At 39.8% G+C, this 144,179-nt stretch overlaps 1 pseudogene; it reads right to left on the bottom strand.

The window, feature by feature from the left end:
• Window positions 1-42,287: 42,287 nt before the first annotated feature.
• LOC123952800 lies at window positions 42,288-43,300 on the bottom strand (annotated as a pseudogene).
• Window positions 43,301-144,179: the final 100,879 nt, after the last annotated feature.

Genomic DNA, 144,179 nt, shown 5'->3' on the forward strand with positions numbered 1-144,179 from the left:
TTTTCAATATTTTAAATTGTTCTTAAATTCTTCTAAGTCCATTCATACGATGTGCTTTCCCGCTCTCTGTAAACCCCTTCTCACTCTTTACCTCACTTAAAATGAAGCTCCTGTCCCGGGCCACCCCCACTTATGGACCTGTCCTTCAGGAAGTATCTTACCTACCACCTTCTGCTGGAAGTCAACCAAAAGTGGCCCCGTGACTGCGTATCCCACTTCATCCATCTTACTGGCCAACATCCCGTTTTGCTCTGTTGTCCAGATAACACTTGGCCCTCGGCTAGGTGCGCAGCAGCTACTTGTTGAACAAATGAATTGACACTGAGTGAATGTGCTCTCTGTCTTATCTCCCGTTAGAGTTTGTGAGGCTCCTGAGGGGCCAACAGTGTGAGGTAACAGCAAGAAGCAGGGCTTTGGGCTCAGGGCTGACCCAGAGTCTGCAGTTGGCCTTCTGTTCACTGCCAGACTGTGGGCAAGCTTCCTAACTTCTCTGTGCCTCTCCTCAACCAGTGCTTGTTGAATACATGAAGTTTTTCTTGTGAATTTTTTTGTTCGTATGCATATTCTTTAGTCCCTGGAAATGTTGAAAAGCAAAGTATTATTTGTCTTACAGATAGAAAACATTCTCTTCACCTATGAATTATGGCACGAACTGACATCATAATATACACCACAGACCTAGTAAGATTTCACTTGAAAAATAATGAGACAAGGAAGCATTTCATGGTCACCAGCATCTACCTCTACGATGGCTCTGAACGATGGAAACGATATGCTTGCCTTTAAAGACTGTCCGTTTGCATAGTTTAACTCATTGACCGCTCAGTGACAGACAAACACAGTACTGCTAATTCAAGTATCTATAATGAAGAATTTCTTGGAAAAAGAAAGAAAAGGAAAGAAAAGTTCCCACAGTGATTTCTTGCATCTGCAATCCTAAATCTAATTTAGTATTAGTGCTCCTGACAGGAAAAGAAATTTCAGGGCAGTTACTCACACTTTTGAAGGTTTTATTTGGTTTAACCTCAGAAATAACTGTACTGATGGTGCTGAGTGCTCTCTGATGCGGGTTTTTTCTCTGAAATAATGGACTCCTGAGTTTCTTCTCTTCCTAAAATTAGGTCTGAGATGCTGTCAGGGCTTCCTGATGAGTGGCTTTAACTGCTGTATGATGTTAAAACATAGAAAAGTAATCCCTCACCCACTTAGGTTTTTGTTGTTGTTGTTGTTGGTTTTTTTTGAGAACACGTAGGAAGTTGGGAAACCTCACTGACCACACCACAGATTTTATTGTGATGGATAGTGGACCTCGCCGGAGCCCTATGTCCTCATCATCATGCCCTTTCCCCATGAGTCAGGACCGCTCTTGGTGCCATGGCCACTGAATTATGGGGAGAGGTCCATCCACATCTCTGATATTCTCTGGGAGTCATTTTCATGTTATTTATTGCATTGTCTCCCTTTTCATGGCATTGGTCCTTTTCTTTCAAAGCTTTCCTCTGGCCTCTTGTCAAACTATAGTAGTAAACATAAAACTCCTTTTTCTGTTGCGCATGAGATAAATAACCAAATGAGAAATAGTCAATCTTATAATGGACACTACAGGTATAATACTGCTTCGTGTCCTAGTTCTGGCAGAAAAAGGAGTTCTAGTTTTGATATAGGATGTAAGTCAACACAGTGCTAAATTTTTGTTTATTTTATTTTTCCTTGCTGATGGAATCCCACAGAAATCCAGAAATCACTAACATTTGTATAGTTCTTTACAATTTATGAAGCACTTCCCACAAAAGTTTAAATTTTTAATAGAGCTTCCCTGTGAACTTGATGTTATTTTTATTTATATTTTTTGATCATGAAATTGAGATGGGCAAGTGATTTTGTGATTTGTAAGAAATATATATTTGGTCATTCACATGACCAAAATGAATTTCTTGTATATATTTGTTCTTTCTCTATGGTTCTTGACTGATAGCTTCTAAATTCCTTGAAATTCCCTAAGTGTGGGGAATGATAAAGGTGTCTTTTGTGACATTAATGAAGGTGATTTTTGGACTCTGCCCAAGAGCAGGGGCTGGTTGCCAGAAGGACCAACCCTATGATTAAAGAGTTGGAAATTTCAGTTCCAATCCCACCTCCTGGGGAGGGGGATTGAGACTGGAGTTTGAATCAGCGGTCAATGACTTCGTTAGTCATGACTGTACAATGCAGTCTACGTAAAACCCTGAAAGGACTGGGTTGGAAGAGCTTCTGGGTTGATGAACACAGGGAGATTGGAGAGAATGGTGTACCTCATGAGGGCATGGAAGCTCCACACCCTTTCCCTATACTCTGTGCATCTCTTCATCTGGCTGTTGGTTTGAATCCTTTATTATCTCCTTTATGTAACTGGGAAATGCCAGTGTTTCTCTGAGTTCTGTGAGTCACTTTAGCAAATCAAAAGAACCTATAGAGGAGGTTCCAGTTAGAACTTCCAGTCTGTAGCAGGTAGGTCAGAAGCACAGGTAACACCCTGGGGCTTGCAGCTGGTGTGTGAAGTAGCGGGTAGGGGGAGTCTTGAAGGACTGAGTCCTTTTTCTGTAAAATCTGATACTACCTCCAGGTAGGCAGTCTCAGAATTGAGTTGAATTCTTGGACCTCCTGCTGGTGTCTGAGAATTGTTTTGTGTTGCTTGGGGGACTCCACACCCTCACCCCCCACTGTGGAATTGGGTCCAGGAAGTCTTCACAAGTTAAGTAATAGAAACCACAGAACACCTTGTATTGGTCATAGTCCTGCCAACAGTGGTTCTCAGAAACACCAGGACTTGGAACTCCACCCTTAGGCTGACTGCCCAGGATTCTCACTCATCTATCTGGTGCCTGGCTTGAAGGTTCCAGGCTGTGATATTTAGAGAGGTTTGAGGAAGAGATGAAGCCCAAATGGAAGCCAAGCATGCCATTTGGTAGAAATGTCATTCTGCAGGAAACAGGGGAGAGGGAGATCCAGGGAGGAGGTAACTGGACAGAACCTATACCAGCACACCAGCCTTCTAGGTGTAGGTTACAGAGTGAGAGTTGGAGCTTGGCAGGAATCGGAGTCATTGAGAAATACCTGTGGCTGTTTGGTATGGGACATATGTAGCCTTGACCTTGAGCAGGGAGGAATGGGCTAGGATGTCAGATCATGAATTTGGGCATGTTAAGTTTTAAGAAGGACAACATCCAGAAGGTAGAGCACAGTGAAGAAACATTTGAACACATATTTTGGGTTGAAAATAGAAGTAGCACTGAATCTAAGAATTTCCTAGACCATCTTTTCCTTCTTTCTTTGCTTTTCTCTTTCCTTGACTTCCTCATCTCTCTCTATCCTTCCTTCTCTCCTCCCTTTCCTTTTATTTTGTATCTCATTGTGCAACTACTTGACTTTGCTGAAGACCGTGTGAGGCTCGGGGAAGGCAAAGATAACTGGGAAAAATATTTACAAACTTTTGCTGATGTGGGAAGCTATGTGCCTATCTTTATTTTTGTCCAAAATGCTTTAACTTTTCAAGTATGCGAATTTGTGGGTTGGAAATAGAAACAATGATTTTTAGATGCTCCTATTGAATGCCTGTGTGTGTGTGTGTGTGTGTGTGTGTGTGTGTGTGTGTTGTGTGCACACACAAAGAAATATATTGCCTACTGCTTGGGGTGTTTAAATGTGATAAGGAGTACCTGTACTTTGAAGTCATAAATTAGCTTTTCATATCTTTGTATCTTTCATATAGTTCATTCCATTTATGTAAATACAGTGAACAGTCAATAAGTATTTGCTCATTTACTATCTTTTTTTATTAACTCCAAGTTTTTCATAAATCTGTTGTCCTGAAAATAATGATTAACATTTCATTATTTAAAAACGCTCTTCCTGGAGCGCCTGGGTGGCTCAGTGGGTTAAGCCTCTGTCTTCAGCTCAGGTCATGATCCCAGGGTCCTGGGATCAAGCCCTGCATTGGGCTCTCTGCTCAGCAGGGAGCCTGCTTCCCACCCCCCCACAACCCCCCCCCCCCACCTCGCTGCCTACTTGTGATCTCTCTCTGTCATATAAATAAGTAAATCTTTAAAAAAAAATGAAAACTCGCATCCTGTGATTTAAAAGAAGCCCTTTTCAGTATTCACCGTGTCTTCACCTGTTGGCTGGGTTCTTAAAGCAGGTATGAAGATAGAATGGAGCTGTTGGGGTAACTGAGTAATTTGCAGAATCTTAAGGCCTTTGCTATGGAAGCAAAAGTATTGAGAGCTTGAATAATGGAGATTGCGTTTCTATGTGGACAACAGCTAGCCTCGGTAGCAACACAAATGTTTAATCCACTTTTTCCTTTAGAACACATGACAATACAAAAACTGTGATGTTGGAGAAGAGGATGGAATAGTTCACCAAAATATACAGGTTTACCCTAAAGCTGTAACCATTCGTGTTCCTGTCTTTTCACAGAATCTGTGCATTAAGTCCTGATGCATTAAGCTTTCAACAAGTTATAGCACTAAGTCAATGAGATGTATTATTATCATTATTATCATTTAGCATTCACACTTCATCAGCTTGCACTTTCTCAGGCTCAAGACAGCAATTTTCAAAGCACTGGATGGATTGAAGCTTTATCTTCATGAACTTATCACTGAGATCCAAGTATACTTTATACTCCTGGAAAATACTACCTAATGTTCTAATTATGTATGTCTATTTTATTTGAACTCAGAAATTTCAAAATCCCCCATGCATAGGTTTTCCAAATGATTACCCTCATCAAAATTACATAGGCAAAAAGGAGGAATAATTAGCAAAATGAGAAGTTAGATTTGGGGCTCGTATAATTTTCCATGCTAATTGCTTATCCTGGGAGCCCATTTTGGGAAGCTGTCAGGAAGTGGATTTTTCATATGTGTATACCTGGATGTGGGTCCCTGCCAGTGTTCTTAGAGGAAGTGGACAGCAGCTGTGATCCCAGAAAATCTCCCCCTCCGGGAATATGGGGAAAGAGCAATTCCTCTTACCTTCAGACATTCTCAACTGAGGTTTTCTAGAGGCTAATCCCAATTCATTGAATTTTGTGAAAGAGAAAGTGGCAACTATGGAATATTCTCTCACTTTACAGATAGGCTCACTGGCGTTATTTGTCCCAGGTTGTAGATTGGGGCCAAAAGTAATACGTAGTTCTGAATTTATTGTGTAGATAATTCACCAACTTAAGAAAAAGATAAGGTAGGATCCTAAAATCAAATAGAGAAGAGTGGATTTACAATGACAACAGAATGCATAAAGGACGTTCTCACTTTTCCCAGCTCCTCACCTCGTCTGGCTAATAATTACCTCTTGTCTTTTTCTATGGAGACCAGTTTATTTCAGCCAGACACCAGGAGAAGATCATGGGAGAGACCTGAGACCATGGTCTCAAATCTGATTGAATTCTTTTGGAGAGAGATACAAGTTGCTGGTGAGAAGGTCAGATGAAACAGGGTGCATTCAAAGATACCTTGAGGTAGGTCCTGATGAGCCATTGGCAGGCGGAAGACAGCCAAGGTAGAGCTGGCTGAGGGGCAGGAGAGGGAGCCGCCATTCATCATGAATCAGAGACAGATCTTGAAGACCCATACAGGAGATGAATTGTTCCCTAGGGTTGGGAATTACCCCAGTGAAGCCTGTTCCATTTCTTGGAGTCCTTTAAGATCACTCTCTGTTATTACTCCGCTTACATGTATCCTTACGTTAACTCACTTATCACCTCCCCAAAATTTTCTCGAGTCAGTTTTATGTGAGGTCTGCTCCTTGCAATCAAATCAGCTAAGCATAAACCCCTTTTACAACAATAAGGAATATTCCTCCTTCCCTCAAAGAACAACCAGCCTCATTCCCCAGCATCTGTTACAAAGCAGGGCTGCAGTTGCATTTATCTTTACAGTGATGGAGAATATAGATGTTTGTCAGGAGCCACTCCCCCCCCCCCCGCAGCTTTTTATTACTCTTTAATGCTTTTGGCAGTTTCAGTGGAGAATGGATCAGTTGAACTTGTAATCCTCAACTAGCTTTTATTCAGGGGAATCATCTGCAAAGAAGCAGTGCAAAATCTTTGAAAGCAGAGCCTGGACTGCCGTTGTTGTCTGGTATCTTCATAGTTTCTTATAATACTGTCGAAGTTCCTTGTAGAAAGAGGAGAACTTTGTTGATTTGTCCACTGCTGCTTGCAGGGAGAGTAGAGAGGGTGGCAAGAGAGAATGAATGAATGAATGAATGAATGAATGAATGAATGAATGCACAACTGAGTTATGGTGTTACTTAGCCGTAAGTCATCAGATAAAGTTTTTGCGGATCCACTTTCCTAGTTAACAGGCATATGGCCACACATGGCAATGGCCTCTTTCAGTGTCTCAGGAAGCTGGTGAGCTGAGCTGGGTTTCCTATAGGCCCATGTAATGCCAGTTTATCAACAGTGCTCTGTTGATTGCTGAGAATTCCCTAGGCCCTGCTGTGTTGCAGCTCTCCCAAATGGTGGGGGAGAGAGAGGGATCTGGACCTGTTTAGATCTCCTGAGAAAAGTTCTGAGGTCACCGTTACGAGCGAGGTATAAGATGGAGGAGGAAATGGGGTCCCACCGATAACCCAGATCGGAAACAGAAAACATCTCTCTTCACCATGAATTTGTACACAGTGGTATTTTCCTGCTGTGTTCCTGAAATCAGTGTCTGGTATTCGTGCTCTCCTTGCCAAGTGATGGATCCTGGGCATTTCAGGTAACAAGCTACCTGCTGTCTGAGTGGAAGTATTTAAATGCCTGCTGTTCTTCATCATTCAAGTTGTTTCCCCCTATGCTTCTCCTGCTAGGGAGCAAGGCTGCCATATGTACAGGGCCACATGGCTGGCAAAATATGAGGATTGTGTTTGGTGTTGGATGTATTTGATGGTGTAATATTTCTGGCAGCTGGCCTTATGCTGGATTTGCTTTGGCAATTCTGGACAGGAGGTTGTCATCATTACGCTCTAATTTGTAGACTATCTACAGGGCACCAGTCTCAGCTGCAGGGTTGAGGACCAGTATGTATGATTATCGTCCCCTAACAACTGGATTGGAACCATAATGAGTTCTTTGGATGTTAGCTTCGAGTCTTCCAGTCATTTAGTTTTAAGGAGTGGTTAAGAGCTTGAGTTCTGAAGAGGATAGACCTAGATTTAGATCCAGGTTTCATTTCTATTACTTTTTGGTATGGCGCAAATGGCCTAACTTCTCTAAGGTCTCAATTTCTTCATTTGCAAAAGGAAGATAAAATCAGTATCCATCAAGACAACAGGGTTGTCTTGAGGATGAATGCAGTAATGCCTATGAAGCCCTGACCTTATGTCTGGTCATTCAGTGAATGTTCCGTAAACATTAGCTCTGTTGGCTTACGCCAGATCATCCTTCTGATCTTTCTCTCGTATCTCCCTTAACCCAGTTAGCAATGCTCCAAGTATTAAGTAGCTTGTAGAAAAGACGTAAGATTTATTTTCTTCTTTTCTCCTTAAATATTTTAGGAAACTGAGCTTTGCGAGATTTATGCCAAGTGCAAAGCAGTTCAGAGGAGCACAAATGCTGGCTCTTTTTGGTGGTCCCACCCTTCAGAAAATACTGTAGGTGCATGAGACACAAAGACGATGTGATAATTCTCTGTCATAAGTGTCCCATTGAGGGTTGTGCTTAGTTTAATGTTGGTGACTTTAATTTTCAGGGTTTTTTTTTTTCCCCCATCTTTTTTTTGTTCCTACTGGCTATACTCTAGTTCAAGATCTAGGCACAGGAATGGAATCGAAGAATCCTAGCTCCTTGACTGAAAAGGACATGAAAGGTCATTCATTCTTGCTGCAGGTGGCAGCTTGTCCTGTTGTGATGTGTTGGGTGTACTCTAGTAGTTCTGGAAAGGTCTTCTGGAAGAAGTGTGAAGAAGGTGTGATACGAAGAAAAGGAGATTGTAGATACAGTCACGTAAGAAAGCCCACAAAGGATTTTTGAAGGAGTGGATAAAAGAAAACAATAGATAGGGAAAAAAATTAAAGGAAGAGTAACAAGTTTAAAAATTTAGCCTAAAAGTGAAGTTTATATTTGAATTAGGCTGCAACAGGAACATTTCTGGAGGTTTTAGGAATGAGGATCCTAATAATAGCAAGTTTCTTGAAGCACATTTTGAAGGTATATAAAGCAGCCTCTACTTTCTGGAAGGCCCAGAAAAAGAATTTCTCTCCTTCCATGGAGCTGTTAAGGTTAATATTATGATCAAGATTTTATTTCTGAAGTTATAATGTGGGGACTCTTAATGTTGCCTTGATTTTTGTTGCTACAAGTGAAGGATGTACACAAGTGAAGGATGCTACAAGTTGCGAAAGTCACCATAGGAAATTATCATGTAACTAACCACTGTATTATGCAGCCATGAAAAAACCCCAGCAATGATGCTAAATGGACTGAATGTAAAAAGTAAAGAGCTACCTTCATCTTTTCCATTTCAAGTACCAAAGTTTGGGTAGGTGAGAAATTAGCCTGTTGGTTTTAAGTTTGTGGAAAAGTGGAAAAGGAAGGCAGGCTTCATTGTAGTCCCTGCAGTCAAACGGAGCCAGATGAAATGCCAAATTAATGGCCATATAAACAAGCAAATCCTCCTGTTGAGAGCAGAAGAACAGGCATCACACATGGTGCTCCTGTTGCCTACAGCACATTGCTCCATCATAGCAAGACAGAGGCAGGGCTTGTGGAAGAACCTGTGCACCACAGAAAATCTATGCAAGGAGGAGAGAAGGCTATTAGGAAGTTTGGAATGTTATTGAACAATCTGTTGGCCAGAGCTGGCTGGATTATCCCCCATTAAATGGTCACTCTCGATGCCGCAGGTGACCTAGCAACCAACTCAGCTATTCTAACCTAGAAATTTTCCTAACTAAAAATTGTTTGGATTATTAGTTTTGGAAAAGGCCCAATGAAGAGAAAGGGATGCTGAAGGGAAGACTCTGTAATGGATACCATGTGTCAGAATAAGATCATGTATTGGAGGTAATAATTTTGTGGAAAGGTGTATTTTTAAATAAGGAGCATATAAATACAGGTATGTCTATTCAGAAATAGCCCTATAACTAATTTGATCCTAAATGCTTCTTTCAAATGCCGGTGACAATTCGTGATTTACATGACCTGCATGGGAAATACTGTCATGAATTAGTATCATAAGGTGGGCCTTTCAATGGGCCTTTTGTACTGTAGGCCCCTATGTGACTGTAGCAAATATGAGCCCTTGAGGAGAGTGAGGGTGTGCAGATGGGATATTAACATTCTCAATTCTTGGCACCTTATCCTCACCCTTTTGAATATGGCACCACATGGGTTTTAAGGAACTGTCTTGGAGCTGAAGTAACTGGATAGAGATGTGGGTAGAAGTTGGGGCCCACTCTCCAGAAATGCACATATAACAAGTTGATAAAGTCTTCCCATTGACTCTGGGAGACCCTGGAGAGTTCTAGCCTTTCGAAGAAGGTTTCAGATGTTGGGAGCACAGAAGAAGAATCAAAACTCTTCTGATTCTGCACTAATGATAAGATCATTGCTCCTCTCACCCACCTGAAGAGAAGCAGGATTTCTGTTAGCCTGCTAGGGCTCTGTCCCCGTATCCATGTTTGGCAAAAACGTATCCTTGTCTGTGCAGTAGACAACCTGTGTCTGTTATTCATTGCTTCCAGTGGACCTATAGATAAGTCACTCTATCTACAGAGGAAAGAGCTCCTCTCCCACATTTCACAAACGAGGAAATGGGCCCTTAATTGAAGTCACGCAGTTAATACAGGGTGAAATTAGGATTTCAATCCAGATCTCTTGACCCTAAGGCTGATGGTCTCTCGTCTGCCCTACCATACCACCTCCTCAGGGCTGTGTAGTGTTCTTTTCAGAGACATCTGCACTTTATGCCATAGAATTGAAGGGTTTTGAGTCCCATTTAAGGACTTTTTAGGAGCGTTGAGCAGATGACCAGGTGTTTGTGGGGGCGGCGGACCCCTCCTGGTCTCACGAAAGCCAAGTACTTTATTCTTTAGGTTACAGTTGGGCCCTGCCCCCAGGATTGGAGTTTACGACTGTGATATCGTTGTCACCACACGTTTGATAACTTTGTGAACAGGGGAGGTGCAGCAAAGGAAAGCAGTCTCCATTTTATGAGGAGGGAACTGAAAGGTAAACATTCTTAGGAGACACAGGTTTTGTTCTCTTAACTGAGTTAAGGCAAAACCCCCAGATTTTGGTTTTTCCCATCAGTGCTCTCTCCAGCAGACCCCGTAGCTGCCATCTCCTTTCCAGAAAAACTGGAAAACTACATTTGTTCATCTAGAAAACCCTCCAGCCAAGACCAGCTCACCATGTGGTTAACAAGGACAATTCCTTTAAAATGTTTTTTCCCCCTTGCTTAGTGTTGCTGGCATCAAGTATGGTTATTTATATGTTTCCCTTTGCTACTTGATTTATTTTGGAGACTGACACTTTTACAAGCTGACATCTCAGCATACAGACACTTTTTTTGCTCCCCTGAATGTTGTTGATGCTACTTACTGGATGCCACACCGAGCAAATCCTAGTTAAAGGTTTCTCTTTGTGCCACAATCCATCACTCCTTTTACGGCTCTTCGTCTGGAAGAGTGTAAACTGCCTCCTAATTTTGGCATGTGCTACCTGCCTTTCTGGCTGCTCCCTGTTGCTTCCCGGTATCACTCTGTCAGGTAGACACTTGAGGATTTCATTGCTACCCAGGTGTGCTGCAGCAAATTAAAAATCCTAGCTTTTTTTTTTTTTTTAAGCTCCTTTTGAGATATTTGTGAGGGGAGAGTAGTTAATAGGAAAGTAGTTATTGATATAGAGAATTCATCAGCTACTGTCAGTTGATTATTCATTTTTTTTTCCTATCGGAAAAACATTTCTGTTTCTCTATAATGTACCAGAAGATTTAGAAAAAAAATAAATAAATAAAACACCACTTTTTAAAAATTTCATTCTTTTTTTTTAATTTTTTTTTATTTTCAGCATAACAGTATTCATTGTTTTTGCACCACACCCAGTGCTCCATGCAATACGTGCTCTCTCTATTACCCACCTCCTGGTTCCCCAACCTCCCACCCCCCGCCCCTTCAAAACCCTCAGGTTGTTTTTCAGAGTCCATAGTCTCTCATGGTTCATCTCCCCTTCCAATTTCCCTCAACTCCCTTCTCCTCTCCATCTCCCCATGTCTTCCGTGTTCTTTGTTATGCTCCACAAATAAGTGAAACCATATGATACTTGACTCTCTCTGCTTGACTTATTTCGCTCAGCATAATCTCTTCCAGTCCTGTCCATGTTGCTACAAAAGTTGGGTATTCATCCTTTCTGATAGAGGCATAATACTCCATCGTGTATATGGACCACATCTTCTTTATCCATTCGTCTGTCGAAGGGCATCTTGGTTCTTTCCACAGTTTGGCGACCATGGCCATTGCTGCTATAAACATTGGGGTACAGATGGCCCTTCTTTTCACTACATCTGTATCTTTGGGGTAAATACCCAGCAGTGCAATTGCAGGGTCATAGGGACGCTCTATTTTTAATTTCTTGAGGAATCTCCACACTGTTCTTCAGAGTGGCTGCACCAACTGCATTCCCACCAAGAGTGTAAGAGGGTTCCCCTTTCTCCACAACCTCTCCAACACACGTTGTTTCCTGTCTTGCTGATTTTGGCCATTCAAACTGGTATAAGGTGATAGCTCAATGTGGTTTTAATTTGAATCTCCCTGATGGCTAGTGATGATGAGCATTTTTTCATGTGTCTGATAGCCATTTGTAGGTCTTCGTTGGAGAAGTGTCTGTTCATATCTTCTGCCCATTTTTTGATATGATTATCTGTTTTGTGTGTGTTGAGTTTGAGGAGTTCTTTATAGATCCTGGATATCAACCTTTTGTCTGTACTGTCATTTGCAAATATCTTGTCCCATTCGGTGGGTTGCCTTTTTGTTTTGTTGACTGTTTCCTTTGCTGTGCAGAAGCTTGATGAAGTCCCAAAAGCTCATTTTCACTTTTAAAACAACACTTTTCTTGAGGAGCTCTCAGTGCAGCGAAAAATTGCATGATCGTCTGACAAAAAACGCTGGAGTAAGTCAGCTTGGCTCCAACTTTTCCATTCTTTCTGCTTCCATGTCTCTTTTAAGAGTCATACAGAAGGCCCCACACTAGGACCCTATGCTGACTATTGTAGGTTCTAGTAGAAGAGAAGGAGCGCGTGGACTACCTCAATGCATAGGTGATTAAAGCCAAGTGAAACAGTGACCTGATGTGCGGGGTGTCATTGCCGTTGGAAGTGGTTGAAGATTGATTGTGTTTCCATTGGCTGTTGATGCATTCCTTCTATTCCTTTCTCCAGTGTTTTCTGAGGGACACATGGGCACTCAGCCATTACAACTGAAATGGGCATGTTGACTCCTTAAGGAGTGGTGTTAATTTGTTTGAGTGTACCGGAAACTTCTTACTGTTCCCTCAACAGCACTTGCACTTATCCGTGTATGCCTGGTCAGGCTTGTCTGGTCAGCCTCAGAGAAGCGGTTTTCAGGCTGATGATGACTGCTTGCCATCCTGCTAGGGATTCCACCTCGAACCAAAGTCTTTCTAGTCTACTTTGTTCTAGTCAGTTCAACAAAAGTGTAAAACTGCCTACTATGTGTCTGGTACCAGTTGCTGTGATTAAAAAAAAAAAAAAGATAACATTCTGTTTTTCAGCATCTCACAGGATAGGAGGTGATACTGACAAATACATGAAAAGCTTTGAATACAGGCTTGACTGTGTAAGGCTAGAAACACGATAGAAACGGCTCTGTGAAGAGCAGGTAATCCTGATGGATGGGTCAAGACAGACTTCAAGTTGTAGGATTTAAGCTGGAAAATGGATGGTATTTCACTGGGCCCATGTGGGCCAAAGGCTTTCCTGGCAAGTTTGCAGTTAGAGAGAGAGAGAGAGACAGACAGACAGACAAAGGGACACGGAGAAAAGCAAACTCCCTCCCCACTGAGTGTGGAGCCCGACACAGAGCTCCATCCCACAACCCTGAGATCATGACCTGAACCAAAATCAAGAGTCGGATGCTGAATGGACTGTGCCACGCAGGTGCCCCACATTTGCTGTTCTTGAGTAGACTGATGTTGCTAGAACTTGGTGGGTAAAAGCCAGGGGGAGAGGAGAGAGGATGGTTGTTATGACATAAGATGGGAAGCACTGATTTTTAGAGTCAAACTGTTGAGGCTGAGAAAGCTTGTGGAGGATATGATGATGGGTGTGAGCACAGAAATATGTGTGCATGTTTGGGGAGGAGGGACCTGGAGACGAGGGACTGAGTAAGTGGTGATAATACTGGACTAGGTGAGAAGCGCTGAGGGTGTCAACCAGTACCGTGTGAGTCTGGAGGTGGAGTAGGGGAGGGAGGGTTTAGCTAGCAGCTGCCTCTGGCGGGGAGAGAGAAGGGGGGAGAGAAAGGTCTGTTCTCAAGCCTGAACTGCTGGGATGCTCATCAAGGGAGAAACACTAGTCAGTTTGTGGAGAGAATTAATGTGGGGATATTAATATGCTCTACGTCCCGGGTCTATTGTGAAATAGGCCTTGAAAAATGGTCTTGAAAAAAGAAGTGCCAGATGAAGTGCAGGATGGCCCGTTAACCTGCACATTCAAGGGGGCTGTCTGGAATGTTGCTCCCTGATGGCGGGGACTATAGCTGGTGTCCCCCACTGAGGACTCAGTGTCCCGCAAGAGGCCACAAAGTATTAGCGCACAAGGTTCCAAAAAGTCCTTCGTAAAGAAACATGTTAAACTCTGTTTAACACAGTGTTTTATTTGGTCCTGAACCCTGTTGGTGAAGCTATCTTCTAAGTGTCACTCAGAGAATTCTCCAGAATCCACTTTAAGAAACACTGCCTTAGGGTAATTGATAAATAATTTCAGGGTTAAACGAATAAGATAAACACCCTAAAGAGAGAAGGGAATTGGGGTATATGTCTATCTGTCTGTCTCTCCCTCTCTCTGACCAAACCAAAGGTAGTGAGATCTGTGGAAGGAGTGTCCCTTTGGCAAAGGCATAGCCTCAAAGAAGGATGAATGGCTGACCTTTCCCCCCCTCACCTGATCACAGGTTTTAAAAGACTTGCCATCAATTTTAAAACATGTCTTTAAAGCCCTAAATATGGCCCTAGGACTTTACTCTTTAGACTCAAGTTCAAGATGATGGTCACAAGCATGTCCTGGAGGCAGTTCTGAGCACTTTAAAAGCTTCATTTAGCTTTCAAATATCTGTCAGTGCTCCCAGCACCGTGGATGACCAAGAGAGGCTTTCAGAATTCAGTGGGAGTAGGAGAAAGGAATGGAGCCCAGAATTTAATTATTTTTTAAAAATACGATACTGGTTCTTAGAGGGGAAAAGTTGCAACACACACACACTGACCCACACTGAAGGATTTATACTTTATCCATTGTGTGGAACCACTTTGAAGGATGGATAACATACAAAGAAAGAAGGTCAATGTAACAAATATGAAGGATGTTTATTACTTTGTATGGAGGTTTTTGATTTGTTTTTGTAAGATTTTATTTATTTATTTGACAGAGAGAGACACAGCAAGAGAGGGAGTGGGAGAGGGAGAAGCAGGCTTCCCCCTGAGCAGGGAGCCCGATGCGGGGCTCAATCCCAGGATCCTGGGATCATGACCTGAGCCGAAGGCAGATACTTAATGACTGAGCCACCCAGGCGCCCCCGTATGGAGGGTTCTTAAGAAAAAACAATGAATACTGTTACGCTGAAAATAAACAAATTAAAAAATAAAAAAAATTTTAAAAATTAAAAAAAAAAAAGAAGGAAAGCAATACTTTTTTTTTAAATTGCAGTGTAGCCTTTTAAAACATTGGCCCCACTGAAAAATTTGGCGTTTTAATACTCTCTGCTTTACATAGGTCAGCATTATAATAACTATATTCCATAGGCTCTGTGTGTACTTTCACTATGCCTGAAGTCGAGCCTGGGCTGTTTCATGGTTCTGCTACAGCAGTGTTCTCTCACTGCTTGTTTAATAACTAGTGGCCATGCTTGCCTCTTGTCAAAAAAGACTGTTATTTCATGAATGATTAAAGTGCTAGAAACCCAAGATTTATGGCTCTCTTGCTCAAAATTCTTATGTGGCTCTTGTCTGATGAAAGGTACCTATCCTCGACACACATTTCATTTACAGTGTAATTCTTGGGTTACCAAGGTAACATTCAGGTTAATCAGCTGCACCACACTTTGCCTAATGGAGGGAGAGCACTTCAGCTCCCACTTCAGTCCCTCAAAGATAACAATCTTTTTTTTTTTTTTTTTTTTTTTTTTGTCTGACATTTGGAGGCTGTTCCAGATGCTCTTGACTCCAGAGCATTTCCCTCTCTGGCTCTGACACCTGGCACTACGCCCTCATACTGGCTGTACTTGAATAACCAGCTTGTACGGAGGCCATCCCTCGATTTGTTTTATGTACACAGGGTGATACTGTTATGTACTGTTCTCTGGAATTAGAGTGAAATGGTTGAGGTTAGTTTGTATATTAATATCAGCACGTTGGAACGTGTTTCCTATTTACTTTTCTCTACTCGATTTTCTCTGTGCCTGACCACGTGAGCGGATATGAACGAAGAATTTGATTTGCAGCAGGGGATTGAGGAGACTAGCCTGAGCTTCCTAAAACATTGTGGGCACAGCTGAAATTTCCAAGTGTTGTTTTGATTCTCTCCTCCTTACTTCATCTCCTCTGAAAAAGTGCAGTTGGCTCAGTTGGTTAAGTGTCTGCCTTTGGCTCGGGTCACTGATCCCAGGGTCCTGAGATCAAGTCCTGCAACGGGGCTCCCTGCTCAGAGGGAGCCTGCTTCTCCTTCTCCCTCTGCCTGCTGCTCCCCTGGCTTGTGCTCTTTCTCTGTCAAATAAATGAATAAAAATCTTGAAAAAATGAAAAAGTACAGAGAGTTACCCCAGCAGCAAGCTGCTGGTGGCCGCACTAAGGAGTCAGATACTACTTACCATCAACCAAAGTTCAAGACGGGCAGTGGAGGACCAGGGATTTTGAACTGTTGAGAACAAATGTACGGACTGTATAGCATCTTGCCTCAGGAAGCACTGTCTGAGAGGGGCGGTCTGAAAGATCATGCCAGAGCAAGACCTCCAAAAATGACTCTGCCCAAGGTGCTGATTTTCAATTAGATGAATTTGTCCTTGACGAGAAAGAATTCTAAGCGAAACTGGTTGTAATTAGCTGAAAAAAGGTCTCACTGTTTTGTGTTCTGTAAGAGTCTGTAGTTCTCCATATTTCATGAGACATTGGGCCTTTTTATGTAATATTTGCTCTAAACATTTCCTTAGCTGGCTGTTTACTTTTCAGGTTTTTTTTGAGTGACTTAAAATGTATGTGTTGCTGAATCAGTTTTTACTTTGTAATTTCTTTCACTGTTTTAGGTTTAGAATGCACTCTGGCCAAAACTTTGGTACTGGGTACTATTTTTTCTTGCTTTTGAGTGATTAATTTTTAAATGCAACAGAACTTTTATTTATTTATTTAAATAATTTTTTAAAAAGGATTTTATTTATTTGAGACAGAGATACGGAGAGAGAGCCTGAGCAGGGGGAGAGGCAGAGGCAGAGGGAGAGGGAGAAGCAGACTCCCTGCAAGGTAATGAACAAGTGGGTAGGTATTCCTGCTGGGCAGTAGCACTGTTCATTGAGCCAGCATTCCCCTCTTGACATGTGATTTCTCCTCTGTCACGTATCACACTCCGGTAGGATTTATTTCTGAGCCACCTGTTCCGTTCCTCTGGCTTGTCCATCTCTTCTTGGGTTACAATCATGCCTGTTTTAACTAGTATTACCAGTGGCATTAATGAGTATGCTGAGGGCTAGTATTGCAACAAGGAAGGAGTGAGGATGCTTCTGCACCACTATTTAGCAGATAAGTTTTTAATTATGATTTTGTTACTATGAAATGATATCCTAGAAACCTGTTGGCACTTAAATACCTATAAAGACATAGAAGTATAACAGAAGCATATTCACTCAGCGTTAGACTAACTTTCTTGTTAGTCTATTTAAGAGCTGTTTTTCTGTTTATTTTTTTGAAACTTCTCAAATGTACCAGGAGATCTGGTTATAGAGAACTTACTCTGGTCTAAAAGCAATCTGCCATCAAACCTAGGCCAAAACAAAGCAAAGAGGAATATAAATGAGAAAAGCTGCCATTTCATATGCAGGTATTAGTAAGAAGGTTACAGGCACCTTTGAGCCACCATGGGATATTGTCATCTTGCTCTGTCCTCCTTGCCTCTCTCCCTTTTAAAAATTACTTTTTAATTTAACTATGAGTAAGTCAGTTTCAGATGATACATTTTAGTTATTCAAGAGAGAAAGTTACATATCCTTTTAATAATTGTCATAATTCTAACAAGTGTTAGGAATTCCAGAATGTTTGATCTCCTGTTCCCTTCAGCCCAGGACCTGCATCCTTTTTTGAATTTAGTATCACCCTTGTGTATTTCTTGTGTTCTACAAGTTACAGGAGACACAGACAACCTGTTTTATTCTCAAATGCGCAGGCTGCTCTGGATTGATTACTCTGTTTACCAGAATTTATCTGTTTTCAAATACGGACTTTTAACCAGACGTAATCTATGCAAGTTTTTCATGTTGGAAGAATTAGCATCTAATCTCTGTTTAGCTGAAATTTAGTTAGCAATGTTGACACCTCTGCATTTTAACATGGGGATTTCTTTGTGGGACACAGTTCCTTTCAATCAACTTAATATCCCATCTTGGTCTCTAAGGGACAATAATTGAGTTTAGGCTAGTTTTAAATAGCGATAAGGACAGGGAACACAGATGGGTATTTCATTGATTAACACTAACCCTGGCCTAAGGCCCCAGTGGCAGGCATTAGATTAGGACATTATGAAGAGAATGACAGAGTTTTGGTACTTTATTCCTCTCAATAACATTCTTTCACATATTAAGTTTATCCCCCCCTAGGTAGCTACTTTATCATGCAGAAGACCTTAATCCACTGATGTGACTCTCTCTGCTCTCACTTTGATGCAGCCTCTGTTTACAAGAGTAATGCGGCCTGTGTAAGACAAAGTACTCGGGACAAGGACCGCTGAATAAGCCTTTCAGTTGCACAGTGATCCGACCTAAAAAACAAAGCAAAACCCACACTGCAAACACACACACAAACACGCACACACACACACACACACACACACACACACACACACACACACAAACGCAGGGGGTACATGGACACACAAACGCCAGCAAAACTGAGGTTTTTTTGTTTTTGTTTTTGTTTTTTTTTTTGTTTGGAAATGCAATCGTAATGCTTGCGTCCCAAAGACTCAGACATTAGGATTTCATCAAGAAGACCCTATGTTACTGATCTCCTTGTTTGGCACTTTATCTTTTCTTCACCTTTGACCTTTCTTTCAGGCTCTCTTCAAGGCATCGTGAACGTAAGCCCTTGTGGTGTTCTTTTAGAAGTAGGATTGCTGTCCTCCCCTCTGGTGAATTGAAGCAGCTGCCGGAATCAGTGACAAGGTTGGGTCCAGACTTGGTATCCCGGCTGGGAAAGAGATTATGGGTCAGTCCCCAGTGCTAGGATACAAAAGATTCAAGCGGTTCAGGATTTTTTGGATATCCGAAAAAGATTTCATGAAATTTGTAAAGATCTAACAGTGCATTGCAGATTTTATGTGGTCTAAATAGCTTATACTAAGTCAAACTCTGGGTAGACAGTAAATGGTATTTTCACAGCTATGCAATTTTTCCAAGCTTGAACTGCACGGCAATAGTTTAATTCCACCAAATAGTGCAGTTAGGGGATGAAGCAGGTGGCCCTTCGCATTTATCTGCTTTAGCTTTGATAGGGTATCCTAACTTGAGAGGATCTCTTACACTGTGAAGATTTATGTGCTCACCCTAGTCGGGTTTAGATGATCATGCGACGCCTTTTTTATCCTTTTTATTCTTCAGAGCACTGGCAAGTTCTAAGGTTAGACAGTAGAGAGAGTTTTTCATATATATATACATATGTATATATATATGAAAAATGGAAAAAATATATTTCCGTAAAAGGAACAAACAATACATTTTAAGACTTTTCTTCTCTTTCACCAAAATCTCAAAGAGAAAAATTTACCTCAAGTTGAGAGCTCTTAAAAACATTTGTAACATTTTTGTCTAAACAGAGCAATGAGGAAAGCTGTGTTAGAATTACAAGTGGGGTTTGTAAACTTCTGATTTTCCAAAATACAATGTAACAAAATCTTTGGCATTTTGAAGGGAGAGACTTCAGTCTGTTCCTCACAGCCCTGCTCTTCATCCTCTTTCACTTACTTCTGCTCTGAAAACGTTTTTTTCCCTCCAAGAACTCGAAAGAGACATCTATGATATGAGTATTTGGCATTGCACAGTGATCCTAATAAATGGAAAAAAAAAAAAGGCAGGAAAGATCCCCATTTTTAAAAGACTGAACATTCAGTATAACGTGTGCATCCACATCAGAGACTGTTGGAATGGCTGAGGAGCAGGCAATCTGGCATTGACCGTCATGGTGGGCCGGGGCTCACGGACATTTATCCAGCACCCCCACAGGGAATGACTGCTGCCCTCTTTCACCGAACAGGACTAACTTAGTGAGAGTGGCTTTTCTTTTCTTTTCTTTTTTTCCCTTTTTTAGCTCTTCAGAGGCGTACTGTGTTGCAGAGGTAAACAGAGCGAGTTCATACCATTCCTTTCCCAATTATTTGGAACCCTGCTAACTCATTTGTTAGGATTAATTGAATAAAAATCCATTGAGAACATATACATCACCAAAAAGCACCTGCTACATATAGGGGACCCTGAACCTGGAACTGCCTGCCAAGAACACCACCTCAACCAGGAAAGGACACTCGTCGTATCAGAGAAATACAAAGCCGAAAGAGATCTTAGAGACAGTCTGGTTTTGTGGTTCTCAAATTTTCATCAAGCAAGATCTCTTTTATTATTTTATCTTAATGGTGCCCACATTTAGGAAAATATAAACTACTTCTGCACATGAGTTTGGTTTCCATAAGGCTGAAAAAAAATAATTGCAAATAACTCATTTCAGGAATAGTTACTCTGTATTGGTGTGGGTGGGATTCCTGAAGATTTTTTTTTTTTTTTCTCAGTTAGGGAACCTGTGATCTTGTGTGACTTTTTTATATCAGTGGAGAATTTGAGTTTACCTGACTTGCCGTGCCACCCCCACCCATGGTCCCCCAAGATTATAAAATTAATTTGAAAGAAGAATAAAAACCAGGCTCTGAGTGGCGTTGAGTTGTTTAATAAGTGTAGTCACAGTTTTTCAGAGAAGAGGTAAAAGTATGGCAATGGTTCTTTATTTCTAGACTAGTGGAATTTATCTGAAGGAAAATGGGTGGTTTTGTATAATTAATCTTTCATTTTAGATGTTGTTGGGAAACTCCTAATGGCTCATTTCTCACACCAACAATCACAACAAACAAAAGTATCATGTGCTAAAGCCTCTCTTGGACACTTTCACATGACTTTTGTCATCATGATGATTGGCTTTTATGATATTCATATGAGTTTGCCCTAAGCCAACAAAAGGCAGGGAAATCGATTAGAGAGGAAAATTCATCCTTAAATCTTGGTTCCCGTGAGGGCTGCCTGTAGCCTCTGGGCAGCCAGAAGCTGGCATGTGGCTCCTCTCTGACATAATTCTGAAACAAGATGAGGTGGACGCTGAAGCTCAATCCTTGAACAAAAATAAATAAATTAATAAATAAGCGTCCCTTGGTCCATTCAAGTTACCACCTAAGCTAGTGCTTTGATACCATTTAAGTCAGGAATGAAAGCTACTTTTATAATGAGGCAGAAATCTGATATGGAAAAATGAAGCAGTTGGTCTCAATTCCTAGGTCAGGGGTTTGGGCGGTTTTTTGTTGTTTGGTTTTTGTTTTTTTGTTTTGTTTTTTTGTAATAATTTGCTCATCTCATGCTGGTGGATTTGGTCTCTTGCATTCTCTGGCAGTCAAGGAAAAGTTAGCTCAAGTTTTGCTCCCTCTGCCATTAACAGATGGCACGCAGATCTAAGCATAAGCCGGGGCTCCCGGGCCACAGGCAAAGGGTGAGGGCCGCTCCCCCGTGGACACCCTCAAAAGGCCCTAAGCTTGAGTAGCACAAATGAAAAGGTCTAGTGCTGGTGTTAATTACGCAGAAACCACACAGAAAGTGCTGGCTGTTACTGAGTTGAGAGGTTGGGCATCTCTTCTTCCCCAGATAAAAGGCTTGATATGAAAACATTTTGCAGAGGACAATGAAGTGAAGATTAGCATAATCTTCTGCAGTATCCTCAGTAAGCTATCCATGAGTGAGTTGCTTTTTTCTCATTCCTCCTGCTCTAATGTCTGGATTTAAGGAATGGTATTGTTAAAAGTAGGCTTTGTCCTTGGAGCCTGACAGTTGTGTTTTTCCCGCCTTCATGTGATCATCCCAGTTGCTAGTCTCCTGCTCTTTGGGTAGGGAGACAATGGAGGGAAAAATGAAGTGTCAGGTCATTGACAGAACCTCTCTGTGCTATGTTATTCTTAATCCAGACTCTTCAGGGTTTTTTTCTTTTCTTTCTCTCTCCCTCTCTCTTTCTTTTAAACCTCTCTCTCTGTTTGAATAGGGGAAGTCTGTTTAATATCATTCAGAGGAAAATGTAGAGCAAGGAACACTGGACTTTGGTGCTTTAGGCAGCTTTAAATTAAAAAAAATTCCAATCGTGTGGTTGTTTTCTTCATACTTCAATCAGAACACTAAACTGCCATTGTGATATTTTATATAAAAATATGGGTAGCTGTTAGAAGGGTTATTCAGATGTACGCCACGCAAAGCCTTGAGTGTTGGGTTTTCTCATGAGGAGAGTTGAACCACTTGTGCGGTGCAGCCTAATGGGGTTCTCTCGGGGGCTGGTCCAGTGGCTAACGCACTAGTTTGTTGGCCACTTTGATCCTGGCTGCCCTGTTTTAAGTCTTGCTAGGACTGGTTAAGCTAGTGCTCTGTAACCCCGGGGATAACTTGAGGGTTCTGAAAGTCACGAGGCACGGTCCCCAAGATCAAAATATAAAAATAGGTCTGGGGTCAGGGAACTCGACAGGCCCCCGGAAGCTCTTCGCTCTTCCAGCTGGAGACTGTCTCTTATGTATTTAGAATTTGTCATTAGGATTCTGACAGAGCAGTGCAGTATGGGATGGCTGCAGGGCAGGCTCTTTGAATCTTCTTCCTGATAAAAAAAACCCCAACTTCTGGCTGCTGACAGGAGACAAGGCGAGTACAAGGAGCGCATTAAAAAGCAGCTTATGTCTATTGATGGCTGAAGAAGGGTTAGAATGACTGAGTTTTGAGTTTGGGTGAGAACTCCAGAGTTTACTTGTTATACCAGAGGAGTATGGGGGAGTCACGGGTGTTTTTTAAAGCCCTAGAGTGCCCATGAGGATGGGTATCGTAAAAGCCCGTGTTAGACAGTTTGTCGACCTTCCCAGAGTTCCACTGATGTCGGTTTTGGCATGGATTCTGTCCTGGACCTTGATTGCCTACTTGTTGTTCTGCCTACCTCACAGAAAAATCTGACATTTGACCCATCAAATTTAGCTAAGATTCTCTTGCCTGATGTAAATCACTTGAATGGATTTGGTTTTCTTTCATGGAGGTGGCTCATTGTTGTTCAGCCTGTAATCTTAGCCAAGATCACCCCCTTGCTTGCAGCCAGAATCCACTGGGCTTGGCTTAGTGGTCTGAAGTGACCGTGTTGTTGTGGAATGACACTGAAGAAGAAAGGGACTAAGGGTGTCACCTGATTGTTATTCTATCATGATACCAAACTGTGTTTTGCAGACAAAGGCTAAACCAAGTCATTCCAGCATGGAATTCAGTGACTTCTGTGGTAGAATGGAAGACTTGATGGAGAGCCTCTCACACCTGCAAGTTCCAGCTCCACTCTTAGCTGCTCGGGGATGGAACTTCCGTGGGCATTGTTGCATTATCTGTGCAGTGGTCCTCTTGGGGACAACCCGCAGTGCTGCTGAGAGGATTGAAGGAGATCATGTATTTTAGAGCAGCTTGTTAACTGTGTAAATCCCTGTACCTATGTAAGTTGTCATTATGATTCTTCTAGAAAGTTCCCATTGAACATAGATTCATTCAGCACACATAATTATTGAGTGTTCACACGTACCAGAGTGTCGGAGCCCAGGAGGGCCGCAAAGATTAGTAAGACACAGTTTCTGCCCTAGGAAGTCAAAATCTAGCAGGAGGCAGGCACAAGGAAAAAATCTTCGGAACTACGGTAAGTTTAAGGAACTCTAGCCCTTAGTTAAGAACTTACTACACACATTGCCCTCCAATAAGTATGTTGGTGGTGGTAGAAGGGGGAATTACTGAGAAGGAATATGTAGTCATAAATACCTTATATGGGTCCCCCATGTTTGGAGGATTATGCTACTTTGCTTTTCTGAAAGGCCTATGTTACTATGCCCCTGTTTTTGCTAACCAGAAAGAATCTAAAGTGGATTTTCACTTTTATGAAAACGGTGGGAAGTGAAAAGAGCATTCAGTGTTTGTTCTGCAGTGAATCCTTTTAGAGGTAGTGCATGTCCTGCACATCGAGAGTGGCACACCATCAAGAGTAGTTCCTTCTTGGGGAACTACACTAGAGGCTTTGAACTGTTCATAAACATCAGTGTTTACCTCGATTTGTTTTGTGCATCCATTAGCAAAATATGTTTTAAGGTGTCAGAAGAGCCTCCGAGAAGTTATTTTTGGGGTCAGGTTCAAAAATTTTTCCATGTAAGTGATTACTTCTTCACTTGATGCCATTATAATTGTGGGTTATGGATACTTTCATCAGAGTGCCCCACTTTCGAAGAGCAGGGGAAAACCTATATAGTCCATTTGGGGAGATAAGACACATGAACTTCCCTCCCTACTAAGAAAGTGAAAAAAGTGTGGAATAAATTTAAAGGGGATGGCCAGAATTCCCAGGGAAGATGGGATTTGAGTTGTCTGAGAACCTTTGAACTTGAATTCTTATAACACTTGATTTCATCTCCTTAAGGCACTTAGCTCTGTCTCTTATTTTTTATCATAATAAATTTTATCATGTTGCTGCTTCTGATAAACTCCCCGAGAGGTTCTTATGTTACTCATTTTTTAATCAGCCGTAACACTTAGCACATGCCTGGTCCAGAATAGGAACTCTAATAATTGTTCGATGAATGAATATAGATTAGAGGGGTGATGTAATAGTGCATAGAGGTGGGTATTGGAGACTTTGTTTCCATTTGTGTGCCCTTAGATCATTACTCTGGTTCACCTCTGTATCTTTTAATACAACCAGCAGCTTTGAATAAGTATATCAGTTTTGAATCAATTTGAATTTTGAATGAATTTTTGAATGAAGACACCTAGAACACCTTTCTCTCCACAGCCTAACCAAATGCCCTACCCACACCATTTTTACATCTCTTGAACTCCCACTTTCCCAGTGAAACCCTTGTCTCTGGATCAGGAAGTGCTTATGTTCCCCTCTCACTCGTGCCCTTGCTCCGCACGGAAGTACAGAGGAGTCTAGTTCTGCTGCCTTTGTTTCCCATTACTCAGAATTTCCCCAGGAGTATTGTCTTTGATCTCCATTTCGATTATCTGCCTTTCTTAGTTCCATGTCTAAAATACTTGGGACATTGACTTACTTTATTTAGGTGGATATTTGCATAGTGGGTCAGTGTCCCCATCTTGGGGCTGTCTGTCCAGTGCATTGACTGGCAATTCTAGTTTCTAGAAGTCACTGGGGTCATGCAATTTACTAGTGAGAACATCAGCTCAGTGCTTAGTGCAGTTAGAAACTCTGTCCTTCTTTTGATAATAAAGTAAGTCCTCTGTTTTTCCCAAACATTTTTGGGGATGTTAAATTAATGCCACTGCTGTAGCTTGAGAAATTTGGTGCTTGTCAGGTTTCTTTTTGTTGGAAACATGCTATGGCATTAGTAGTAAGAACAGTTGACTGTGCTAGTCTTTCAAAACATCTTTTAGGAACGAGAATGGGAAGTTGCTGGGTTATACAAGGTGTGGGTGGTATGCTTATGGTATAGTATCTTCTAGAATTACTTTGGAATTGTTTATTATTCTGTCTGTTTCCTCCTCCAGGTAACTATATGACCAACCTAAAAGCAGGATGACAGGCTGGAAATGGCTAATGTAAACAACTCAGGCCAGTCAGTGGCCTGCGGTGGCTGTTCACTTAGAGCTCAGTAAACACTTTTGTCTGAGTGCCCCAGCTTTGCCAAAACAAAGTGGGCTCCATCTCAGCCTTTGTTATTTTTGTGATATAAAAATGTCTCTTTATATTTCTGTTTTTTGTTTCTGTTGCATTTCTCTTGTCTTGGGTGTAAAGCATTGTAGTCTATCAGATTTTATCTTCTAAAGAAATCTGAAGTTGCCAGTCATGTATGTTAATATCAGTTCTAAATAATGACCCCCAAAGTCTGAAACACTGAACGTTATTTTGTGGGGAGGGGACTGACATAGCTGGTCCCGCTGCTTCTGAATTCTCTGGGCTGGTCTGAGCCGTGTAGGATGGAGCCTTCAGGAGAGGCTGTGCCTCCGGGCCTTGCTGCAGAGCCTTAGCACAGGGCCACTGGGAAACAGTCCTGCAGTCCAGATAGGATGACAGCATGATGTGTGGTTGAGAGAGAAAGGCAGAGTGAGATCCAGGGTAAAGGCAAAGGGGAAGAAATCCTGCTGCGCAGAGCTGGCTGTGAGGGCATCTTCCTAGACTCATCACTGGGGCAGGTGGTGAACAGTGCAGTGTCCTCTCTGTCACGATGGCGCTGCTGCCCCTGGGCTGCACGCACTGGGCACTGGCCCACAGGAATTTTGGACACTGTTACAAAGAAAGAAAAGTCAGCAGGATCCCAACAGTACCCCCTATTTGATAGTTGTCAAACCGCTACCCCTTATCTAGTTTGGGTAGTGTAGAAATCTCTCTTCGGGACTGCTTAGGGCAGAGACATTATAAACTCAACTCATGCGTTTTGCCACACGTGATAATTTTGACTTTCCTGATGGAGTGAGGGTGGGGTGGGTGCATCAGACCAGTGCCCGCCAGCGCTGCTCCAGTCAGCCTGATTGTGTGTGGTTTTCAGGGATTATATGTCTTTTTGTTTTGGTAAAATACCATGGAAAAAAGCTGTTATAACACCTATTACAACATTTCCACAGTGACCCAGCAGGAGGAAAAACATTCAGGAGAGAGATATTGGAATGCAGAGACAAAATAGTGGGGTCTAAGGAGGGCTGTGGAAAAATGGGGGGAGCAGGAGCTAACTGTAGCAATTATGTGAAAATCATAGTGTCTCTACTGGACTTGGGGTTTCCCACCCTCGATGGGTTATCACCATTTAATGGTCCATCAAACTGTGTGAGCAGTCAGCAGGGGAGGGCACAGTTTAGACCTTATGCACAAACCGTTATGACCATATACTCGCTAAAGAAATTTAAAGAATTCTGAGTAGTCACTATAGGGTCTGAAAGCTCAAAGGTTATGTGTTCTCCAGGCCCCCTCTACTTCTTAGGTCTAATGTATTTTTTGTCAAATGAGATATAATTGGCATCTAACGTTATATAGTTGAGTCTTGAACAATGTGAACTTGAACTGCGCAGGTCCACTTATACACAGGGTGTTTTTTTGTTTTTATAAACAGTACGGTACTATACGTGTATTTTCTCATAATTTTTAAAATATTTTCTGCAGCTTTAAGAATATAGTATATACTACATGTAACATACAACGTATGTTTTAATTGATTATGTTATCAGTAAGGCCTCCAGTCAGCAGTAAGGTACTAGTAGTTAAGTTTGGGGGCAGTGAAAAGTTACATGTGGATTTTTGAGCATGAGGGGCCAGCTCCCTAAGCCCCATGTTGTTCAGGGGCCCACTGTATCAGTTTTCCTGTATACAACATAATGATTTGATGTATGTGTACACTTGGAAGTGATCACTACAATAAGTCTAGTTAACCTTCACCACACACAGTTACCCATTTTTTTAATGCACTCATAGTGTAACCGAGAGGCTACCCTTTCTTTACTATAGATTGCTTTACCTATGGAGGAGTAGAGGTGGGAGTCACATGAGCAAGTATTTTTTTATTTATTTTTAAAATTTCTTTTCAGTGTTCCAGAATACATTGTTTATGCACCACACCTAGTGCTCCATGCAATACGTGCCCTCCATAATACCTACCACCAGGCTCACCCAACCTCCCACCTCCCACCCCTCCAAAACCCTCAGATTATTTTTCAGAGTCCACTGTCTCTCATGGTTCGTCTCCCCCTCCAATTTCCCGCAACTCCCTTCTCCTCTCCATCTCCCCCATGCCTTCCATGTTATTTCTTAGAGCAAGTATTTATTGAACATTTTTCCAGCTCCATGGTAGGAGGAGACACAGAGGTCCCACTACAGTTAAATGAAGGTGGTGTGATACCAGGAAAAGAGCAACGGATATGGAGGCTGGGGAATGGGCTTTGATTCCCAGCTCTCCATGTAGTGAATACTGGGGCATAAATTACATCTTCAGCCTCGATTTTGTGAGCTGTGAAATCAAATGTGTGTGGAGTGTCTTTGCCTCAGTGGGCCCTGTGAACATAAAACAAAATAGTGTGTCTGCAAGGACAGAAGTGTCCTAAAACTCTGGCATTTTATTTCAAGACTGATGTGCGTGAAGAAGAAACAAATACTTACTATAATTAAAAATGCGTTAGTGAATTATTTAATGTAGCTACGATGAGTGTGGTAGGAGCCAGAACAGGGAGAAGTTGGCGCGGAAAGCAACAGCCAGTGAAGGTTTTGGTTTATTTCCATCGTGCTACCTGTACTGAGTCGTTGCTCATCTTTCTGAATGTCTTCTTACCCTTGAACAAAGCAGACGTAGTTAGCACTGGCTGCCTTTGTTCCCTGACAGTAGTTAAAACTTCAATTAGGCTGGTATCCATTGAAAGTTGACATACCCATTTCTTTTACGTATTTGTACAGACACAGAAGCAAGGCTGTATTTGGGTTGTGTTTTGGCAGGGTTTGAAGTCATGTTCAAAGATCTAAAAGAATTGAATGACTGAGGACACAGACTAGAATTCTAACCTTCAGTTTATGTGCAAAATCAAAAACATGCAAAGTTTGTGGTATCTGAGCTTCATCTGATCGTTGGTACATGAAAGTACAAAAAGCAGGCTCAGAATAGGAGTCTTGTCAGTTTGAATGTTAGTTAAATAAGTACATAAGATAAACAGTTCATGGAAGGTTATGCAGCTGAATTTTCAATCAGAGTGCACGAGAGACTAGTGGTTCCATCTCCAGGTAATCAGAGCCTGTTGGATTTGTTGCTTCTCTGACTTCTGTAGACAAGGTTGTGAGTTTTGGTGCTGTGAGTTTTAATATGCCCACATTTCCCTCTCTCTGGAACTTTGTTAGCTCTGCCAACTCGAACTCCACTTTTCCCGCCTTCACATTGTTTAGGAAATTAACACCCCATAAGTTCCGGCATGTCTGCACTTCCTCTATATCGTTTCTCTGACAAATGCTCTTGTTTGAATGCCAGAACTGGTTGGACTTCCTAGACACTTTTTGTCTTCTTAGAGAGAAGAGGGATTTCATCCTGAAATGAAGGTTCCTGGTGGCCATGAAGCAGGAGAGGATGCTGGACCCTGGAGTATGGATGGACTGACGGTAGCCACTGAGAATTGTCCCAGAGAGCTCTTAGAGTTCCTGTCTAATGCTCTTCACAATCAGGGCAAGGATCATGATTACGATGGTGTACTTCAGTCCACTGACACCCTAGGGTGCTACTCAAGTATTTGTGGAATATGGCAGTATGTCTGGTGGGGAAAAATGATGGCTCCATAGCCAGACAGACCTGAGTTTGAATCCTGTATCTTTCACTTGCTTGTTGTAGGACCCTGGGAAAGTTTTTTAACCTCTGTGAGTTCATCATTTTTATTTTACAGAAGAAGCAACTTAAAACCTACCATTGATGGTTGCCCTGAGAGTTTAATAGTATGAACTTGATAGAGAACTTGGAAGAATCACTGTTTGTCACAGAGTCAGCATTTAACAAGTGGCAACTTACCACCATCATCTTTACAGTGAGATTCATGAAATGATGGTAAATACCGGTCTGCTGCATCTTTTTTTTTTTTTTTTTTTAAAGAGACAGGAAAGGGGCAGAGGGAGACAGAATCTTAAGCAGCTCTATGCCCAGTGCAGTGCCCGACATGGGATTTGACCTCATGACTCTGAGGCCACGATCATGAGATCACAACCTGAGTGGAAATCAAGAGTGGGTAGTTTTGTGCATTGAGCCACCCAGGCACCCTGCATTTTCTCCATCGTAATTTGAGCTCTCTACCTTTGCCTGGCCAGTGTTCCCTGGAGGCTGAGGAGTCTGTGCTGATGGTGGAAGACGAGGGCCAACTCCCCATGCCTGCCTTCCTGCAGCCCCTGTCTCAGTGGCTCTAATGGCTGCCTTGTTACATTTAAATTCTCTTCCCTACCTCTGGCCTTTTCCACTCTTTACCTTTGTTATTATTATTATTTTTTAAAGATTTCATTTATTCATTTGACAGAGAGATCACAGGCAGGCAGAGAGGCAGGCAGAGAGAGAGAGACGGGGAAGCAGGCTCCCTACCTAGCAGAGAGCCTGATGTGGGGCTTGATCCCAGGACCCTGGGATCATGACCTGAGCTGAAGGCAGAGGATTTAACCCACTGAGCCACCCAGGCGCCCCCTTCGTATCACCTGTTTCTGTCTACCCACACTCTCCTCTTTTCTTAGCTCTGTTAACTCAAATAGAACATACAGGCAAAAGGCAAACAAAGTCAACTAATGCATGCTCAAACACACACACACGCACAATACATGGCAAAATAACCATATAAAACAAACCTTTGCCAAACACCAAAATGTTTAACAAAGAGATTGCATAAAGTACTTGGTTTTTTTTTCCTGTGTGAAGTTCTTTCACGCCTTTGATATTATGAGGTGAACATATGCTCCAAAGATTTCTGTACTGAGTGATGTCCTGAATATCCACAATAATTGTTCTTATAGAGATCAAACATGAACAACGGATGAGAGGAAAGCACAATAAAAATGCGTATGTTTAAAAAACAAACAGAAAAAGGTGGGTTGAACCACACCTAATTGTTGAATCCACTTTTAATCATGCCCCACCTGTGACGGGACCACCTCTTCCCTAGACATGTAGAAGACTGGCAAATTGGGAGAACAGCTGCTGAAACATGGCTTTCTTTTTAGTAATGGGATTTTTTTTTTCCAGCGTAACAGTATTCATTGTTTTTGCACCACACCCAGTGCTCCATGCAATACGTACCCTCCCTATTACCCACCACCTGGTTCCCCCAGTCTCTCACGCCCCGCCCCTTCAAAACCCTCAGGTTGTTTTTCAGAGTCCATAGTCTCTCATGGTTCATCTCCCCTTCCAATTTCCCTCAACTCCCTCTCCTCTCCATCTCCCCATGTCCTCCATGTTCGAGGTAATAGGATTTTAAAGAGTTTCAGTAAATACCAGTGATGAATGAAAGTTGTAAGAGACCTGAAATATGGCTTAGTCCAATGATCTATGCTATGTCTGAATCAGCAGTTTGATAATATTTTCCCCACGTGGTTGGCTAACCTGTGCTAGTGCATCTTTAGTGGTGGGAAACTCACTCTAAAGTGGTTGTACCATTTTACGTTTCCAGGGACAGTGTATTAGGGCTCCAGTTTCTTCTTGCTAGTGTACCTGTAGTGATGGGGAGCTCCCTTCCTTCCAAGGAAGCTCATTCTTTTCTTAGACAGTTGGGACAATCAGGCATCTCTCTGTTCCTCATGTACTGAGTATTTCTGCCTCCAGAGATTCTTCTTCTAACCTAGGCATGGACTTTGATCTTTTCGGATTTATTGAGGTACATCTTCTAAACTGTATGAACTTTGTTCATTGTAGGGTTTAGAGTGTGATGATTTTAGTAAATCTATATAGTTGTGCAGCCTTATCACAATTCAGTTTTTAGAACAACTCATTATAACCCCCTCCCCTCCAAACTGATCTGCTCTCTGTTTGAGGTCTGTCTCTGGTCCTACTTCCAGCTGTAAGTGACCATGGATCTGCTTTCTGTGTGTATTGTTTTGCCATTACTAAACATTTTGTATAAATTTGTATAAATAGAATCATACAACGTGTAGTTGTGTCTGGTTTTTGTCACTCAGCATGATGGTTTTGAGTTTGATCTGTGTCCTTGCAGTTAATAGTAGTTCATTTCTTTTCATTACTGAGCAGTATTCCCTTCTGTGGCTGGACCCATTTTATTATCCATTCATCCATTGATAGACACTTAAGTTATTTCTCGTTTTTGCTGGTTATAAATAATGCTGCTTTGAACATTTGTGAAGGCTTTGTGTACACATTCCCTAGGAATGGGTTTATGTTTAACTTAAAAACAACAAGAATAATTTCCAAACTGCTTTCCAAAGTGGTTGTACCATTTTACATTTCCAGTTGCTCCAGTTTCTTCGCATCCTTGCTGTTGCTTAACATTGTTACACTTTTTTTAAAAAAAAATATTTTATTTATTTATTTGACAGAGATCACAAGTAGGCAGAGAAGCAGGCAGAGAGAGAGAGAGAGAGGAGGAAGCAGGCTCCTTGCGGAGCAGAGAGCCTGATGCGGGGCTCAATCCCAGGACCCTGAGATAATGACCTGAGCCGAAGGCAGAGGCTTTAACCCACTGAGGCTTTAACCCTTTAACCCAGGCGCCCCACATTGTTACACTTTTCGACTACAGCTATTCTAATGGGTATACAGTGGTATTTCATTATTTTAATTTGTATTTGTTTAATGGTTAATAATGTTAAGCATCTTTTAATGTGCTTGTTAGCCATCTGTATAGCTTTAGTAATATGCTTATTTAAATCTTTGGCTCACTTAAAAGAATTTTTTTTGTCTTATTGAATTGTTAGAGCTCTTTATATATTCTGGATGTCCTCTATCAATTATATGATTTGCAAATATTAGCTGTCTATCTGTGGCTGATTTTTCATTTTCTTAGTGGTGTCTTTTGGGGAGCACATGTTTTTAGTTTTGATGAGGTCTAATTTATCTTTTTTTATTTTTTCTAAAATGGATTTTGTTTTTGGTGTTGTATTATGAAAGTTTGGCAAAGATTTGCTCCTGTCTTTTGTTCAAGAAGTTTTGGTTTTAACTCTTTTATTTAGGTCTGCAATCTATTTTAAATAGATTTTTGTGTATGGTGTGAGGTAAAGGTCTGAGTTCTTCTCTTCATCCTCCTCCTCCACCTCCTCCTTCGAAAAAGATAAAAAGTTCTTTTTTGGCATGTGGATATCCAGTTGTTCTAGCACTATTTGTTGAAATGACTATACTATTCCATTAGTGGGCCACAGATGTGGAAGTCTATTTCTGGACTCTTGAGTCTCTTTTCCTGGTCTATATATGTTTATCCTTATCCCAATATCACACTGTCTTGATTATTATAACTTTATAATAAGTTTGAAATCAGGTAGTATCACTCCTCTAAATTTGTTCTGCTTTTTCTAAATTGTTTTGTTGGATCTTGGTTCTTTGCATTTCTATCTAAATTGAACTTGCCAATTTTTGAAATATTCCTGCTGCAATTTTAATTGGGAATGCATTGAAATTGTAGATCAATTTAGGGAAATTGTCATTTTAGTGGTAGTGATTTTTACAAGCCATAAAAGTGATGTATCTCTTCATTTATTTAGATTTTTAAAAAAAAGTAATATTTTGTCATTTTCAGAAATTCCACTTCTGTTAAAAATGTTCATGGCTATTTTTCTGATGATAGTGTGAATGGAATTAAGTTTATTTTAAAATTAATTGCTATTATGTAAAATACAATTGTTTTTTGTATATTGTCCTTCTATACCATGACCTTGCAAAACTTGATTATTTTTACCGTAGGTTTTTTTTTCATTACTTAGGGTTTTTTAATGCAAAATCATGTCATCCATGGAAGAGGACAGTTGTACTTCTTCCATTCTAAACTGGGTCATGGAATATCTCTTCCTTGCCTGATTGCACTGGCTAGTACCTCCAGTACAGTGTTAAATAACAGTGGTGGGAGCAAAGAAACCTCTTTGCCTTTTTCCTGATCTCAGGGGGAAAGCAGTCAGTCTTTCACTATTAGGTATAATTTAACTGTAGGTTTTTCCTACATGCCTTTTATAGGGTTGTAGAAGTATCCTTCTATTCCTAGTTTGTTGAAAGATTATTTTTAGTCGTGAATCGGTTTGAGTTTTGTGGAGTGCTTTTCCTGCATCTTTAAATAATCATGTTGTTTTTTGTTCTTTATTGGTACTTTGTATTAATTGGTTTTTGGATCTTATACCAACTTTTTTTTTTTTTAATAAATCCTACGGGATTATGGTGTGTAATCTATGTTAGGTATTGCTGGATTTGGCATTTTAACATTTTCTGAATTTTTACATCTATGGTTGTTAGTCTGTAGTTTATTTTTCTTGTGTGTCTTTCTCTGGCTTTGATGTCAGGGTAATACTGACCTCATAAAATGAATTGAGAAATTGCTCCTCTATTTGCTGAAAGGATTGATACTATTTCTTCCTTAAATGTTTTTACAACTTGATCAGTAAATCTTTTGGAAATTTTAATTATTAAAAATTTAAAATTTTTAATTTATTTTTTGGGAGGGAAGATTTTTAAATTGCTTATTCATGTTCTTTATTTAATGTATATATTTTCAGATAATCTATTTGTTTCCTCTGTTTTATTGATAAGTGAAAATTGTGAGTTTAAGATGTACAATGTGTGATGATTTGATATACATATACAATCTGTAATGATTACTGCAATCAATTAACATATTCATCACATCACATAGTTACTTTTTTTTTCTTTTGGAATGGTGAGAACACTTAAGATTTACTTTTTTAATAATTTATTCTTGAGCAGTTTTGATAATTTGCATTTTTCTAGGAATTAGTTTCACCTCATTTGTATAATTTGTTGGTATAAAATTTTCCCATAATTCCTTTTTTTCTGTCATGTTTGTAATGGTGTCCCACAGCTCTTACCAAAAATTGGTTTTTGCATTGTTAGAAACTCCGTTAAGAAGAAAATTCTAATCTTTAAAGAACTGACATTTGACTTCTTTCAGTGGGGTTAGATCTTATCATGAAGAAGTTTACCAGATGGTAAATTGTTCTTGCTAATCAGAGAGGAAAAAAGGCTTTTGAGCAAAAGTCAACTTAGGAAAAAGGTTGTTTTCTAATCCAAAACTCAGATTGAGGAATTCAAAGGCACTGCAGCAAGAGGAGGAAAGGGGAATGGAAAGAATTTGGTCATGTCTGATAGCATTGTCAGCTGGGGAGGAAAACTTTTCCAATGTTTGGTTTTGAATCAAAGTCCTTAGTTGAACTCAAGAAGCCTTCTGTATCCTAGGCTTGAGAGGTTTTGATAGAAGAATTCTAAGCACAATTCCTAACCCATGTAATATTTTTCTTTTATGAGCCCTGTGGCAAAATTAAGTTTTATGAAATTTGGTTGCACTGTTGTGTAATTGTAAAAATGCATTATAGATTTATTTCTCCTACTGTAACTTAAACATAAGAAAGAAAGTGATATTCCAGACCGGTCAAGGGATCCTGGCTAATAGACCATGTCATGAGTTTTAGAAGTTGACTGCAACTATGAATAGAAGGGACAAGAGAGAACAGAACAAATGGAAGGTCCATGGGGGAAGGATATTTCTTTTTTGTTCACTGCCCTGTTGACAATGCTCCAGGAAGTGTCTGGCCTATGAATGAATGAGTGAATGAATGGTTTATGGCAAATAATAAATACAGGCCTGATCTAAGGGCTATGAACATACAGAGGAAAGAGCAATTTATTCAGCCTGGAATGGTGGAAGAAGGTACAGAGGAGGTGGTAGGAACTTTTCACTCTGGGCTTGTGTGGGACTATTCAGGGGAGAGGAACATTTAGGCAGATCAAGTATGTGTTAGGGTCCATCGTGTCACTATGCCAGGCCCCCTCCGATGTGCTCGACAGCTTTCTGAGCATTTCTGTGTCCTTGTGTGTATTGCTGAAATTTACTTTAATTACGCATGGTGGTGTGGGGGGCGCTGGCTCAGTCATGGTACCCGGGCAACCTTGCATGTTTCTTTCCACTTAGGCCAAGTAGGTGAGGCTTGACCATGACTTCACCCGAGACTTGGTGAAGTGTCCTGTGATCCCTCCTGGAGTAATGGGAGATGAGCTTGTTGAGGAACCACCACAAGGCAGGTTCTTAGACCTTATGGTAGCTGCCCTGAGGCAGTTTCACGTTATCTCCTGGTTTTCAGCTGAGCAGAGGACTTTCCACCTCCTTTCCTGCCCCCCTCCTGTTGGAGTACAGCTGCAGGCTTCTGTGCAAGGCTTTGGCCAGACTGCAGGCCAGTAATTGAGAGGCGACTCCTCCAGGCAGAGTAACCTACCACTCATGCCGTCTGCTGTCGGTCCCTCTAGCCTCGTGTCCTCCTGCGGGAACAGCCATGCGGGGAGCTCACACCATGCTGTTCTTGCTTTGACTGTCTATGTAATCAAATGTTTCCATCCATTTGGGCTTGTTTCCTTCTTCTTATACAAATCCAGGGACATGAGCAAGCCAAGCTGGCAGCAGCATTTGTCTCTGCCGCTAATGACCCCTGGCCCATTCGACAACTTCTCTGTCCCCATCAGTAGACTCTGAGCTCCTCCATATTCCCAGGACTTAGCAGCAGGTTTTGCACAATTACTTCATATGTGTTTTGACAGAGTGAATCAACTGTGAGTCCCCTAGCAAGATTCCTGTGTTGGGACCAGAAGGGACTATGGGAGTGGGTAGTGGAGGAGGATGGAAGACTGAGGCTGGACTGTGGAGGGTCTTGCACCCTGTGCTGTGGATTAGGCAGGGCCATACCCCGATGGCCTCATGGGCAGAGAATAATATGAGCGTAGCTGGTGTGTTGGAGACTCCTGCACTGGTGTGGAGGTGGAAGGTGGGCAAACCAATTAAACTACAGATTCAGGAGAGGAGCAATGAGGATCGAGCTGAACCACATGGCGGTGAGAAGGAAAATGAGGAACTCTGACACAGAGGGTTCTCTTTTTGGTTGGTTGGTTGTATTTTCTTTTTTTTTTTTCTTTTGGTTTAAGCAATAGAACTAGTGCTTGATTTGATGCAGAGAAAAATACTAAGATCATGAAATGTAATTTCATAGATGTTTATTTTGTTTTGTCTGTTTGACTTTAAGAAGTGCTTACTATTTAATTACTTGGCTCTTTTCATAATGTTTAAAACTTCATTTTCTATTTAAATAATTTCATATCCAGCCTCTTGAACCATGCTATTTTAAAATCTGGATTATATGTTTTGGGAACAGCCAGTGTGTTTAATCATTCCACTAACTTGTATCTGATCATATCTGATAGTAGCAAAATCTGCCATTAGATATAACTACATTATAGGCACCTAGTGGATAGGAGCCATATATTATTTATAATTTTATATTACTTGTAACACCTAGTATGGTATTAGACCTGTAGTAGATGTTTAATACATATTTATTGAATGATCAGTTCACCTCTTTAATTATGTGTAAAAGTCTTATCTGGAAATATCAAGACTTTATTAATGAACCACAAATAGAGTAATTTAGGTGCAGATGTCATACTTCACAAAGGCTTTCATCTTTATTTTTATCTTCTCCAATAACAGTTACAACATAATCTATTCCTAAACATAGCATAGGCAGTTCAGAAGTAAAGGAAATAAAAAAGATCCCTTTACTTCAGATTCCTGGCATTTAATTGGAGAGGCAGGACATGTCCTTGTGTGAAGCCACTAAATGACAAAGCAGAATGAAATCTTACAACAAGCTGGAGGATCTTGAAGAGGAAAAATCATTTTATGAGGGCTTCTTAAGAAGAGATTTTGCAAAAAGGTGGAGTTGTATGGTATTTTTATTAAACTGAGCTGCTTGCTAAGCATGGATTTGTCCATTTTGTTTTAGAGGAAAGTAGAAAGGCTTTTTAGGTGAGGGAACATCTGAACAAACATCCATAAAAGGTAAGAAGGGGGAAAGTGCTAGAAGCCAAATTACATATTCAAAGAAACTGAATTACTGTAGTAAGAACAATCTGAGAGCCATGCATTTAAAAACTACTACTAAAAAATAAATGTGTATTGCCTTTGATGATATGTAGTACATTGATAGTCATCACGTAAATTACTGAGGGGCACCCAAATTATATCCACTTCAACAGCTCAAGAAAACAGACCATCCGTCAAGGAAGAATCCCTGAAACTTCATGGAGAGCCTCCCGGAAAAAAAACACTGAACTCACCCATTGGGCTTCAAGTAAATGAAAGCTAACTTTCATTAGTTTCATTAGTGGAAACTAATAGTTTTCAAGTAAGGCTAATGGATTATTAATAATATCTGGTCACTTTATCTCATATTCTAGGGATCACAAGTTGGCACATATGTACCCCAGCCTTAGAAAAGTGATTTTAGTAAAGATAGTCATCTTTTTTGGGAAGGGATATCCAAGCAGGAGCCATGCAAGTTATTTAACTGGCTAGAGCTTATTCCCTTATCTTTTTAATGGGCTACTGCTAACATAATCCTCTGTTCCTGGTTTCTCCATAGCCCAGGAAACATTTTCCCCCCTATTTTATTAACCCCACCTAAAATCATTAGATTTTTGTTACCTGTGTGGGACAGAAAATTGTCTTAGGCTTATATGCTTCCAACACTGTTTAGGTACCTGATAAATACCTCCTGACAGATGGATGGACAGACGGACTAAAAAGCCGACTTTCCTCTGTTTGTTTGTTTTTTTTTTTCAGTGGAGGCCACAGCCACATGCAGATGCCCGCTGTCCTGGATATTGTGTAAAAATGGTTTCTACTTTGTAGAGGATGAATTGGCAGCAAATACAGGGGGGACTGTTACTGAAATTGTAGTTATGTAGGAATTCTGGTTTCGTGGATGGTGTGTTCGTTAATATTGAGAATTAATACCTCTCCTACTCCCCAAAAATGTGCCAGGCTCCTTAATATAATATAGAAAACAATTAAATAAAAATAAGCTAAAAACTAGTTAGGGACAGTAGAAAGCTTGCTGTTAATAGTCAGTCAAGGAATCCAGACACAGTAGCCCAAACATCTGAGTATTCCATCCTAGCGGCAGGATCTGCTGATGTCCCGGTCAGAATAAGTAAACAGAAATACAGGGCGTTGTAGAATTGGGCTGTGATGCATTTAAATTCTGAGATGGCTGCAAGGGCTGAGCTGGAGGAAGCAGCATTCTTCTTGTCAGCCTTTTCCTTCTGATTGTGACCTCCTGCCCCGGGGAGATGGAAGACTGGCCCGAAGGTGGCACATGCTGTGTGGTTTCCACACAAAGAGTGTGTGTTGTGTAAAATGCCTTCTAGACTAGGTTCCGAATTTCCTTATAACTACATCAGCATGGTGAAAATGTGCGTAGCTCTGGTAAGGGTGGCCTGGAATCGGTTACATCTTATTTTTATTTAAAATACGCCAAAGGAAGATATTGAAAATTGCTTAAAGTTGGGTTGGTTGCTCTAGCAACGACGCCAAGCTCCTGAAGATTATCCTCTGTGATTACAGCTTTGGCAGCAAAGCAGCCAAGAGGAAAGGTAATTAGTCCTGGAACTTTGCTTTTACAACTTGGCTTTAAGTAACTAGACCAGCAACAGATAGCAATAGTTATGTGTTTGAAATAAAGCTTGCAGATCATTTTAACTTTCAGTTGGAGCACAGAACAGGTTCTTCATTGGATTTCTGTTTATAAGAAGAACAGTTCCACTGATCATCAGCCCAAAGAAAGATGTAGCTATGAACACTGGCTTCCTGGGTACGAGAAGAAATAGACAGGTAGCTGGGGTGGATAGGAGTTTGGATGTATCAGGTGTTTTCGTCTAAAGGAGAATTTATTTTTTTCTGTCCGTTAGTGACTTGTTCATATGCCTTTTGAACAAAGAACAAGTTAAGGCAATTGAATCAGACACAGTGGTGACTCTTACTGAATGTCTTCGAAATGATCTAAATTATAGGCAATATGAGGAGAGAGCTGGCTAGTGAAAACAAATGAAGGAAAAAAAAATCTGTGCCTTAATCTGCAAGTTTTATTCAGCAAGGCCTTAATGGGAAAACTGGAATGTCTAGGGATTGTTACAGTCATCCTAGTTCCTCCTTTCCCCAAATTGACTTAATGGCATTCAAACAATAGATCAGACATCTTAGTTCGTGGACTTAAATAAAGCATCAGGAGGCTGTATTACAATCTGGGCTTTTCAGAGTCTGAGAGTGTAAGAAAGTTCGACTCACATAATCCAGAGTCCTTAGCACTCGCTGGAAGACATGGAGGAGTTGGATGTTCAGGTTCTGAAACTTTCTAGCGATTAGCATTGTGATCACAGCCCTCTGACTTGTGCTGTTTGTTGGTTTGTTTGATAATACAGGAAGGTAATGTTTTTGGCCATAGTTTCAGTAAAGGTTCCTTGGGTCCTCAGAAGCGTCCTGTTTTATGTTCCGAGAATGTGCTCCTAGACACAAAGGATAAGGTGTGAACTTCAAAAGGGTCTGACATACACTGACCTGCGGAATCTGAAAATCCACAGGAGAAACTGGACTTGGTAATGTGGAGGCCAGTTCAATAACCAAACTTTTAACCTTGGGAACTTGAAATAGTAGGAGGTTGCCCCCAGGTTTCTCCTCTTGAGACCTGGATTTTCACCACTCCATGAGCTGATTAGGAAACAAACATGCCTGTTTGTTTCCTAATCACAGTTATCCAGTCTTAGTTCACTTCCATGGTGAACTTTTTAGTTTACTTCATCTTGAAGGGAGTCACTTCTGTGCCTACCAGTGTACTGGGCAGTGTAGGAATATAAACACAAAATACGCCCTAAGGAGTTGTTAATACGGTGAAGGAGAAAGAAAATCTATGTGACTAATTACAATGAATACAGAACAAAACTTGGGAGAGGAGTTGCAATCTAAAGGATATGTAGAAGTAAAATGAGAGGACAGGGTGGGGTAGTATAAAGCATCTCAGGCTGGGTGGGGGATAGCATCCCAGGTGTAAATAAAGGAAAGAAGGCTTGTTTGGAGGGCTGCCAGTGGGACAGAGGGGGCATGAGATAAGGCTCCAGAGAGGAGCAGGGGCAAGATCAAGTGTAGTCTTGTCAAGAATTTTAATCTTTGTTCCAAGAGTCATGGGAAGACTTTGAAGAGTTTTAGGTGGGAGATTAACAAATGAGATTTGCATTTAAAGATACCGTTTTTACTAGACTAGAGGGAAACTGGTACGAGGCTCCTGCAAAGATCCAGTGGGGGAGAGCCTACTGCAGGAACAGTCAGTAGCAGACTGCTAGGAAAGAGTGAAAGTACCCTAGTTTGAGATAGACTGAACTTTGGAGGGAAGGAGGATCGAGGTGTCAGGGACATCCTCTGGGGTTCTTTCTGGCTTTTCCAGCTGAAGGATGGTGGTACCATCCCTGGGATAGGGGACTGAAGGAGGATCCGGGCTGGACCTGGGGCTTCGGGGATTTTAGACACATTGAGTATGAGGATATCCTCAAGTGGCGCTGCCACGTGGGAGAATGTGTGGGCATGTCTGAAGGTCCCAGCAAATGGAGTCATGGCCTGTAATGGAACAGAGGACTCAGATACAGCTAGTAACCGTGTGACTGTCCTAAACAAAGGGAGGGTTGCTGCAGCTTGGAGAGCTCCAGTATTCCATGGTTTTTATTTTTTAATTTTTTAAAATTTTGAAATTTTAATTTTTTATTTCTATGTCACAGTTTTTAGATAAGGGTAGATTTGCAAAGCAGACTGGGAAAAGGCTGCCACAAACAAGCCAAGCCAGGGGAATCTGAAGCATCCTGGGACTCAAAGGCAGATAGTGCTTCTAGAAGGGAGTGGTGTGTTGGAATTATGGAAAGAAGATACAGTACACAGTATTTTTCAAACTTAAAACGTCCACGGAGCCTGAATATTAGGGCAACATAATCCCAGTGTCTTCCAACCATCCATTTCCCTACCTAAATTAAGTTGGAAATTTTAAGGAGTGATAGGCAGCATTTATCTGAACAAAGTTTGCATAACAAGACTAATTTTTAAGGCAAAATACTTAGTGACCAGGTTTATTGTAGTAGAGAATCTTCTTATATTTGTTAATAATTTCTTTCAGTGTGAGATGTATGGGACATGCAGAGGACATTAAAATTGAGTTCTGATTTGAGAATTTTTTCCTTCTCTTTTCATTTGCATTTATTTAAGCACAGTTCTCAAAACATTTGAGTGAAATTGGGCTTCTTTGGTAAGCAAAGGACTTGAAAATCATATTTAAAAAATGAACAGGCAAGTCTTCAGTTCATCCACAACACAGGTGTAGTGTTCCCTTCTCTTTTCCTGAACTCTGAAGCACTCATTTTTTTCCGTAGTCTGAAAGCTAGAAGAAAAAGAGTACATTTGTGGTGGAAGGTATTGTTGCTTGCTGGTAGCTAGTTGAAATACCATTATCCCCTTGTAACAGCTTTAAGAAATAGCCTTTTAAAAGCATACATTGTATACCTCTTTTCTTATTCCCTGCTTTATATGATACAGATTACATAAAGGCCGACAAATCTACATTTATATAAGCATTAAGCATTGGCTGTATTGGAAGTTCTTTAGTTCTAATACTAGCAGTACAGGGTTACAGAGCATAATTTTTAACACTTAGTTGCAGGTATATTAAGTACAGTATGTCTCACGGATTGGAGGAAAATAGGTATTTTTGTCTTGAAATTTACTACTGACAACCTAATCTGAACAGTTTTGCTAAGCATTGATGTTAGAAAGAAAAGTAAAAACCAAACTTTATTGTTGTTTTTTACCAGTTGGTAGCATTTTACACACAGGCTTTGATCTTCAGAATACCCTGGATTGAGTAGAAAACCTTTTAAATGAAGTTTTGTGCAATAGAAACTTCTCAGCAGTCTAAATTTAGACTGTAAAAAAGTACATGCAAAACATACTTTTCTGAAAACACTTAACTTGGAACAAAGCACCAAACTACACAAATGCAGAATGAAAACAGCATTTCAACTCCACCAAAAGTAGTAATCATAAAAGGTGTAAAAGTCACCTAACTTCACTAGGCACTGTTCACTTTTTAAACAGGAGACAATAAAAAATATTGTCCACAAACAATATCCCAACTCTAGGGTAGGTTTCAGAAAGTCTTCAACTTCATGTTTTAATAGAGATGAGGTGAGTATGATTAAGATCTAGAACGTGATCTGTATCCTCCATGACTATAGTAAGGAGGTGACCACCTTCTGTAAATCTGATCCCTGTCTTGAGCAGCTGTCCATCCTCCTTACTACTTACTCCTTACTACTGTAGTAGTCTCACTCATCATAGCCTCGATCATATCCTGTCATAGTAATCCTGATGGTGTGAGCTGCCATAGGTAGATCTCCCCGTGTAAATCCCTGGTGTTGGGGTATGTGGTCTTTTTGTTATAGAGAAATCAACTCTGATCCTACATCCATCAAGTTCCATTCCATTGGTGCACTCTTTTGCTTCCTTGGCATCATCTACATTTTCAAAATGCACAAAGGCAAATCCTCTTGAACGTCTAGACTGTTGGTCATATACAATGGACACATCAGCAATGGGGCCATATTTAGAGAATACTTCTCTTAGATCTCTTTCTGTAGTGTACAAGCTCAATCCAAATACTCCAAGACAGCAGTTGGATCAGGATTTGCCCAATTCCCAACATGACACCTGCGAGTGGACATGGGAGAATGACGGTGGCTAAGCTGTTTTAGATAATCTCAGTTATAAGACCTGCTACGGGATTGTCTATGGGAGCGAAGCTGAGATCTTGATCTTGTGTAATGCCTTTGAGAACTTCTTCTGGATCTAGACCTAGATTCAGATCTGGACCTGGACTTCGATCTGGAACGCCTGGAATCTTCCTCGGAGTGAGACCTTGCTGGGGTATGCCTTGCAGATTTCCCAGATCCATGAGCACTTCCACTTCTGGAAGCAGAACGGGATTTCCCTCACCATAGTTCTGCTTGCTGCTGTAGCTCATGACTCCTAGCTGCTGCCATTGTTCAACGTGCTTCATTCGAAGTTGCCAACCTCTCGTGCTTTCTATATGGAGGCTCTGCTGCAGCCTCTCAGAAAGCGCACATTCCTGAGCCGCTGAGTGCCGAAGCGCTCTGCACCACCTCTGCATGGGCTCCCGAGAATAAATATTTTAAAAGTAAAAGTGTGAACCAGAAAACTTTCACTATTTCTTTGGCTCTCAAATGGATTATGAAAATTCATTAAGATATACAGTTGTCTAGTAGAATATTTTAGAGCACAAACATAAATCTTAAACCCATCGCTGTAAAGATACATATTATAGTAATATCCCAGACAGATGTAAAGAGTCTCCAGGAGATTTTATGATGTGCTTTCTTGGACTGCCTGTATTACTGTATGGAATTCACACTTCGTAGTGGCAGCAACATACAGATGTGCATATGTGTGTTTTTCCCCATTTCCTTTACCATGTAAAACTTTCGTCTTCTCTGCAGAAATGTACATGGAGAGATTGTCACTCTCATCTGTCCGTCTTGCTATATAATTTTTACAGCTGTTCCTCAGTTGTTAATATATTTCTGAAGAATATGTGTAAATAGACATGAGCAAACTGTCTAAAAGTTATTCAGCTAGTCAGTGAACCATGTAATCTGTTGGTTCAGAGACAACAGATAATAGAGTGAGATATTTGCTTTACCATCCACACACTCCATGTAGCATCTGGACTCCAAAAGTCAATTTGTGTTCTGTTGGGGCATGTCTCATCACACTATATTATCACATCAGGGATAGGAAATTTGGATAATGACTATCTGATTTACAAAAAAAAAAAAAAAAAAAAAAAGGAGACTATTTAGTGAATTCAGTGTCTGTGAGGTGGGAATTTTGAACTAGAAGTTGGTTCCATCCTTGGTTAATTTGATACTCTCAGTGTTTCATCACTGTTTTCTTCTCTTTTTAACAATGTAAGTTAGAAATAACCTTGTTAATTAGCATCTATTTTTAGGTTGATGACATGACACAGCTAAGACAGAGTGGGAATAATCTAGGACTACCACAGCACAAGCAATAAAACTCCTTTCTAAAGGGAAGATAGAGGATCACTTAGAGGATGCACGGATTTTGAATAGACAACTGTTAGGTAAGAAACGCATTTGGGAGGCATTCCTCTTTTCTGGCGCAATGCAAGTAAACATTGGGGAATAGCACGTTCCTTCCCCTTCTTAGGAACTTTCACTGGCTCCCTACTATCTCAGCAATGAAGTCCAATTCCCTCTGTATGAGGTTCCAATATCTTTATTTCTGTCTGTCCTCCTACCAAATCAAACTATTATAACTCCTCTTCCCCACCTCTGCTGTGCCTCTGTGTGTGTAAAACATTTTTAATCTGTTTTGACAATACTGTTTCCCCCATTGTTTCTACCTGTTCCTTTCCCATCTACAAAATGGCTACATCATTTTTTCTCTTCTTGATGGAGCACTTACTGAGTTCTGGCTAGAAGTGATCTCCTAGCACTTCATCTTCACCTCTCATAAGGCAATTAACACCTTCTTAACTTACTTTGTGTGTATACATATTTCTCCTTTTAGACTGAAATCTCCTATTTGTGGAATTGATAGCTGGTTAGTTGAATCAATGAAAGGATGGGGTAAAGAGAAATTCTCAAACAAAAGGGAGGGGATCTGTCCAAGGTGTAAGTCATGGTGCATTTGAACTTCTGGAATAACCTGGAATCCATCAGTCCTCTCCCTAGCACCATCCCTAAACTCCATAGCCTTTGATAAGTATGGATAAAGGGTTGTATTCTGATTTTTAGTCCATAATGATAGCCTTCCTTATGTAGGAACTGTTACGTATATGGCCTCGGTAGATGGGTTGTCTGAGTGGATTGACCTGGGACAGAACCTTTATATTGGGTGGGCAGGAGTGGGGGAATTCTGGGGGGGGGGGGGTGGGCCTTGAGGCTGTGGTCTCTGGCTGGAGAGCAGATCCTATTTTAGAGTTGCTTTGTATTCCAGTCTATGCTCATCTTTCTCATCTCGCCATTTCTATTTCGGATCTATCAATATGACACAATTTAGCACATATTTGGCTCATTTGCAGTAGCTCTGCCTTCCTGTCAAGTTGGAAGTTACTTGAAAGCAGGGATACTTTACTGCCATTTGTTGTTGTTAAGACCCAGTGCAGTTCCTGGGGCCGATGGACACTCAGAAGTCAGTTGATTTATTCATTGATAGGTCAGTCTATTAGTTGGTGGATCATTTGTATTCATGAAAGAGTTCCTTATTGGGCACCTGCAGTGTTCAAAGCACTGGGCTACATGCCTCAGCAAACAGAAAGGATAGCTAAGTTGCGGACTCGAAGAGTAGTATAGTCCAGCAGCTGTCATTGAAAGAATAGTATGATGTCTATCCTGAGAAAGGTACAGTGAGGGGCCATCAGCCCATAATCTTCTCTATCAAATTTGGAAACATTTGGATTTAAATTAAATAATTAAATTAAATTTTAATTAAAAAATTTTTAAAGATTTTATTTTTTATTTATTTGACAGATAGAGATCACAAGTAGGCAGAGAGGCAGGCAGAGAGAAAGAGGAGGAAACAGGCTTCCCGCTGAGCAGACAGCCGGATGTGGGGCTTGATCCCAGGACCCTGGGACCTTGACCTGAGCCAAAGGCAGAGGCTTTAACCCACTAAGCCACCCAGGTGCCCCAAATTTTAATTAAATTTAATTAAATTCCAGGCCCTGAGTTTTCTTGGGCTCCTGCTGTCCATGGCACCACAGTAAACCGGCAACCAGGTAGAGGTTAAGAGCTGCTAAACGTGTGCCTGAATGTGAGCGCGGTTGGGGAGCTCGGGTGAGGCTGTTGGAAGAACAGATGCGGAAGCATTGATTTGCAGTTTTTCCGGGTGTGGCCACTTACATATTTCAGATCTTAAATTTTTTCCCTAAGAAGTTTCTTTCAGATTGTCAAAGTGATAGGCATTCATTGTATGAAATTTGGAAACTAGGTAAAAGTCCAATGAATAAAGTTAAAATCTTGTACTCTCTAACTCTTCATAAATAGCCATTGTTACCATTTTTGTGTATAATATTCTAGTTCTTTTCCAATACGTGTCTATTCATATATATAATAAATTAGGGTCATCCTTGAACCTGGATTTTGATAATCTCCTTCATTTACCAGTATCTTGTATAAACATGTCTTTATATCATTAAATGTTCTACAGCATGATTTTAAATGGCTGCTTTATAGTCCTCATATGTATATATCAAGATGGATTTAACCAATACCTTACTATTGGACATTTATTTCTATTAAAACTGCTACAGACTAATTTTTAGGATAGATATGCTTAATGTTTTCCATTCCAATAACTTGGGTACTAGGACTGGGAGAGGAGGGTAGTACAGAAAGAAAGGAGATTATAAGGTTGAGCAGGGTCCACATTTAGAAGCTGAGCTTTACCCAAGTGTGGTCAGGGGCCATTGAAGGATTTTAAAGCAATGGATGGACAAGATTAAATTTGCATTTGAATGTGTTTCATTTTTCAAAAACAGTCTCATTGCCAGCGGGCATCATGTGAAGATGTGTATTTTGGGTAATTAATAAGCACATCAGATGAAATGAGGCAAAAGTCCAGGGTCTCCAGCCACCTGACAGTGTAATAGCATGAAAATGACCCATTGTGTGTTTTTTTTTTAATTTATTTTTTATATCTGTCTGCAGGTGAATCTTCCCCATGTATAGTTTCGCCAGCCTAGAACTTAGCACCTGGGAGCTGTTACTTTCATAATCAGAGATGGAATGATTTTCTAGATCCATTGGCATAGAAAGGGCAAAACTTTTTGCCAATTTTATGGAAGGAGTATCGTCTGAAGGCAGGATGCGTACCTTCAAAATAGACTAGTTCCCAAGGAAACGTTTCACTGACGTAAATGAGAATGTCTAAATAGTGTTTGACTTGGGGAACAGTTAGGGGCTCAGCCTTCATTACATCACTGTAGCAGACAGTGTTGGCTTCCTACCCAAAATGTGTCCATGTGTGTGTCCACACATTGGCTGAAGTGGCTCTTGCCTGTAGTTCTCCTTGGGGTAATCTTGATTGGTCCAGGAGAGTCTTGAGAATTCTATTCCCAAGCAAGTGATTTGTTTAGGGTTACCTGTTTACCCTGGCTCCACACAACGGACATGAATATGAAGGGAAATCTGCTGGAGACTTCTGGATATTGGTGCGTGAAGATGGGACACTTGCAAACCTGGGGCCTTGTGGGTTGCTTGCCAACATGTTAAGGATGGCAGAGTGAAGGGAAGACCTAGATCCTTGATGACACATTTGAACTTCTGAATTACCCAACGCTGGAGCCTCCCTACCTCAGGACTTCTTGTTATGCATGAGCATCCTTTAGTGGAGTTCTCTATTACTTACAGGCAAAACCACCCTACTTGATGCCATCGCCATATCTGTTTGGAAATACCGTAAAACTCGGCAGCCCACAGCGCTGGGAACCATGCGTGTGCAGTGCTTCTGGTACTTGGAGCCTTGCTGTGTGCGATAAATCTAACACTTGTATACCAGTCGTCCGTTGGCACCATGCTTTTGTCGCATTTGGTTCTTGAAATAACCTTGTGAGGTGGGGTGTTAATATATCACTAAGCATCAAGGTCCCAGATGGGTACTAATCTCATGCTTATCTTGAATCTGAGGTAGAGAGTGTGCTCTTCATTGAAAATCTGACATCTCTCCGGAGTCAAGGAAAAGTTCGATTGGAGCTGATGGTTGATTCCTCATACCAAGCCATGGAACAAAGAGGATGAGCGGAAAGGCCACTTTTGGTTTCTCAAGAAGGATCTGGAGAGCGTAAGGCCCTACCTCTGACTCAGGACAGTGAAACGCTGGATCTCTGTCCTGGGACACAGATGCCGTTCTGTGGGATGGGTCCTTCAGATCCAGTGTGTGTGTGACTTCTGGTCTTCCTCCCGGCCCACGGGTCTTGACTCCAGATTGGAAAGAGAGGGAGATAAAGAAATGGAGTTTGTTTGGTGAAAGTGTCTTAACAGGAATTACTATAAAATATCAAACATATGCTGTTCCTTTTGGGGGATCCTGATAAATAAGTTGCAACACTGGTAGAAAGGGAGATGTTTTCTGTTTCAGGGAGAACGCTGAGGGCTGCCTCAGCACTGGGCAGTACTGGCCAAAAAAAATTGGGTGACGTCATAACTAATTCAACAAACATTTATTGAACAGTGGCGAGCAAAACAGATAAGCTTCTTGTGTTAAAGATGAAGGGTGTGTACATTCTAGAAGTGAACATGGAGGGTAATGAAGTAAACAAGGAAAGACGAGAAACAGGTAATTACAAATTGTGGTAACTGCTGTCAAGGAGGAAGAAGAATACATGTGAGAGAACAGTGGGATGGAGAGAGTTTTTTTTTTTAAGATTTTATTTATTTATTTGAGAGAGAGAAACAGAGATAATGAGACAGAGAACACAAGTGGGGAGGAGAGGGATAATCAGGCTCCCTGCTGAGCAGGGAGCCCTGACCTGGGACTTGATCCTTGGACTCTGAGATCACAACCTGAGCTAAAGGCAGACGCTTAACTGCCTGAGCACCCCCAGGTGCTCCAGTGAGGCTATTTTATGTTGGGTGGTCAGGGCGGACCTCTGTGAATAGATTATATTCAAGACTACAAGCAGGAAAGAGTCAGCCATTCAAAGGACAGAGTGAGGGTGGAGTGGGGTGGGGGTTGGAGAGAGCAGGGGCCAGGCATCAGAAACAGCATGTGCAAAGGTCCCAAGGCAAATAATTGGTGTGTTTCAGGAACTGATTTTCTAGGCCCGGTTCTTGTACAGCACCATGCCATAGGAATTTATTGGACTTCTCCCCTGTGTCCAGTATCGTGCCAGGAATTGTGTGGGGGATATTTTTTTGGGGGGATATATATAAATAAGTAAAATATATTGGAATGTTACATGACTCTCGCAACAAAGATGGGAAGGACTTAAGTTGGAATGCAAAAACCGAGTAGAGGGGAGAAGGTGGGAAGCAGCATGGAAAGATAAGGAACGGAACTGAGCATTTGTGGGGCAGTGAAGAGAGTACATTTCTGAGAGGGAGAATAGTAGATAATCTTGAATAAATTCTTCCTAATTGAGGGTTAAGAAGCACCCATCTGAGAGTCACAGGGTACCATGACTTTATCCACTCCCTTTTAAACGTTACTTCTCCTGTCCAAACAATCACTTAAATTAATTTGGATCAGCCCAGTGATTTCTAAAGAGCAAATAAACTCCGTATCCTGTCACTGAGACTCACTTTCAAAGCACACGACTACCACATTTTCAGTGGCAAGTGTTCCTGACCTCCATGTTTCCCTATCTTAGAGTCTATCCGTATCTTCTTTGTGTGTGCTATCACGCTGCAGGCCTATTACAACGTTTTACACTGTGTGAGCCTCATATCAACGAATGGTGTTTTCAAACGCTTTGCTGACATAGGTCACTCCCTCTCACGGCTCCACGGAGGTGGGGAGGGGCAGGTAGCATTGTGTCTGTGGAATGAATGAGGAAACAGAAGGGCAGAGAGGTTAAGTGACTCGTATAAATCACACAAGGGTCAGGGGCTGTGTGTGAATAGGACTCAACCTCCAAACTTTTAGTCCAGGGCTCTGTCCGCTAAGCCCCGTTTCCACTGCAGGAAGCCCTGAAGGTTAGGGGAGAAAAGTAGTGTTTCAGCAGCCTGAAAGGAGAAACTAGGAAGTGAGCTGGTTTATGAAAAAGATCCCTTTCATCTTGGATCTGAGTTGCAGAATAGTTTAACTTATTTATTTCGAGCTTCCTCCCTCTCTCTAAGTGCCCACATCACTACCGTATGGTACGGCAATGTGGGTAGTTAGAACTAGTGGGAAGCTGAAGTGCAAGAAAAGAGGGGCTCGTGTCACACTCCCACACCTGTCTTCCTGGACCTCCTCCTCCTCTTCCAGAGAGAGCTCCCATTCCACTGGGACCCATCACAGTGCTCGGTCTCAGCACCCATGCCTCCCTCCACGTTAGCCGGCGTATTTTGCTGCTTCCTGATCAATGTCGTTTATAAGACGCTGCAGCTTTATGAGCGCCAAAAATGGTATAAAACTCCAGGCTTGATGTTTCGGCCCTGCATGGGCATGTGCTGTTGTTGACTTTGCCTTCGTACGTGGGTGCAGAAGCCATGTGCTTGCTGTCCACGCTGCTGCTGCCCTTCTCCCCCACCGCTCAGCACCCGGCAGGACTTGCGCTCAGGAGACTTCTTCTAGCAAGGCCGTCGTGGAATCGAGTCAGGAGGACAACTTTCCTTGAAATAGCAACTTTCCCAGCAAGTTTTAAGAGTCTGAAAAGTAGTTAAGAATGAAAAGTGTGTCGTTTCAGCCAAGCTTTTATTCTACCGTTGTGCCACTCTACAGTTTTTTGGTTTTTTTTTAATCTTGACCCTGCATTTTCTTTAAATCGCGACCCTATGGAGGAGTTCTAATGAAATAGTGAATTGGTTTCTGCCCCACTAGAGAGAGACAATTGGATATAAGTTGTATTAAATTCAGAGAAACTAAGACCTATCCTGTGTGGGGTTTCCTAGATAAATCTGCCTCTGCCCTCTACATTTTTAATGACAATGTGGTTTCAGACTCCGTGTAATTCAATACTAAATCAAAGCTGACTCACGGAGAAAAATGCGGTTGGATTCTATTTAGTCCACGTTTCCCTCCCCACTTTAGGGTGTCTGCCTGTGCAGTTGGGGTTGGGGTTGTGTATAATGCCGTCTGAATACATTCTTATAAGTATTAGAAGTATGGAAACACAGAGCCCTCCGTGACCCGCAGAGCCCTCTGTTGATCACTGGTGTTTGTTGTAGGAGGAAGGCAAACATAAGCATAGAAGTGTTATTGAACAGAAACCCCTTCAAAAATGTCTCTGGGCTTTTGTTCTCGGGGTTGCATAGCAGTAGGGGGTCCCCCTCCTCAGAAAGCATACTTATGCAAGTATTAAGAACTGGCTGAGATGAGAAGTGAAGCTTAAGAGACCTTCATCATTAGCTGCTAGTGGTAGAGATTAGTGATCCTACTACAGGATTACAGACGGAAAGAGTGCCAGTGTTGGTTAATTGTTCATTAATGCTTGTAAAATAAGCCAGCTGGAGGAAAACTGACCATTGTCTGCACTCTCAGAGTGAAACTAAATTGGATCTGCTCATCAATGGCAGTATTGATGTCAGAAAAAAAATACACATGTAAACTTCTTCCCTACGACTCTCTCTCAATTTTCAATATTTAATTAAAAACTGTTACCCTAATAAGCAATGATTAAGGTGTCAATGCATCTTTCTGTTTGTGCCTGACCTTTATCTTAACTGAGGACACCTTCCTTCACACGCATTTGCTCTGTTGGTTTAGCTCCGACGCAAACGAAAACTGATTTCCTAACACGGCTTGTAGATACAAATAAGCCTTTATGGTTTGTGGTTGTAATTTAGAGATCTGGTAGACCTGCTACCTAAAAATCCTGGGGAACTTGAAGCTCTTTGTTCTTCCTGCCCCTTCCCTCCCCAACTTAAAAACCTGCCCTGGGGCACCTGGGTGGCTCAGTGGGTTAAACCTCTGCCTTCCGCTCAGGTCTTGATCTCGGGTCCTGGGATTGAGTCCCGCATTGGGCTCTCTGCTCAGCAGGGAGCCTGCTTCTCCCTCTCTCTCTGCCTGCCTCTCTGCCTATTTGTGATCTCTGTCTGTCAAGTGAATAAAATCTTTAAAAAACCAAACAAGCAAACAGAAAACAACAACAACAACAAAAACCTGCCCTGAGGGGTTGAGGCTCTCCTGCCCTGCTCCCGCTCTCAGGCACAGGTGAGGTTAAATGGCTTGCTCAAAGTCACAAAGTCCGAGTCAGGAAGAGAGCCAAGGATGTTTGCCTTCTTTTGGCTTATTCTAGAACATGTCACTGTGAGGCCAGAGATGTTGGTTAACTGTTTCTCAGTCCAGAAATGGGAAACATTTAAACAGATTTCCTCCAGTCCTTTTATTTCAAGTAAAGGTTAGAGCTAGTTTATTTGTAGGAGAGTATTTTATTGAGTTTCTACCACATGCCACAGTGATGAATGAGTTGACTCAGCTCCTGCCCCAAGGACACTTACAGTCTACGGGGGACAGATAATTCTAACCCATCAGGGGATAAGTGTGATAAAGGGAAGACAGTGGTACCCATGGGAGGTTATTGCAGAGGAATGTCTGGGAAGGAGACATGTCCCCTCCCAGCCAGAAGCTGAGGGTTTAGTTGGGGAGGGGGTACCAGTAGCCGCTGGGAGCTCATGTGAAGAGCTGACAAACAGAGGAGCCTCACTGCATTACTGGCACTGCACGGAGGAGAGGCTCCTTCCTCAGACTGGGCAATGGGTTCAGGTCAGCCATGTTGGGGGGAACCCTCTTGACCAGGGGTTTGCGAATATGGCCTGCTGATGAGCCTTGGGTACCGGTGTCTAACAAGAAACCTGATCTGGCCCTGCTTCCCTCTCCTGCATCACCTCCTGACACTTCTTTCTTTGCTCATTGTACTGACCCTCATTGGCCTTCCTTGTCTTTCTCCAGTCCCCAGGCAGTGCTCCCTCATGAGTCTGCCTCTCTCCTTTCACGGTAACATGTGTGAGCCCTTCTGTCTGTTCAGTCTTTCACTTGGGCATTCAACTCAATGTTGATCATTTACAGGCTACCAGTTCTAGGCACCGTCGGTTTATCAGGAGATGAGAGAGACAAAGCCTCTTCTTCGATGGTCAATTCTAATGTTCCTTCCTCAGAGGCCTATTTCCTCCCTGTCTGTTCCATTGGCCTTTTTGTGGCTTACTTTGATTGTAGCTTTCACACTCTTGAGGTGATTCTATTTATTTGTTACATGTTTGTTGTATATTTCTCCCTCTAAAATGCAACCACCAGGAGGGCAGGGACGGTGCCCATCATGTCCATCATTGACCTCCGGGATCTGGAACAGTGCCCAGCACATAGCAGACCTTCTGTAAATACTCAGTGACCAAATATTACAGGACAAATGGAAAAACCAGATTAAAGAGGAGACGGCAGCTGCTATAAAGGACAGGAAGGGAAGTAACATTTAGAGAGCCCAGACTGCTTTTAAGAACTATCAGTCCTTAACCGAGGGCGGGGGGTGGGGGCAGGGAGCATGTCCCCACACTGCGGCCACACTGATGTTCTGGCTCTGAACACCCCACTCTTACTTGTTTGGATACATTAAAAAGGATTACTGATTGGTTGAGTTTGATGGATGATTTGCTTTATAAGAGTACGTTTATGTCTTCAGTGATGAAGACACTGTGAAAACCTAAAATTCCCTCCCAATTCGCTAGTTAAATAGGTATCTTGCAGAATTTAAAGTTACTACCACAGCAAATGATTCTGGTGTCTGGTTGTTATCTTGCATTTTACTTCATGCTTGAAGGAAAGGTTCATAGTCCTTCTTTTTAGTTCTTGTGCTCTACTTCATAGGCATGAATTTATTTATCCTCCAAGCATAGAATGGAGGGTTAGAGGCAGACTTTCATCACGATTCCCTTTCTTATTAATTGGAAAATTTCATGTAGAAATAGTAGCTGCTTTGTCACTATCAGGCCATTTCAGGATAGAGTGGCCCTGACAAGTGGAAGTTCTGCATCAGACCTGTGTCAAGGATCACCAGATATGTGGGGTGCTTTCTTCCATGGCCAACTGGCAGTTTTGAGGATTGGTTATTCTAGCAGAAAGTGTATATGAAGTTTATGTAGAGGTTAATCTGATACCTAGGACTCCTCCTTACCATGTAGCTATTCTGCTCTGGGCTATGGTTCCCACCAATTTCTGGTTTTTGCTCCCCTTGCTTCCAACCTGAAAAGCCTGATGCATTCAGCTGCCGTGGGTTAGCAGCAAGGCAGCAAAAAAAAAAAAAAAAAAACCCAAGTAGGAATTCACACCAGAAATAAGGACCACTTCTTACCATGTTCTCCTTCGATGTTGCAGTGTGACTGTTTATGCATGTATTTAAAAAATTGATAATGGAATCAAATCTGGAATGTTCATTTCAGGTTGATCTGTTCTGAGTCATTTGAGTTCTGACTTTTAGTTGAACTGTGCCCTGTAGTTGTGAATGACAGCATGATTTCCAGAAACCCAGAAATGCAAGGCATTGTACCCACACCATGGGCTTCGACTACAATCTACTATTTTTTAAAATTTTTATTTATTTTTAAAATTTCTTTTCAGTGTTCCAGGATTCATTGTTTATGCACCACACTTAGTGCTCCATGCAATACGTGCCCTCCATAATACCCACCACCAGGCTCACCCAACCTCCCCCACCCCCCCGTTTTACAGAGTCCACAGTCTTTCATGGTTCGTCTCTCCCTCCAATATCCCCCAACTCCCTTCTCCTCTCCATCTCCCCACGTCCTCTGTGTTATTCCTTATGCTCCACAAATAAGCAAAACAATATGATAATTGACTCTCTCTGCTTGACTTATTTCACTCCGAATGGTTCTTTCATAGTTGAAAAATATCATTCAGAAAAATCTCTCTCTCGGCGTTGGGGTTGCCAGATGAAAAGGAGAGATTTTATCATTCAGACCCAAAGAGGACTGCTAGAGAGGAGAAAAAAAGAGAGCAAGAGACCCCCAAGTGTATGTGGTAACCAACAGGTTGACCTGGCTCTAATTTGGAGGCCTGGTGGTGATAGGTTCTGGAGGGCTTGTGCAAGCCTTACAAGTTGAGGTTTGGGGAGAACAGTAATCGGTCCTGACCCAGCTCTCCTTGCCAGTGGTGGTGGGTTGCATAAGCATCCAACAGATTGAAAGTGGCACTGTGTATTGTTAGAATCAGTCTTAGCAAGTTATAGGGATGATCTTAACTCCCTACACCTTTCATCTTAAAAACAGTTTTTAAAAAAGCTTTTCCTCACCTCTTTATAGCAGTGACGAGCAAAATTCAGCTTGTGACCATCTAAATATATCAAATTCCCTATTGCATTGTCTAAGTCTTATTTTTATATCTTCATAACACTGATGAACAGGACCAAGGAGTCTGCTTAGTATCTGCATTCCTTCGTTTTGCACACTGGGCTCTGGGAACAGCCGAGAACAGAGGCCCTAGGCTGAAGGGAACCGTTTCCTAGGGAAATCTGTGCGTTCATTTGGTTTGTGCCAAGGTGTGTCAGTTACATCATTTTCTCGAGAGATACTTTGAAGTACAAAGTGCTTTCAGGATGCACAAACAAATATAAAAGAGAGAGAGAGTCTGCAGAGTGGAAAGTAGGATTTCTACTATTAGAACATACTACTCATGAGTTCATGAAGCTTCAATGTGCAGATGAAATATTTTGAAATATTTCCTTCTGGGTGCTTTTGATGGTTTATTAAGACTTTGTATCCTGCTCTGTTTTGGGAATTAGTATGAAGGGGGAGAATTACATTGCTTTTTCACAGAGCCATCCCACTTTTTACCTTGTGGGAAAATTTAACAGTGCAGTTGGAGTTTATGACCCTCTGACACAGAAGTGAGTGTCCATTCTTTCAGTAATCTATACAGTCATGAAGGGTAGCTCTAGAGATTAAATCAGGTCATTGCATTTCTTTCTTTAAAAATAACTTGTTGAGCTTCTGTCGTAAGCAGAAAAGGTTCAATGTAGCTTATTAGAGAAATGGAAACCATTAGGAAATGGCTTTATCTTTTTCTACCATTGCCATCACCCTTGATGATACTTTTCATTACTGTCACTTTTGGGTTTTAAAAGTATTCTGTTTTTGTATTAATTCTGCTCTGATACATATCAGAACTTTTTTTTTTTTTTTAAAGATTTTTATTTATTTATTTGACAGAGAGAGATCACAAGAAGGCAGAGAGGCAGGCAAGAGAGAGGGGGAAGTGGACTCCCTGCTGAGCAGAGAGCCCAATTCGGGGCTCGATCTCAGGGGATATCCTGGGATTATGACCTGAGCTGAAGGCAGAGGTTTAACCCACTGACCCACCCAGGCACCCTGCATCAGAACTTCTGTTTCTTGTTTAATTCTAGGCATCTCTTCTCAGTTTAGGAAAGGTCTAGAACTAATGGTGGGCAAAGGAGGTTCTGGCCATTTATTTTTCTGAATCCACATTCTCTCTTTTTCCATTTGAATCCTCTGAAGTACAGGTAGAGAGCAAGGGAGAAAGGAAAGGGGTCCTACTCGCAGCTCTCTGGGAGTTGTAATGCTCCAGCACAGCAGCATTCCAGTGTTGATGGCATCTCTGGGAGCACATTGATGTCCTCCTTGGAAGACCCTGTGTGGCCCTCTGCTTTGCACTGTTCCCTGACTCAGGAAATGCTTACCCACCTCTCTTCCTGCCTTCCCATGGCACATCCCCTGTCCCTTTTCTCTGGGATCTCCTCTTCCCAGGAGAGTTCATTAGAGATGACTGGCATCAGGCTGCCTTCTTTCGCATCCATGTGGCCCATGGGAAATCTTATGTATACTTGATTCATTACATGGGAGTCCTTGAGAGCCACCTGTCTCTTGTTCCTGGCCTTGCCTTCACTGGCAGCACTAGCCAGCCTCAAGCAGGCATCAGCCTCTATCCTTCTCCTTTGGGTACATGCCTCAGGTGTACCCAAGAACATTTTTGAGTTCTGTGACCAGAAGCATGGAAAGGCCTACTAGTTCCTATCTCTAAACAAGCATCCGGCTTGAATTTGTGAATAAAATCTCTTCTTCTTCAGGTATTTCCAAGTCCCTTAAATGTCCTTTTGGGATCTCCTTCACTTGATTTGAGGTCATTGTTGGTGAGAAGGGAGACTGTCACTGCACTCCCTACTAGTATTTTCCCAACGCAAAGGATCTTCTCAGGAAAGTCTAGCTGTTACCTATGGGGTTGATAGTGACAGAGTTGGGTTAACTCTGAATAAGTGTTACATCAAAACATTCTAGGATCCCACTTTAAAGTGTGACAAGTTTACTACTCATCGTTCTTAGCTTTAAGTTCTTAGCTGAAACTGAAAGGCAAGAGGAAAAGTTCCATTCCACGTAGAATCCAGAGCATCAAAAGCTAGTCATGTACTCTATGCTGGCTAACTGAACATAATAAAAAAAAAAAAGTCTTTAATAACCTTATCAGAACCCTTTTTTCTTACCATGTCTCTGAGCACACCTCTCCTGCCTCTCTTCATAGTCTCCTCTAGTGTGATTTTGCCGTAACTCCCCCATTACCTTACTCCTCCCCTTCCATATACAAGGGCACTTGTTTCCTTCTCAGTGCTTTGCCCCATTGTGCTCCTCAAAGTTTTATTTGTCCTTGAAGGTCTTGTTCAGATGGTATCTTCTCTGTGAAGTCTTTGCAGATCTGATTAATCTTATTAAATCTCATCCACCCCAGTCCTTTCTTAGTGCATTCCATTTCTATCACTGTAATGATACTGTTGTAGTTGCCTTTGTATTGGATTTATTTGTGTCTGTCTGGCACACTAGCTTATAAATTTCGCTCCATTTATTCCTTTATTCCTTCATAACTATCATTCTCCTTCTAATCATCAGAGAATGTATTAAAGGATTGCGATAAAAAGATGAGTAAGGCACCATTGTTGACCTCATGAAAGTTATTCTAGGAGGGCAGACAGAACACAGACATGAGAAATTTAAAATGTCAGTTCAGTGGAAATATCCACTGGGGGTTGATGGAACAATAAAATAGGAGAAAAATACCTCTTGAAGGGACCCAGAGTTTAACTCAAGAGAGAAGGGAACAGTTGACACTTAGAAAATATTAATTAATTCATTCCACAAAGATTTATTCCACCTCTTCAGTATGTCAGGCACAGAGGTGAACAATGAGAATGTAGTAGAGAATAGGAAAAATCCATGTTTTCACACAGCTTAAATGCCAGCAAAGAAGTAACAACAATTACTAGTGATAAGTCTTATGAAATGCAAAATGTAGGGCTTAATAAAGGGTTAGAAAGATACTTGAAAATGCTGTTAAATTTCCATTTATTGATATCTTATTAGGAATTTATTTAGGATGTATTTATTTGTTGTATTTGTTGAGATCTCATTAGGAATGCTAGGAGATTGTAGGGTTGGAAAATAAGTTTAACCTAAGGCAATTAGGTAATCTATATGTAATTGTCTACAAACTCATCAACTTGCCCCATTGTCTCAACAATGTCTTTGAGATGCCTGCACTGAATCAGAAAGGGTTGTATAAACAATGCTGGTAAAGCTTTGAAGCCCACTCTTTCTAGTTCACCAAAGTGAGTATATTATTTAGCACAGCCATCACTCAGTCTCCATACTGAGCAACCTCATGTGAGCCAAACATTTTAAATACATACACAGGCTGACCTCAGCCCATTAGCATTGCTGGTAAACAAAAAATGAGTCCTCCGGTAGTGTAATGCCGAATTTGGCCAATAGCAAGCCCTTAATAAATATGTTAACGTTGAATCTTTCTTGATGCAGATATCCCTCCAGTGTTACAAAATTGGAAATCTACCTTTTCCACTGATGAGGTCCAGTCACAGAAAGTGCTGGTGTAGTCTCAAGAATGACTTGCCAGAAAATGTTAATTTTAGGTTAAAAAAAAAAAAAAAGCAAATGCTTGGGTACACCAAATTAAACACCCTTAGATGCTTATTTTAATTTTCACAACTAATTTATAGACAAGTAAAGGCATGTATGTGTCTGTCTACCTGTACATGTTCTTGTGTCTATAAATCCTGGATTGGTATCATGCAGAACACTATTTTTGTGGAAAATATGGATTTTTTTAGTGGGTCCACTTGACAACATTCTGGATGTATAAGCTCTCACCAAAATAAATGTTTCTGGATATCTCATTGTAACTGGAAGAATGAGGAGATTGCACTAAGAATATAATTATGTTCCCTGGGCTCTCAGAGCACTTGAACAATGCCTGGGATGTAATGATAGGAAATATGAACCACAAAAAAATTTTTTTTCCAGAAAATGGGATTATCTTTTAGAGTAACCATTCTTTTATACGTCCATAGCCAAAACCACAAGTCTATTTCAGAAATGGTCTTTATGAACAACAGCTAAGGAAATAAGTTAGAGGAGCTCAGATGATCTCTCAAGAAGAATCTGTCTCTGGCTTATAGCACATATATAGATAACTCTGTTAGGATGATTTTGATGAATAAGGCAGTGTTTCTCAAAGTATTTTCTGAGGAGTGTTAAGTCTGTGGGATATTAATAGGGGATATGCTCCCCCAACCCCCCCAAAGTAAGGATTTTTGTCAAATAAATTCTTTTGGAAACATTGCATTAAAACAGATTTGACTTCTTAGAACCATTTAAATCTAATAGGCTTTGTGAATTTCCAAATATTTGGATAGCATGAAGTCTTTCCCACATGTGTGGGAACAAGGGGTCCTGGGACCATGTCAGTGCCAGTGTTCTGAAGAGCACACTTTGGGAAAGACGAATGCAGTAGTTGCTTATATCTAGGCTAACTCTAGTTCATCTGAATTTACTCTAGTTGTAGACTTAAAGCAAGGAAATACAAGCTAATGAAAGGAATGCCAGGCATCTCTTACTGCAAGTAAATGGTTGTGGCATTGCATTTCTCACATAGAGCTGTCACCAAGGTGCCTCCAGGTCACTGGGCTAGGCACTGGGGATAAGACTACGTAAGACACTTTGTGTGTCATGAGATTATGGGCTAGTTTGGGGAAAAGTACAAAAATCCGTCATTTCAATATAATGATGTCATTGCCAAAACTGAGGCGTGCATAAGATAGAATGCCAGCCCAGAGTAGGGACGCTTCGGTCAGCCTAGGCATTCAGGAAAGACTTTCTGGAGGAGGTGATGCCCTGACTCTTAAAGAGTCGAAGTTCACCATGTGAGTGGTGGGGGGAGACAGCTTCCTGGTTGAACATGGTGACCATAAGCATAGGTCAGGGAAACTGGGCAAGTACAATCATTTGGTTTTCGATATTGAAGAAGATGAATATAAAAAGCTATCTCTTTGGAAAAAGAGACTATACTATTTGGGAAAAGGGATGTCTGGTACGGTACTTAGATATAGCAAAACCACTTCATTTAACCACACTGATAACTCCTGGCCTATGACCAATGTCAACCTAGGGGGTGGTTTGACCTTTAGATGGAGGAGGGGTTTTTTGTTTTGTTTTGTTTTGTTAGTTTTTTTTTGTTTTTTGTTTTTTAAATCACATCAAAGGAAAAACACATCTAAAAGGGCCTCAACCAACTAAATTTCGGTCTGTGACAAAAGAGAAAAAGAACAGTGATGGTCTTCTAAGCAAAGAGGGGCTTCTGAGAGGAAGATCACGCTTTTCACTCCACCTCATTATACTGTAGCTGGCGGACTGAGAGGAGAAACGCTCCTCTCTGTAGCAGCTCATTAGCAAAAGAAGAACTCTGACATTAGTTAAAATGTTGATAGATGTGACAGGTGGTGTGAAGACAAGATGGTGTTGTCAAATTGGAGTGGGAGCGCTCCAGCCTCGTGCCTTGCTTTATATAACTGGTTTATGCAGCATATATTAAACTGCTAAAAAGAGAGTCTTTGTTGAGTAAAACATACTGAGAAAGTACAGATTACTGTTCTGTGGACTGAACCAAGCTATGGTATTCAACGTAAAAAAGTTCTTATGCTTAGTGCTTATCGATATCCAAATCTATTACTTGCCTTCATCTTGGGCCTTTTTAGTTGTGTGTTAGCTGAGTTATCCTCATTCTATCTCATCTCCAAATGCTCTATTTGATCTCTTTTTTCAGCGTAAAAATGCACCCTGGGCTCCTGTTATGGGAAACAAAAGAAAAATAAAAACAAAGTAGAAACAATAGGACTATCTTTCCCCAACCCAGGAACTCTGCTGAGTTCCCACACAATCTTCTCTTTCTTACATCACCGCATTCCTGGCTAGAAAAGGTTTTCATTCACTGCCCATCACTTGCAAACCACCCACTTGTTCTTGAAATGTTGGCAGTATAGTTTGAGTTTCTAGCTCTGGAAGGAAGCAACTTGGTAACTTCCTTATAAGCAAATCTGGTAGCCATTTAGATGATATTTTTCTCCGTGTTTATTCTCTTTCATCTCTACATACATGTAATGCTACTGATACTGCGGCTTTCCTGAGACACTCTACTTCTTTGTATTTCATGGTATAGCTCACCTGGTTTTTCCTTCGAAGGACTAGGGTGGGAATCCCAGGTCTGCCACTGGCTGTGTTACTTGAGACACATCATTTAACTTTTCTGAGCCTCTGTGTTGTCACTTCTGAAAAGAGGGAAGGCTAAGACCTACCTGAGAGAGTTGACTTGAAGATTAAAAGTAGGTGACCTACATATGTGTTATCTCTAGCACAGTAGTTAGGTACTCAACAAATATTAGTCTCTTATTCCTCGCATCCTTCTAAACTATATCTCTGACTCATGCTCTGAATCCTATTCTTCCTACTTCTTAAAGTAGTTATTGTCAAGATTCAATTCCTGGCCTTCTCTGTGTTCCTTGGAAATCTCACCAGTATTCATTACTCTAAGCATTAGCTTTCTGACTGACCCTCCCCTCCACCCACCTCACACGTGTATACTCTTCTGTCCTTGCTACTCATGACACACCTTCTTGTGGATATCCCACTGTTACCTCACAGTTAGTGTATCTAATTGAACTCACATATTTTCTCCTAAACTTGCCTTTCTCCCATGTCCCTTACTTTTGTTGGTGACACTATCATCTCCCCAACCCCCAAGATAACAGTCTTAGTATTGTCTAGAATTGTCCCCCTCTTTTGTCTCTCCAGTCAGTGATCAAATTCCATAGATTTCAGCTCTATGGCATCTCTCAAACTTCCTAACTTCTTTCTAATCCATCTTTCCTTATCCTGTTATAGGCCTTCATTATCGTTGCTGTTGCAGTAGGCACATAGCTAGTCTCCCTGCTTGCCCTATTTTCTATACTCTAGCGTCAAACAGAAACAAATTGTGTTAGTATATGTTATGGGTCTTGTCATCCATTGGCTCTGTACAAAAACCTTTCCTTGTTTTTCATTGCCTAAGCAGTCCAAGTTCTTTAATTTAATGACTTTCTTGGCATAATCCCAAATAAAATTTCCAGTCTTAGTCCCAATTTTTTATGTTGCTTCATTTAAATTGAACTCTTCATTTGCCCCGTGTGTTTTTTCTCTTTGGGCTCTCTTTGGTCTGTGTTGCCTTTCCCTCTCCGTATATATATATCTAAACACTACTTGTGCAGAAGCTTAACTCAGGTGACCTTCTACTTGAGAAAATCACTGAAGTCAACAGTGGCTTTACTGATCTTTACAACTAGATGCATCTTTTCCTCCTCTAAACTCCCATAAAAAATTTTTTTCAGTGTTCCAAGATTCATTATTTATGCACACCCAGTGCTCTATGCAATATGTACCCTCCTTAATACCCGCCACCAGACTCACCTAAGCCCCCACCCCCCCCCCCTCCAAAACCCTCAGTTTGTTTCTCAGAGTCCACAGTCTCTCATGGTTCACTTTCCCACCCACCCACTTTCCCTTACCTTCTCCTAATGTCCTCCATGTTGTTTCTTACGCTCCACAAGGAAGTGAAACCATATGATAATTGACTTTCTCTGCTTGACTTATTTCACTCAGCATAATCTCCTCCTGTCCCATCCATGTTGATACAAAAGTTGGGTATTCATCCTTTCTGATGGAGGCATAATACTCCATCGTATATATGGACCACATCTTCTTTATCCATTTGTCCGCTGGAAGGCATCTTGGCTCTTTTCACAGTTTGACGATTGTGACCATTGCTGCTATGAACATAAGGGTACAGATAGCCCTTCTTTTCACTACATCTGTATCTTTGGGGTAAATACCCCACTTTCAGGGTCATAGGGTAGCTCTATTTTTAATTTGTTAAGGAATCTCCACGCTGTTTTCCAAAGTGGCTGCACCAACTTGCATTCCCACCAGCAGTTTAAGAGGGTTTCCCGTTCTCCACATCTTCTCCAACACTTGTTGCTTACTGTCTTGTTAATTTTGGCCTTTCTAACTGGTGTAAGCTGGTATCTCAATGTGGTTTTGATTTGAATCTCCCTGATGGCTAAAGATGATGAACATTTTTTCATGTGTCTGTTAGCCATTTGTATGTCTTCTTTTGAGAAGTGTCTGTTCACGTCTTCTGCCCATTTTTTGACGTGATTATCTGTCTGAGTGTTGAGTTTTAGGAGTTCTTTATAGATCTTGGATATCAGCCCTTTGTCGCAGTGTCATTTGCAAGTAATTTCTCCCATTCTCTGGGTTGCCTCTTTGTTTTGTTGACTGTTTCCTTTGCTGTGCAGAAGCTTTTTATCTTGATGAAGTCTCAGGGTTCCTTTTCGCTTTTGTTTCCTTTGCCTTTGGAGACATGTCTTGAAACGAGTTGCTGTGGCTGATGTTGAAGAGGTTATTGCCTTCCCATAATACTTTATCTGTGTCTATTTTATAGCACTTCACAGGTCATTCATGGGAAGTCAGAGAAAGAATTTGTATTGAGTTGTAGGAGTGGCGGTCGAGATATCACAGACTCAGTTGCTACCTGTGTACACATCAGACCAGGATTTGGCAAACTAATTTGGCCCACTGCCTGTTTTTATACCACCATGAACTAAGAATGGGTTTTATATTAAAATTTTTAAATTGTGGTAAGATACCACAATAAAATTGCAATAAACTCCTAACCATTTTTACGTGTACGCTTTAGTAGTGTTAAACACATTCACACTCTTGTGCAATCTCCAGGATTCTTTTCATTTAGCAGAATGAATCTCTATCCATGAAACAGCTTCCCATTTCTCCCAACCCCTCACTACCACCATTCTCCTTTCTATCTCTCTGATTTTACGACTTAGGTACCTTATATAAATGAAATCATACAGCATTTGGCTCCCTGTGACTGGCTTATTTCATAACACAATTTACTCAAGATTCATCCCTAATATCAAAAATGGCAGGATTTCTTTTTTTTTCCCAAAGCTGAATAATAATCAATTTTAGGCATATACCAATACAGTTTATCCATTCACCTGTCAGTGGATATTTGGTTTGCTTCCAGCCTTTGCCTATTAAAAATAATGTTGCTTTGAATATATGAATCTATGTTATATAAGAACATTGGGATATAGACCTTCTATTAGCTGTATTATTTTGGACTCTGAAAAATCATTTTCTCTTAAAAGAGACTCAACCCAAAATATTCTTGAGGAAAATAGGATAAAAATCCCAAGCATTCTTTATGTATTGAGTCAGAGGCAGTCCATTGAGGTCAGGGACTCTTTTTTTTTTCCTTCCATTTTTGCACACCTCACCCATCGCAGCATCTCAGAGAGGTACTTGCATAAGACAGATACTCACTAAGAGCTTGTTGAATGGAATCCTCTTTTTCAAACTAAAGGTTTTGTGTGTCTTGTTTTAAAAAGTGTAAACTACCAAAGTCTCTGCTCCAGTTTGTGAAGAATGGTGGTTGAACATGCAGTTACTTGAATCCCGAACACTTTCCACATGTTGCTGTAGGCGGAGGCTTGAGCAGTCCTGTGCGCCGTGCTGAAGGCCGCTGCCATCTCACTGCCCTGCCAGTCTAAGGAGAAACTTACGAGTTTTTCTGACATTTAACTTACGAGCAGGAATCACAGTGCCTTTAACCCCATGTTTCACACATTTTTCAGTGATCTTTTTTTTTAAACTTTAAAGTCAGATTCTGGAATGAAAGTGAGATTCTAGAAATTCTTTTTTTTTTTTTTTTAAATTCCCCAAACTCCAGCAGAATGGAAAAAAAAAAAAACTGGGCAAAGTAAAATAATCAATTGCAAGTTGGTGAACCTTTAAAGAGTATTAATTCAATTGGATAAACTGCAGTTAAATAACTTTTATCAAGCAAACTGGGTTAGGTGGTTAAAAGCAAGAAAAAAAATTCTAAAACATACAGTGGGTAGTAGTTTATGTGTCAAGAAAAACTGAGAGAATTTTTGAAGCTCTGATGTCTAGCAGATAGCACTTAAATCATTTTTCTCCAAACTTCAGTCATAATACTTCAAAGAGTCATAGCCATAATACAAATTTTTAGACTAAGAAGTGGTGTTTGAAGTTATTTTATAGGATTTTGCTGTAAGGGCTCCAATTGATTTGTAGTAAGATAAAAGAAGAAAACTTTATTTTCGAAGCTTTGTCGGAAAAAGCTTACCTTCCATTGGTCGTTCTGCCAATATGCCTGCGGGGCTTGATGATGTAGACGCTGATATTATATGCCTATATGAACTTAGCTGGGTTTATACCTCCTGCTGTTTGTGTTATGGCTAAAATCTGTCACAAAACTGGTGGTGATTTATTAAATGTTTAATGAAGTCCGACAAAACTTCAATATCTACAAACAGAAAAGTAGAACATCACATTAAAATATAATAATACATATTACATTTCTATTTTTCTTCTCAATTTTCACTTGCTAAAAATGATAAGGGCACATTTGGAAATCCAGACAGCATAAAAGGAATACAGAGAAGCACCTACTCATGTGAACAAAGGATATGCTTTAATTTTTTGCTTTGCCTTCTTTCTGTTCTCCATAAGAAAGAAAAAAAAAAAAACTCTTCCAGAAGAAAAAAAAGAGAATATGCAAAGCTTGCTTACTAATAGTTTCTCTATGAGATTTTCTATTAATAATATACAGAATACTTCACGATCCATGTAGAACTGGATGACAAAATTAAATGTGCTGCATCTCTTCTATGGGATTCTACTTAAATATTGCTCTAATGAACTTTCTCCATTTCATAAATCCTAAATACGAAGTCAATAAACAATCGCAGGCATATCTGAAAATTGTCTTTTTAAAATAGATTGGCTTTCCCTCTACCCTCGAATCTAGAATGCCATTTTAATAGAAACAAGGGTGTTTTTATATTGATCGTCTAGCTGCCTGTATGTCTCAAGGTAGCATCCAGCATGTGTGTGTGTGTGGGGATGTGTGCATGCGTGCATGTGCACGCGTGGGTGGGCCTACGCACACGTATATATATATATATGTTTGTACATATACAACTGTATGTATACACGGGCATTTGCTCTTTTATTGTATTATTTATTACTATCCTCTCAATTATGTATTTCACTCCCGCCCACCCTCCCTCTCTCCCTCTCTCTGCTCTAAACTATTTAATGGCTTTGCATCAAGTGATTCTTTATGTTTATTGATTTTGATTTACTTAATCCTTGCAATGGAGATTTATAGACTAAGTGAAGATGGAATTTTGAAAATGCAGAAATATTGATTTTGTTATAAGCATAAAATTCCAATATGACTATATGAACATCTTGTTTGCATTAAAATTTCTAAAAGGTCTTGCCATTTATGTTATCAGATATAGCCTGGCTTACCAGAGGGTCATTTTTCCATGAATTTGGTTGATATGAACACAAAGGATATATCATGCCATAAAATAATTTAAGTGATTGATTCGAGTGAGGGATGACCTAACAATTGGTTGATTGACTGAATTTTTCACTTTTTAACTGTTCTGGCCCACATTTTATAGACATAGACTATACAGTGATGTGATACAGTTTTAGCTTCTAAAGTCGTGTTTCATTCACACATGCATTCATTCATATTCATTCACAGAACATTACCTGAATACCTGCTCTACGTGTCCTATAGAAAGCCCTGGGAAAAGAGCAATGAGAAAAAGTCATGTTCCCTGACGTCATGGAACTTAGAGTCCAGTTAAGGAAACAATAAGATAAGACTTTTATTATAAAAACGTGGAATTCCTTCAGATCAATTAAAATAGGGTGACTCATAAAGGCTGATAATTGAACAAAGTAAATCATCACACAGTACTCATAATTTTTATGAGTCTGATTTTTTTCTGTTACCTTGGCACATCAAAACTAACCATGGGGCAAGATGACCAGTACATCACTTACTGAGCTAAAAATTATTGATCTTTTTAAAGAAATGTGCCTGTTTATTTGCTGGAATCACTATTTCTTGATGTTTTTAAATTTCACCATTTTAAACAATTTGATTTTAACTAGAAGTATTGTTACTTAGCAATTAGAACTATAATTATTTGCCATTTAGAAACCGAACCTTGGAAATCACTTATGAGTAATAATTAATGGGCATTTTTCTCTTTCATTCTTTCCTGAATACAGAACTCCTTACTGTCTATGGGCAGTTTGGATTTGATCCAGGATATTTACATATACATAAACTTTACATTTGGAAGCGTGATCATCATGTTTGGTCATTGCGTTGAAGAGTTATTTTGCCTATCAGCCAAGGAGCAGAGCGGTCCAACACAGCAGCGTGTTTGTAGGCCTGATTTCTAGCATTGACTTTGCTACAGGTCTGAAAACCATAAGGTTTTCAATTAACCTTTCAATTTAACATACTCAGCAAGAGTTTATTTAGTATATGTCATTGAAATCTTCATACAAATGGCCCTATCCTTAAGGACATCACTGTTTATTTGTGAGGAAAAGCAATTTCATTAATACTGTGTGCTGGAGTAAAATCAGAGTCCTAAAGAAGTGTCAGCTATGGATTATTGTTGTTCAAATGACACATAAATCATAGAGAGTTGGGTAAATCTCTCTCTGAGGAAAGCTCTACGCAGAACTGTCGTGCAAAATGGGCCTTGAAAGTTGGTGAATGATGTAAGCAAAGACGAATAAATGGAGGTTTCCAGGGAGGGAGCTCACCATGAACAGAGGCAGGAAAGTGACCATCAGCTTCAGTGACTTAGAATTACACACCCTGGCGAACGCCACCCTTCTATCCTCTCTCTCATGGAGTACCTCAGCATTCCCTTTTCCTCCTTGGGCGATCAGTTTTAAAAATTGCTTTTTGGATTTTTCTCTGAGTCTCACTGGCCTGTGTGAATGCAAGGGAGTATAGAATCGACTTGGGTAAAACATGCCACACACAGGTGCTCAATAAATATTTGTCCAATAAATGTATAAAAGAATGAATCTCTGTCCCTCCTGCCTCCTTCACCGCCTTCCAGTCTCGTCTCTTTGGCCCGAAGAAATCAGCTCAAAGGTCTTAGAAACAGGAAAGCGACGCAGAAAAGTCCTCTTTAAAGCAAGACCTCTTAGCTGGCAGCCCCAGTGGAAGGTACCTAATCTGTGGCAGCTGTGGGTTATGCTAAAGAAGGTTCGCCCCCTTGTTCCTGAGGTGCTTCTCAGTGAAGCTGGCCAAGTTTGCAGTTCATCACATCTTTTTCCTTTGTCTCGGCCTGTGGCTGCTGGGGAGATGGTTAAGGGGGCTGCAGTGGTGGCGAAAGCAAGCTAGAAAGCCCCTCAAAGGGGACAACAAAAGCAATTGTCGGGCGCCTGGGTGGCTCAGTGGGTTAAGCCGCTGCCTTCAGCTCAGGTCATGATCTCGGGATCCTGGGATTGAGTCCCACATCGGGCTCTCTGCTCAGCGGAGAGCCTGCTTCCCTTCCTCTCTCTCTGCCTGCCTCTCTTGTGATTTCTTTCTGTCAAATAAATAAATAAAATCTTTAAAAAAAAAAAGCAATTGTCTTGGGAGAGTCATAACCCAGTCATTGAGAGAGAACACCTGGTGGGGTTGCGGGGTACCTGGAGTCTCATTCATCAGCTTGGTTTCATGTCCTCCCTGTGTCTGATGGGGCACTTGTGCCCTGTTGTAATACAGCATACCTGTATGCCCACAGAAGCCAAGGACACTTCAAAAACAGATTTTTTTTTTAGTTATAGGCTACACAGTTTCAAAAATTTCAAAATAATTTCATTTGATTTTATTTTTACCCTCAGAAATGATTTTCAGCTTGTTTAATCAAATCCCCCAAAAGAGTCCATTGGGGAATGACAGAACTTGGTGCTGGTTATCCCCAGTCCTGGCATCCCTGTCGGGGTTCCTGTCCTGCCAGCATGCCCCAGGACTGCCAGGGAAGGCATTTGCTGTTGGTCTTTGTGTCTGTGGGATTCCCCCTAGGTGCCACTGGCAAACTTATCTTTCCCTTCCCTTTTCTGACAGCCCTGGGGGTTTCCATGGATGCTTTGCCAGCTTTCTCCATACCTCCGTACTCAAACATCCAGGGCTAGAGACCTCCTTTCCCATCACGTTGTGGCCCACGTTCTTGGTATCCTCAGGTGCTTTAATGCCTTGTTAGGAGGTGGAATTGGAGAAAGACCTCACATTGCTTTTACATACCTTCTGTACTTCACAGATTCACCATAATAATCACCCAAATCGAGAGACAGTAACATTTCAACTTGAATTTCCAACTTTTAATTTCCAGTCCTGGAAGTTAACATAGTGTGAATGGTTCCCCTGAATAAACTATGTTTGTTTTGCTATACCCGTGTATTATTACCCTTCACAAAAAAGGGAGAAAATCTATCACAAGACAGCCTGTTGAGTCTGCTAAATGAGGAAAATGAAGCTTAATTAAAAGCTCTATCTTTGGGTGCCTGGGTGGCTCAGTGGGCTAAGTCGTTGCCTTCAGCTCAGGTCATGATCTCAGGGTCCTGGGATGGAGTCCCGCATCAGGCTCTCTGCTCAGCAGCGAGTCTGCTTCCCCCTCTCTCTCTCTGCCTGCCTCTCTATCTACTTGTGATTTCTCTCTGTCAAATAAATAAATAAAATCTTAAAAAAAAAAAGCTCTATCTTTGCAAGAAGGGAGTTATATTTGTGTGTGCACGCCCACTTTCCTCATTATGAAAGATCCCGAGATCAGTATTTCAATCATACTTGTATAATTCTTTGCGAGCGGGACAAATGGCACACCGCAGTTCATTACCTAACCTACCTCTATTTTATTTTGCCTCTGTCAATAGAAAATGTAGCAGAAAATGGTTGACCAGGCTATTTTGGAAATCCAGGGCTACCTGATTAAAATCAGAAACATCCATTGCTGGGATAAGAATGCAAATATATGCACCAGTGTTCTTCTTGCTTAGTCCACAGGACATCTAGTGGCAAACCGTGCAGTAGCAGCAGCTCACTGAGGCCCCTGCCAGCATTTTCCATCACTGGTACCTTTCTTGAAGGATGCTTCTCTTTTCTTTACTGCGCTTGTGAGGAACCAGAATTCTTGCCACCTGCCCCCGCTGCAATTTTGTATGGAAAACAAGGACCATTCATCAGTCAGATTCTAACAGTCCCGTGGCAGCTCTGTAATTTGAGTGGAAAGAGGATTTCGGAGCAAATGTGTTCATAATCTACAGGTGATTGTTACAGCAACAAGTTTTGAATTTTGATAATGTATGGCTCTCATGGATAACTTCTCTTTCTGGACATTTTAATGGATTGTGTAAATGATGTCTTTTTTTTTTTATAGTCTCAGCATTTTGTTTTCAAGACTTTCTATTCCTACTTGGGCAGGATTTTTAAAAAAGATATTATAAAATAATTAATATACTTGATGTAATTAGTACCAGTTATTTAGCCTCTGCCCCCAAATTTCTGGGAATATTCCCTCACTATTTTGTTTCCCAGTATACACTTTCAGTACTTAATATAGAGATAAAAATGTGGACTCTTAAGAAATCACCCATATGCTGCAACAAACAACATCCAACGGGCAGGGCATTTTCCTCTGTATCAATTGCAGCAGTCAGGTTTCACAGATAGTTTTTGGAAATCCATAGGATTGAATTCCTTTAATAGCTTTTAAAACCAATATTGAAAATAATTATAGACACAAACTCCTATGATGTGGCCATTAGTAGGTTAATTAGGTAATAATGATTGCAATGCCATAGGTTAGCCTAGAGTTACCACAATAGGATTTGTTTCAGCATGAAATGAGTTGAGTGTTAAAAATTTAATCTTTATGTGCTAATACGCATGAGCATACCTTGTTAATTATTGCCAAAAGATTCCTTCTACTTCTGAACACTAACAAATGGGTAATTCAGAAATAGATTGTTTTGTCCACACAGATTGGTTTGACAGAGTCTCAAGACATGTGAAAATTATGTAGCATGTTGGTAGGAATACTTTCCATATGTGTAACAGGCCAGTTGTAAACATTGTAGCACGGACCCTGCTGTCTGAAATAAACTAAGATTATTTTCAGTTTTTAAGTTTACTTTAAGGCAATTTCATTCATATCCACATATAAAAGTAGTTCTATTTACTGTGCATAAAAATATACACCTCTTACTATTGTCGCCTTCTCCATTTCTGTTTAATCATCATTGAAGGAAAGACTCATTTGCTTTTGATACCAGTAGTTCTGATGAAACCAGTGATGTTTTTCAGAAATAGTGCTGTACATATAAACTGTTAGAAGAGATGTGCAAGTAAAATTACTGAAGTAGTGTCTAAATGACCTTTTGGTGTCATCCATACTATAAAACAAAAATTATAGTAAAAATGAGTTGATCCACTTCTTAATTTGTGACTCTAATTTGAAATTATTAGCCAAATGTGAAACAAGTTGGCGTAGTGGGGACTAAAGGATGACTTCATCATCTGTTTTGTGAAAATAAACCACAATTTCACAGTCATGTATTTTTTAAAATTTTAATCTTCTTTCATTGGGTTACAACTGACCTACAAGGTTGTATTGGGTGTACACATACTGATTTGATCGATATACAGTACTATGAAGTGATCGCCACAGGATGTTTAGTTAATGTCTATCACCACACATACTGTCAGTTTTGTGATGAGAGCTTTTGAGATCTATTCCCTTAGCACCTTCAAATGTACAATACAGTATTGTTAACTGTGGTCACCGTGCTGTACATGACATCCCCAGTACTTACCTTATAACTAGAAGTGTGTAGCTACTGACCACTGTCTCCCATGTTGCCATAGTTGCCTCTGGCAACCACCCATCAGTTCTCTGTATGAGTTTTTTTTTTTTTAATTCCACATATAAGTCATATCATATAGTGTTTGTCTTTCTCTTTTCTGTCTGACTTTCTTCCCTCAGCATAATACCCTCAAGCCCCCTCCATCTTGTTGTCAGTGGCAGGATCTCCTTATTTTTATGGTTGAATAATATTCTATTGTATATTCTTCCTTTGGCTATTTTCTTTATTCATTCGTTGGACCTTTAGGTTGTTTCCACATCTTGACTATTATAAATAATGCTGGAGTCAGCATGGGGTGCAGATGTCTTTTGGAGTTAATGATTTTGTTTACTTTGGGTAAATACTCAGAAGGGGATAGCTAGATCATACAGTAGTTTTATTTTAAGTTTTTGAGGAATCTCCACACTGTCTTCCACAGTGGCTACGCAACTTACAAAAACCCGCATCCTTTTTTCTACATCTTGCCAACACTTGTTATTGTCTTTTATTTTGTGTTTTTTTTTTACTTCTCTTTCTGATGGTTTGTATTAGTGTCTAAAAATGCAGGCGATTTTTTGCACATTGATTTTTTTGTGTGTCCTGCAGCTTTACTGAATTGTGTTTATTACTTCCAACAGTTTTTGATGGAGTTTTTAGGGTTTTCTATATATAATATGTCATCTGCAAATAGAGACAGTTACACTTCTTCTGTTCTGATTTAGATGCTTTTAATATTTTTTCCCTGTGTAATTGATCTGGGTAGGCCTTCAGGACTATGTTGAATAAAATTGACAAGAGTGGGCATCCTTGTCTTGTTCACAAAGTCATTTTCTATGAAATGGTACTTAAATGTCTGTAGCAGAAAAGTTTCTAAGAATTACTCAATTATACTATTGTATATTTTTATATTATGTAAAAGGTAAGAGATATAAATATGTTATTATGGTATAAGGAGGCCCAACAAATAGTACCTGTTTTCTCTGCTCAATTCAGAACCAGTTAAGAGACAAATACAAAGGGTGCCTTGGTGGCTCAGTGGGTTAAAGCCTCTGCCTTCAGCTCAGGTCATGATCGCAGGATCCAGGCATCAAGGGCCACATCGGGCTCTCTGCTCAGCAGGGAGCCTGTTTCCCCCTCTCTGTCTGCCTGCCTCTCTGCCTACTTGTGATCTCTCTCTCTCTGTCATATTAAAAAAAAAAAAAGGCAAATACAGGAATCAAGCAAATGGAGCTCAAAATCTTACCTCTTTTTTTTTTAATTAGCTGATAAAACTTTATCAAGGAGAAGTTTTGGACAGCAGGTTTACTAATACTATATCCTGAATGAATCAGGCTTATCTACTATGTCATAGATATCCTCCTTCCCCACACATGCACCTCTATGTAGAGGAGCAGAGACGGTCCTGCTGAGTTTACCACTGGGGCAACAGACCTGATGAGAATGCATCTTGCTTGCAGACAGGCAGAATCGAAGAGCAGAGGCGAGGGCTGAGATGAGCTCTTGGTAATTGATCCCAGCCAGTCCTGTTTCAGCATGGCTTTTCTGGACTGAATTGTGTCCCCTCTCTGCTCCAGTTCACATGCTGAAGCCCTAACTAACCCCCCATTGTGACTGTATTTGGAGATACAACATTTTAGGAGATAATTAAGGTTAAACGAGGTTAATCCAATAGGACTGGTTTCCTTAAGAGAGACACCAAGGATGCAGATACATAGAAAAAAGGTCATGTGAGACCACAGTGAAAAGTCAGCTTTCTGCAAGGCAAGGAAAGAGGCCTTGGAGGAAACTGGCCCAGTTGACATCTTGGTCTTAGACTTCTAGCTTCCAGAACTGAGAAAAATACATTTCCGTTGTCCAAGCCAGTCCATGTGTGGTATTGTGTTGTGGCAGCCCGGAAAGGACTAATATGGTGACCCAGAGTGTTACTGTGGTGAAGGTGCCTGCTGGTGGAAATGCCAGGAGTAGGAAATGAGAAAGATGAGCTGTATTGTACATATTCACCCTGTCCCCTGAACCAGATTATAAAGGTCTCAGGTCCAAAGATTGTGTATTCTACTTCTTCATCTCGGCCAAGTAATTAGCACATAGATAATAAATACTTGTAAATTAAGAATGCTTTTGCATTTATAGACTTCTTTGCTTTTTAAGATTGAGTATTTTCTCCTTTGCCCTAAATTCTGTGTATTACCCTAACTGTGACCATCTTCATTAGCAGCACAAGAGAGCCAAATCTCCAGGTGGAAAGCTCTGCTTCTACTTGAGGATATTACTTACTGTGTATTTGTATCACGTCACAATGTATATAAAAGTTTCAGCTAAAGACTCAGAAAGCAGGGCACCTGGGTGGCTCAGTGGGTTAAGCCTCTGCCTTCGGCTCGGGTTGTGATCTCAGGGTCCTAGGATCGAGTCCCGTGTTGGGCTCTCTGCTCGGCAGGGAGCCTGCTTCCTCCTTCTCTCTCTCTCTGCTTGCCTCTCTGCCTACTTGTGATCTCTCTCTGCCAAATAAATAAATAAAATCTTAAAAAAAAAAAAGACTTGGAAATCAAAAGTTAATCTTCTTGCAGTTGTTACAAAAACAGTTGTTTGAGAAGTTTAATCTATAACAAGAGCCCATTTATAGTTTTAAATAACTTTAATTTGTACTATTTTTAGATAAAAAAGTTACAAAAACAATACAATTGCCACATTGTCCTCACCTAGATTCTTCTAAGGTTAACATATCATATAGCCGTAATGCAATTATAGAAATAAGGTTAATATTGATACAGCCTGTTAATGAATCTATAGATCTTTTAGAATTTTGCCAGTTGTCCTACTAGTGTCCTTCCAGACAATTGTCACATTGCAATTAGCTGTTTTTAACCTCCCCCAGTCATAATAGTGGACTTCGATGCTTTCGAACAGAACTGGTTAATCATTTTGTAGAATATTCCTCAGTTTCTGTTTGAGGTTTTCTCATGAATAGATGGAGGTTATACATTTTGGGCTAGAATACCACAAGTAATGTGACTGTGTCTCAGTGCATCTTATTAGGATGTGTGATCTTGATGTAACTGATTACTGGTGATTATAACTTGGATCATGTAGTAAAGGTGTTATGTGCCAGCTTTATCCATTGTAAAGTTAGCCTTGTTTTCTTTTGGGGCAATAGTCTGAGACCGTGCAACTATTTCACAACTCATCATCTTTTTGCCTACTAATTTAAACATCCATTGGGGATTCTTGCCTGCAATAAGCAATTCTATGATGTTTGCCTAGTGGTAACTTTCTGCTTCCATCATACGTTTTAACGTAAGAATTGGAATTCTTTTTTTTTTTTAGTTTTTAAAGATTTTATTTATTTATTTGACAGAGAGAGAGATCACAAGTAGAGAGGCAGACAGAAAGAGAGGGGGAAGCAGGCTCCCTGCTGAGCAAAGAGCCCAATGCGGGGCTTGATCCCAGGGCCCTGAAATCATGACTTGAGCCGAAGGCAGAGGTTTAACACCATGAGCCACCCAGGAACCCCAAGAATTGGAATTCTATAGTAAGAATGAGCTGACCCTTCTCCTTTATTTCTCCTTCCTTCCTTCCTATCATGGATAGAAATATAGGTTCATGGATATTTCTTTTACTTTTTTCTTTTATTTTATGTATTTTTATATGTATAAATATGTATTTATTTATTTCTGTAATTATTTCTGTATATATTTTCTTTTATTTGCTGTAATTTGGTACTGTTTATTTTGTTGCAAGAGCCTGTTTCAAAGGCATCAGATGATTTTAAATATACACATTTTATAAGTCAGTAAAGTCACTCTTCTAGATCTAATTAATGTCAGATGTAGACTGGAAATGAGGAGGCTGGTATGTTAATGTTGTAAGTGTATTAACTGTTAAAAAAAAATTAAAATTGTACAAGGCAGTCTGTGCCCTCAAGGGTGTGGCATATTAATTGGGGAGATAGAAAGACAATCCAAAAGATTCAGTGATCTTATGTTTTATATAACAGCTCAAGGAAATAATAGAAGACCACAAGAAACAGTTTGTTTGATTGCCAAATAGGGTAGCAAATGTTACAGCTGATCATGAAGGGCCTTTGATGCATAGACCCATTTCATGCTGCTCTGACCTCAAAGAAATTGTAAAGCAAAGATCATTTTCTGGAAAAAAATAATGTGCATATGTGTGTGTGTGTTTATATATAAAATACAAAAACATATCTACATAATCACCTTCCTACACCATTTCCGCTCTTACCATTTTCCTCACAGGTAAATGTTGAACATTAACGTATGCATGAAAATATAATGAAGTTACATTAACTTTTACTTCTTAATACTAAGGTATTAACAAGTTAATACATTAACTTGATGTATAAAATCTCATAATCTACTGAGCTACCTTTTGGCCCTACTTTTCTTCCTTAAAATGTACAACCTCCTCTTGTTCAGGCATTTGCAACTTAATTTTCCTGACTTAACACGTTTTGGTGTCTGTGTACATGCTGTTTCCACAATCTGGAATGCCTTTTATTATGTCCTTGGAAAATTTATTCTTACCTTGTAAAACCCATCTCAAATATCACCACCTCTCAGAAAAAATTGTTAACTACTTGATGCATACTCATTTTTTAAAATTTAAATTCAAATAACATAAGTGTGTTCTTAGTTTCAGAGGTAGAGTTTGGCAATTCATCAGTTGTATAACAGCCAGTGCTCATTATATCATGTGCCCTCCTTGTTACCCATTACCCAGATACCCCATCCCCCCTCTCCTCTCCCGTTCAGCAACCCTCAGTTTGTTTCCTATAATTAAGGGTCTCTTATGGATTTGTCTCCCTCTCTTAGTTTATTTTTTTTAAATCTCTTCCTCTATGTTCCTCTCTTTTGTTTCTTAAATTCCACATATGAGTTAAATCATATGATAATTGTCCTTCTCTGATTGACTTATTTCATTTACATAACACCTAGTTCCATCCATGTTGTTGCAAATGGCAAGATTTAATTTTTTTTGATGACTGAGTAGTATTCTATTCTATTCAATATATGTGTGTGTGTGTGTGTGTGTGTATATATATATGTATATATATATACACACACACACCCCATATCTTCTTTATTCAACTGTCAATGAACATCTGGACCTTTCCATAGTTTGGCTATTATGGATGTTGCTGCTCTAGACATTGGGGCACAAGTGTCCCTTCAGATCACACTTGTTTCTTGTCCCAGTGCTGCCATGGTTCTTTATTCACATACCTGTTGTAGACCTTACCATGAAGTTACAAGTTACCTGTCTCTGCCAGTCTGTCTTCTCTGGTGCACCGAGACCTCATTGAGGAAGTGGCTCTGTCTTATGCAGTATTAGGCCTCAGCATCTAGTTGGAACAGTGCGTGGGTTAGAGCAGGTGCTTGGTAAATGCTTGTTGAATGAAGGACTCAATCCACAGTTGGATAATAAAACATTCTATAGACAAACTTTCTAAGACCAAACAGCATATTTCATGAAATGCCAGTATCGTACATTACCTTACTGGTGTGAGGTGTCTTAGGCCTTCATCTTAGGCCATCTAGTCCTATCATTGAAACCATTTATTCCTGCTTATGAGTGTTAGTTCTGGAAGTGGTTGAATTGAATATCCAGTTAGTCAACACTTCTTCCTTAAAAGAATTAATAAAGCACACAGGCTTTCAGCTTAGTGAGAAGGCTAAAAATGCATCACTTCCCCCTTTCAAGCCATTCTGGATGATATCAAATCTGCTGGTGTATTTAATACAAAGACCTCTGAGTCTGGGAGGAAGTAAGTCAATAGATAAGTGCACTTTATTTTGTAAAAACACTTGTATCCTGAAAATGTCTAACATAAGTGTAACTTAAGTTATGTCTAACATTAGTTTTGTGATTGTAGATTTAAATGCTTTTAGAGTCGGGGTGTCTGGGTGACTCAGTGGGTTAAGCCGCTGCCTTCAGCTCAGGTCATGATCTCGGGGTCCTGGGATTGAGCCCCGCATCGGGCTCTTTGCTCAGTGGGGAGCCTGCTTCTCTCTCTCTCTGCCTACTTGTGATCTTACTCTGTCAAATAAATAAATAAAATCTTTAAAAAAAATCTTTAATTAAAAAAATAAATGCTTTTAGAGTCAACTCTAAGGGGTGTTATTTTGTCAACTGAAAATGTTCTACTAATTAAAATATTCTTTAACATATTTGAGTTTTATATGTGAAACTTATATTACAGGTTTTCTTAAAATCAGCTTGCCTATTCATGTCTTCTGCCCATTTCTTGATTGGATTATTTGTTTTGCCAATTATTTGCCAATCATTTCTTGATTGGATTATTTGTTCTTGGGTGTTGAGTTTGATAAGTTCTTTACATTTCTTTGCAGAAATGTAATGTAAATGTAAATACATCCAAATGACCAACAGACACATGAGAAAGTGCTCAACATCATTTGTCATCAGGGAAATCAAAACCACAGTGAGGTTCCACCTCACACCAGTCAGAATGGCTAAAATGAACAAGTCAGGAAATGACATGTGTTGGTGAGGATGCAGAGAAAGGGGAACCGTCCTACACTGTTGGTGGGAATGCAAGCTGGTGCAGCCACTCTGGAAAACAGTATGGAAGTTCCTCAAAAAGTTGAAAATAGCTACCCTATGACCCAGCAATTGCACTACTGGGTATTTACCCCAAAGATACAAACGCAGTGATCCAAGAGGCACCTGCATCCGAATGTTTATGGCAGCAATGTCTACAATAGCCAAACTATGGAAAGAACCTAGATGTCCATCAACAGATGGTTGGATAAAGAAGAGTGGTATATATATACAATGGAATACTATGCAGCCATCAAAAGAAATGAAATCTTGGCCATTTGTGACAACGTGGATGAAACTAGAGGGTATTATGCTGAGCGAAATAAGTCAATCGGAGAAAGACAACTATCATATGATCTCCCTGATATGAGGAAGTGGAGATGCAACATGGGGGGTTTGGGAGATAGGAAAAGAATGAATGAAACAAGATGGGATTGGGAGGGAGACAAACCATAAATGACTCTTAATCTCACAAAACAAACTGAGGGTTGCTGGGGGGAGGGGGGTCAGGAGAGGGGGGTGGGGTTATGGACACTGGGGAGGGTATGTGTTATGGTGAGTCCTGTGAAGTGTGTAAACCTGGTGATTCACAGCCCTGTATCCCTGGGGATAAAAATATATGTTTATAAAAAAATAAAAAAAAACTTAAAAAAAATAAATGTCACATAATTTAAAAAAAAATAAGCTTGCCTACACTGAAAATGGCAACTACTGTGTGCCAAAACTAAAAGCAAAAATCATAATGTAGATGAATTCTCAGGAGAAGAGTCACTGACATTTTTAAAACATTGGGGGTAATTGGGAAACTTAAATTTGAAACTGTTTCACTGGAGACAGTTTGGGATCTAAGACTCATCCTTAAAATCCAGAACCCACATTCTCTACTCATAGGAAAACATTGTGTAATTGATTAATTAAGCCATTTTCCTTTGGAATTAATGGCTGCTTCATTCCTTAGTCTCTACAAACAGATAAAAACATATACAATATGCAAGATACTAAACCATTCTCCGCACCTCAGGAGTACATATAATAATTAAATTTATCTGAAAATATTTTCCACTACTTGCCTAGCAGTTGCTTTAAGTACATTGATTTTTTTGTTACCATATATGTATTGCACTGTTGACATTTTGTCCCCCACATTTTAAAAGATACCTGTGTTAGTTAATACTGTTACATAGTTAAGGCTTCCAGCAGATGATCATGTCTGATACATTTATTAAAGTTATTTTGTAAAGCTTCCTTGCAGTTTACTGACCTAACCAGGCTTTTAGGAAAAAAACCAAAGCATCTTCTTCCAATATCATACATGGGTCTGTTTCCGCAACTAGAAACATCTGACAGTTCCTCTCCAGCATCTTGCCTGTATGCAGTTGTACTTTTGAACGTAAGGAGTACCAGTGGTGAGTTCACACAAGGGAAAAAATCTGTTCAATACCCGTCATCATGGAGGAATGGGTCTGTTTCATTTAGGGACTAGATGCTAGTCCAACAGAAGTTGGATTTTTAATCAGGCATTCACAAAAATTGCACTTTCTTAAAGGGGTGAGACATTGATTTAGCTGTGTATAGTTATCTCTGGGAGGCTTAGACAGGGTCCGTATGGTTCATGGTCTCCTCCTGTCTATTTGCATCTCAGGTCATGTGGTTCCACTGTTCTCAGAAGAGTAAATGGAATGAACATGAGAATGTGTCTCCAAGTAAGCCAGACCAAATACAGATGACTTGCCAATTTTCATCATCTGGTACTCTCTACATCTCTTTTTTTTTTCTAAAGATGTGCCTCATTAACTATTTTCCAGAGTAACTTAGGATGAGTTATGAAGGAAATGAACGCTTTGATCAAGAATTGTAAGAATTACAGGGGTACCTGGGCAGCTCAGTTGGTTAAGGTTCTGACTCTTGTTTTTGGCTCAGGTTGTGATCTCTGAGTTGTGATATCCAGACCCGTACTGGGCTCTGCACTCAGTGGGAGTCTGCTTGGGATTCTCTCTCTCTCCTTCTGCCCCCCCAACCACTCACATGTGTGCTCTCTCCTTTCAAATAAAACACAATAAATCTTTGAAAAAAAAAAGAATCGTAAGAATTACAAAGGGAGAGTTGAGGTATGTATATATAATCACATAGATTTTATACTGATGTATATGTATATACATACATATGCATGTATTATATGTTTAGACAGTAAAGACCAACATAAGCCATATTTATGTATACACATATACAAATACATATAACTTCACAAGTATAAATATGCATGCACAAATATATAAGTGTTTGTGTTTCTTGTGCTGGTGGTGGTGGTGGTGGAGAGGTGTGTATGAGGCCAACTAGTCCAAAATGCTTGAAATGGCATGGGACATGACACAAGAGATCTGGATCCCATTATCACTTCTGCCACTTAGAAACCAGGTCACTCTGGGTAAATGACTTCAAGTTCTGAGCCCCAGTTTAATGATACATAAAACTGATATTGTTATGTCTGTCCCAGCTACATCCTCTTACAGAATTATAAGAATCAAATGAGATTTTACATGAGAAAGAATTTTGAAAAGTGTGAAACTCTTATGTCAATGTAAGTTAACATTGATTATTTTTCTTTAAGCAACTACTGTGTGCCATATTAAAAACATATACAAGATACAGCCCTTATAGACTCTCCTGCAGGCAACTTAGTCTAAATGGAGGTGGATCAAAACCCAGAAACTGATATGCATTATGATAAGCCTGGTGATTAAACTCATGTTGGTACAAGTTATTTTGGAAATATGGAGAAGTGGCCTACAGCCCAGTGTGTGGGGGAAGGAAAGCCCATAGAGGGTTTCTTGAGGGAAATGTTGTGTGGGCTTAGTCTTAAAGAAGGAAAGGGGTTAGAAGGATAAGGGAGAGCAGGAATAAAAAAAACATTTCAAAGAAAGAAACATAATGAATACAGATAAGAAAGTCACGAACTAGGTGGGAAATCTAAAAGCATTTTATTATTGTTGGATAGTAAAGAGGGTAAGGAGAGTTAGAAGGTGCAGAGATTTAAGTAAAGAGCTGCACAGGGTGAGCCTTATCCAGGAGGAATATTGAAGAGTTGCAAGCAGGATAGTTGTGTGGACAGATTTCCATCTTAGATAAATCATGCTAGGGCTTTGTGAGATAGATATAAGAAGGAAAACTTGAATGAAGAAAGACCTGTAAGAGGCTGTTGGCATAGGCTGGACAAAGATTTCTTGGCATTGGTACCATTAACATTTGGGGACCAACAGTTCTGTATTTGTGTGTGTGAGTGTGTGTGTGTGTGTGTGTGTGTTTGGGGGGGTCCCCTGCATTTAGGATGTTTGCAATATCTTATACTGGATACTAGAAGTACCCACTCCCCATTCCCAAGTGTGACAACCAAAAATGTCTTCAGGGTTTCCAAGTGTCCCCTGGGGGGCACAGTTGCCTTGGTGGAGAACCACTGGGAAAGGTTGTACAGAGTTACTCTAGCACTTTGGTAATTGGTAATTGAATTAGAGAGTAAATGACAGACTTTACAAGAATTTTGGAGGTAATACTGACAGCTCTCAATGATTGACTTGTTGGAGCTGAAGGAAAGAAGAGGAGTCAAGAATGACTTGGAATTGTAGGCTTTGTTGACTGAGTGGATGGTTATATCTCCAGTCATGAGTCATGCTAAAAGAGTATGGGCATCCAAGTGAACATGGCCTCTTTGAATATTTTGGCAACAAGGATGTCACTGGTGTCCTTCCTTATATTCAGCATTAGTAGAATTGACAAGTATTAACATTTATAAATCTTACATATAAACTATGGTAAAGGCGAGATAAATCTCTGGGATGTGGAGAGAGGGAGAGAATGAATGGATGGCCATTTTTAATAGATAAATTAATCTTAGTGTTAGAGAAGGCTGTGAAGTTGTCTGATGCCAGAGAATAAGAGAAAGAGATAGCTGCATAAGCTTTCCCACTTACATGGGAACCCCCTGTAGTTCTAAGTGGACCTCTTCTCTTCAGCAGAGAGTTGTGTAGAATCAAAAAGTAGTGAGCTGAATGAGAATAGCCCCACTTGATACATATGGTTGCTGTAGGGAAAGTTTTCAGCAGTGAGGTTGGGGGAAAGCAATGAAATTGCAATGAACTAGTATAAATTCAAGATACGGTAACTGTAGATTTTTGTTTTGTATTTTTTTATGGGTTTAGTTGGGGAGGGAAAAGGAGGTTTTATGGTAACAAGAAAATCTTGAGGCTAAGAGGCTAATGTTTTTCTCAAAATGTAAGAAATCTGAATTTGTTTGAGGACCAAGGGGTAAGGGTCCTTGGTGGGATAAAACTAAGAATCCCAAGAATTCTGAGAATAAATGGGTCAAAAGTACAAATGGATTTATTCTAGAGTAAGAGGAGGGACATATCCTCTGAAACTGGAAGGAAGAAAGAAGGGGAGAAGCATCTGTTTAAATTTGTAGTTAGGTATTCTGGAAGCTGAGGAAGACAATGAATGATGGCTTCATTTTTGTGCTATAGAGGGACTCTGGTGATGTGTTGAGTGAAAGCAATGTGAGTCACAAAGAAGAAAATAACTGTGGGAAGAACTAAGGAGGAGCTGCCCAAGAATACATAAAGAGGCAGGGCAGAGGCACATTTAGAGAACACGCACGTGTGGTTTAATGGTTTTTCTCAAGTAACAAACTGAAGCCTGGGATGGAAGCAGAGAAAGCAAATTTCAACGGTGAAAGGAATTGGACTTCAGTAAGTGATTAAGGTAGAAATACTGAAGTGTAAGAGGAACCAAAGATATAGGTGGGACCATTGTTCAGATGATTAGTCATAAGGTTCAGGATGGGGGAAGAAAGAAGAGAGTCCATTTCCATATTGACTAGCCATTGGAAACTTAAGCAAGTTGCTTAAGATATTATTGGTAAAAAGCTTCTGACCTGGTGCCTAACACATTACGGTTGATCACCAAATGCTAGTTTCTTCTCTTTTCCCTTCCAGGAGAACTAGAAAAAGTAGAGGGGCCAGTACTACCAAGCAAATGAAAGAATCTCAGTCTTTTTAACTGTTAAATAGGCATATAATAATAATTGCTTTCCTTCCTCTATCTTAGAGAATCATTGTAAGTTGTAAAGTAATTGTAATCAGTGTGAACTGTAAAGTACTAAAAAGTGTGAGTTACTAGGATTACAAATGCACATTATATAGTAGTCATGTAAATTTCATGACCTTAATTACAAGATACAATTAAATAATACCTGTGAGTGAAGACATATTCTCCAATGTTATATCATACTGTCGGAAATTGTTACCATGGTGGGAGTAATAGATGTAGCATGTATTTCATTCCAGAATTATGGAAAAGGTATGGTGATCATTTTCTAAAACTATTATAATATAATCATTATAATATAAGCTAGAAAGTGCAAAATGTGATTTGGGGGAAAATAGATGAGTGGTGGATTGGTGGACAGCTGACTTATAATTAGCTTAGTTGATGGGAAGGCAGTAGGAGAAAATCTGCCTGCCAAAAAGACCTGAGTCAAGGGAAGACTGAATTCATATCTAGGAGATGCTTATGACAATGGGACATAAATTCTTCTACCTCAATCCGCTCTTAGGAATGGTCACCAGACCCTGTTTTATCCTTCCAAGGGAGGAAGTTGCCATCTAAAGGGCCAGGAGTAGGGAAAGGAAAGATTATTCCTCTGATGGGTCCTTACTTATTGTCTACATATAGCTAAATCAACTTTGGATTCCTCACTGGCCATAGGTATAATTTTAGGAAGTCCCAAAACATTATACCATTTGCTTGATGATGTTAAGACTTAACATCAAGACTGACTTAAGATGGAAAAGTCTGGTTAAAACAATAGGTTGAAATTCATCTACACTAAATAAGTGAATGCTTAATTTCTTCTTTGATAGAGGGAAGGTTGTACATAGGACATCTGAAGTGGGGAGTAAGGAGAAGAGAAGCCAGCAGTGAGAGGGAAAGGACCACAGAAAGGGAGATGGGGGATGCTGAAGACAAACTAAACCTGATTTCAAGGTTGGTCTTTTCTCAGCAGGGTGGGAACCCCTGAAGCCATCACATGGCTCTTCGACCCCTGCCCAGCACACTTTGGAAGCCTGTCTTTGTTATTAGAGAGTTTCCTTATCTGTGACTTGAGATGACTTCTATTATTATTTCTATATTCTACCCAGAGTGCCTTTCTACCAGAGAATAGTCTTCAAAACATATTTAAGGTTTATTGCTAATCGGGCTAATTATAAGGTGACAAAGAGCTTATTCTATAACAAAAATAAGTACTTTATTGATTGTTGTCAGCAAGAATGTGTGGCTTTGGGCAAGTTATCTAATCTTGGTTTCCATCTCTCCCTACAAAAGAAGTGGATGAGTTGATTCTAATCCTTCTAATCCTAGATTCCTACTCTTCTATGATAGGTGTGAAAGACGCATTAGACAATGACAAGATGCCATTTATCCAGTAGTTTCCAACCAAAACATAGTCCAGCACATTGACCAAATCAACCTCAGCCCAAATGACCAGCCTGTTGATAAAAGATAGGGAGATATCAGAAAAATATAGTCAAAGCTTTTCCTCAATCTTAGGATAACAATGAGCCAAGTATAGCCACATTGGAAAAAAAAAAAATAAGTGAAAGATTCTTTCTGAAATCAAGTTCTTACATGTAAAAGTTTGATTAGTTCTTCGGGTACAATTTCAGAGTTTTGGATTCTCAGTGATTAAGATGTTAGTATAATGGGGAAAAGTCATGAAAATACATTGACTCATCTCAACAGAATCTTCAAACCCAGTAAAATGCATTACATATTGAGAATTTCAGGATTGTGATTTTGGGTTTTCCCTAGTTTTAGTACTCTGATGGCAAGTAACCAGTGTAATTTTCAAGCCACGTCTGTATGTATCCCTGGTTTGAAAAATTAAATGAAAACTGTCCAAGTATCCAAATCTGTAGAGTGAACATTTGTTTTTGTTTTTTGTTTACCTAAAACCCACTAACAAGTCAAACATTTTTAACTATTTTAACAGGTCCTAGACACAGACTTGTTCATACAGTCATAAGTACTTCAAATTATTTTCCTTTTGAAGGCTCTGAAAGTGTTTTCTCATTGACCTCATGGGTCTCAGAAAACTGACTTTATTTTCTGGGGTCACCATAGAAGCAAGGAAGTCATTTTCATTTCCACGTACAATAAATCAATCAACATTTATAGAACACCTATTTTGTTCTGGGCCTTAGGCTAAACAATGTGGTGGATACAATGATGAATAAGAGATGATCTCTGCCCTCAAGGCAAGCCAGGCTCTTAGATAAAAGATACCAAACAGACAATACAGAGCGGCATATGATAAGTGCTAAATGAATGGCTTGGGAAATAGAAGTTTCTGTGTTTAAGAGGTGGGAGAGATCATTTTGGCCTGAGGTGGTCGGAGAGGCTTCAGGGGTTGTGTGGGAAATGGCCAGGGTCTCAGTGGACTGATGGCTGATGACAGCGGGTGGAGAAGGGGAGAGTGGCCTGCAGAGGAGATGGAGCATGGTGTGAGCCGCATGTTTGTGGTCTGAGCAGGGAAGCAAGTAAGCAGCCTTGCTAAGCTGGGATCCATGTCAGGCCAGGCACAGAGCCCAGAGCCAGCCTGGGCCTTGATGGAAAACAGGCATGTGGGTGATAGCAGAAGCCACACGGGCAGGGCAGAAATGCAAGATTTCATCTGCAAATGAGATAAATGGTAGCAGGCTCTGGTCCTCTGGCCCAGAGCTGCATGGTCCCTGTGGTGCCTCCCTGGAGCCACTTCCCTTCAACGTGGAGGCAGGACCTTGGGGTGGAAGCAGAGCCGGCATCCGTGCTTGGCTGTGAACTAACGGTGCCTCAGCGTCCTCCCTTTTCAAATGAACTGTTGGGCGAGGTGATCTCTGGAAATTCTCCTCCAGTCTTGATGCTTCATGTGTCTGTTCAGCGACCATATGGTAACCCTTTACGGTGAACCTGGTGTACTCTTTCTAAAGAGTAAGCTGACGATCAAGCCTTTTCCATTGTTAAAAACAATGCGATTAGCTATTTTTTTATTATTCAAAATAGTAAACAAAACTAAGGAAAGCCTCTTGACTTGCGTTCCTTATTAAATCCAGGTGAAAACAATGTAGGTTGACGATTAAGTCCACAGCCTGGGTTCAAATCCCTGTCTTTTCAGTTACAGCTTTGTGATTTTCAAGCAAGGTATTGAATTTTTCTAAACCTCAGTTCCCTTTATCTGCAAAAGGAGGATGACAATAGCATCTACAGATTATGATTTACTGTGCGAGTATTCATGAAAGCGCTTAGCATGGTGCCTGGCATATAGAAGTGTTCAGTAAATGCTAGCTCTTTTATCATGAATAATATAAAACTGTTAGCTCTTGTTGGCATTTATTAACTTCTTAAAGTGATTTCGAAGAATTAAGTAACCTAGGAGTTGTATTACCGGGTAATTATAAACCTTGCTGTGTTATCTGCATTACAGATTGACAAGCAATAATAGATGAAACCCAGTGAGACCAAAAAATGTGGCGCAGAAAATAACCAAAGTTGAAAATAGGAAGGAGCTAAGTGCCTGGAGATAAATGAGGGGAAACAGAGCTCTCCAGTGAAAGGCAGAAATGCCTCGAAAGCCCTAGAGTCACAGTAAACAGCACCTGGAAGCTGAACCTGCAAAGTGATAAGATGATACAGTTCTGGACACCTGATGATTAGAAAGGTGTTAACCAATAAGAAAGCATGGAAAGCAGAAAAAGAGGGCTTGAGGGAGTAAAATTCGATTGAAGATTTTTGAAAACGAGACATCCATATCACGAAGTCACAGATCTGTCTTACAATACGCTCGTCAGGCTTGCAGATGGGAAAGGCAGAAACTTCAGGAAGGGAGGTGAGATAAAAGAGTGGTGGGCAAATGTGTTCTCTGCCTGTAGTGGGATCAATTCAAATAAAGGAAAGCATTTCTAATGGCCAGGCTCCCTGGGGACGAGAGAGAAGCCATTTACATCTCGTCAGGACAGAGCCCTGGAGAACACACTGTGGGGAATTGTCAGCATGGGGGGGTGGGTACCAGACAAGGCGATGTTGACAGTGTGGCACCATAGTTAATTTTTACCTAGCATTTAGAGCAGTGCTTGGCACTAATTGTGATATCTTTGTTAAATAAGTGTGTTTCGAATTTCTGAAACTGTTTGGCAACCGAATCAGAAATCATTAGTCTTCCTTCAGGGGTGAGCAGATCCACTGGCCAACTGAGAACACAATCAATTATAAAATAAAGCTGAGAAAATTCTTAGGGAAGCAGTGTGGTTGCCATACTTACCAATACTACTGAAAAGGGAGGTCAGTTTGTAGAAGCCCCTCCCTTCAGGAGCCTGCAGCGCAAAACGTTTGAGGAAGAAAACTATACATGGTTTGTAAGATTTCTTTTCTGAAAGATAATTAGCCCCTCCCATCTCTGTTAAACTTTGTCTAAAGTTGAGCACAAACCTTTGGTGGCTTTGCCTCTGCTCAGCTGCTAGTAAACATCTGTATGCCACCTGCATCATCGCCCTGGAAATGAAAGGAGATCACTCTCTGTGGCGTCACCAAGAAGGACTGCCCTTGCCCATGGGAAGCTGTGGTAGATTCTACTTCCTGATCACTGCCAGATATAGGTATCCACCTCAGAGGGAAGTTTCATTATCCATATTGTAGGTTATGCTCTCTCCTTCCTTCCCTTTCCCTTTTCCTCTCCCCCACCCTCTCCTTCCCTCCCTCTACGTTCAACATGGGGCTCAAACTCATGGACCAGGAGATCAAGAGTCACGTGCTCTACCAGCTCAGCCCGCCAGGCACCCCTGGCTCTGGTCTGTTCTAAAGAAGATCTCTCTGTTGTCTTCTTTCTTCATCTTTTTCCTCAAAGAAAATTGAGAAGGTTCTGTTCAGGCCTTCTTTTTCCTCATTCTTAACTATCATTTATGGAAGTGCTAATTCTTAGACATGATTGGACCAGTTTGAAGTTATGTGGATGGTGGCTACAGAATATCAATGGCGATTCTGTCTCAGACTCTATCTCCTGAGGAGGCTGGTGTGGTAGAAACTTAGTCCAAGTTCAGTGGTGACAAATGCCCATAGCCAATACTTGGCTTACAAAAGGCTTTCATTTGTGTTATCTCATACAGTTCTTAAACTATATCAAGTGTGAGTCAGGGGAGCATTACCACTATCTTTCTTGCACAAATAGGTAAATATATTTTTAAGTAATTTGCCTGATACTGCACATATATTAAATGGTAAAGCCAGAACTCTAATCCAGGACTTCAAAACTTACAAGCTCTTTCTCCTTCTTAGGGTTGAATCTGATGTCCAGAAATGTACAATGTATTATAAAATTTCTACCAAATTAATCACTTTTGATGTTCCGAGGGTCAAGTTATACTTTCCTCACAATGAGATGGATGGTTGCTTCTGTTTTTAACAGAGTTTTTAACTCTCAGTGATTTGTTTACTCCTTTATTTTAAACTTTGATAACCTAGTAGATTCAATATTTCTATTTAGTTCATTATAAAATAACAAAATATTACAAAAAGCATAGGAAATAGAAAAACTATTTATGTCTTTGACCTAACCTAATTTAGCATTTTCTTTAGCCCCTTCCAGCCTTTGTTCATAAGCACAAGTTTATTTTTTAATAATTAAAAAATTTTTTTAAATTAACATATAATGTATTATTAGCCCCAGGGGTACAGGTCTGTGAATCACCAGGTTTACACACTTCACAGCACTCACCATAGCACATACCTTCCCCAATGTCCATAACCCCACCACCCTCTCCCTACTCCCCTCCCTCCAGCAACCCTCAGTTTGTTTTGTGAGATTAAGAGTCTCTTATGGTTTGTCTCCCTCCCGATCCCATCTTGTTTATTTTATTCCTTTCCTTCCCCCCAAACCCCTCATGTTGCCTCTCAACTCCCTCATATCAGGGAGATCTGATATGATATTTGTCTTTCTCTGATTGACTTATTTTGCTCAGCATAATACCCTCTAGTTCCATCCATGTCATCACAAATGGCAAGATTTCATTTCTTTTGATGGCTGCATAGTATTCCATTGTGTGTATATGTATGTGTGTGTGTGTATATGTATATATATATACCACATCTTCTTTATCCATTCATCTGTTGATGGACATCTAGGTTCTTTCCATAGTTCGGCTATTGTGGACATTGCTGCTATAAACATTCAGGTGCACGTGCCCCTTCGGATCACTACATTTTTATCTTTAGGGTAATTACCCAGTAGCATAAGCATAAGTTTTTAACCACAATTGCAATCACAGTGTAATTTAATTTATTCTACATATCACTTTGATAACATAACAGTTTTTTGTACTGTACATTCATAGCACATTCCATACCACGGTTTAATCATTTCCACATTGTTGGACTTTAAGTGGCTTCCAATTTTTCACTATTACAAAATATGTTATAGTAAAAACCTTTCATCATTAAGTTATTCTTTCATCTAAATATATCCTTAGGATAAACATCTAGAAATAATCTCCTTGTTAAAAAAAAATGTATGGGTTTGCTTCATATTTACCTAACATTTTTAGAAAGAAATTTGGCAGTTTTTACTGCAACTAGCAAGTTTAGAGCATATCATTCCCTGTGCCCTTGCTTGCATTTGGAATTATTATTTTCAAGATTCATTTATGTATTCCACAGAGAGAGAGAGAGCTCATGGTGGGAGGGTTGGGGAGCGAAAGGGAGAAAAACTTTAGCAGACTTCGCAGTAAGCATGGAACCTAACCAGGAGCTCCGTTCCACCACCGGGAACTCACAACCTGAGGCAAAACCAAGAGACAGATGATTAACAGACTGCACCACCCAGGTGCCTCTGGAATTATCTTTTATTTTTTGTTAACATTTTCAGGAGAAAAAAGCCTCCTCAGTGCTCCTCAATGTTTTCATCAATGCTTTTCTGACTACCATCAACAGTGAACATTTGCTACTAGTTATTTGCTAGTTGTATTTTTACCTGTACAAATTTTGCGTCTTTTAGTTCCTGAGTCAAGAGATAACTGCAAGAGATAACGTGACTTTTATATAGCTGGACTCTGGAAGGATTAGCAGTTACAGGGTATGGGTTATTATTATTACTTTTTAAAGATTTTATCTATTTATTTGACAGACAGAGATCACAAGTAGGCAGAGCAGCAGGCAGAGAAAGGGGGAAGCAGGCTCCCTGCTGAAAAGAGAGCCCGACGCGGGGCTCAATCCCAGGACCCTGAGATCATGACCTGAGCTGAAGGCAGAGGCTTTAACCCACTGAGCCACCCAGGCGCCCCTCTGTATAAATTCTTAATACATGCTTATCAGTTCCTATAAAAGCTTGCTGATTGAGATTACATTGAATTTATAGATAAGTTTAGGAAGAATTTATATTTTAAGAATATTGACTCTTCCAAACCATGAATATCTCTCCATTTATTTAACTATTCTTTAATAACTCTCAATAATGTGTTGTGGTTTTCAGTATACAGCTGATACATATTTAAATTTATCCCTATATATTTATAGTTATGTTTATCCCTATATAGTTCTGATGCTATGATAAGAGGTAATTTTAAAAATTTCATTATCTAATTGTTTATATATAAAGATAATTTGGGGGTTAAATAAAAAAAACTGAGTTTTGTAGATTGAATTCTTATCCTGTGACCTTGTTAAACTCCTTTTTAAAAAGAAATTAAATTCAGTTTAGTTACCATATAGTGTATTATTGGTTTCAGAGGTAGAATTTAGTGATTCATCAGTTGCTTATAACACCCAGTGCTTATTCCATCAAGTGCCCTCCTTAATGCCCATCACCCAGTTACCCCATCTCCGCCACTCACCTCCCCTAAAGTAGCCCTCGGTTTATTCTCTACAGTTAGGAGTCTCTTATGATTTGCCTCCATCTTTGTTTTTATCTTATTTTGCCTTCACTTTCCCTGTGTTCATCTTTATTTCTTAAATTCCACATGAGTGAAATTATATGTTGTCTTTCTCGAATTTATTTTGCTCAGCATAATACACTTTAGTTCCATCCATGTCATTTGCAAATGGCAAGATTTCATTCTTTCGATGGCCAACTAATAGCCTATTGTATATAAATACCACATCTTCTTTATCCATTCATCAGTTGTTGGACAGGTGGGCTCTTTCCATAATTTGGCTGTTGTTGATAGTGCTGCTATAAACATTGGGGTGCAGGTGCCCCTTTGAATCCGTATTTTTGTATCCTTTGAATAAATATGTAGTAGTGAAATTGCTGGGTCGTAGGGTAGTTCTGTTTTTAACTCTTGAGGAATCTCCATACTGTTTTCCAGAGCGATTGCACTAGTTTGCATTCCCGCCTATGGTGTAGGAGTGTTCCTATTTCTCCACATCCTTGCTCACTTCTGTTGTTTATCCTAAGTTATTCATTTTAGCCATCCTGGCAGGTGTGAAGTGGTATCTCATTGTGGTTTTGATTTGTATTGCCCTGATGGTGAGTGATGTTGAGCATTTTTTCATGTGTCCATTGGCCATTTGTATGTCTTCTTTGAAGAAACGTCTATTCATGTTTTCTGCCCATTTCTTAACTGAATTATTTATTTTTTGGGTATTGAGTTTGATAAGTTCTTTATAGATTTTAGATACTAACCCTTTATCCAGTATGTCATTTGCAAATATCATCTCCCATTCGGTAGGTTTCCTTTTAATTTTGTCGACTTTTTCCTTCACTGTTCAGGAGCATTTTATCTTGATGAAGCCCCAATAATTGATTCCTGCTTTTGCTTCCCTTGCTTCTAGAGATGTCATTTTTGTAGAAATTGCATTGAACATGTAGATTACTTGGGTAGTAAAGACATTCCAATCCATGAGTATGAAATGTTTTTCCATTTCTTTGTGTCTTCCTCAGTTTCTTTCATAAGTGTTCCATAGTTTTTAGACTATAGTTCTTTTACCTCTTTGGTTAGGTTTATTCCTAGGTATCTTACGGGTTTGTTTGTTTTTTTTAACATTTTATTTATTCATTTGACAGACAGAGATCACAAGTAGGCAGAGAGGCACAGATAGAGAGGAGGAAGGAGGCTCCCTGCCGAGTAGAGAGCCCGATGCGGGGCTTGATCCCAGGCCCCCGGGACCATGACCTGAGCCGAAGGCAGAGGCCTTAACCCACTGACCCACCCAGGTGCTCCTATCTTATGGGTTTTGGTGCAATTTTAAGAGAGACCAGTCTTTGATTTTTCTTTCTGCTGCTTCATTATTGGTGTATAGAAATGCAACAGATTTCTGTACACTTTTTTTTTTTAATATCCTGCAACTTTGCTAAAGTCATGTATGAGTTCTAGGCAATTTTTTGGTGGAGTCTTGTGAGTTTTCTACATAAAGTATCATGTTGTCTGTGGAGTGAAAGTTTGACTTCTTCCTTGCTGATTCAGATGCCTTTCATTTCTTTTTGTTCTCTGATTGCTGTGGTGAGAACTTACAACACCGTGTTGAACAACAGTGGTGAGAGTGGTCATCCCTGTCATGTTCCTAACTGTAGAGGAGAAGCTCTCAGTCTTTCTCCACTGAGGATGCTATTAGCTGTGGGTCTTTCATATATGGCCTTTATGATATTGAGGTTCCTCCTAGCCCTACATTGTTTAGGATTTTTATCAAAAAAAGATGCTACCAAAAAGCATTTTTATCACATGCTTTTTCTGCATTTACTGAGAGGATCATATGGTTCTTATCATTCCTTTTATTAATGTGGTATATAATGTTGATTTGCAGAATTGAACCACTCCTGCAGTCCAGGAATAAATCCCACTTGACTGTGGTGAATAATCCTTTTAATGTACTGTTGGATTTGATTAGTATTTTGTTGAGAATTTTTGCATTCATGTTCATCAGGTCTATAACTCTTTTTAGTGGGGTCATTGTCTGATTTTGGAATCAAGGTAATGCTGGCTTAATAGAAAGAATTTGGAAGTTTCTCTTCCCTTTCTATTTTTTTAGAACAACTTCAGAAGAGTAGGTATTCATTCTTCTTTAAATGTTTAATAGAATCCCCCTGGGAAGCCATCCAGCTCTGGACTCTTGTTTTTTGGGAGATTTTTGATTACTGATTCAATTTCTTTGCTGGTTATGGGTCTGTTCAGATTTTCTTCCCTCCTGTTTCAGTGTTGGTAGTTTTTATGTTTCTAGGAATGTATCCATTTCTTCCTGATTGCCTAACTTGTTAGCATATAATTGCTCATAATATTCTCTTAAAATTGTATTTCTTTGGTGTTGGTTGTGGCCTGTCCTCTTTCATTCCTGATTTTATTTATTTGAATCTTTTCTCTTTTCTTTTTGTTAAGTCTGGCTAGGGTATTTTTTTTCTTTTCAATTTTGTTAACTCTTTCAAAGCACCAGCTCCTAGTTTCATTGATCTGTTATGGTTTCTTCTTTTTCTTTTTTATTTCTATATCATTTATTTCTGCTCTATTTATTATTATTTCCCTTCTTCTGGTTTTAGGCTTTATTTGCCATTCTTTTTCCATTTCTTTAGGTGTAAGTTTAGGTTGTATATTTGGGATTTTTCTTACTTTTTGAGGAAGACCTTTATTTCTATATACTTCCCTCTTAGGACCACCTTTGCTGTGTCCCAAAGATTTTGGACTGTCATGTTTTCATTTTCATTTGTGTCCATGTATTTTTAAAATTTCTTCTTTAATATCGTGATTAACCCATTCATTCTTTAGTAGGATGTTCTTTAATCTTCATATATTTATGCTCTTTCTAAATTTTTTCTTATGGTTGACTTCAAATTTCATAGCATTGTGTTCTGAAAATATGCGTAGTATGATCTCAATCTTTTTGTACTGGTTGAGGCCTGATTTGTGACCCAGTTATGTGATCTATTCTGGAATGTTCCATGTGCACTCAGAAAGAATGTTTATTCTTTTCAGATGAAATGTTTTGAATATATCTGTTAAGACCAGAGAGACTTATGTATCCTTCAAAGCCCTTGTTTCCTTGTTGGTCTTCTGTTTAGATGACCTATCCATTGCTGTGAGTGGGGTGTTAAAGTCCCTTACCATTATTGTATTATTATAAATGAGTTCCTTTAAGTTTGTTATTAATTGATTTATATGTTTGGATGCTTCCAAGTTGAGGGCATAAATATTTCCAGTGTTAGAGCTTCTTGTTGGATATACCCCTTTATTATGATGTAGTCCCCTTCTCCATCTCTTATTATAGTCTTTGGTTTAAAATCTAGATTATCTGATGTAAGTATGGCTATTCCAACTTTCTTTTGATGTCCATTAGCATGATAAAGGGAAAGCCCCTCACTTTTAATCTGTAGGTGTCTTTGGGTCTAAAATGAGTATCTGGTGAACAACATATTGATGTGTCTTTTTAAAAAATATTTATTTATTTGAGAGGGAAAGCAAGCCAGCAAGCACAAATGGGAGGGGCAGAGAGAGATGGATAGAGAATCTCAAGCAGACTCCATATTGAGCTTGGGGCCTGATATGGGGCTCCACCTCATGACCATGAGATCACAACATGAGCCAAAACCAAAAGTCAGACAAGTCAGACACTTAACTGACTGAGCCATTCAGGTGCCGTGCTGGGTCTTAGGGTTTTTTCGTTTGTTTCTTAATCCATTCTGATACCCTGTGTCTTTTGAGTGGAGCATTTAGTTTGTTTACACTGAGAGTAATTATTGATAGATACTGTGCCATTATATTACCTATAAAGTTGCTGTTCCTATAGATTGTCTCTGTTCTTTTCTAGTCTTTATTGCTTTTGGTCTCTCTTTCCCAATCAAAGGGTCCCCATTAATATTTCTTGCAGAGCTGGTTTTGTGGTCATGAATTCTTAGTTTTTGCTTATCTTGGAAATTCTTTATCTTTCCTTATATTCTGAATGACATCCTTGCTGGATAAAGTATTCTTGGCTGAATATTTTTCCCATTTAGCTCATTGAATATCTGATGCCACTGGCCTCTGGCTTGCCAAGTTCCTGGGGACAGGTCTGCTGCCTACCTTAGGTGTCTACACTTGTAGGTTAAGGACCTTTTGTCCCTCTCTGCTTTCAGAATTCTCCCTTTATCTTTGTATTTTGCAGGTTTCACTATTTATTTATTTTGGATTATTTAGGATTTTCATTATACTTGATCATGTCATGCCCTAAAATGCCTCTCTGAATTCCAGTTTCCTCAATTTAGTGGAGCCATTTGGCTCTACTTGAGTTCCTTCCCTCATACCATTGTGATATTGTGATATGACCAGAATATATTTGGTCTTCCTCTAGGGTTCTTGACTTGCAGCTCCCCAAACACTTGGAATTTCCTAAGTGTTGAGAGTGACAAAGGTGGCTCTTGTTTTGTCAATGAAATGACTTCTGGACCTCACCTGAAGATGGGGGTTGGTTGCCAGGAGAACCAACCAGGTGACTAGAGAGTTGGAAATCTTTGAGTCCCACCCCTGACCTCTGGCAAGAGGTGAGGTCCTGGAGGTTAAATCAGTGGCTAATGATTTAATCAATTCCAATTTATGGAATATCCATAAAAACCCAAGAGGACAAGTCTTCTGGGAGAGCTTCTAGGTTGGTGGACACACAGAGATTCGGGGAGAATGGTGCACCAGGAGGGAGCATGGAAGTTCTGTTTCCCTATACCTTGCCCTATTTAGCTCTATCTGTCTGTTCCTGAGTTATATCCTTTTAGAATAAACTGGTAATCTAGTAAGTAGAATATTTCTCTGAGTTCTGAGAGCTGCTCTAGTGAATTAATCAAATCTGAGGGGGAAGGTCATGGGAACCTCTGATTTATAGCTAGTTGGACGAAGCACAGGCAATAACCAGTTTATGACTAGCATCTAAATTGGGGGATGGGGCAGTCTTACAGGACTAAATCCTTAACCTATGGAATCTGATGCTATATCTTTGTAGATAATGTCTGAACTGAGTTGAATTCTTGGACATCCTGCTGATGTGTGAGAATTGTTTGGTATTGTGTGGGAAGGCCATCCACTCTTCTCATGTTGAAATTAGTACCACAACCAATTTACCCAAATAGCTTGAAAGATGGCTCTAAGCAGTCTGCCCAAGTGCTTATGTAGCTTGCCTTGTTTGCTTCTCTTTTGGGGATTACCCTCTTGAACTGTTATCCAGTGTCTGGCAACAGTTTTACACAGCTTTCTAATTGTTTTTAGTATGCAGTTAAGTTAGGCATTTTCTTATTCTATCATTGAAAGAAGTAAAAGCCTACATTTGGACTTTTAATACTGACAGCTATGTTTTGGAGAGAAGGGGGAAAAGAGATTCGTGGCTACTTAAAGTTGCAAAGAAAAAGCAGCTTTGGAAAATAGAATTAATTACTTAATTAATGGTCTTGTCTGAGCACCTGGGCCCATATGTTTTTCCTTAAAATAGTGCCTAAGTACTCATGTTGAATATAAGAAGTGTCTGAATTTTTGTCCTTGTTGGAAAGACTCTTTATCATCTAAATACATTTCTTACTATTATCACTCAGAGCTGCTATATTCATAAATGTAACTGATGCAACCAGAGCATTTGTCCATTCTACTAATTTGAGAGTTTTTCTGTGGAAAGGTGTTTGTCATGTGTTTTTCTCACTAAATTAAGATGGGAAGCATTGAGCAAAATAGGTGCTATGATGATGATATGACTTTTAACATTAAATAAGAACAGCTCAGAGTATCTAATAGTTGAAATAAAAAAGTATTATTTTCCTAGCTGTCATGTTGCCCTCTTGAGAATCCAACAATGTTAGCTGATGTGGAGATGTTTTCCATTCACAGGAACTCTTCAGAGCATTTATCCTTTCTCTGGAAATTAAGTTATTTTCTGACTCTCCACTTGGTTTAATACAATTTGTTATTGAAAATAATAATAGAGGGGCGCCTGGGTGGCTCAGTGGGTTAAAGCCTCCGCCTTCAGCTCAGGTCATGATCTCGGGGTCCTGGGATCGAGCCCCGCATCGGGCCCTCTGCTCAAGCGGGGAGCCTGCTTCCTCCTCTCTCTCTCTGCCTGCCTCTCTGCCTACTTGTGATCTCTGTCAAATAAATAAATAAAAACCTTTAATAAAAAAAGAAAATAATAATAGAAAACATGTTATTTAGGAGGCTGTTCCATAGTTAATAAAACTTGTCTGTATTGATTCTGAAGCATGTAGGGGTCCCAAACACTTATGGATAATTTTGCAAAATTTCTCTTAGTATAAATTCTGTTAACCAATATTAATAAGCTGATAAATTTATAAATTCCATTTAATCTACCTTGCCATTGATGGTAAGATATAAACAAAAATACCGTCAACTAAACAAGTGTCTTCTTTATAGAATATTTGTGGTTCCTGAAGGAGCTTTTTAAAGTTTATTTAGACATACAGTGTGTGTTATGTAGGTATGTATGCATGTATATATATGCTTTTTTAAAATCACATATTGCTCTTATGAATGCCCCAAGAAAGAAAACTTAAGTGAAATAAATTGGCTAGGGTATTCTTAAAGTGCTCCACATATTTTTATATGTTCATTAGACTTATCTAAGTCCCTTTTTGACTTTTAAAAAATAAATGTTTATCTGCATAATATTTTATCAAGATCATTGGTGCTATAGCATTCCTTAAAAGAATTTTCTATGTAGTTTCTGGGAACTTCTTCCAAGCTACTGATACAGTTTTGATGCTGAACCTTTTTTTTTTTTATTTTTTTTAAGATTTTACTTATTTATTTGACAGAGAGGGATAGAGAAAGAGGGCAAGCACCAGCAGGGGAAGAAATGGGCAGTTGGATGGGGAGAAGCAGAGAGCCCAATCTCAATCCTTGGACCCTGGGATCATGACCTGAGCTGAAGGCAGACGCCCAACCAACTGAGCAACCCAGGCATCCCTGATGCTAAACCTTTAAAAAAACTTACCAGAAAGTGACAACAGAAGTTTTAAGACAACCCTGACTTTTATTGCTTCATAAAATGATCTCCAGGTGGGTTTGCAGGTGTTTAGACATGGTTTTTATTCAGAATGATCAAGTTCAGGCACATGCAGGCAATACCAGCTATATCATGGTTGTTACTTAGATTTTGACTGTAAGAGACAGAGGATTGTAAGAATAGCCTTATTTCAGAGATGTTAAAATGTGAAGAAAAGGGCTCATTTTTAATTGAACAAAATATGGTATTCTTCCTTTCTGCCCTTAATCTGCCCTTTTCTTTCTCTGTTCTTTTCCTGCATGCAGTAAATGCTAGGATGGTGTTCATAGATTGGGGGAAAATAGAAAAGAAACAGATAAATCTAATATTAATGAGAGTTTTGATAGAGGTAAGAACACAGTGCTATGGGAGCCTGGAAGAAGGAATGACAAATTACTATCTACGGATGATCTAACACGGACAAAAACACAAAGGTGGGTCTTAAAAATGCGTAGTGACTATCTAATCACAGAAAAGGCTGACTAGATGGGGAAAACAACATAAGGAAATGTAAAGTGTGATGTACTAAGTTAGGAAGTTAGGAGTATGTCTTATTTATTATTCTTTACGGGTGCAGCAAACTGGTCTATCCAAAATGAGTAATAAAATCTTGAATGTGTTAATTATTGAGACCATTTGATTCAAGCATTTCATTTTAACCTATCTGAGAAGATTGTTTTAACTTGAGACTTTGGAGAAAAGTTTAAAAGATATACCACAATCCACACTATGGAAAAAATTATACACAATTTAGTTTGTGGTTAATATATATGGATATAAATATAGATAGAGACACTGATCTACAATTAGGGAATGCTATAACCACAGCTTGCTTCTTCTCCTAACCTTTTTACTAGGAAGTTACTGGAGATCTTGGTCAGAAGTAGCTGTGACAAATGGCTCAGTCTTGGTCATGTCTACACAATCTTTTCTTTAGCTTCATCTTGGGCAATTCTGTTCTGTGTCCTCCGTTGATCAACATGAATGCACCTTGCACTGGCCATTTCTTTTTATTATGGCTAGTATATTAACCACAGAGAAATTCAGATTCTCTTTATGATCACTTGAAGATACAAAGCCTTAATTGGCTTAATTTCAAAAGCCTTAACTAGCTATTTCTGCTTTTATTTATTATTAAACCAATCCCTGCAATGCCAGATAGTTTTTCCTTTATATGTTGCATATGTTATATGTTGCAAAAAATTGTGCTGCAGTAGCCCAAGAATACCTCCCCACTAATACTTAGAAATAAGTAAGGTGAGGCAAAAAGAAGGTAAAATGTTTCAAAATCATTAGTCCATATTTGCTTCCTTTGTTATGTTACTAGATGTACTCTGCCAGCTACAGTGACTAGAGTTTTACTTTTAATAATTTCATTTGGTTTTATGAGTATATTTTGGTACGTAGAGGGCATGGAATAGCAAGAGAAGGTTATAAGATGACAGAATAAGTTTAAAGTGGACAGAATATAGGGCAAAGAGAGGACTGAGGAGAGTGATAGGTATAGGAGGCTAGGAATGCAGTTCATGACAGATTATTGAACGGTCCTAAATCTTGTGTCAGTCAGTGTATACTATAAAAATGCAAATCAGGGGTGCCTGGGTGGCTCAGTGGTTTAAAGTCTCTGCCTTCAGCTTAGGTCATGACCCCAGGGTCCTGGGATTGAGCCCCACATTGGGCTCTCTGCTCAGCAGGGAGCCTGCCTCTTCCTCTCTCTCTGACTGTCAAATAAATAAATAAAACCTTGAAAAAATGCAAATCAGTGTTTTAAAATGGAGTATTAAAATATATTCAGTTAATCAAATAAAGTAGGAAAGGAACAATGAAATATATAGAAAACAATGTAATGCTTGAATTAAATCCAACCATGTCGCTAACTATTTTAAATGTAAATGATCTAAACACTCCAAATGGAAGAACCTTGTCAAATTAGGTTAAAAAATTAGTAAATGATACTACAGACAAAGGGCTGATATCCAAGATCTATAAAGAACTCCTCAAACTCAACACTCAAAAAACAGATAATCACGTCAAAAAATGGGCAGAAGACATGAACAGACACTTCTCAAAAGAAGACATACAAATGGCTAACAGACACATGAAAAGCTGTTCATCATCATTAGCCATCAGGGAGATTCAAATCAAAACCACATTGAGATACCACCTTACACCAGTTAGAATGGCCAAAATCAACAAGACAGTAAACAACAAGTGTTGGAGAGGATGTGGAGAAAGGAGAACCCTCTTACACTATTGGTGGGGATGCAAGTTGGTGCAGCCACTTTGGAAAACAGTGTGGAGATTCCTTAAGAAATTAAAAATAGAGCTACCCTATGACCTTGCAATTGCATTACTGGGTATTTACCCCAAAGATACAGATGTAGTAAAAAGAAGGGCCATCTGTACCCCAGTGTCCATAGTGGCAATGGCCACAGTCGCCAAACTGTGAAAAGAGCAAAGATGCCCTTCAGCGGATGAATGGATAAAGAAGATGTGGTCCATATATACAATGGAGTATTATGTCTCCATCAGAAAGGATAAATCCCAACTTTTGTATCAACACGGACAGGACTAGAGGAGATTATGCTGAGTGAAATAAGTCAAGCAGAGTCAATTATCAAATGGTTTCACTTATTTGTGGAACATAAGAAATAACACGGAGGACATTGGGAGATGGAGAGGAGAAGGGAATTGGGGGAAATCGGAGAGGGAGACAAACGATGAGAGACTTTGGACTCTGAGAAACAAACTGAGGGTTTTGGAGGGGAGTGGGGTGGTGGGTTAGGTGAGCCTGGTGGTGGATATTAAGGAGGGCACGTAGTGCATGGAGCACTGGGTGTGGTGCATAAACAATGAATTTTGGAACACGGGAAAAATATTTTAAAAGACTCAAATATATACTTTCTATAGGAGACACACTTAAACTTTGTTTCTTTTTATGTAAAGGACAGAAAAGATATATCAAGCAAATAATAAAAATAGTAGAAAAATAGATTTCAAGGGGCATCTGGGTGGCTCTGTTGGTTGAGTATCCAACTTGATTCTTCTCAGGTCGTGGTCTCAGGGTCATGGGATTGAGCCCCACACTGAGCTCAGGGCTCAGCTGGGAGTCTGCTTCTTGAGATTCTTCCCCTCCCTTACTTGTGCCCTCTGTCTCTCAAATAAATAAGTCTTTTAAAAAGAAGAAAAGTAGATTTCAAGAAAAGGATTGTCATTAAAGATAAAGGTGAATATTTTATGGAATAAAAGACCACAGTGAGAAGACAGAAAAATTACAAATATGCTATTAACATGGCTTCACAACACATGAAGCCAAAAATGAAAGAATTAAAAAGAATAGACAAATCTTCTATCCCAGTTGAAAGCTTACCACCTGTCTTCCATAACTGATAGGAGAAGTGAACAACAGCAACTCAGTAAAGATAGAGAAAAGTATGAGCCATGTCATGAATCAACTTGACCTGATTGGCATTTATAGGACAGTATACCCAACAACATTGGAATACATTTTCTTTACAAGTACATATTAAATGTTTACCAAGAAAGACCATATGTTGGGCCATGAAAAAGTGATCAATAAAATTTAAGACACTGAAATACTACAGAGTATGTTCTCTGCCTACAATTGAATTAAATTAAAAATCAGTATTAAAAGTTATTTAAAGCCCTTCTGGTTCTGGGTAGAATGAGATAAACACCCTCCACTGGGTCTATCCCTCTGTGGGCAACTATGCAGCTGGACAGAATGCTTGGAGTGGCTGTTTCAGGACTTTGAAAAATAAATAGTGGCAGTAGATTGGGGAAGAAGACCAGAATTTGAAATGCCATCCAGCTTGTGATTTCTTTTACCCCCTTTGTTATCACCCTGCCTGAACTCAGCACAGCCTGAATTCCAAAAGGTGGTTATCAGCAGAACAAAAGAGAACTTCAGGAGAACTCCTCTAGTTTTGGCTCAAAGAGCAGGCAAAAACCACTCCTGATGATGAGAAAGAGTACAGATACTTTCTTTCTTTTATTTCTTTCTGTTTGTTCTGGCACTCTCCAGCCCTCAGTCTCATGGCAATGGTAGCAGAGATGGCAAAGAGAGCCCACATGGGCCAAAACTCCATGAGGGGAAGAAATTTCTCTCTGAGAAGTATAGCTGTGATCCCAGTGAAGTGGGGGAAACATGGGTGCTTTTCTCTGTCTGTCCTCCTACCGTTCGGCCCCAGATACTGGCACAATCCCAGACATGTGTGGCCTAACCAAAACAGCTGTAGGACTGAAAATGGAGGGGGGGGTCCTGGTAACCAAAAAGAATGGACATTGACTTTTCAAAGAATGTATTTTCCCCTCCCTCCCTCCTTTAAATACAATACTTTAAATTTGGATTTGTCTAATACTTTGTCTTGAACAGATTTGCCCTCTGTGTTCTCTCCACAGAATACTGTGGAGGTGATGTGTTTTCCTTCTGTGGGTACCCTATCTGGAAGCACACAGTGCCCATCAGTTCCTCGCTGGTGATGTGAATTTCGATCGTCTAGTCGAGGTATTTCTGATTTTGCCACTATATTGTTACTGGCTTTCCCTCTTGCAAATAATAAGCAGTTTGTAGGGAGATATTTTAAGGGAATGAAAATATCCTGCTTTTCATCACAATTTCCCCTTTAGATTTAGTATCAAAGATTATTTCCTGATAAAATATTTACTGTGATTGTTGCAGAATGTTGGTTCCTTGAACTCCAGCATTATTTCCACATTTGCTAGTTGGTGGTTAGCCTTTGAGGGTAAGTAAGAGCCATTCATCCCTCCAATTTGTGTATTTATTTACTACTTAAATGGACTTACGAATTCCTCATATTTTATGTATTGTTCATTGCTGTATTTAATTATTTGGACATTCATGTTGTCCCATTTGGCACCCCTTCAAGCTGACTTGTAGTTCTTGTGACATGCTTACTCCCCTTCCTCCATTGAACACTTCCTTACTCTTTGGCATTACAAGCTTTTCCAGACTCCTTTTGTTTGTATCCTGCCTAACCCTGGAATCAGCCATTTATCTAGTGTGCTCTAATTCCAAGATCTGGACACTAGGTATATTTGTGGCTCCTGAACTGTGTTTGATTCTTGGCTCTTGATTCAATGGGCAAAGGTTGAAAATAATATACATATACATACATAAAATATACATACAGACATAGAGGTGCATATATGTCATACACTCATATGCACATATTTTTAGAAAACATGACACTGATTCCAAACCTTTCCATAGGGTTCATTTTTGCCTTTCCTCATTCTGTTTGTGTGTTCCTTTTTCCACAGTGAGAATACTGGTCACCAACAGCACATCTATTCACTTTCTCAGTCCTGTAATATACCTAAAATCGTTTCAGAATTGCTTCATCTAGGGGTGCCTGGGTGGCCCAGTCATTAAGTATCTGACTCTTGACTTTAGCTCAGGTCATGATCTCAGGGTTGTGAGATGAACCCCGTGTAGGGCTCTGTGCTCACCATGGAGCCTGCTTGAGATTCTCTCTCCCTGTCCCTCTGCCTCTCCTCCTGCTTGCTCTCTAAACAAATATATAAAATCTTAAAAAAAAAAATAAAAGGGAGTTGTTTTACCTATGCTATTATAATAAGCCTATTAAACAGAGTTCATGATGTATTTGGAGTTCTTTACCCCCTTACCACACAGTCCATGATGTACCTACTTCTCCAGCACTAAGGGGATATAGTCAAATCTGTGTCCATCAGTTATTTAAATGAGTTCTTTCCTTCCCACCTTTCTTCCCTCCTTCTCCTTTCACCTTCAGTGTAATTATGGCATTCCTTTGAAACACAATTGAATTCATTTGTTTCAGCTGGTATTTATTATCAGAGTCTCCTTTGCTCCCATTCTTACTGATTCCACCTGACTTTGTGCAACACGTAGAATATAAACATGGTTCCAAAAGGCAGACTGCAAAAAAGTCTACTCAGAGAAGTGTTACTCTCTCCTGTATACTTTCACGCCATTTCATTCCTTCCCCCTTCTTATAGGTAAATAATTTAATTGCTTTCTGGTTCACCCTTCTCCACCCCCCTCAAGATAAGCAGAGAATGCATTTGTCCCATCTTTCTTTTTTATGCAAAAGGTAACATGTATATAGAAGCTTTCTTCATTTAGAAAAGTCTTTTGCAAATCACTCCTTATCAGTGCCTAGAGCTCTTCCTCATTCTTTTTTACAGCATCATAGTCCTTTACCATTTATATGTAGTATAGTTTACTCACCCAATATCTTATGTTTGGACATTTAGAAATTTCCAGTATTTTGCCATTGCAAATAATGCTGTAACGAATAAACTCGTGACTCTTTATTTTCATTTTGTTGGAGGCATATCTTAAGGGTAAATTCCCTTAAGTGGGCTTGTTGGAACAAAGGGTAAATGTATTTGTAGGACTGTTATATATTCCAAATTCCCTCCATAGAAGTTGTATTCCCACATCCCACCCAGAGCTGTAGTTCTCCCACATTCCACCAAGAGCTGTATTTAAATTTAGATATTTACTTTTATTTTGTCTATGATTTTTTTTTAAAGTAATGTTTTGAAACTCACCACCTCTTGGAATTTAAAAGCAGAATTTTCAATCTCAAACTTTCAAACTTAAAGTTTTATGAGGGCAAATTCCAAAATTACATACAACATCCATGATAGAATCAAGAATATAAAGTATGTGAAGGAAATGGGAAAACATCAGAGAAAAAAATATCATGAAAATATTTTATTCTCCTTAAACTTCAAAACAACAGACTTTGTAAAATGCATTAGTAGGACAATTACAATTTTAAATCTATGAAGTCTAAAAGTTTAAATAAAAATCTTTAATCATTACTTCTGACTGCCAACCATATTCTATAATTGAAATATTTTTAAAGATTTTCCCCCAAGTTATGAAACATAGGTACAGTTTCTTTTAGAAAATGCTACTTGAAAGGGTTTCTAAAAATATTTTGTTTTGTGCAAAACAGTTAATCAAATATTAAATATGCCACTTGAAAGCAGACTCTACTTAGTACCACAATATGCAGGATAAAGACTATAAAGGCAATTTAGGAATGAGTAAAGGAAGAATTTATTATTCTTACTTTATAGTGTCAAAACCTTTAAGATTTGACTATTGAAAATGTTAATGGGTGTGGTGCATAACCAATGAATTTTGGAACACTGAAAAGAAATAAAGGGGCACCTGGGTGGCTCAGTGGGTTAAAGCCTCTGCCTTCAGCTCAGGTCATGATCTCAGGGTCCTGGGATTGAGCCCCGCATCAGGCTCTCTGCTTGTCAGGGAGCCTGCTTCCTCCTCCTCTCTCTCTGCCTGCCTCTCTGCCTACTTGTGATCTTTGTCTGTCAAATAAATAAATAAAATCTTAAAAAAAAAAAAATAAAATAAAAATGAGAAAAATGTTAATAAAATTCTGATTCTAATTAATTTTAAGTAGAAATACTCAGACTTATTATTGCATTCCAAAATTTATTTAGCCTTAGCTTGGGCAAAATACTAATTTTAGCTAATATCGATTCTTAAGCACTTAGCCAAAATGGTCATTTGGTATACCTCTAATTCTAATTATTTCATGATTTTTTTCAAGTTTTTATTTAAATTCCAGTTAGTATACAGTGTAATATTAGTTTCAGGTGTACAATGTAGTGATTCAACACTTCCATACAACACTCACTGCTCATCACAAGTGCATTCCTCAATCCCTATCACCTATATAACCCATCCTCCCCACCCCTCCAGCCACCTCCATTCTGGTAACTCCATTTGTCCTCTGTAGTTAAGAGTCTTGCCTCTTGTTTTCCATGATTTTTTAAAAAGTTTTATTTATTTGTTTGACAGAGATCACAAGTAGGCAGAGCAGCAGGCAGAGATAGAGGGGGAAGCAGGCTCCCTGCTGAGCAGAGAGCCCGATGCGGGGCTCCATCCCAGGACCCTGAGATCATGACCTGAGCCGAAGGCAGAGGCTTAACCTGCTGAGCTACCCAGGTGCCCCCTTCCTTTTTTTTTTTTTTTTTTTTTTAATTAAAGATTGGTCTACTACAGCAGTATGTATCATGTATAATCTTGAGTTCTGCCAGCAAGGTCCTTCTGGCTGGTACTAAGGAGAAGTTAAAAGGCTGGTGAGTGAAAAGAGGGAAAGAGAAGGTAGAGGGTGGAACAGAAGAACTGAGGGTGGGAAAGAAGCAGAGGGGCAGAGGGATTGGTAAAGGAAGAGGAGAGAGAAGAAAAAGTAAGCAAGAAGGAGAAAATTCATCTAAATGGCAGGGAAGGCTCAATGACTCAGTTCCCACATATTGTAACTGGCTCGACCTCTCCCATTTGTTTTTAGGAGAGATCATACCCAGAGCAGCCCCAACAGGGCAGCATGTCTTTGGTTTTTAAGAGCTTATACACAGTCACACCCACAATCGGCGAGGAAAACAATTTCTACAACTTGTTTTTAGCAACACCCATGATAATAGACAGTAACCACTGTTATACGTCTTGTCTTTAAATCTGGACTAGAGGAAAGATGTTAGGGTAGGAAGGACCTCTGACATTATCCTGTCCATTCCCTTATTCCACAAGGACTTGCCCAAGATCACGCTGCTGTGAGAGGTAGACTGAAAGCTAGAACCCAGGTCCTTAGACGTCCACTCCAATCATCCTTCTTTCGGATTGTGTGATGCCTCTCCTGCATCTACTGACTGGAGAAATAAAAATTCCTTCTGTCAGGAAAATGAAAAAACTCAGCTCAAGTGCCTGATTTCTAAAAGGATACTGCAGTAACTAGAATTATGGTTTCTTTTGAAGGATAAAAGAAATTCAAAATTTTATTTACTGTACTTTTTAAAAAGTTCCACAGTGAATGGAGAGGATTTTGAAAACATCTGTTTACCAATTTCCTACTGGTAGCAGAACTTCAGCAGCAATAACGAAATCACCTTCATACTCTTGTCTGTGAAGCCATTAAGCCTAGAAACATGCTGTTTTTTGGCAATACAGAAATCAAAGTGGTAGCACAGCAGAGCAGATCTGTGTTAAAGAACAAAAATCCACAGGCTGCTTCAAATATCAACAAGGAGCCCTGAAATTTTCTATCAGTTTCTTTCCATGGCCTTGTGACATTTTCAACTTAAAACTATAATATTGCTTAACATCAAGGCACTTTGAGAGAGCTTCAGTTGGAAAAGGTAATTTTTGAGTGAGATTCAGCAGAAAAAGGTAATTTTTCAGAGAGGTTCACTGGAAAAAGGTAATTTTCAGAACCAATTGCTGCCTTCTTTTTGCTGTTATTTTGTCTCTTTTCTAAGTAGCCCTAATGTCATTCATGGGCACTCTATGTCAATACATCCATACTGGCTAAGTCGTTTGTGCAAAGTAAGTTTATAGAAACTGTAGCTTTAGGCTATGTTATTCCAGGGCTGTGAAGATCAAACAATGCAATTTCACTTGGAAGTTTCATCAATTTTGCATCAATGTTGATGCTCGAGCTGGAGGCCTGCACCCAGAATCATAATTTCAGCCACAAAAAAATTTTGTTTTGGATGGAGAATCTAATTTCACATGATGATCATTGTTTGGTAAGGCCGTGGCTCAGTAAGGCAGCTCCGTAAACCCCTGTTGCTGACCTGCTATTTTGATGGGCAAGCCGTGGAGGGGCTTAAGAGCTGATCTAGCCTGGATCAATTCATACTGTTTTGAGATACTAAAGGAAAAATAACTAGTCTTAGAATGCATGTTATTATATGTTATTTGTATAAGTGGGTGAGCAAGTATTCTAGAAAGCTGCGACCTTTCATCTATGCATTTTTGGAGAGCTTCAATCTTTAGAAAGGAAATGATGCAATTCAGCTGTAATGGTTTGAAATGAAGACTCTGAAATTATCGGGCTTCTCATACATTTCTCCTTTGATTATATCATCATAGAGAAAATGAAAAAACTCTTTTAGTGCAAGATGTGAAAGTTGAGGGGCATAAAAAGGAAAATTTTAAAGCCTTTTTTTTTCTTTTTTTACTGAAGTAAAATAGCAAGCATTAACAGGATGGCATTTTATTCTATCCTTTATATGTATTTGATTTCAAGTGAATATCAGTGGATTTCCTTTCATTAGTCTCTTTGTTTTGTAATTCAGCCTTTGTATAGGAAACTGAACCGCACAGAAGTTGATGCTCAGCGGTTCTGTAAACATGGAGGTAACACCGTCGGGATACTTTGACTCTTCATGTGTGCCCAGTACTGAACACAGCTGTTCTTTCTCCTTAAAGAACTTCACTCTCTGGCCCCTGCCCTTCAGTAGCACTGTGGGTTGAAAACATTAAAATGATGATGACATTTCAACTTAAAACAACTCTTTTTATTATAAGAAAAAAATAGGTATTTATGAAAACTTAACTCTCTCTCTCTCTCTCTTTTTTTTTTAAAGATTTTATTTATTTATTTGACAGAGAGAGAGAGAGAGAGATCACAAGTAGGCAGAGAGGCAGGCAGAGAGAAAGGGGGAAGCCGGCTCCCTGCTGAGCAGAAAGCCCAATGCAGGGCTCAATCCCAGGACCCTGGGATCATGACCTGAGCTGAAGGCAGAGGCTTAACCTACTGAGCCACCCAGGCACCCCTTAAACTTAACTCTCTTTAACTTGGTCTGTTATTTACGCCCACTGAGAACTGGTCACATTTGAGGCACTTAACTTTGTTGCTTTCATGTAAGTAAGACATTTTTCTCAGTAGTTGTCTATAATAGTCTTTTATATATATATACATATATATATATATATACACATACACATACACACATACATACACATATATATATATACATACATATATATGTATGTGATTTTCTATTTTAAAGGATTTTGTTTTGAGAGCAGCTTTAGATTCATAGCAAATTTGAGAGGAGGGTAGAGATTGTCCGTACACTCCCTGTCCCCACGCATGCATAGCCCCCCCCCCCCCCACCCCGGTCAGCATCCGCTGCCAATGTGGTGCATTCATTATAGTAGAGGAGCCTACACTGACACGTCATTATCACCCAGAGTCCACAGTGTACGTTAGGACTCACTCTTGGTGCTGTACAGTCTATGGGTTTTGACAAATGGATAATGACATACACCGCCATTGTAGTATCATATAGAGTATTTCAACTGCCCTAAAAATCCTCTGTGCTCTACCAATTCATCCACCCCATCCAGCCACTGATCTTTTTACTGTCTCCATAGTTTTACCTTTTCCAGAATGTCATATAGCTGGAATTATATAATATGTAACCTTTCCAGATTGGCTTCCTTCACTTAGTAATATGCACTTAAAATTTCTCCAGGTCTTTTCAAGTACAAGCTTGATAGCTTGTTTCTTTTTGGTACTGAATAATAATCCATTATTTCGACGTACTGCAGCCTGTCCATTTAACCTCTGGAAAACATCTTGGTTGCATCCAGATTTTGGCAATGATAAGTAAAGCTGTAAACATCTGTGTGCAGGTTTTTTATGTGGATGCAAGTATTTAACGCTTTTAGGTAAATACCAAAGAGCATCATTGCTGGAGTTGCATGGTAAGAGTATATTTAGTTTCATTTAAAAAAAAAAAAAAAGCCAACCTCTCTTCTACAGTTGGCTGGACTACTATGCATTCCTACCAGCAAAGTATGGCAGTTCCTTTTGGTCCACATTTTCGTAGGTGGATGGGTAGTGGTATTGCATCATTAAACATTTCATCCCCCCAGAACCTGGGTTCTTACGTCTCTGTTTTAGGAATTCCTGTTATAAATCTGATATCCTAGCAGATATTCTGTGGGAATTGGATTGGGGAGATGGGGCGGCCCTTGGCAGGCATCAGAGGACTGAGGAAAGGGGGACGCCCTCAATAAGTATCAGAAATGAGGATAGGAGCCAGAATACTGGAGGCTCAATTTCCATCAAGGAATCTATAGATGATAAAACAGTAGGAAAACCTTATGCCCTTGAATGGTTGAAATTACACCTTACCTTGGGCTGTTACCATCAGTCTTCGGGTTAATAGCTGAATGCACTGAACAGTTATGTCACAGAGGTATGCAGTTATATTTTTAAAGTTAAAATCGATAACCAGTGTATTAGTAATAACTAAATGTGCAGCACAGTGAGCTGTTACAGAATTCAAAATTAGTCACTTAAAAAAATCCTTTCTAATCAGGACATATGCAGTATGTTTCCCAAACAATTTGCCTTTTCTCTTTTCAGTTATCTAACTTACTGACAGAGGCTTTATGTCAGCTAGCACATAAATAATTTATTAAGTGGAGATTCTGTTTATTATGTTTTTGTTAGGCTGTAACATTTGTAATTATGAAGCTCTCTTGGAAGTTCAGACTAAGAGCCGGTGAAAAAGTCACACGCCATTTAAAATTTGGTGCTTTTTTCTCACTACAAATGTAAATGAACTTTATCAAAAATCTGCATTATCAACAAATTAAACATCTTTCCCTTATTAACCCCAGTAACTACTCTAGTTTGTCTATTTTTGTAGACTCTGGATTAGCCTAAAAAGAGCATCATGGTCGAGAATGGCCAATGGCAGGGAAAAACCATCTGAAATGACCAAGGGGGAAGTAAAGACAGGAATTGGCAGAAGTGCGTACCAGCATCTCAACTATCCAGATCTTTTGGAAAGACAGGGTTAAGGGGCAGCACATAAGTACAGCATAGAAAGAAAGGGCCAGAGTTTTAGAGCCATTTAGAACGGTATTTGAGTCCCAGCTCTGCTACTGACTGGTCATGTGACCTTTGCTGCCTGAATGTCCTTTTTAATTTTTTATGTAGATGGTTGTGATTGTACTTACTGTAAGTAGTTCTTGTGAGATTAAATGAGACAATATTTATGTGTTCAATTGAGAGCCCTTTGGTGGCAAAAAAATAGTACTTATCATTAAGGTGTGTGTCAAAATGTAAAAACAAAGCACAAGCAGATTAAAATGGAAAAATAGGATGTCAGAGTAGGCGTGATTGATTCTCACAGTATTCCATTGCGTTTTAGTGACAACACTTGCTACTCTAAACTTATGACCCATTTAAAATAATTTTTGGTGAAGATAAGGTGTGCTTGCTTTTAGTGTTTCACATCTCAGCTGTAGATGTGCCCTGATGAGCTTGGGAAGTTAGACAGGGAAGGGCTTGCTTCACCCTCTGGGACAAGATACTCCATACTCCATGAACTGAGGATGACCTATAATGACAAAGCAAGAGCTGCCCACATCCCCATCTTTACATTCCAACGAATACTCCTTGGCACATAGTAGGGATTCCGTAAAGGTTCCGTGAAATGATAAGTAATGGGATAGGATTATCAGATGTGACAACCATCTCATTAACTTCTCCCCTCCCTGAAAGCACGGTATGAGAAATCCGTGTGTGAGAAGATGTACGTGAGATCTCCTTATCACAAATGTCTTTTAGTAGCTATTTATTCCCTATGTTCAATTATGCCTTGTAACTAAATGTGCTGCCATTGTTAAGAAATGTAAAAGGGGTTTATTTTCGTTACAAATTTTAGGACTTTAAAATCTTGTTATGGTTGGTTTTGCTGAAGCTATGTTTTTCGTGCTCTTCCCCCACCCCCTTGGAAAGGGAGGGGGGTCAGCAAGAGAGGGTGAGAGAGAATCTCAAGCAGGCTTCACACCCTGTGCAGAGCCCAACATGAGGCTCGATCTCATGACGCTCAGATCATGGCCTGAACCAGACTCAAGAGTTGGATGCTCAACCAGCTGAGCCACCCAGCTGCCCCTCGTGCTGATTTGTAAATAGAAGATTACAGGAAACATTTGTCTCCTAAAGCTGCTATGTCTCAGTCCCCATGAGACCTCTCAGGACTGATTCTGGACCGTTTCACATGTGCAATTGTAGATCCCACAATGTAGGTACAGTGGATATAAATAAATATAAAGCTTCCATATAAGATATGGAAATATGTGAATATATTTAAATATATAATGTAAATACATGGATGGAAATGAAGAGGGTTTTTTCCTTCTCCTCCTTTCAAAGCTCTGCTTCCTCCCTGTGGGTCAGTCATGTCTTTAAAATCCTAAATCAAATCCTGTCAGGCTGACATCTTAGGTGGGCTTTCCCACTCTCTCCTGTATTTTCTCTCAGACACATCCACTGAGTTCACCTGTAACAGCCCAAAAATGTGATGTTGTTACTGATCCTACCCAGATGACTCAAAGCCTAAAGGGCCTGTTTACAAAGGGAAAGTGTAAAAGAAGGGCGTATTTTATAGAGAAATTTGAGTTTTATTCTGGTTCAGTTCTTTCCATATTGATGAATGAGAAAAATCAAGACCTTTCCTGTGACTGCGACTGTTAGGTATGAAGATTTTTAGAATTCATCAAACATCTACCTTCCTGAATCTCTGGGTTTCTCTCCCAGTGCTGCATTCCTTTGTTTTTATAGGCAGTGTGCCATTTTGGTTTTGTTTTTTAATTGAGATTTGGAGAATTTTTTTCCCCAAAATGTACAGCGAAATATTAAACTTGGCTGCCGGCCCCAGGTTACTATTTGTAATCAAGTTCAGATTCAGAAGAGACAGAACTGGGGATAATTTTGTTAAAGCAAAGCAAGAAAACAAAAACAAAAAAAAAAACCATCCTTTTTCTTGGACTTGCACTTTGGGGCTATGTGAGGGATGGGGTTTTATCAATTACACCTGAGTTAGCAGGAAAAAGATTCTCTCCAACTATAGAATTCACCTCCTTCTTGCTTCTGCTATTCAGTTTAGAGCCACAGGGACACCATCCATCAAAAGAACCTTTCCTGAAGAGGAGAATCTTGTTAAGGCTGGCTGTCAACTTGAGAAAACTAATCATGGTATTGCACAACAAAATGATTTTACACTGCTCTTCTCCTTCTTGTCTACTGAGCAGTGTATTAAGGAGAGAGGCCGACAGATGTTCAGCAACCAACTAAAAATAGATAACCTGCTTTAAATATCAAGTGTGTCTGCATGATGCTGGAGTGAAACAATGTGTCTCGCATGTGTACAGAATGGAATTCAGATAGGAGAGACCAGAGGCTGACTCAGATTGGGCTGCAGAGATGGAGACTGGTGGGCAGTTCCTTTGGCCAAATGATTTAATGACTTCTTTAAAATGCCTTTCTTTTCCATGGCCAGATGATGTCAAAATGTGTGTGCTACTGCTGATCTGTGTGTATATTATGTCCTGTGGTAGCTCAACTTGGAGTCAGAAAGATCGATTAGTGGGTTTGAGTCTGCAAAATAGACTGAAGGCATTTTATTTTCTGCTTGCTGTGTTCTTTTTATCTTCTCTTCAATGTAGCTTTCCTTTCCTCCTTTGTGCTCTGCTACTAGCAGAATGCTGATGACCCAATAGGACAATAACAACCAAGTTGCGTTTAATGGTAATCTAATGGCCACAGCTGCCCGTTACCCACTGATACTGATCCTGGCCCCAGGAGCAAAGAGTTTCATTCTTGTTTACACCCGAGAGCAAATCTTGGAAACACTCATCCTTCAACCTTCAGTTCCTGGCTTGCCTTTTCTTTCGAATCTTCCCTAAGGACCCCATGATGTTCCACCTCTCCCCTCAACAACTGTAGTGCATGCTCTCTTTCTCTCCCTCCTCTCTGTGTATCTCTCTCCCTCTCTTCCCCCGCTACCTTCCTCCCTCCAGCAGGCATTTACCACTTAGTATTTTCTGTTGCTTCCTTAGTACTAAGTGCTGGCCCTGGCTTTCCCTGTTTGTGCTCAGTAAGTAAACACTTGGTGAGTAATCAGATTGCATGTCCCAGGCAGAGGGCCGAAGGGTAGATAGGCTTTGTAGTGTGGTGGTTTTAACAGTTTGGAAGAGGACAGGACCACTTTAGGAAATTGCAAATTTTTCTACCAAGAAATGTATAAACAGGCACAGAAACCTCAGCATACTCTTTCAGAGACTTCCCTGATTCCCTCTGAAGGCCATTTAAAGGTTCTTAGGTTCTTAAGAATCTCGCTGTTAAAGGACCAGTTGTGTTTGACAGTCCTTCCAGGACTCTGGGGAGCAAGGTCAAGGCACCTACTGGTCTCTTTCACCGCAGGCAGGAGACAGCCTGCTTAACTGATGATGTGCATTTTCTCTGTGGTTCTGGGTTATGCCCTCATATCTGAACACTTATTTGTATCCACGAGGTTGAGAGGCAACAATACATAGTGGAAGGACCAACTAAGCTCCTACCAGATGGATCTGAATTTGAATCTAGGTTCTTCCAGTTACTGGCTATGTGTCTGTAACCAAGCCACTGACCATCTCTGGGCCTTAGTTTTCTTGTCTGTCACCTAGGGATGAAGTTAACATCTATTTCAGACAAAGATGTAGAAACACTTAGCTCTGTCCTGCTCTCTTCTTGAGCAAAAGGAGATCTTGACTAGCTCCTGGACTGGAGTTGTTTGGGCTGGCAGGTTCACTAGCGGTGGAGCAAGGAGTGAACTGTGGAGGGAAGTAGTACAAGGCAGTGGTACTTTACAGGTGTTCTTATGGGGTCAAGACACCTTGTTTCTGACCTCATGTAGGATACTCTCCGAGGGTTCCCAGAGCTACCTGAAGGCCAGAGTTCTTCCTCAGTGGGTAGAAGGAAAGGAATTAGGGTGATAAGTTTTAAGGTAATCCATTAAGCTCCAAGAGAGCAAATGATTTTATTTATTTTTTTAAGATTTTATTTGTTTGTCAGAGAGAGAGAGAGAGAAAGCAAGAACATTAGCAGGAGGAGCAACAGGCAGAAGCCGAGGGAGAAGCAGACTCCCCCACTGAGCAGGGAGCCAGATGAAGGACTCAATCCCAGGACCCTGGGATCATGACCTGAGCTGAAGGCAGATGCTTAACCAACTGAGCCACCCAGGTACCCCAAAAGCAAAGAATTTACATCTCTGTTTGGTACTGTATCTCAGGCACCTACAAGAGGGGGAGGCTTTTAAGCACTTAAAAACTTGTTGAATGAGTAAATGGATGAATGAGAGAATGAATTTGCTATACACATTGTACAGTTTAGGTTTGGGAAAATTTGAGTTACATATGTAATAAATGGTATGTAAAAGATTTTGTGGTAAGTGGATTGGAAGACTTGTTGTTGGGATGGCAGTTCTCCCCACATTGATCTACACATACAGTACAATTCAAATTAAAATTTCAAGAGTGTGTTGCTTGGGTGGCTCACTCAGTTAAACATTGCACTCTTGATTTGGGCTCAGATCATGATCTCAGGGTCATGAGGTGGAGCCCCGATTCAGGCTCTGTGCTCAGTAGGGAGTATGCTTGAGATTCCATCTCTCTCTCTCTACCCCCCCCCACCCGGATGTGTGTGCACTCTCTCATGTACATGTGCATGCTCTCTCTCTCTTTCTCAAATAAGTCTTTAAAAATTCAGCAGATTTTTTTTGGTAGAAATTGGCAAGCTGATTCTAAAATGTATATGGAAACAGAAAGGACCTAGAGAAACCAAAATAACTTTCAAAAAGAACAAAGAGAACTTACTTTTCTAAGACTTACTATAAAGCTACGTTGATTAAGATAAAATTGATATTGGCAAAAAGATACATAGATCATTGGAACAGAGTAGGTTGTAGAAATAGGCCCACACATAAATGGTGAATTGATTTTTTTAATTGACAAAACAATTTAATGGGGGAAAGGAAAGCTTTTAGGCAAAAATTAGTGTATCACATGTAACTCATTTTCATTTTCCAGTTCTGTTTGTAAACAGATTTTAAGGAGGTAAATGGCAGTGTATATGATTTGGTTGAAAACCCTGGCATTTGCCAGTCATGCCTAAGTTTCCTGCCATCTCAGGGTACTGGACTTTGCTGAGTACCTTGGACATTTCAATTCAGTAACTGGATTCAATTCAGTGTCTCAAAAATTTTTTGCATACATTTTTATAAGAAACTCACTGCTGATCTTCAGAAAAGGGTCACTTAACTTACACAGTTGGTGGTCAGAGTCCTGCCTGCGTGACTTTTTTTTTTTTTTAAGATTTTATTTATTTTTTTGACAGAGAGATAGCAAGAGAAGGAACACAAACAGGGTGAGTGGGAGAGGGAGAAGCAGGGTTCCTGCTAAGCGGGGAGCCCCATGCAGGACTGGATCCCCACCTTAGGATCATGACCTGAGCTGAAGGCAGATAGCCGACTGAGCCACCCAGGCATCTTAAATTAATAAATATTTTTTAAAAATTAGTGGATCAAATGGATACCCATCGGGGGGAAAAATGAACATTGACCCTTACCTCACACCATACACAAAAATTATCTTACAATAGATTGTAGGACTGAATCTGAAATCTAAAACTGTAATATTTCCAGGAAAAAAAAAAAAACAAAACTGAAGAGAACATCTTTGCAAACTTAGGGCAGGGAAGTTTTATTAACACATAAAACAAACTGTGGAAGACAACAATTGATACATCAAAATTTAAAACCTCTACTTTCCAGAAGATACCTTTCAGAAAACAAAGTGAGCCACAGAGTGGAGAAATATCTGCATACGTGTATGTAGCACAAACATCAGGCAAATAATGCATCTAGAGTATATAAAGAAATCTTCCAGCTCAATAATAAGACAAACACTGCAATCAAAACTGGGCAAGATATTTAAGTAGACATTTCAGAGAAAATATAAAAATGGCCAACAAACACATAAAAAGAAATCCAAATTGAAACTGTGATGAGATACCAATTCACACTTATTAGACTGAGTTAACATTAAAAAGATTGACTGTGGGGTGCCTGGGTGGCTCAGTGGGTTAAAGCCTTTGCCTTCGGCTCAGGTCACGATCCCAGGGACCTGGGATTGAGCCCCGCATCGGGCTCTCTGCTCAACGGGGAGCCTGCTTCCTCCTCTCTCTTTGCCTGCCTCTCTGTCTACTTGTGATCTCTGTCTGTCAAATAAATAAATAAAATCTTAAAAAAAAAAAAAGATTGACTGTACACCTGTTCATGGACTGGAACTGTCTGTGGGAATGTGAAATGGTACAAGTGATTTGGAAATCCCTTTGGTACTTTGTTTAAAAATTAAGTACACACTGACCATATGACCCGGAAACTCTACTACTAGGTTATACAAAAGTGATTATGTATATATTCACATTTTAAAAGTGAAAGATTAGAAAGAAGCACGAAAAATGTTAAGTTACTCCCAGGCAGTGGGATTACAAGTGGTTTTTTCCTTTTTTCTGTGTGTGTTTATGCATTTTTTCTAAATTTTCTAGAATGTACAGATATTAGTTTCCTGTGGATACTTTTACAAAATACCACAAGTTGGGTGGATTAAAACAGCAGAAATTATGTCATAGTTCTGGAGGCCAGAAGTGTGAAATTAGTACCACTGGGCCAAATATTAAGGTGTTGGCAGGACTGGGCTCCCGGGGGGCTATAGGGGTTAGTGTGTTTCTTCTTCCAACTTCTGGTGGCTGCCAGCATTCCTTGGTTCGTGGTTTTACCGCTCCATCCTTCAACAACAGCATCTTCAAATCTCTCCTCTCTCTCACCTTCGTCCTTCTGTGCAGTTAAATCTGTTTCCTTCTTAAGAGGATACATGTGATTTCATGATAATCTCTTCTTGCCCAAACTCTTAATCCCATCAACAAAGACCCCTTTTATAATAAAGTAAAAGGTACAGATTCCAGGGATTAAGACCCGATATTTTGGGCAGGCATTTTTAGCTGCCATACCACATTTTTCCCCAGTATTTTTGTTTTTATTTTCTTTGTATTTGAGTCCCTAAAAATATTGAAATTGTATAAATAATAAATGAATGTGTATTTATTATTATAAATTCAGACAATATAAAATGTTACAGAGTGAAAATAGAAGTCTGCTGTGGTACTAACCAGCACTGTGCTGAAAGGGAGTTCCTTTATGGAGAAAGAATTCAGTAAATTCACATCCATGTGCTCTTCCTGTGAGACACACATGAGCATAATTTATTTTGTAATAATTACTAGTGTGCATCCTTTTGGACCCATCACTGTAAATTTATATAAGGCATATTTGTATTATAACAGATACTGTAATTTCATATACTGTGTGTGTGTGTGTGTGCGCATGTGCGTGCTCAGTTTTGGTTTTTATAAATGGGAATTACATTATTCATTTCACTCCACAGAAAGCTCTTTTTCCTTAACAACGCTCTTGGAGATATTTCCATGTCAGTGCCTAAGGTTCCATTTCCTTTGTATTATTTAATTGCAGAGATGTATCTTTGTCAATCCCTTTTGTTTAATTTCAGTTTACATTTTTTTTACTGTAATCAATAACATTACAGTGAATATCCTATACATATAACTTTGTATACATGCACAGTACTCCATTGGTTAGACTTCTAGGGGTCGATAGCTAAGTCAAAAGGTATATAAATTTTTTTTCAAGTTTTTATTTGAATTCTAGTTAACATATAGTGTAATATTAGTTTCAGGTATAGAATTGAGTGATTCATCACTTACCTATAACTGGGTGATGTACCCCAGTGTTCATAGCAGCAATGGCCATATTGCCCTCCTTAATCCCCATCACCCACTTTAAACTATCCCTGCCCACCTCCCCTCTGATAACCATCCATTCATTTTCTATAGTTAAGAGTCTGTTTTCTGGTTTGCCGCTCTCTTTTTTTTTCTTTTCCCCCTATGTTCATGTTTTGTTTCTTTAGTTCCACATATGAATGAAGTCATATGATATTTGTTTTTCTCTTGAAATATTAGATATTTACCCAAAGGATACAAAAGATGCTAACTCAAGGGATACATGTACCTTGATGTTTATAGCAGCATTATTGACAATAGCCAAATTATGGAATGAGCCCAGATGTCCATCTACAGATTAGTGAATATAGAAGAGGTAGTATATACACACAATGGAATTTTACTCAACCATAAAAAGAATGAAATCTTGCCATGTGCAACAAATGTGGATGGAGCTAGAGGATCATGCTAAGAGAAATAAGTCAATCAGAGAAAGAGTGTATGTATTTTAAATTTTGATAGGTACTGCCACATTTCCAAAAATGCTATTTCAATTTATACTTATATAATATCATGAAAATACTGTTTGCCCACATATTTGCTACTCCACATATTATTTTTTCATTTTGGCAATCCAGTGGACAAAAAGTGGTATCTCATTATTGTTTTAATTATTATTTCTTGATTAATGAGATCGAGTATATTTCCTTTTTTAAAAAAATTTTATTAACATATAATGTATTATTAGCCCCAGGGGTACAGGTCTGTGAATCGTCAGGCTTACACACTTCACAGCATTCACCACAGCACATACCCTCCCCAATACCCATAACCCAACCACCCTTTCCCTAACCCCCTATCCCCAGCAACCCTCAGTTTTGTTAAGAGTCTCTTATGGTTTGTCTCCCTCCCAATCCCATCTTGTTTCATTTTTTCCTTCCCTACCCCTCAAGCCCCCCACTTTGCCTCTCAAATTCTTCATATTAGGGAGATTATATGATAATTATCTTTCTCCAATTGACTTATTTTGCTCAGCATAATACCCTTTACTTCCATCCACGTCATTGCAAATGGCAGGGTTTCATTTCTTTTGATGGCTGCATAGTATTCCATTATACACACACACACACACACACACACACACACACACACACACACACCCCACCTCTTCTTTATCCATTCATCTGTTGATGGACATCTAGGTTCTTTACATAGTTTGGCTATTGTGGACATTGCTGCTATAAACATTCGGATGCAGTGCCCCTTTGGATCACTGCATTTGTATCTTTTTTTTTTTTTTAATATTTTATTTATTTATTTGACAGACAGAGATCACAAGTAGGCAGAGAGGCAGGCAGAGAGAGAGGAGGAAGCAGGCTCCCTGCGGAGCAGAGAGCCCGATTCGGGGCTCGATCCCAGGACCCTGAGATCATGACCTGAGCCGAAGGCAGCGGCTTAATCCACTGAGCCACCCAGGCGCCCCCGTTTGTATCTTTAGGGTAAATACCCAGTGGTGTGAATCCTGGGTCATAAGGTAGCTCTATTTTCAACTTTTTGAGGAACCTCCATGCTGTTTTCCAGAGGGGCTACACCAGCTTGCATTCCCGCCAATAGTGTAGGAGGGTTCCCCTTTCTTCGCATCCTTGCTAGCATCTGTAATTTCCTGACTTAATTGTAGCCATTTTGACTGGTGTGAGATGGTATCTCATTGTGGTTTTGATTTGTATTTCCCTGATGCTGAGTGATGTGGAGAACTTTTTCATGTGTCTGTTGGCCATCTGGATGTCTTCTTTGCAGAAATGTCTGTTCTTGTCCTCTGCCCATTTCTTGATTGGATTAGTTGTTCTTTGTGTGTTGTGTTTGATAAGTTCTTTATAGATTTTGGATACTAGCCTTTTATCTGATATGTCATTTGCAAATATCTTTTCCCATTCTGTCAGTTATCTTTTGGTTTTGTTGATTGTTTCCTTTGCTGTGCAAAAGCTTTTGATCTGATGAAGTCCCAGTAGTTCATTTTTGCTTCCCTTGTCTTTGGCGATGTTTCTAGGAAGAAGCTGATGATGCTGGGGCGCCTGGGTGGCTCAGTGGGTTAAGCCTCTGCCTTCAGCTCAGGTCATGATCTCAGGGTCTCTGGGATCGAGCCCCGTATCGGGCTCTCTGCTTGGCAGGGAGCCTGCTTCCTCCCCTCTCTGGCTGCTGCTCTGCCTACTTGTAATCTCTCTCTCTCTCTCTATCTGTAAAAAAGAAAAAAAAAAATTTAAAAAAAAAAAAAAAAAAAAAAAAAAAAAAAAAAAAAAAAAAAAAGAAGCTGATGATGCAGCTGAGGTTGAAGAGATTTCTGCCTGTGTTCTCCTCAAAGATTTTGATGGATTCCTTTCTTACATTGAGGTCTTTCATCCATTTTGAGTCTATTTTTGTGTGTGGTATAAGGAAGTGGTCCAGTTTCATTTTTCTGCATGTGGCTGTCCAATTTTCCCAATACCATTTTTTGAAGAGACTTTTTCCCATTGGACATTCTTTCCTGCTTTGTCGAAGATTAGTTGACCATAGAGTTGAGGGTCTATTTCTGGGCTCTCTATTATGTTCCGTTGATCTGCATGTCTGTTTTTGTGACAGTACCATACTGTCTTGATGATGACTGCTTTGTAATAGAGCTTGAAGTCCGGAATTGTGATGCTACCAACTTTGGCTTTCTTTATCAATATTCCTCTGGCTATTCGAGGTCTTTTCTGTTTCATATAAATTTTAGGATTATTTGTTCCATTTCTTTGAAAAAATGGATGGTATTTTGATAGGGATTGCATTAAATGCGTAGATTGCTTTAGGTAGCATAAACATTTTCACAATATTTGTTCTTCTAATCCACGAGCATGGAACATTTTTCCATTTCTTTGTGTCTTCCTCACTTCTTTCATGAGTACTTTAATAGTTTTCTGAGTACGGATTCTTTGCCTCTTTGGTTAGGTTTATTCCTAGGAGTCTTACAGTTTTGGGTGCAGTTGTAAATGGGATTGACTCCTTAATTACTCTTTCTTCTGTCTTATTGTTGGTGTTTAGAAATGCAACTGATTTCTGTACATTGATTTTATATCCTGACATTTGACTGAATTCCTGTACAAGTTCTAGCAGATTTGGAGTGGAGTCTTTTGGGTTTTCCACATAAAGTATCATATCATCTGCAAAGAGTGATAGTTTGACTTCTTCTTTGCCAATTTGGATGCCTTTAATTTCTTTTTTGTTTGGTCTGATTGCTGAGGCTAGGATTTCTACTACTATGTTGAATAGCAGTGGTGATAATGGACATCCCTGCTGTGTTCCTGACCTTAGGGGAAAAGCTCTCAGTTTTTCACCATTGAGAATGATTCGCTGTGGGTTTTTCATGGATGGCTTTGATGATATTGAGGTATGTGCCCTCTGTCCCGCACTTTGGAGAGTTTTGATCAAGAATGGATGCTGTACTTTGTCAAATGCTTTTTCAGCATCTGTTGAGAATATCATATGGTTCTTGTTCTTTCTTAATGTATTGTATCACATTGTATCACATAATGATTTGCGGATGTTGAACTGACCTTGCAGCCCGGGAATAAATCCCACTTGGTTGTGGTGAATAATTCTTTTAATGTACTGTTGGAGCCTATTGGCTAGTATTTTGGTGAGAATTTTCGCATCTGTGTTCATGAAGGATATTGGTCTGTAATTCTCTTTTTTGATGGGGTCTTTGTCTGGTTTTGGGATCAAGGTAATGCTGGCCTCATAAAATGAGTTTGGAAGTTTTCCTTCCATTTCTATTTTTTGGAACAGTTTCAGGAGAATAGGCATTGATTCTTCTTTAAATGTTTGGTAGAATTCCCCTGGGAAGCTGTCTGGCCCTGGGCTCTTGTTTATTGGGAGATTTTTGATGACTGCTTCGATTTCCTTACTGGTTATGGGTTTGTTCGAGCCTATTTTCATAGACACTGGTCATTTGTGTTTGTGTGCGGCTTGCCTTTTTATATTATTCACCAATTTTTCATTGGATTGTCCTCATTTTCTAATAAATTTATGGAAATATTTACAAAATGTTACAGATTTTAATTCTTTGTCCATTGTATGTGATGCAAGTGTTATCTCCCAGTTGGTCATTTGACCTATAACTTTAAGGAAATCATAGACGTTTGAAATTTTTTATGTAGTTTGTCTTTTACTTTGTGTGTTACAGCTTCTTTGTCTTGCTTAGGAAGAACAACCTACCTCAATATTACTAAAACATTCTCTGTATTTTTATCTAGTGGTGTGCCCTGCTTTAAGGATAAGGATAATAAAACATCTAAGAATGAAAGGCTACATGTCAAGCAAACTGACTTATTCAAGGTGAGTAGATTCTGGAGCCAGGGTGCATGGATTCTTCTGTAAGTGTGTGATGTTGCACAGGTTCCTTAACCTCTTGTGTTCAGTCTCTCCATCTGTACAATGAGGTGGCTAATAGTTCCTACTTCAAGGGATTGTTGTGAGGATTAAATGAGTGAATAGATGTCAAGTGCTTTGCATAGTGTTTGACACATTAAAAAGCAACGTCTGAGTGTTAGCTAAAATGTGCATCGGTTGGATTACTGTCTGAATCTAAGAAGTGGGAAGAAGAAAGGCAAATCTTAGGTTCTGAATACCTACAGGTTTTGATGTTGACCCAGGTGCTTGTATTTTGATGTTTTATGTGGGAGCTGTTAGCCACTGAGGCTCAGAAAAGCTGTGTGTTTCATTCATAGTCACACAGTAGGACATGATTAAGCCAGAGCAGCTCATGTTCTTTCATGATGACCTCGAGGTGACCTGAGCAGAGGCTTACATTCAGAAATCACCCTTTGAATGTCACCTTCCTATTGGAAGAGTGTACCACAAGCTTGGTGGCTTTGAAAGACCACAGAGCCTGAAGATGACTGGTACACATATATAAATGTAGCTGAGTAACTGGAAAAGGAAAAAAAAAAGTGCAGGACCTTATTGGAATGTGTTGGCCTATCTCTGCTCTCTGTATTACTCTGTGGCCTGCCTACCCCTGTCAAAGAAGAAATGAGACAATCATGTTAGGTCCTGTTTGTGACTACTTTCTGTTACGGTTGTAAATCTAACATAAAGATTAGGGACAAGCTGGTAAGTGTCAAAGTAAACGAAATTTCCTTTTTTGTACCTTAAAGATGTTTGTTGGTCTGTGTATGCTTTTGTTTCTGGGAAATGCAAGGAACCCAATTGTTGCTGCTTTATCATCATAAATACTGGAGCTGCGATGCATTCATGCTTACTATAAGAGGCAGTATAGCATTATGATCAAGTATCAGACTCCGGGAGACAAATCACAAAGCTGACATCCCAGCTCTGCTGTTTAGTTGTGTGACCTTGCTCAGTGTATTTAACTTCCCTTATCGGTAAACTGAGGCCCCATAGTTGCTTTTCTACCCTTTCCTGTTCCCTGTTGGCTCTGTCCTCATTCCATCAGCAGCGGGAGTATTTGGAGGGCTATTCATCCCAGCAAAGGCTAGTGTGGTAGAAGTAAAAGGGAATGAAAAACAGAGCTTTTGTGTTTCAAAACAGGTTCTATAGCAAATGGTAGTTATAATATTAAAGGAAAGGCCTTTGAGTTAAGATAGCCTGCTCATTGGGGCACCTGGGTGGCTCAGTGGGTTAAAGCCTCTGCCTTCAGCTCAGGTCATCATCCCAGGGTTCTGGGATCAAGCCCTGCATCGGGCTCTCTGCTCAGCAGGGAGCTTGCTTCCTCCTCTCTCTGCCTGCCTCTCTGCCTACTTGTGATCTCTGTCTGTCAAATAAATAAATAAAATCTTAGAAAAGAATAGCCTGCTCATTGGATTGGATTTAGTTTCAAAAGTCCAAGCTCTGAAGATTTCAGGCCATAAGCAGATCTGGTCCCTCACTCACCCTAAAATATAGGTTCAGAAGGATAGAGAAGCGCCGAGGCTTCAGGACATCTGCAGGGTGGTTTGTGTGGAGGGAAAGATGGGGAAGAGAAGGAAGGCGGCTGAGGGGAGGAGCTGTGCGTCAGGTGCACCAGCCACTTCCACCCTGGAGCGAGTGCTGGTGAAGGCAGAATCTCCAGGGATGCTTGAATTATTTAGAACAGATGGCCCTAATACCCAGCAGGGTGTGTAGCAAAAGGAGTAGGATGTCTGCACACAGGGCTGGCTTCTTGAGTGACCTGTGTAGTCACATAGCGCCTTGCCCTTGGTTTAATGCTCTCCTACTAAAATTCTTAATTTTTGAACAAGGTGCCCAACATTTTCATTTTGCACTGGGCCCCACAAATTAGGTTGCTGGTCCCATCTACCCAAAGGGACCAGAAACAATTCTGAGTGCCTGGCCTAAACGAGAGCAGTATAGTGATGACCCCCACTCACTGTGTGGAGGAGAGAAGTAGTTGGGAGACAGCAGACACCTGAAGTTTTGCAGCAGGGACAAGGAGAATGCATTGGTGATATGCAAAGATGGGTGACCAAAGACGGATGGGACAATAGGCATGTTGGTGGGTGTCAGCATGCATACCAGTGCTACTGTGGACCAGAGGCTTTCAACTAATGCTTTGATATCCCACAAGTATCTTGGAACTTCTCACCTCCCGGGGAGATACGGGGAAGACTCCAAACAACGTGAGATTTTGTTTCTCACACGGTGCCAAATAGGGCCTCCGAGTAAATTTAGTCAAAATAATATACATAGTGACATTTCCTGCATGCATGAATGTATAGAGCTAAGATTTTGATCAACTGGAGAAGTCAAAGTGTGACTTCTTAATGAACTGGTTTATTGTGCAGACATTGCTCTCCCTGGAGATACTTTGCATCTTACATGTGGGGACTTTAGTTAAAGCTGGTGGTTTTGTTCTACTTAAAATAGTGGAGTTTTGGGGCACCGTGGTGGCTCAGTGGCCTAAGCCTCTGCCTTTGGCCCAGGTCGTGGTCTCAGAGTCCTGGGGTCAAGCCCCGCATCCATCGGGCTTTCTGCTCAGCAGGGAGCCTGCTTCCCCTCCTCTCTCTCTGCCTGCCTCTCTGCCTGCTTGTGATCTTTGTCTGTCAAATAAATAAAATCTTTAAAAAAAAAAAATAGCGGAGTTTCTCCTGATGGCAGTCAGTTTAGATACAGAATTATTTTTCAAATGACTTTAACTGGGTAATTCTCAGGTGACCTAAACTAATTCCTTGGCCTCATAAATCTCAGACTCTTAATTTTCAACCTTCTCCTGTTAGGGTATGTCGTGGGAAGCCAACATGCTTTTGTTAAACTGAATCATAGAAGACAGGCAACCATCTGGAACTGGAAAAGTGCAGGGTTTCAGAAGAGCCCTTCACATTGTGAAGCATCATTCACGTGCTCTCAAGTTCGCCATGTGCTATAGAGGACTAGGATGGCCACCCGGTCTCCAGCACAAGCCACTCAGAGTGATGCTTTAAGTGAATGGCTGTGTGACTTCAAAGGAACACCAGGTCTGAGGAAAATCTAACCACGTGTGATAGAATGGAAGGTTTCCCCCATGCAAGCAAAATATTTTGGTCTCAAATGAGATTTAAGTCACTGTAAAAAAAAAATTTGTTAAAATAGGGCCTGCTTTGTTAGCGATTGTGTTTCCAGGTGCAGGGAGCTTACACTGCCTTTGTACGCTGTACTTAAGAAACCATCTTTCCTCTGTCCTTGCAAACGTGCCATCCATCTGTGATAGAGTCTGTCAGCCTGATAGCATACCGCAACAGCCAGCACAGTATCCAAAGAGCAAGTGTCAAGTAGGCATGAGCAAAGCAAGGTATAAACAGAGAAGATCAGATTGGGGTGGGGGGGAGTGAAACAGCTTCTAGTTTACCAGATAAGGCTTATCTGAAAAAGTGTTGTTGTCCAGTTTTAAAATGATAAACACACAGGGCTGAAAGGGCCCCAGAGAAGTCATCTGATCCATCCTCCAGCCTCCAGGGAGGTTTTATCTAAACCATTTTTACCAAGAGGTGTCTGTCGTGTTCTTAAAATTCTGTGGGGAAGTGGATCTGACAGTCTCTCTACTATCCCATTACAATGCTTTATAACCGCACATGTCAGGAAGCCCCTCTTTATACATATCTGTCCTTTCTTTCCCTAGCTAAAGCCCATTGTTTCCTGTCCTATCCTCAGTAGACAAGTGTTCATACATCTGGATACAGCTGCTGAATAATAATCCTGTCTATATTTAAAGAGACATTAAGCAACCCATTTCTTTCACTTCTTGAGACTAAATCATCCCAGGGGCTTTATCCTTTTTGCATTTACTCATTTCCCATATCCCTCTGAAGTTTTTGATGTCTCAAAGCTGGGCTTTTTTCCTTGTCAGGAGTTGTGACTTGTGGGGCTTCCTCACACCAAAATCACCTTGTAAGTAACTGCCTCTGTGTGGTTGGTTTTCAAGACTTGCCCACATGAAGTCTGTACAGCGGAGTATAAGAGTATATTGTTGGATTCTGTGGACACGTAACAGGGCATTTCCCATGCATCCCCAGTTTCCTACTAGATTTGAGGGTGGCTGGCACAGTGAGAGCCAGCAGGAACAGGAGAGAGGCCAGGAGGATTTTGGAAGCCAGCTGCAGCTCACTGGCTGGGAGGGGAAGTTGGACTCCTTGAAGCTGTGTCTTTTTAAGAGCTTCTCCCATTCCAGCCTAGAAGCCGGTGAGTGATGGTAATTTGCAAGCCCTGCAGCCGCTTTGGGCCCCTTGCCAGCCATTCAGGAACCAAGAATCAAGACCTCATCCTTCTCCTAGCCCTAGCTAGATGCCTCTGCTCCGGGACGATCTGGGATTTCCCCCATGGGTTTTGGGTAGGCCCTTGGCTTTTCTGGAGGCAGACTGGGAGAAGTCGCCATGACAGGCCATTGAGTGCTATCCCCGACCTTCTTCCCCACCGAACAAAATCAGCACCCAGAATTCCTGTCTTTCAAAGCCTTACCCTGCGAACATTTGTCTTGTTCCCTAAGATTCCCATTCAGAATCACTGCAATTACTCACAATAGGGAAGTAGGCATTACTTCCAGCTACAGTGTAGAAATCTCTGTTTTGAGGAGAATATACCCAATTTCAGTGACATAAGCCTTAGCTGCATTAGGAGCAGACAGGCCTCTTTTACATATATGAAACATTAAAGAATCATTTCTGTTAGCAGGTAAATAAAAACATACTCTTATTTTATAAAATAAAGGGGAACACAGATGCTCATTCCTGTTGTAGTTAAAAGCCTGCCTGAAAAAAAGGATTTCTTGTGGACAGTGCTTCATGGGAAGTATATATTCTAATAACATCCATGTTTATAATTATCTTGCAGTTTTATTTAGACTTGGATGGATAGAAGCAAAACATGGCAGCTTTCTCACAGATCCTAGCAGCTGATGGGCAGAGGTTAATTTGTCTGTACATGGGCACATTAGCTTGTCACATCTGCTATTAATTGCAAACAGATATATTAGTCTAATTAAACATTGCAAGGAACTGACCTAAATTGTTCAGTGCCTGTTGCTATATCGACTCCACGATTAGCACACTTCAGGCTGCATGCTTATCCTTGCTCTACTGATAGGAAGCAGCAGTCTTAAGTCTACAGCTAGTAACGGTTCTTGCGGTCATCACTGCTGGTATGCTAACTATGCTTGAAATGGAAAAATAAAACTCCTGTGACATAATCATGTGCATTTGCTGTTGAACCACAGCCATTTCTACCCCACTGCCTTGACCAAGAGCATTTTCAAATGCTTATTTTCTGTGGCAGCTGTCTAAGTGGGTTGTAGCCGTTCTAATTTTGGAGCTCATTATTAGGACAAACAGTTGTGGTACATCAATAGACCATCAGAACTAATTAAATGGGGAGCAGCCACTGAATGTTCATCAGCTCGTTCTCAAGCAGTCCGGGCAGAGGGTGTATCTCCCTGCTCTGACTCAAGGCTGGTTTGTGACTTGCACTCGGGACATGTTTAGTGATGACCAGATAGAAAAGGTTTATATGTGGCAAGTGTATAAATAGCAGAAGCCCACTAATTGGGTGCATCTTAGAATTAATGATGAAACGATGTGCGTTTCTTTCTTTAATTTTTGTCGGCAGTAAGTTACCCATGACAGTGGTATTGCAGACCTTTACTTCCCTGCTTTAGCATGTACCTCCCCCACCTAAAAGGAACCCCGTGTTGTGCTTAAAGTGGTATCCAGCCCCAGAATTCAGGAAATATTGGCTACATGAAAAAACAACAACAACAAAAAACGAGGACACTGGTTTCATCTTCTGTGAGACAGAAACAATTCAATTCAAGTAGAAACCTTTTATTAAGAAGGTAAAGGACTTCTTCAAGATTCCAAAAGCACCGTGTTCTTAAAAAGGAAAGAGAATTCTAGTTTTTTTTAAAATGAGAAGATTTGGTAAAGTCACATTTAAAACAGCATAAGTAGATTTTCATCAGTCCTTCCAAGTGTTGACATAGAAGGTTTTGAATTGATAGTCAGGCATGTTCAAGGTGAGGGTATAGAGTTCCGTCTTGCCCCAACTTGCCACCCTGCAGAGAGCAGCCTTCCCGGGCCTGACAGAGTCCCAGGTAAGACCGCAAAGGCTGTCAGGGTGAGGAGCATGGCAGGCAAAGAGGGTCTGCTCTTTGTTCTCCTTTCTTGTTCTTTTCTTTGTTATTTAGTACAGTAGCTCGGGCACTTGGAAATAAATGGACTTTGCCTGCGTCTCCTAGCAGATGGAGCAGTAGATCTGCTGAAAGATTGATGCAGTTGGCCCCTCATACTGGAGACTCAGAGGCTGTACTAATGCTTTGGAAACCATTCCGCTGGCTTCTCTTTGATTCTGGACTTGGCTGTCCCCTCGGCAATGTCAGGTCTCTGCCCTACTCTAAGCTTACTGGCATCAATCTTCATGATTAAGGCAATGGGCTTTCATTTTTTGAACTTGATAGAGAGATGTGATATAGGCTTGTGAATGCAGGAATGGAAGCCAACAGCTTTTTAAGATCTGTTTTGTTCTGTTTGGGTTTTTTCCCCCTTCTTCCTCAATGACAACTCTGGAATCAGAGAGACCATTTTGTTGAATATGTATATGAGCTCCTCTTTCATGGTGGAAAAATTCACTCATTTTTCATTCAACAAACACTAGGACCAGTGGCACAAAGATGAGTTAGACATGGCTCCTGTGGGGTGCCTGTCTGGCTCGGTTGGTAGAGCATGTGACTTTTGATCTCAGGGTCCTGAGTTCGAGCCTTGTGTTGGGGGGTAGAGATTACTTAAAATGTTAAAAAGGAAGTGGCTGCCACTCTTGAAGAGCTCATAGTCTATTGAGAAGTTGAGAAAGATACACTCACTCATAATAAGAGGAAAGATTATATAAGACAAAGGAGAGGATCATTAGTTCTCTCTGGGGCAGAAGTCTGTCAGAAAGACTTCATATGAGGAGACTATATGGGTAGGGTATTGAAAAGACTCATTAGCTTTTAATTAGGAATACTTGAAGAGTAAAGGGATATTAGCATCAAAGTGCATTCGATCACCTGATATTTACTGATGCCAACTGTATACTTGCTTGGCACTGTTCTAGCAATGGGGATATAATGGAGAAGGAAAAGACACAAAGTCTCTTCCTTGTGGATCTTAAAATTTAGTTGGAGGAGACAGACAGTTATTAAATATCTGAAATGTCAAGACAAGGATAAATGCTATAAGGAAGAATAAGAAGAGGAGTAAAAGGACAAAAAGTGGTGGTGATGATGGTGGCAAGCTGTGCAATTTTACACGGGGAAGTTGGAAAGCCTAATCAGGATGAGATGACATTTGAGCGGACAGCCAGAGGAGTGGCACAGTGGGCCATGTGGGTATCTGGGGGAAGAACATTCCAGGTAAAGGTCAATAACTATATCCAGTTCATCAACATTAAGAAGAATTTAAAGAACTTTGTTTCACTGGAAGAGAGAGGGTGTGTGTGTTCAGTAACTTCTTGAGATAGATATTTTAATATCCCTACTTTATAGAGAAAAATATTTTGCCAAGTTCTGCAAAGAGCATTCCCAGGACCCTAGGGAGTTTGGGTGTCTTCTGAAGGTCTCCATAATTATTTGGGGCTCAACAGGATTTTTTTTTCCACGGTTGGTACAATTTGGTGCTAGTTGGTGATTCTGAGTCCTAGATGTCTGGACTACATCTAGATTTTCTCCTAAAGTGGTGGTTTCCAAGCCTGATTATCATATTTGGTCCTCATTTTTAAAACCACACATTTACAAATTGTGGGTCCCAAGAACCCATCTCTAGAGATTGTGACTCATTCTGCCTGAGGAGAGACCTAGGTATCAACTCCCTCAGGTAGAATCTCTCTCAGCCCTCCCAGATTTTAAAACCACTGTTGTAATCATGCTTTTCACACTTCTGTGTACAAGTAGCTCAGCTGGGGCTCTTGTACAATGCAGGTTATGATTCAAGTAAGTTTTAAGCTAGAGATGCTCTATTTCTAACAGGCCAAAGTGGCTGCTCTTTGGATGACACTGAGTAGCAATGTTCTGTGCAACATTGTCAGTAACAGAACCAGAGTGGGATAAGGGAAATGAGGAACAGAGTAAATCCCAGCATGGAGGAAGGCAAATTCATCTCACCTCTGCGTCTAGCAAGCATCCACACATGTTCCTCAAAGCCCAGATCTCTGTCTGCTGCAGCTGTCAGATGGAGGGTCTCGAATACAGTATGGGACTACAATGTCAGGGAGAGGGGGAACGTGCGAAGCTCTGACTTGATGGGAAGGTTGGAGGCCGTGACATAGGCATTACTCAGTTACCCTCCCCCTCCCTCTCTACTCAACCATTGTATCTCCCTGTTAGGTGTTGAGGAAAATTCCACCTGGTCCATGAGGTCTTCCTGTCCTTTCTACGCAGACCATTGAACCATTCATCCTCAGTGGCTCTCATTAGGATCACCTTTTCCTTGATTCTTATCTGCTTTATGTGAGTCATTTTAATCTCTCCAATGAGATTATAAACTCTGTAAGGCTGTAACACCCATAAAAAGCTGAATTCATACTAAGAATTAGTATGACAGTAGAAGAGAACTCAGGAAATTTAATTCCCCACTTAGGCTTACTGCTTACTTCTGCAGTCCCCTGCAAAGACAATTATGCAGCCCTGCCTGAAGACTGCCAATTGTGGAAAGCCCACTTCTTTGTGAATTGCACCATTAAAAAGAAATTCACAGAATTGAAATCTGGCCTTCTCAGTCTTATCAGTTGATAGCGAAGAAGATGAAAATAATGGTAAATAACTAATACATTTAAGTGCTTAGTAAATGTTGGTCCCTACTCTAAATTTTTCATGTAGTTTATATCATTTGATCTTTACAACAATGCTATGAGGCAAATATTATTAAATTTCTTAGGAGTAGGATGAGAGCCAAGTAAATAGTCTGAGATGATACAGCTAGATGGTGGAGAGTCAAGGTAGTCTTGATGAAGTTCTAGAACCTAGGTGAGGTTCGGTGGGCTGAAGTCCGGAGCCGATGACCAAGAAAGAATTCTTGGGACATCTTTGGTGCAAAATGGTGGTTTATTAAAGCATGGGGACAGGATCCGTGGGCAGAAAGAGCTGCTGCCCCGGGTTGTGAGGGATGGCAGGTTATGTACGTTGAGGTTGGGGGAAGGTGAGGGGAAGGGAGGTTTCAATGGAGTTTTCATATGCTAAAGAGGGCCTACATGGATCCCGGAGGTCTTTGGGGATACCGGAGGTCTTCTGGCGATCAATGTTGTCTTTTGGCAAGCCATTAATATCAAGATAGTTGGGAGATTCCTGGTGAGATATCACAATCCTGCTATTAAGCATCTTTGTTAGTGAGATTTAGGTTCAGAAGAGATTTAACTTTATTTACATTTCCTTCTACCTCAGCCTCCTTCATTATTGTGTATGGAGGGGAGGGCTTGAGGAACTAAGTTATTTGCCTCTGGAAATTATCAGTAGCACAAGGTAACTTCTTTGTTTGTAGATCTCTAGGACATTTGTAAACCAAGGGGAACTATTTCTCGTTTATGGTGGTCAGAGGTGCCTGAAGAATGCTACACATATTACGGAGGGGAGCGGATGGAGAGGGGGTGCAAGGTGCCAGCTTTTGCTGTGTCCTCAGCCAGCCTCCTGCTCCCTCATCAATCCAACCTTCTTACTGTGGCTTACTCAATCCTGTGTGAACCAGCCAGGCTTCAGGTTTATTGGGGGCCCAGACTGCCCCCTAACATTTGTGGGACCCAGACAAGTGATAAAAGTTGAGGACCACATTCCATATACTCTAACTATTAAAAACTATAAACCAATCTCGTAAATAGTTAAACAAAATACATTCTATTTTCCCATTTTGGAAAACATACCTTTCTATGACAAAAGCAAAAAAATTATGTATGAATCTATGATTTATGGATTTATATGACTGGAAGTCTCTAAAAAACAGCCATCTGAACTTAATTAAAAGATGAAAATATTGCCTCTGTTTTCAAAGGCTAGTTTTCTTCCAAAACATCAAATTACTTATTAAAATTAAAAGGCAAATACAAATTATAACAACTATCAATAGTTTTACATGAAATTAGCAAAGCTGAAAAAAATGGATACTTGGGGCTACCGAGAAACAACATTTTTTATGCAAGAATCAATTGTATTCATGTTTTCTGAGACGGATTTGACAAGTTAATTAATTTGTCTTTTTTGTAAGCCAGAGTGCTCCCATGTCTCAAGCCCTCACTCACTGCATTCTGAATCTGTAGGTCTGCTCAGCAAACCTCAAACCTTTGCGGGCAGACAGTTGCCTTTTGTGTTGAGGACAGAGGACAAGGGATGCAGAGAAACAGTTCTCTGGGACCTGGACAGAGTGAGTCATGAGGGCCATTGTTTATAATTACAGAGTGTGCTGCAATCAGGGTGGATGCCAGCTTCTGTGCGACAGAGGTTCCATGTGTTGGTCATTTGTGTGTATGTGTATGTGTGTGTGTGCATGCGCGAAGGCATGTGTGTGCCTAAGATTTGAGGATTTCTAAAGCAAAGACTGAGGGCAGGGCTCCTCTTGCCTGATATAAGCGGGGTAGTGCAATGGCCTTGGTGATTTTCAAACATGCAGCAACATCCTTCCTCCAGGCCTTGGTCCTTCTTCATGAAATCTCTGCCCCTAGAGCTTTATATTACTTGCTCCCCACTTCATTCAGGTCTCTGCTCAAATGCCATCCCTCCAAGATGGCCGCTCTAAGATAGCACTTCTAATTGAATTTAAATTTAAAAAAAAAAGAGAGAGAGAGAGAGATAGCACTCCTGTCCCATCATTATCACCTCCCCTGCACTACTTCGTACTTTTTATTAATAAGTCAAAACGCATCATATATTTATCTTCACTGGTGTGTAAGTTACCTGAAGAGAGAAGCTCTGCCTTTCTTGTTCATAAATATAACCCCAGTATCTAGAGTAGTGCCTGTCACATTCAGGATGCTCAGTAATATTTTTTATGAGTGAATGAATGAGTGGAGAAATTTGGAATAACAGTTTCGTACTGCAAGGAGGGAAGGATTATACTTTCTGGTGAAGGTTTTTGGTAAGGACTATCCTTTCCCCTCTGGGATTGCCTGGGTTCCTAGGCAACAGCTGGGACCGGGAACACTTCTCTCCCCCTGCAGGCTTCCTGGAAGCTTTGCCTTTCCCCTTCGTCTAATGAAGAACAAAGCAGGTGTGACACTGAGCAAATTAGCAATACTTCTCTCATCCCTACCTGGGAAGCTGTGGAGCTGCCTTTCAATTATAAGAGTGCTTTCTCTGTGGCAAAAAAGAACAGGGACACAATATTAACGAAGGCCAAGATGATCTTACTTCAACCAATTAACACTTTCCAAGTGACGGGACTAGCAGGGAAGCAATGGTTTTTACATTCTAGGGAATAGATATATGAGGGTTTCATTTTCTGTCTCTGGAAGAGAGTCAAACTAGATCCTACATGGAGGGCCTCTGTAGAAGGGTCTTTGCTCAGGAATCCAAACCCTATGTCTCTGCAACTTCCCTGAAACACACACAGAAAATGTTAAAGAAGAAAGAGTAAGTTAGAACCCTGCTTTGAAGAAGTAAGAGGGTGGAATGTTGTTAAAGAAATACTTACAAAAATGAGCTAAAGTATATGGACTGATTTCTATTTTGTAGCAATTGTCCCCAAATCACTCTGCTCCTTTCTAATGAACATTTTTAACATCTTTGTGTCACTTGGGACTCCTGAGGACATTGCTGAGAATTTGAGCAGAGGCAGCTACATTATCAAGTCATCTGCATAAGTAGCTAGTTGATTGCCAAATGTTGGTAGACAATTTCCTTGTTTGTTTCTCCTTCTGTTGCTTTCATTGTGATTTTTTAACTCTGCATATGGATAGAAGACATTGAGTAAAACTCAGTTGGGTAAAGCCTTCCAGGAATTTATTTCTCCCAAATGACTTCCTCTGTACATGTTTTTAATTTAAAAAAAATTTTGGGGCGCCTTGGTGGCTCAGTGGATTAAGTCGCTGCCTTTGGCTCAGGTCATGATCTCAGGGTCCTGGGATCGAGCCCCTCATCGGGCTCTCTGCTCCGCAGGGAGCCTGCTTCCTCCTCTCTCTCTGCCTGCCTCTCTGCCTACTTGTGATCTCTCTCTCTGTCAAATAAATAAATAAAATCTTAAAAAAAAAAATTTAAGTAGAGTTGACCTACAGTGTTACATTAGCTTTGGGTGTACATCTGAGTGATTGGACAAGTTTATTGTACATTATGCTGTGCTCTCCACAGGTGTAGCTACTGTCAGCCCCCAGACATCATCGTTACAGTATCACTGACAACACTCCTTCTCTTGTGCCTTTTATTCCTGTGACTTACTCATTCCATACCTGGAAACACGTATCGCTCACTCCCCTTCACCCATTTTGCTCAACTCCCCACCCATTCGTCCTCTGGCAACTACTAATTTGTTCTCTGTATTTATAGGTCTGATTCTACTTTTTGTCTCTTTCTTCATTTGTGGTTTTGTTTTTTTTTAGAATCCACTTATGGGTGAAATCATATGGTATTTGTCTCTATCTGTCTGGCTTATTTCACTTAGCATAATACCCTCTAGGTCTATCACGTTGTTTCAAATGGCACAATCTCATCCTTTTTGTGCTTGGATGATACTCCATTGTGTATGTGTGCATGTATGTATGTGTGTTTACAGAGAGAGACAAATACTATATGATTTCACTCATAAGTGGATCTTAAAAAAAGATACACACACACCTCACATCTTTCTTACCCACTGCAATAAACATAGGGAGGCATATATCATTTTGAATTACCTTTTTCTCCCAGGTAATATTTATTTATTTATTTATTTATTTATTTATTTATTTATTATTTTTTCAGGTAAGTACCCTGTAGGGGCATTATTGGATCTTAGGGTATTTCTATTTTTATTTTTTTGAGAAATTTCCATACTCTTTTCCACAGTGGCCATAGTAATTTACATTCTCATTAATAGTGCATGAAGGTATTTTTCTCCACATCCTCTCCAGTGCTTGTTGTTATCTGTGTGAGTTTAGCTCTCCTGACAGGTCTAGGGGGAAATCTCATTGTGGTTTTGATTTGCATTACTCTGATGATTAGTGATACTGAGCTCTTCATGTCTATTGCCCATCTGTATATCTTTGGAAAAATATCTATTCATGTCTTCTGCCCATTTTTAAAATAAGACTTCTATTTTTTTGTGTGTTGAGTTGTGTAAGTTCTTTATATATTTTGGATATTAATCAGTTATTCAGTCTGTCATTTGCAAATATCTTCTCCCATTCGTTTTTATTTTGATCTAGTCCTAGTAGTTTATTTTTGCCTTTGTTTCCCTTGCCTCAGAAGCAATCTAGAAAAACGTTGCTATGGCTGATGTCAGAGAAGTTACTGCCAATATTATCTTCTAGGAGATTTATGGTTTCACATCTTACATTAGGTCTTTAATTTATTTTGAATTTATTTTTGTGTATGGTGTTAGTGCGTAGTCGAGTTTGATTCATTTGCCTGTAGCTGTCTAGCTTTCCCAGAACCATTTTTTGAGAAGAATGTCTTTTCCTCATTGTGTGTTCTTACCTCTTTTGTCATAGATTAATTGACCATATGATTGTGGGTTTCTTTCTGGGTTCTCTATTTTGTTCCACTGATCTGTGTGTTTAGTTTTGTGCCAGTACCTTACTGTTTTGATTACTGTCGCTTTGTAGTAAATCTTGAAATCTGATATTGTAATGCATCCAGGTTTGTTTTTCTTTCCTGAGATTGCTTAGGCTATTCAGAGTGTCTGTGGTTTCATAAATTTTAGGGTTGTTTGTTCTAGTTCTGTGAAAAATGCTCTTGGTGTTTTGATAGGAATTGCATTGAATCTATAAGTTGCTTTGGGTAGTATGGACATTTTAACGATGTTAATTCTTGGGCACCTGGGTGGCTCAGTGGGTTAAGCCTCTGCCTTTGGCTCAGGTCAAGATCTCAAGGTCCTGGGATTGAGCCCCAAGTCCCCACATCTGGGCTTTCTGCTCAGCAGGGAACCTGCTGTCCCTCTCCCCCTCTGCCTGCCTCTCTGCTTACTTGTGATGTTTCTCTCGCTCTGTCAAATAGGTAAATTAAAAAAAAAAAGTTAATTCTTCCTATTCATGAGTAGGGAATATCTTTCCATTTGTTTGTGTTGTCTTCAATTTTATCTGTGTTTTATAGTTTTTCAGAGTGTAGGACTTTCATCTCCATACATGTTATTGTAGAAAAGTAATCAAAGAAGTATGACCAAAATGATAAGTGAACAGTCAGAAAATGAACACAATAAGCTGCAAGTTTTTAATAAGGTGTTTAGTATGTTCTCAGCACTGTGCAGGCACAGTTGGGGGTGGGAGCATACAGGGCACTTGTAATGTTTTGTGGCCATGTAGCATCCATTTTTTTCAGCTAACAACATGCAGATTTCTCAAAAGTTAAAAAGTTAAAAGCACTTTTTTTTTTTTTAATTGGATAACATGGCTTAAAAAGACCACATGGGAAAACCCCACCTTGGGAAAGTGGGATTTCTACTTTTTCCTTGCATTAAGTACAACTAAAAATCCTGGACATTATATATAAAAGAAATGTAGAAGACTCTGAAGTTTAGAAGACGGTAGACTAGCTAGAGACTTGAAGACCCAAGGAACAACACAGTGGTGAGTTCCCTGGGTTTTCTGTGGCCTCATGTATCCCAGACTTGGAACTGAAGAAGCCAGTAACTCAGAAATCCTAACAGACTCAGACAAAAAATGCCCAACAAAAGCCCATTCTCTTTAGCCAAAGAACCAGAAAAGAAACAGGCTATCAAGATAGAAAATGTTTAAAGAATAACTGCTGTGTTAGTTAGGATTCTCTAATGAAATAAAATCAGTAAGTTAGAGGGATACAAAGGAAAAATGAGAGGCAGATGCAAAAAAAGAAGGCACAGATAGGATCCAGCATCTCATGGCATGACAACCAAAAGATGGCTCGAAGTTCTCTAAAAAGAAAAGAAATAATTAAAGAAGAAATCTTAGAACACTAGGAAGGAGGATATAACAACAAAAAGTAAAAATACAGACAAAGATGGTATATTTTCCTTTTCAGCCTACTAAATTATATTTGACAAAAAATTATAGTGAAGAATGGTTCTAAATGTATGAAGAGGAGATACTTAGGACAATTATAAATGGAAGAAGGTAAAAGGATATAAAAGGAGGTCGGTACCTACATTTCACTTGAACTGGTCAAGTGTAGACCCAAGTAGACTGTGATAAGTTATGTATATATAATGTAATACCTAAAGCACCATTAAAAAAAAAAAAAAAGCTGGGGCGCCTGGGTGGCTCAGTGGGTTAAAGCCTCTACCTTCGGCTCAGGTCATGGTCTCAGGGTCCTGGGATGGAGCCCCGCATCGGGCTCTCTGCTCTGCGGGGAGCCTGCTTCCTCCTCTCTCTCTGCCTGCCTCTCTGCCTACTTGTGATCTCTGTCTGTCAAATAAATAAATAAAATCTTTAAAAAAAAAAAAAAGCTATACAAAAAGATACACTCAGAAACACTATTAATAAATAAAACTGGAACTATAAAAAAATACTCATGTATACAAAGGAAAGCAGGAGAAAGGAAACAGAACAATAAAAGAAAGCAAAAAGTGAGACTTAAGTCCTAATATATCAACAATTACATTATATGTAAATGGTATAAATTAACCAATTAAAAGACAGAGGTTGGCGGAGTGGATTAAGAAAAATTACCTAAAAATATATGACTACAACAAGCTCACTTCAACTATAATGATATAGGTAGATTGAAAGTAAAGACTAGATAGAAGATATAGGATGCAACATTAATACAATGAAAGCAGGAGTAGTTACATTAATGTCAGATAAAACAGACTTTAGAGCAAAGAAAATTACCAAAGTCAGGGAGGGATGTTGCATAATGATAAAAGGGCTAATATATCAATAAGACATGGAATTCTAAATGGGTATGCATCCAAAAAGCCTGAAAAATATGTGAAATAAAATAAATATACACTGTAAGAAGAAACAAATTAAAACTTTAAATTGAGGGTTCAACACCCTTTTCCCATCAATTGATAGAATAACCAGACAGAAAATCAGTGATACAGAGGAAGTCAACATCATCAGACAGTGAGATCTAACAATATTTATAGAACACTCCATCCCCAAACAGAAAAATACACATTCTGTCTAGATGCTAACAGAACAAATACCAAGGGAGACCATATACTGGGCCATTAAAAAAAACCTAATCAATTTTAAAAGAATTGTAATCCTACAGATTATGTTGTTTAACCACAGTGGAATCAAATTAGAGATCAATAGGAAAATGATAACAAGGAAGTCTCTGAATTCTAGGAAAATAAACAGCATACCTCTTAATAATCCATGGATCAACAGGAAATCTAAAAGGAAATAAAAATACATGGAACTAATGAAAATGAAAATAGAACATATAAAATTTGTGGGACACAGCTAACTTAGTGCTGAGAGGGAACTATATTTGTAGCACTGAATGCTTACATCAGGAAAGAAGGGAAGTCTTAATAGCTAAACTTTCAACCTCAGGAAACTAGAAAGAGAAGAACAAAACAGATGGAAAATGAAGAAAAGAAGAAAATAATAAAGATAAGAGCAAAAATCAATGCAACTGAAAACAGAAAAGCAATAGGGGAAAAAAAAACTGAAACAAAGTACTGGTTCTTTGAAAAAGAATCAAATTGAAAAATGACTAGCAAAGCTAAGACCAAAAATAAAGGGAGAGAAGACACAAATTACCGAAATCAAGAATAAGACCAGGGACATCTATAGTAAAGCTTGCTGACACCAAAACAGTAACAAGGGGATACTAAGAATAACTTACACTGAACTTAGATGAAATAATCAGATACCTTGCAAAACATAAACCACCACAGTTCATTCAATATGAACTAGATCAATTTTTTTAAAGAAATTGAGTTCACACTTTTAAAATTCCCCAAAAAAACTCTCTAGGACCAAATGTTTAGAGAAGAAATAACACAATTCAACAGTCTCTTCCAAAAAACAGAAGAAGGAATGCTTCCCAATTCGATTTTTAATTTTAAATTTTTTAAAAAGATTTTATTTATTTATTTGACAGACAGAGATCACAAGTAGGCAGAGAGGCAGGCAGAGAGGAAGGGAAGCAGGCTCCCTATTGAACAGAGAGACCCATGCAGGGCTTGATCCCAGGACCCTGGGACCATTATGACCTGAGCCCAAGGTAGAGGCTTTAACCCACTGAGCCACCTAGATGCACCCCCAATTCATTTTTTATTTTTTATTTTTTTATTTTATTTTTTTTTAAGATTTTATTTATTTATTTGACAGAGAGAGAGTGAGAGAGCATAGCAGGGGGAGCAGGCAGAGGGAGAGGGAGAAGCAGGCTCCCCGCTAAGCAAAGAGACCGATGCGGGGCTCGATCCCAGGACCCTGAGATCATGACCTGAGCCGAAGGCAGCGGCTTAACCCACTGAGCCACCCAGGCGCCCCCCCCCAATTCATTTTTTAAAGCTAATATTAACCTTCATGTCAAAAACAGAGATAGTATGAAAAAGGGAAAGAAACCACAGACGAATATCTCTCATGAGTATAGAGGTAAAAACTTCAACAAAAATAAGCAGAGTTGGGACGCCTGGGTGGCTCAGTGGGTTAAGCCGCTGCCTTCGGCTCAGGTCATGATCCCAACGTCCTGGGATGGAGTCCCACATCGGGCTCCTTGCTTGGCGGGGAGCCTGCTTCTCCCTTTCCCTCTGCCTCTGCCTGCCACTCTGTCTGCCTGTGTTCACTCGCTCTCTCTCTGACAAATAAATAAATAAAATCTTTAAAAAAAAATAAGCAGAGTTCAGCATTGTATAAAATGAAATATACATCATGACCAAATAGAGTATATTCCAGAGATGTAAGACTGGTTCAGCATTTGAAAAATCAACCAATTTTCAACCAATGTTGAAAAAATCAATCAGCCAATTTTTGGACAACCCTACAGCTAACATGATACTTATGATAAAAGACTGAGTGCTTTCCCTTTAAAACTGGCGAGAATGTCCACTCTTAATATTCTCATCCACAGTACTAGAAGTTCTAGCCATGAGTGTAAGGTAAGATAAAGAAATAAAAGATACATATCAGAAAGTAAGAAATAATACTGTTTCTATTTGCAGATGACATAATCATTTTCAATAGAATATTCCAAGGAATCTCTCAAAACAGAACAAGGCTATAGAACCAAAAAGTAAATTCAGCAAGGTTACAAGATAGAAGATAAAAATACACATAAGTCAACTGTATTTCAGTATACAAACAATGAACACATGGGGCACACATAGAAAATATGTCATTTCGAGCTGCTCAGAAACTTTAAATACTTGGCTGTAAACCTAACAAAAATGTATAGGATTTGTGTGATGAGAACTATGAAATACCGATGAAACGCATCAAAAGAGATTCAAATATATGGAGAAGCATTTTCATGGATTAGAAAATCCAACAGAGTAAAGATGTCAGTTCTCTCCAAGTATATAAAAATTTTAATATTTTTTCTAGATATAAGCAGTACTATTCTAAAATATATATGGAAAGGAAAAGAAATTAGGGAAAATAATTTTGAAAATGAAAAGTGGGGGAAATCAACTTCCATGATTTCAAGAATATTAAATAACTAAAGTTATTAAGACTGTGTGATATTGGCAGAGGGCTAGACACAGTGATCAATGGACATAGAGTAAAGGAACCAGAAATATCCTCACACTAATATGCCTAATTGATTTTTGATAGAAGCGCAAAAGCAATTCAATGAAGGAAAATAGATTTTTCAACAAATCTATTTTGTTTTGGTGCTGGAGCAATTGGATATCCACAGACAAAAAAAGTGAACCTCAACTTAAGTTTCATACTTTATACAAAACTTAACTCAAGGTGGATTGCAGACTTTAGTGTAAAATGGGAAAATAAGACTTTTAAGATGATAATAAGAGAAAAACTTAAAGATCTAAGGCTAGTCAAAGAGTTCATATATTTGATACCAAAAACATATCCATAAAAGAAAAAATTGATAAATTTTACTTATTCAAAATTTAAAAATTTTCTGAGCAACTTTTTTAAGAGGATGAAATAACAAGCTACACACTGGGGAAAAAATATTTGCAAACCACGCATCTGACCCAGAAACAGTATCTTGAATATGTAAAGACCTCTCAAAACTTAACAGTAAAAAAAATCCAATTAGAGAATGAGCAAAAGACATGCATAGCCATTTCACTGAAGGAGACAGACAGATGGAAAATAAGCAATGAAAAGATGGTAAATATCATTGGTCATTAGGGAAATGCAAATTAAAACCATAATGAGGTATCACTACATACCTATCCAAGTAGTTACAACAACAAATAATGACATCAAATGCCGGTGAGCATGGGAGAAACAGGATCACTCCTGCATTGCTGGTGGGCATGTAAAATGGTAGTCACTCTTGACAACAGTTTGTCCATTTCTTATGAAGCTAAACATGTAACTAGCAGATAACTCAACTTAGCAATTATACTCTTGGTCATTTATTCTAGAAAAGCAAAATCTTACATTCACACAGAAACCTGCAGTAAACATCCAAATCAACTTAATTTGTAAGTTGGAAATGATACAGATGTTCTTCAGTGAGTGAATAGTTAAACAAACTGTGGTCTATTACCACAGAACATTACTCAGCAATAAAAGGAAATGAACCATTGATGCAGGCAACAGCTTGTATGAATCTCAGGGGCATTATGCTGACAGAAAAAGTCAATCCCCAAAAGTTATATTCTGCATGATTCCATTTTTATAACATTCTTGGAACTACAAAATTACAGAAATGGAGAACAGATTTGTGGCTGCCAGATATGAAAGAGTAGGTGGGCACAGAAGAGAAGTGGGGATGGCTATAAAAGGGCAACACAGAGGATCCTCATGGCGACAGAAATTTTCCATATCTTGGCTCTATCAGTGTCAGTATCATGATTGTGATACTGTATTATAATTTCTCAGTATGTTGTCATTGGGAGAATCATAGGATTTCTCTATTATTTTTTGAAATTGCGTGTGAATCTACAATTACCTCAGAAAGAGTGATTTTAGAAAAGAGAACACATGTAAGATTAAATGTCTGGAAATAATCCCCAAAATCATTAAAAATGAAAGCAGGGATGTTTTACTGGAGATTAAGTCATGCTATGGTACCACTGTCATTAATGCAATGTGGTATTAACTCAGAAGACCAGTGGCATTGACCAGAGAGTCAAGAAATAAATTCCAGTGACTATGGGAAGTTAACATATACCAAAGGTAATTTTTCAGTTTCAGGTTAGAAAAAAATAATTGATTTAATAAACAATGTTGACATAATTGGCTTTCCATCTGGAAGAAAATTAAAATTATACTGTTACCTCTCAACACATACAAG

The sequence above is a fragment of the Meles meles genome, chromosome 1 (assembly GCF_922984935.1).
Source record: "Meles meles chromosome 1, mMelMel3.1 paternal haplotype, whole genome shotgun sequence".
NCBI classification, from domain to species: Eukaryota; Metazoa; Chordata; class Mammalia; order Carnivora; family Mustelidae; genus Meles; species Meles meles.